This window comes from Xyrauchen texanus, chromosome 25 (assembly GCF_025860055.1).
Source record: "Xyrauchen texanus isolate HMW12.3.18 chromosome 25, RBS_HiC_50CHRs, whole genome shotgun sequence".
Lineage (NCBI taxonomy): Eukaryota > Metazoa > Chordata > Actinopteri > Cypriniformes > Catostomidae > Xyrauchen > Xyrauchen texanus.
The window spans coordinates 39,332,026-39,457,014 of NC_068300.1; the positions used below are offsets into that span (position 1 = coordinate 39,332,026).

A 124,989-nucleotide genomic window follows, 5' to 3' on the forward strand; every position below is an offset into this window, starting at 1 on the left:
CAGCACGGCGACCGGGGCAGCTGTAACTGCCTAAGGGAGACACGGGGGTCCGCTCGTAAGGGGACAGAACCGTGGAATTTACACACAGGGGGAGTCCGAGCAGGAGGCCTTACCTGTGGAGCACCTATACCAGTACAGGGTAGCCATCAGGGTACCCGCAGTGGCCTGGGTCGGCGAGTTCCTCTGCTGAACCGTGGACCTGGAGGGCTGGGGAGGAATCGACCAGGGGCCCGACTCGGAGTGGGGCGCCCTGGGAAGAAGGCGCACTACTTTACCTTGACGTCAGGAAAAGGGCGCTGGGCGCAAGCGATCCACTCGGCCGGTCAGTCTACGTGTTACCAAGTTCTACGGGCTCGGACCTGACAAAATACGAGACGCAACCGACTCAACGCGGAGGTTGTAAAACCTTGTGAAGGTGTTGGGTGTTGCCCAACCCGCGACTCTACAGATGTCTGCTAGGGAGGTGCCCTTGGCCAGTGCCCACGAGGACGCAACACCCCTTGTTGAGTGAGCTCGGACCCGCAAGGGTAGGGGCACGGCCTGGGTGTGATAAACCAGTGTGATGGCGTCGACAACCCAGTGGGCGAGCCTCTGTTTGGAGACGGCATTCCCTTTCTGCCGTCCCCCAAAGCAGACAAAGATCTGCTCAGAGCGTCTGGTGCTCTGTGTGCGGTCCAGGTAAATGCGCAGGGCGCGCACTGGACATAGCAACGAAAGGGCTGGGTCTGCCTCCTCCCGGGGCAGTGCTTGCAGGTTCACTACCTGATCTCGGAAGGGTGTGGCAGGAACCTTGGGCACATAGCCCGGTCGCGGTCTTAGGATCACAGACGTATCCACTGGACCGAACTCCAGGCAAGTGTCGCTGACAGAGAACGTTTGCAGGTCCCCGACCCTCTTGATAGAGGTGAGCGCGATCAGAAGGGCCGTCTTAAGAGAGAGGGCCCTGAGTCCAATTGATTCAAGCGGCTCGAAGGGAGGTTTCTGGAGTCCTGCCAAGACTACCGAGAGATCCCAGGAGGGAACTAGGCCTGGCCGGGAGGGATTCAACCTCCGGGCGCCTCTCAGGAACCTGAGGATCAGGTCGTGCTTACCAAAAGACTTGCCGTCTACAGGATCGTGGTGGGCGGCAATGGCGGCAACATACACCTTGAGGGTGGATGGGGACAGCCTCCTGTCCAGCCTCTCCTGTAGGAACAGGAGCACTGACTTGATCACGCATCTCTGCGGGTCTTCAGTTCGGGAAGAACACCAATCTGCGAACAAGCGCCACTTTAGGGCGTAAAGGTGCCTTGTAGAGGGGGCTCTGGCTTGGTTGATTGTATTCACAACGGTCGCCGGTAAGCCGGCTAGCTCTTCCGCATCCCGTCCAGGGACCAGACATGGAGGTTCCAGAGGTCTGGGCGCGGGTGCCAGAGCGTGCCCCGTCCCTGAGAGAGGAGGTCCTTTCTCAGGGGAATTCGCCAGGGAGGAGCTGTCGCGAGAAGTCTGAGTTCCGAAAATCAAGTCCGAGTGGGCCAGTAGGGGGCCACTAACGTGACTTGCTCCTCGTCCTCCCTGACCTTGCACAGCACCGGTGCAAGAAGACTCACTGGGGGAAATGCGTACTTGCGCAGCCCCGAGGGCCAGCTGTGTGCCAGCGCGTCTGTCCTTGCTCTTTTCCCAGTTGACCTGAAGCCCCAAGCGGCTGAGGTGCCGGAGCACCTGGTCTCTGTGTGTGCATAGTAACTCTCGAGAGTGTGCTAGGATGAGCCAGTCATCGAGGTAGTTGAGAATGCGGATGCCGGCTACTCGTAGCGGGGCAAGGGCCGCCTCTGCGACCTTCGTGAAGACGCGAGGGGACAGAGACAGGCCGAAGGGGAGGACCTTGTACTGAAACGCCTTGTCGTCGAACGCGAACCGTAAGAAGGGTCGGTGTCGTGGCAGAATTGAGATGTGGAAGTACGCGTCCTTCAGGTCTACCGCTGCGAACCAATCTAGATGCTGAACACCAGCCAGAGTATTTCTCTGCGTGAGCATTTTGAACGGGAGTTTTAACAAGGCCCGATTGAAAACTCGCAGGTCCAGGATTGGTCGTAAGCCGCCGCCTTTCTTGGGTACAATGAAGTAAGGGCTGTAGAAACCCTTCCTCATTTCGGTTGGAGGGACGGGCTCCACCGCGCCCTTGGCTAAGAGGGTCGCGATTTCCGTGCGCAGGGAACTGGCATGCTCGCCATGTACTGCGGAAAAGCGGACGCCCCTGAAGGGGGGCGGGAGCCGGGCAAACTGAATTGCGTAATTGAGTCGAATGGTCCGGTGCAGCCAGCGTGATGCGTTGGGAAGCGAAAGCCACGCTTCCCAGCTCTGCGCTAGGGGCACCAAAGGGACGAGTATTTTGGACGTACCCGGCGGGGCCTCGCAGCGGGGCGGAACAGGTAGTGCAGCATCGGGCGGCTTCGTTGCGGCCTGAGGCTGAGGTGCTGAGAATAGACTCAAAGCACTTACCTTGCTCCGCGCACCCGGCAGGGGGCGGGTTCGTGACTGAGGAGGAGGTCTGATGCTGGCGTCCTCTGGACTCGTCTGAACCGGCCGGCCGGGAGACAGTCGTGGGCAGGCGGAAGGCGGGATCGCCGCGTCCGGTGTACCGGTACTGTCGTAATCTGAAAGCAGATTGCGGGCCAGGTGACCCAGAGGCAAAGGAAATAGCTCTTTTATTGAGAATGTGGGTACCACAGCCCCCGTCAGGGGGTGTGGCAAATGAAAAAACAAAGGATTCTCCTCTCGGCCCTCCACTGGGGGACGGAGCGGTCTTACCACCTCCGGAGCTAACGTCTTCGGCTCTGGGTCGGCTGTCTCAGGAACGCTTGGGAGCCTTCCGGGTCCAAGAGGGGGTTCGTGAGACAGGGGGCGTGCGCCGCCTGTGGGGTGCTCGACGCTGGGGCTGAGAGCTGGACCCGGGTTGAGGCGGAGCAGGAGCAGGTTTCTTCGCCGCAAGGGGACGCCCTCGGCGAGCAGATGGGGCAGGGCCCGTAGCGGCAGGTGTGCGGCGGGGCATGATGTGAGAGATGGCCTCTGTCTGCTTTTTCACCGCGGAGAACTGTTGGGCGAAGTCCCCGACGGTGTCGCCGAAAAGGCCAATCTGAGAGACAGGTGCGTCCAGGAAGCGATTCTTGTCGGCCTCACGCATCTCGACCAGATTGAGCCAGAGATGGCGTTCCTGGACCACTAGGGTGGCCATCGCCTGTCCGAGTGCCTGCGCTGTGGCCTTCGTCACTCTCAGGGCGAGGTCGGTCGCTGAGCGCAGTTCCTGCAGCACATCAGGATCAGGTCCACCCCCGTGCATGTTTCTGAGTGCTTTGGCCTGGTGGACTTGCAGGAGGGCCATCGCATGCAGGGCGGAGGCAGCGCGTCCAGCCGCACTGTAGGCCTTCGCGTTGAGCGAGGATGGTGTCCTACAGGGCTTGGAGTACGGGGCGGCCAGCCAGGAGGTAGGGCTACCAGGGCATAGATGGTACGCAACTGCCCTATCGACCTGGGGAATCGCCCCGTATCCGTGGCGCTCTCCGCCGTCGAGGGTGGTGAGAGTGGAGCGGGTGGCACCTAGACGGGCGGAGAGCGGGGCTCTCCACGTAGACGTCAGCTCGTCATGCACCTCCGGGAAAAACGGGACCGGGGGAATGCGAGACCGCGAACGGTGCGCTGCCCCCAGGAACCAGTCATCCAACCGTGAAGGCTGTGGGGAGGATGGAGGTTCCAATCCAACCCCACGCTCACGGCAGCCCGGGAAAGCATGTCAGACATCTGAGCGTCGGCCTCAGCCTGGGCCTGCTGGCCCGAAGGCGGCAGTCCAGGGGAGTCCTCGTCATCAGACACCACACTCTCCGATGCAGCGGCGAGCTCATCTGCTTCGGGCTCGGGAGGATAGACAGCCAGGCCGTGAGGCGAGCCGCTATCGCCGCGAGCATGGACAGGGACCAGCGAGCGTGTCGGGGAACGGGAGGTTCACGGGGGGCTACCCGGCAAAACTGCACCCGCTGCCGCCCCCAAATCGCCCCCAGCGCCAACCGCATCGTCCTCAATCCTGAGGGAAGGAGCAATGCGGGGTGCAGCTGGGGTGGCTTTTTTTCTGTTGAAAGCAAGCCGCGACCGCAATGTGGTCATGGTCATGTTCTCGCAGTGAGAACATGAACCATCCACAAACGCCACCTCGGTGTGATCGCGGCCCAAACACACGAGACAGCGCCTGTGGCCGTCTGAAGCGGAGAGGCTTCTACCGCATCTAGGAACAACACAGGGGCAGAAGGGCATCTTGAAAAAGACGCGTCCTGAAAAGGACGTTCAACGCCGCTGTGTTTTGCTCTTTTAGAGAAATTACTCTTTTAATAGAAATTTGCTTTTAAATACACAATGTGTGTGTGTGTGTCTGCGCTGTCGAAGCACTCAGGGGCAACAATGCACGCCGTGCAATGTGAAGGAGAAAGCCGCTGTTGTGCGCCATCAAGATCCAACAGCATGCAGATTGTCAGAGGAAACAGGAACGTTTATAGTGGTGTGTAAACTCGCAGCAAACTGCAGACAGACCATCGGCTCCGAAGAAAGTTTCTGAATGAACTCCCGTATTTGCACCGCTTAAATACCCGTATGTCCGGGGGCGGGACATGCAAATACCGGCTGCCAACTCTCATTGGCCTTTTTTCATAGATCAGAGGTGGATATCGGCGCTCAAGAGAGACCCCTAGTGTCGCTTCTCCGACACAACGTGGAGAGAGCGACAGAAGGGGAAATCATATATTTGAGTCTGAATGTTTGATGTTTTGAGTATAATCTTGTTTGTTTAACTCTGATCGCTTTTTTGCTGTTTTGATTTGTGAGATCGTCAATTTTGGGTGAAATGATGTTTACTGAGTGATCTGAACAACGATTCAGTCGCGCTGTTACCAGCTTTTATCCTTCGTTAAATTGCATGCACCCCTCTCTCTCTCACACACACACTGAAATTCATGGAGTGTGCAGCACCATGGTTTATGTCCGACTCAGGCTGGTGTTTTCAAATTCTCCCTTCTGGTTCGTCAGTTCTTTGTGTGCCTGCTCATTTCCACCCCCACGTGGTATTAGCTCCGTCACCTGGATCTGATCCAGCCATCTTCTTTCCCTCCACATTCAAATAATCGTTGGCTCTGCCCTTTATGATCTAATCCTCCATTTTGAAACTGGTTTCCATTTTGAATTCAGTTTGCCATTTTGAACCTAGTTCTCAATGTTGAAACCGATCCTCCATTTTGAAACTAGTTCCCCATGTGGAGTTTAATCCGCCATTTTGTTTCCTTTGTTACCGAATCTAGACACACCCACATACATACATCCATACAGTAGCATATAGCTCCACTATTTAGTTAGGACTTCCATGTTTGACGCAAATTGGAGAGGAACACGGGAGCAGGAAGACGACGGAGGGGACACACAGCTGACGCTCGACTTTCGAGGAAGTTTATGTTGCAAGCCTGAAGCGTGACTGCGCCGAAGAGGGTGTTTACACGATTATAAATCACACTTTACAGTAAGACCAAACTCTTGTGATCGAATTGGAAGGGCGGTTGAGCACGACTGCTCCGTGAATGGATCAGAGGTAGGTGGCTGGAATAATATGGATTATGATGGAGAAGATGAAGAAAGGGAAGAAAGTAGGGGACGGATGAGTGACAAAAGAACCAAAGGGAATAAAAGAGTCAGGAATGAGAAAGATAATGATACAGAAAGTGAAGTAGAGGGGCAAGGTATGGTTCAAAAAGAAAGAGAGGAAAAGTATGTAGTCATAATAAGATTTAATGAAAAGAATCAGGGAGTATGAAGAAAGTTAGCCCACTAGTGCTAACATCAACTCTGGCAAACAAGATAGGGGATATCGAATATGCAAAGGTTCTAAATGATGGCAATTTATTGGTGAGATGTGCTGATGCAGTGCAAATGGAAAAAGCGCTAAAAGTTAAAGAGATAGGAAAATGCAAGGTGGAAAATACGGGAAGGGTAGGAACTCGGATGGGAGGTGGAAACATAGGAGTGATAACGGGGTGCCAATAAGTATTAGCATGGAAGAATTAAAAAGGAATATTAAAGGAGGGAAAGTACTTAATGTACAAAGATTGAAATCAGCAAAGGAAGGAGTGATGAGAGATAGTGAATCGGTGTCAGTAGAATTTGAAGGAGAACATGTTCCAAAGAAAGTATTCTTGGGTTTTATGAGTTATCCAGTCAGGATGTTTGTACCAAAGCCGATGAGGTGCTTTAACTGCCAGAGATTTGGGCACACAGCAAAGAATTGTAATAGGCAGAGAAGGTGTGCTAGATGTGGAGGAGACCATGAATATGGGAAGTGTGGTACAGGGATTCCACCAAAATGTTGCAGTTGTGGAGGTGCCCACAATGTGGCATATGGAGGGTGTGAAATTATGAGACGGGAGACTAATATTCAAAAGATAATAGTGGAGAAAAGGATATCCTATGCTGAAGCTGTAAGAGTGTCAAAAGAGAGGGTAGATGTAATGAGAGAGCCAGAAGTTGTGGAAGAACAAGTACAATATCAAAGAACCAATGAAAGAATGTATGTGGGAAAAAGAGATCTAGTTACATTCATAGCAGGGGTGATTAATAGCACTGCAGAAGTTAAATCAAAAAATGAAAAAATCCAGTTGATAGTTAAAGCTGCAGTTAATCATTTAGGACTGGTAGGACTGACGTGGGAAGAAGTAAGAGAGAACCTTACTATTCAGTCAAGTCAAGAAGCGCCATGGGTTGGTTAATCATTTTAATGGTAATTCTTTTACAATGGAATGCTAGAAGCTTAATGGCGTAATGGTCAAGAATTTAAGCATTTCATAAATGAATTGGAAGAGAAACCAGATGTGATGTGTATACAGGAAACTTGGCTGAAACCAAGTCTTGATTTTGTAATTCATGGATACACTGTGATTAGGAAAGATAGGATTGATGGAGGAGGAGGTGGGTGTGCAACATTTATAAAGCTTGGATTGACTTATAGGTTAATAGAAATGGGAGATGAGCAGGAATATATAGCGGTGGAGGTGTGGGAAAGAGGGAGGGATAAGTGTTATTAACTACTATAACCCATGTAAAAGGTTGATGATTGATAATTTATTAAGTATTCAAGGTCAGGATAGACAAAAAGTAATTTGGTGTGCAGACTTTAATGCTCATAGCCCTGTGTGGGGGAGGACAAACAGATGCAAATGGTAAGATAATTGAAGAATTGATGGATGAAAGAGAATTGGTCAGTCTGAATGATGGAAGGGGAACTAGGGTAAATTTAGTAACAGGAATGGAATCTGCATTAGACTTAACATTAGTTTCTAACACTTTGGCTGGAAATACTAGATGGGAGGTATGGCAAACAACTACACTGGGTAGTGATCACTACCCAGTTTTATGCAGAGTAGGTGGGAGGGAAGAAATAAGGGTAGAAGAAAGGATCCCAAAGTGGATATTTGGGAAAGCAGACTGGGATCAATTCAAGAGGATGAGTGAAGAAATAATGACTAGGATTGAAACAGCAGGAAGTATAGAGGAGATAAGTAACCAAGTTACGTCAGCAATCATAATGGCAGCGGTAGAAGCTATTCCTAAGGGGAAAAACAGAGGTAATCGGAAATTGGTGCCTTGGTGGAATGAAGAGTGTCAAAAGGCAGTGAGGAAAAGAAATAAAGCGCTTAAACTAGTAAAGAGGGATCACAATATGCAGTCATTAATTCAGTATAAAAAAGCGCAGGCAGAAGTGAGAAGAACTATTCGGCAGGCAAAGAGGGCAAGTTGGAGTAAATTTTGTGATGAAATTGGAAGGTCAACACCGGTGGGTAAGGTATGGTCTATGATAAAGAGGATGGGTGGAGATAGGAGACAGTGGGAGTACCCAGTATTGACATTAGAGGAGGAGATAGGTGTCACCAATCTGGAAAAGGCAGAAATAATGGCAAAGTCGTTTACAAAGATACACAGTTCAGAAAATTTATCAGAAGAAGAGAGAAGGAGAAGGTCAGTAACTTTAAATCAAAATATGCATGCGTTAAATAGGAAGGAAGAGACTGGTAGTGTCATTGATGAGCCTTTTTCTCTGGCGGAATTGGTTAGAGCGATTAAAAGAGCAAAGCCTACTTCTCCAGGAAAGGATCAGGTGTGTTATGTAATGTTAAAACATCTTGGTGAAAGATCACTATTTAAGTTACTGGAACTTTTTAACAAGATATGGAAGGAGGGAAAACTGCCAGTTGCATGGAAAGAAGCAGTAGTGATTCCAATTAGGAAACCTGGCAAAGATCCAAGTAAACCCATAAGTTATAGACCAATTGCCTTAACATCTAACTTGTGTAAGATAATGGAGAGGATGATAACAGAGAGATTGTCGTATGAAATGGAGAAAAGAGGATTACTGGTAAGTTATCAGAGTGGTTTTAGGAAGGGAAGGAACACAATGGATTCAGTAGTGAGATTAGAGACTGAAATAAGAAGGGCACAAGCAATTAAAGAGACTGTAGTTGCAGTATTCTTTGATATTGAAAAGGCTTATGATATGTTGTGGAAGGAGGGGCTATTAATCAAGTTAGATAAAATAGGTATAGGTGGGAATTTGTTTAACTGGATAAAAGATTTTCTGTTTGGTAGGAAAATTCAAGTGAGAATAGGGGCAGAAGTGTCAAGTCAATATGAGGTTGGGAATGGGACTCCTCAAGGAAGTGTGATAAGTCCTTTGTTATTTATTATAATGATAAATGATGTCTTTGCAAATGTTTCAGAAGACATTGGAACATCATTGTTTGCAGATGATGGGGCTATGTGGAAAAGAGGAAGGAATATAGAGTACACAATTAGGAAGGTACAGAAAGCAATTGATAAAGTGGTAGAATGGGCTTATGACTGGGGATTTAGGTTCTCAATAGAAAAGACTCAGACAGTCTTTTTACCAGGAAAATAATTCAGGAAGAAGTTAAGCTAATGATGTATGGGAGAGAGTTGGAGAGGGTAAGTTCCATTAAGTTTTTGGGAGTGATTTTAGATGCAAGGTTGACGCTTGCAGAACATATAAAGAAAATGGAAGACAAGTGCAAAAAAGTAATTAATGTGATGAGATGTTTGACAGGAAGAGAGTGGGGAGCCAGTCGGTCATCGCTAAGAGTATATATGTGGCTCTGATAAGATCAGTGTTGGATTATGGTAGTATAGTGGTTGGGTCTGCAGCTAAGTCTCTTTTAATGAGGCTGGAGGTTATTCAGAATCAGGCTTTAAGAATTTGCTGTGGTGCTTTTAAAACGTCTTCAGTACCTGCCATACAAGTGGAAATGGGAGAACTGCCACTGGAATTAAGAAGGAATCAATTGATGGCAAATTACTGGGCTGGATTGCAGGGCCATAATGACTCGCATCCCACTTAAAGCAGTATTGCAGGATTGCTGGGAAAATGGAAGAAAGTTAAAGGAAAACTTTGGTCAGATTGGAAATAATATAGCAAAAGAGTTAGAAGTATTTAATCTTAGAATAAGCCCTACGGTAGTTTTTCCAGAGATTGCCCCTTGGAAGATGACATGGCCTGAAGTAGACTGGTATGTGCTTGAGGAAAAAAGGAAGGGAAAGGAAGAAGTTAATCTGAAAAGTATATTTAATATCAGAGTAGGTGGAAACTATAATGAATTTATGCAGATTTATACGGATGGTGCAAAAAACCAGAGACGGAAGAAACAGGGTTTGGGGTGGCAATTCCAGGGAAAGAAGTAGAAATGAGTATAAAAACATCTAATAATTTAGGGGTATATTCTGTAGAGATGTTGGCAATTTTAAGTGCTTTGCAATGGGTGGAAAAGGTTAGACAGGAAAAGGTTTTAATATGCTCTGATTCTTTATCAGTCTTGGCAAGTTTAAGGTCATTCCATTCAAAAGCTCGGCAAGATATCCTGTATGAAGTACTTCAATTAAACACAAGATTAAGTCATATGGGATGTCAGGTTAAATTTATGTGGGTTCCAGCACATGTTGGTATTACAGGTAATGAGATGGCAGATAGGCTGGCTAAAAGGGCTTAACAAAAGGGAATGTAGAAATGCAGGTTAATATTAGTAAAGCAGAGGTTAAAAGCATAATTTGGGAGAAAATAAATAAAAGGTGGCAAGAGAGGTGGGATAGAGAGAAGAAAGGGAGGCACTTATACCAAATTCAGAGAAATGTAAAAGAGGATAGGGTGGGAAGTGGGAATAGGAGAGAAGAGGCTGTGATGACGAGGTTAAGGTTGGGACACTGTTCGCTGAACAAAACACTAAAGATGATAGGGAAGCACCAGACAGGGTTGTGTGAGGGATGTCAAGAAGAGGAGACAGTGGAGCACATAATTATGAGGTGTAGGAGATATGAAATGCAGAGGCAGGTGATGAAGAATAAGTTGAGGCAGATTGGGGTGCAAGAGATTACATTAAAAGGGTTATTAAGAGCAGTAAATGGGACACAGAATAGAATATTGATGACTTTTTTAAGGGAGGCGGAGTTTTCAATAGGATTTAATTGATAAATAAAGTTTGTTGTTTGTGTGAGTGTTTATTTGAAGGGAATTAAGGTTATGTAAGTGTAGGAAAGAGAATGGACAATGATGTTTTTGTAGTTATAGTATCTGATCCACACTCCGGAGCAGAGGGGGCGGTAATGCACCAAAAAGCTGGATGCCAACCGCCGTTAAATTGGAAAGAAGAAGAAGAAGAAAAGAAGACTTCCATGTTATGTTTTTGTGTTATATTCATATAGTATTGCCGGTGTTCGTTGCTGTTTGATTAGAATAAATCTTGTTATATTATAATAAGAAGTACTCCTAGTTTGAATATTGTGTTGAAGCCAGCCTCTGCCACGTCAAGAACTCCCATATTACTTCAGTGTATTGTTATTTTCTTGTTGTTAGAAGCCAACTGTAACCAGATTACTGTTGGATTTGTACGGCCATAATTTGACTAGTTTGTTCCCTTTTTGATTATTTTGATTATTAATCAAAATACTCAACCTTCAGGGTAGACATTTATGAGACTCGATCAGTCACTTACTATCATTTTTCCCTTGTCAAAGAGTGGTGCCCCGAGGATAGAATTTATTAAATTAAATTCTATTATTTAATTTAATTAGTAATTAATAATTGATAATTATTAATCATTTCTGATAGTAACATTTATCTAAACAACCAGTAGCACCCTACATGCCCATCTGTGCTATTTTTAATTGTTGGTGTAATCAAAAACTTAAGTTAATAGTTCTATTCATGAATATTTCAAATGTCATGACTGTTTGATAGTTTATGGTGCTCAGCGTTAACAGTTGTGCTTACTGTCACTTTATAACTGTCTGCTACCTCAATAACTGCTATGTGCATAGAACATTATCTCATAGTATGTTATGTTTACATTTTTAGAAACTGTCATCTTTTTGCACTACTGAGTACTGGTCGGCGCTGCACTGTCTATTGTCCTGTTCATTGTCAGTAATTTGTTGTACTGTCCTGTACTTTTTGCACATGTTTGCACGTGCACTTTATATAGGTATATATAGGTAGTTTTATATAGGTATTTTATTTCGTTGTGTTGTCTCATGTGGTCCTATGTTGGTCCTTTGTTGTTTTTATGTAGCACCATGGTCCTGGAGGAACGTTGTCTCGTTTTGCTGTGTACTGTACTAACTGTATATGGTTGAAACGACAATAAAAAACCACTTGACTTGGCTTGAGATGAACAGTTTAATATATTCGGATGCAATGTGTTGGATGTGCATTATGTGCAAACCCTGAAATGTTGTTTTATAATGTTGAGGGACCTGTTCATTCTCTTCCAATTGAGTTTATGTCTGAATTTGAGGGGCTGTATGATGTTAGCCAATCTTAACAGTGGACATTTATGTTAAAGTTTTAAGGAGGCACTTAGTCCATAACTGAGTGTTTCAGATTGAGGGCCGAAAACAGGTTGGAAAATGATCATATATTACTAAATTATGACTGTTTTGCTGCAAAAAAAACAACACGTTTTTAACATCATCATTGGACCTCGGGGAAGATAATAATAGTAATAATATTAAAAAAATAGCACTTTATTTAACCCAGCTCTCTGTTCCCACGTCTATATGTCAGTGGATCACCAGCTTTCTGACAGACAGGCAGCAGTTAGTGAGACTGGAAAAATTCACTTCCAGCACATGTACGATCAGTACTGGTGCCTCCCAGGTATGTGTGCTCTCCCCACAACTCTTCTCCTTGTATACCAATGACTGCACCACCAAGGACCCCTCTGTCAAGCTCCTGAAGTTTGCAGGAGACCCTACTGTCATCTTCCTCATCTGAGATAACGATGAGTCTGCATACAGAAGGAAGTATTAAACTGTTCATCTCAAGCACAACTTGTTCAGGAAGTATGAACAGCTGGCTCACTGGTGCAGTCATAACAACTTGGAGCTCAACGTGCTCAAAACAGTGGAGATGATTGTGGACTTTGACCACTGATTGTGGTCAGTGTTGGTCAGGACCAACACTGACCCCGCTCACCATTCTAAACAGTAATGTGGCAGCAGTGAAGTCATTCAGGTTCCTGGGCTCTGAAGTGGGAGACACACATTGACTTCATTGTGAAAAAGGCCCAGTAGAAGTTGTACTTCCTTCGTCAGGTGAGGAAGTTCAACCTGCCACAGGCTCTGCTGATACAGTTCTACTCAGCAGTTACTGAGTCTGTCCTCTGCACTTCAATAACAGTCTTGTTTGGTTCAGCTACGAAATCGTACATCAGAAGACTACAATGGACTGTCCAGACTGCTGAGCAGACTGTTGGTTGCCCCCTGCCCTCCCTTCAAGAACTGTAAACTTCCAGAGTGAGGAAAAGGGCTGGAACAACCACTCTGGTCCCCACTCACCCAGCCCACATCCTTTTTGCCTTCTGTTATATATATATGTTTTTTTTGGTCTTATTGTGCATTTCTATATATACTTATATTTTCTATTGGCTTTTTTTTTATTTATTATTATTATTATCTCTGATTCTGATTCATGACCCCTTTAATCTTCCAGTGCTGAAGAAGCAGTGGCGATTTCTCCAGCCTTTTACCTCAAGCCTTCTCAGCTGGCGTACCATGTCAAATAAATACATATTTTTTCATCCTTTCATTCTCAATCACTTTTTTGCCCATGTATTTTCAACCGCTTTCCACTCTTAATTCATCTACTAACGAATAGCAAAAAACAACTAATTTATCCAATCAGAATTTATTCATCGATGTTTACAAGCAAAGTGTGACAACTGTTTCACAAATAGCATACCTGAAGCCGAAGCAGCACATGAGTTTGAGCTCCACCCCGTCAGGCCTTCAGAATTTCTACAGAATCCCTCAACAGTGCAAATGAATGGGCATCTAAAGTCAGATTGTCAGATTCATCAGCCAATCAAATTTATTTATTTGCTCTTGGTGGGTATGGTCTTTAGGATATGTTCCGGTCGAGGCCTTCTAGCTGGCCTTTAGTGACGCAATCAAGCTTTAAATGAAGTATGCTCTTTTTACAAGTCTTTTTTTTTTTTTTATCACTCTTATTTTTATTGTTTTAGACAGGTCAAATACAAGCATGGTGATCTCAATTTTGAGTATGGTTACAAAATGCAAAAATAAAATAAAAAAAGAACAATTAAACATAAGACAGCAACCAGATATCGTGATATAGAAAAAAATATATATATATAAAAAAAAAAAAAAAAACCTTCAGATTACACAGTTTCTAATGCTATTCTATATGCTATCCATTTGCGCCATTTTTTCTTTATAATCAGCTTCTTTCAGTCTTAGAATGAAGGTCATTCTTTCCATGGTGAATATTTCCTGCACAATGTCCGTCCACTGAGTATGGCTGGGTGGCTCAGGTTTGAACCAACTTCTTGTTATCGCTTTCCTCCCTGCCGACAATAATATCTTAACCAGATATCGATCATCTTTCTTTACATTAGACAAAAGGCCCAGATACATTGTTGTAAAAGTTAATGGTATAGAGTACTTCAGTACTTTGCAGAAAGTAAGGTGGACAGAAGTCCAGAAAGGTTTTATCTCAAGACAGTCCCAGAAAACATGTGTGTGGTTAGCATCCACAGAGCCACATTGCCTCCAACACGTTTGTTGGGTGGACAGTTGTTTACCTTTAATAGATGGCGTAATAAAGAATCGAATGAAATTTTTCCAATTGAATTCTCTCCATTTTTGTGAATTTGTAGATGTCTGTGACAACTCACAGATTTTATACCATTCTTCATTTGAGATCGTGACAGCTGCTTCTCTTTCCCACTTTTCTTTGACATACAAGGTTGAGTTTTTCTGACAGGACATTAAGCTAGTGTATAGCTTTGAAGTAATTTTGTGCGTTTTCTGTTGGTATGCACCACACATAGTCTCTAAAACTGCATTAGGTTCGTTTCTGTCCTTAATTTCTTTATTATAGTATTCTCTTAGTTGCAGATAACGGAAGAAGTCTCGATTACCTAGACTAAATTTATCTTTCAGATATTGAAAACTTCTTATTTCCCCATTATTAATTAAATTACAAAAAGTTGTAACCCCTCTATTGATCCAAAATTTGAAATTTGAGTCATGCATTCCTGGTTTGAAGTCTTTGTCATGAGCTACCCATCTTAATATATTTCTTTCTTTATTCAATTTTAATTGTCTTGCTACACTATACCAAATTTCCATTGTGAATTGTGCAGTTGGGCCAAGTATTTCTATTACATCGGATGGGATATGGTCCTCTCCCATGAGTGTCTGAACATTGTACCCTGGTATGCATGTCTCAATCTCTTTCCATCTGGCACAGTAACTAGGATCACACCAGCAACACAGGTAACGCAGTTGAGCTGCATAGAAATACATTTTTAAATTAGGAAGGGCCATGCCCCCCTTATCCTTCTGCAGCTGTAATGTTGAATACCTAACTCTGGGCCTCTTCCCATCCCATATAAACTTCGATAACAGCTTATCCCACTCTGTGAATTGTTTTGACGGAATATTTACCGGGAGGGATTGAAATAAGTAAATTAGCCTAGGGAGGATGTTCATTTTTACCACTTTTATTCTATCACTTAAGCCGAGTGGATAAGTAGACCATCTCTGGATGTCTGTTCTAATACTTTCGTTTATTGGGATGTAGTTAAAATTATATAGTAGTGAAGAATCTTTGGATAGAAATATTCCGAGGTATTTAATTTTGTTGGTGCTCCATTTTATATCATATGTGCGTGCCGTTTCAATTGAGGGTGAATGATTGAACAATAGTATTTGGGTTTTGGAAATGTTCAACTTGTATCCAGCATATTCATTATACTTTCCCAAAAGATCCATCAGTATGGGAAGTGATATGTTAATATCTTCTAGAAATAAAAATATATCTATCGTCCGCAAATAATCCGATCCTTTGTTCTCTTTCGTTGATCATAATCCCCTTTAAATCATCTCTCTCCCGAATCGCTTGGGCCAGTGGCTCAATGTATAAAGCGAAAAGGGTGGGACTTAATCCGCAGCCCTGCCTACATCCTCTACTAAGTTCAAGCCGGTCTGTCAGAGATCCATTCACTTTTATTCTTGCGGTTGGCTTATCATAAATTGTTCTAATACATTGAATAGAGTCATTAGTGAGGCCAAATTTCTCCAACGTTAGATATAAGAAATCCCAATTTACTCGATCGAAGGCCTTTTCTGCATCGAGGCTGATCAAGGCCGCTTTAAGCTTATTGTTGGAGATATTGTGAATCACTTGCAGACTTCTTCTGATATTATCTTGTGTTTGCCTACCGATTATAAAGCCAGTCTTATCCTCATCAATTATATCAGAAATAAAAGTTTCAAATCGTTTAGAAATAATGTATGTATATAGCTTATAGTCCACATTTAAAATTGATATTGGCCTATAATTGGCACAATTATCTCTATCTTTATTTTCTTTGGGGATCAGCGTGATAATTGCTTCCTTCCATGAGGGAGGAGTCTTGCCTTCTTTATGGATATAGTTTAAAGCTCTAAGAAGAAGCGGCTTCAATTCTACCTTAAAAGTCCTATACCATTCAGCCAGGAAACCATCACTACCTGGGGCTTTATTTGCCTTTAGTCTATTTATTGCTTTATCCAATTCTTTTGATGTAATTTCTGCTAATATTCTTTTATTTTGTATTTCTCCTATACAGGGAAGGTCTAATTTGTCTAGGAATGCTCTAATCGAACCTTTGTTAGAAGCGCCCTCTAGTGAGTATAATTTGCTGTAGTACTGATAAAAAGTGTTTTCTATTTCTTTTGGCTCAGTTCAAAGCTTTTGCGAGATAGGGTCTTTGATTTTCAAAATTGTTGAGTCCGCTTGTTGTTTGCGTAGTTTTCTAGCGAGAAACTTTGTTGATTTTGGGCCTAGTTCATAATATGCTTGTTTTGTAAATCTAGCTTTTTTCTCTACTTCATCATCTAAATAATTTTCAAGTTGCATTTTCAATTTTTGAATTTCTTCTTGAGTGTCCTGATCTTTTTTTCAAAATGAATTTTTCCTCTATCTTTTAAATCTTTAATTAATCTTTTATATGCTTCAATCCTAGTTTTCTTAATGTGTGTTGCCTTGGCTATTAGTTTTCCTCGTAAGACAGCTTTTAGCGAGTCCCATATTATTGATGGATCCACCTCCCCATTGTCATTTTCTTCTATAAATGTTTTGATATCCTGTCTGACAGATCCAACAACTGATTGGTTGTTAAGGAGGCCCACATTTAATCGCCATACAGTGATTTTGGGGTTATTCTCCAAGTTAAGAGTTAAATATATTGCGCTGTGGTCTGAAACATCAGTGACTCCGATCTTGCATTCGGTTACCCTGTAGAAATCTTCCTGTCTCATTATAAAATAGTCTATTCTTGAATGAACCAAGTGAGGCACTGAATAATGTGTATAGTCCCTCATAATTGGGTGGAGCTTCCTCCACACATCCACCATGCCAGTTTCCTCCAACATAATATTAAGTAATTTTGTAAGATTTCTTTTACTCCTATTTTTACTTGTGGTATCTAGTTTCAAATTTAAGACTGAATTCCAATCCCCTCCACATATACAGATCCCTTCCGCTTCTGCTGTGAGTGTATCAAAGAATTCTTTATAAAATGTTGTTTCGCATTCCGGTGGTGTGTAGATGTTAACCAATGTCATAAGATTATTATTGATTTGACCCTTTACTAGAATATATCGACCCTCCTTATCCTTTATTTCTTTGAAAATGTCAAGCTTAATTTTTTTGGATACAAGTATTGCAACTCCCCTCCTATGACTTTGTGAATAAGAGCTATAAAATATGTTGTAACCAAATTTAATAAGTTTTTCATGCTCCAAAGCTCCTAAATGTGTTTCCTGTAGAAAGATGATGTGCATATCGTCTTTCCTTATCTTATTCATCACCCTTGCCCGCTTTATTGGGTTACCTAATCCATTGGCATTCAATGACATTAATTTAAGTTTCTGACTGTGCATCATAAATGCGAAGTGGTTCAGATTGGTTGTTTGTCTTATAACCATGAACTTCAAACATGAACATTGTAAATAAAAATAGAAACAACGCTGAACTTAAAACAACAGAACAAATAACGTTAAACTGAAAAAAGACTTCCAAGGCAGGGTATTCGCAATTCCCCCATTTCGCCAAAATAAGGTAAGGGGAAAAACCTCCCTCTAAGAGAGGACCCCCTCCCAGAACCAGTGTATAAAACATCAAGAGCTTTTCCACTAATTCTACCTTAGGCGTTTTAGCTCCTTCAAATCAGGCTATTTGAATCATAAAAAAGAGTGACAATATTAGTATTTACATCATTGACAGTCAATGACAAAATGCGACTGAACACACAGATCTTTGGAACATTGCTAGTACCTATTTCCCTCAAGTCTCCACGTCTTTGTCTTCACGGTTCAAGTATTGAACTTCCGTTGGAATTCCTGTAGCCGTTCCCGTGCTCTCTTGGCTGTCTCCTTCTCTCCGCGCCGGGGCATGCGTTGCCATTACGATGTTTGGTCCAGTCTTCGGGTCGCTGATGTGCCAGTTCCGCTGGTATTATTCACCCCGAGGTGGCCCTCAAGCAGAAGACCTCGGCGATGCAGATCTCTTTCGGCTTCCTCAGCGCTGTTGTAGGTCTGTTGGCCACCCTCCCAATGGATACGCAATCGGGTGTATGGCGTCTGGAAGCGTATGCCGTTCTCTTTCAAAACAAGCTTAACCTTTTTGTAAGCTTTGCGTTGCTGAATCACGTCTGTTGTGTAGTCGTGGTCAAAAGAGAGAAATTTATCCCCAAGCTGAATCTTCTTTTTCCAGGCGTTTCTGAGAACCGCTTCTTTGACTCTATACTGAAAAAAGTTAACAACTATTGATCTCGGGGGTGTCGGGGGTCGGTTTCGGGCCAAGTGAGCGGTGTGTGCGTTGTATTTGGGCTTCAGTCCCTTCTTCAATAAGTTTTTCGCTCACCAACAGCTTCTCCACAAATTGAATCACAGAGGGACCTTCCATTTCCTCGCGTACCCCGTATATTCTGAGGTTGTTTCGCCTCCCCCTTGACTCCAAATCGTCGACTTTTCCCCGCAGTGCCCTTTGCTCTTTTAGTGACTCTTGGAGCACTTCATTTGCCGCTGCCGACCAACTTTCCAATTCCTCAATTCGCGACGCCGCCTCCTCGAGTTTATTGTCATGTTCTTGTAAGGATAGCGTCGCCGAAGCTAACTGGTGGTTAATCTGTTGTCTGAATTCTGATAGTTCCTCTTTCACTTCTCTCTTTACATCTTCTTTAAACGATGTTAGATCGGCATTTATCTGAGTTCGAAGGTTGCTTATTTGGTCGCTTATATCTTTCAAACTTGGTTGAGAAGTCGAGACACTGCTGTGTGCGTTCATGCTAGCATTGTTTGCATCAGGTGTATTCGCTTCACCTCCTTTGCGTCCCTCTTGTTCCGCTTTTCCAGTCATCTTTTGGTTTCTTGTTTTAGTACCCCCGCTCATATTCCGAGTCTTTTACCTAAACTTAGATATTGTGACATGTCACACAGTGATGCACATGGGATGCTACTGCTCGGCTCATTCCTGGAATCCAGTAGCCTTGTGATCTGATCTCATTTAGTGTGAGACCCTTTCCTTGGTGCTTGACATTATCATGACATTGAGAGATTATCATCTTTGTTATGTTGTGATCATTAGGAATGACAACTGGGTGTTTGACTGAACTGGGTAAGAGCGCATCGCAAAGTCTTCCTCCCACCTTGAGTACTCCTTCCTGATCCAGGAAGGCATCAAGATGACAAATACAATGACAAGATGACAGCTGGGTCCCCTTTCTCAATAACTTGATCTCCCCTGGATAAGTGTTTCTTTGCAAGTCCTTAATGATGATGCGTTCAGCATCTTCTCGTTCAGCTACCGTACTGTGACTGCTGGACTTATCCCCTTTGGCTCGGCGAATGAGGCGAGCCACAGCTTGGACAGCTGCAGAAAATGAAGACAGCTTTGTCAAGCGGTCTGAGAGGCACTGATGCTTGACTTCTGTTGTTTCTGCACTCAGTGTCTGAGCCTGTCTCACTTCAGGATCTCCAATTGCTAGTGCTGTTATGTCAATATCCGCAACAGGAGGTATATCCTTCTTCCATAAGAATTCTGGCCCTGTCAATCAATTGGATGTAAGAATCTCACCAGCATTTAATTTTTCATTGATGGGAACATATCTCCACTGTTGAGAAGTAGTGCTGAGATGTATCTTCTGCACTCTGTTCGCTACGAACGTGTGAAAGAGGCATGCTTCATTGTTAATGTATCCCAAAACCACTTGGGAGTCGGTCCAGAAGTGCTCTTCTATGTCTGCATATTCCAGCTCCTGTTTAAGCATATTGCTCATGGCAACTGAGACGACAGCAGCTGTGAGTTCGAGCCTAGGAATAGTCTGAACCTTAATGGGAGCAAGTCTAGATTTACCTACAACCAGAGCACAATGAATGTTTCCTTCTTCGTTGGTTAGTCTCAAATAGGAACACTGGCCATATCCGCTGTTGCTGGCATCAGAGAAGTGATGAAGTTCTCTTTTGATGACCTTTCCAAAGTTTGCAGGCACATAGCAGCGGGGTATACTGATTTTTTCCAAGTTCTCAAGATCAGCTTTCCAATGTTCCCACCTTGGCTGTAATTCTTTGAGAAGGGGGTCATCCCAGCCTGTTCCGTTTCTGCACATTTCCTGAAGCACTAATTTTCCACTGAGCAGGAAAGGAGCAATAAAGCCCAGTGGATCATACAGAGATGCAACTGTGGATAGTATGCCACGGCGTGTTGCTGGCTGGTCTTTGAGGTCAACAGAGAATCTAAATCTGTCAAGATCAACGTGCCAGTGAATCCCTAAAGCTCTTTCTACAGGTGTTTCATCGAAGTTGAGGTCAAGAGCTTTTACTTCCATGGCTCCTTCAGAAATTGGAATGCTATCCAGGACAACTCTGTCATTTGAAATAAACTTGTGTAGTCTAAGACCACCTGAGGCACACAGTTGTCGAGCTTCTCTTGCTACCTGAACAGCTTCTTCTGTGCTGGCTACACTGGTGACACCGTCATCTACATAAAAGTCTGTTGTGATGAATTTTGAGCCAAGAGGATACATACACTCATTCTCCTTAGCAAGGTGTTTCAGACCATAGTTGGCGCATTCAGGTGATGAGGTTGCACCAAAAAGATGGACCTTCATGCGGTACTCTTGAGGGTGTAAAGCAAAGTCGCTGTTTTTCCACCAGAGAAAACGAAGATAGTTTCGATCTGATTCTTCCACATGAAATTGGTGAAACATCTTTTCAACGTCGCACATAAGGGCAACGGGATGTTGTCTGAATCTTAAAAGAACACCAGCCAGCTTATTCATTAAATCTGGGCCTTGGAGCAAGTGATCATTGAGGCTGGTTCCCTGGTACTTGGCGGAGCAGTCAAAGACAACACAGAGCTTGTCTGGCTTCTTAGGATGATACACCCCATGGTGAGGGATGTACCACTTCTCTCCATCCTTTCCTTCATCATGCACTTCTTCCGCGTCACCTCTCTGAATGACCTCTTCCATAAAACACACATAGTGTTCCTTATACCTTTTATCTTTCAGCAGTTTCCTTTTAAGATGATTGAGCCTTACGATGGCAAGCTGCTTATTGTTAAGGAAGTGAGGTCTCTCTTTGAAAGGGAGAGGCATCTCGTAATGCCCCTGGTCATTCCTTTTTATGCCTTGCTGCAGTTTGGTCAAGAAGAGGATGTCATCCTGTGACACAGTTTTATTATCTTCACCAGTGTCTTTGAAGTCAGACTCCAATACCTTAATAAAATCTGCTGGAGTCACTGGAGGGAGCTCTTTAATGCTGACTCTATGACAGATGGAGTTGAAGCTTTGTGATTCATGGTGTGAAGACAAGCGACCAACAATGCTCCATCCTAGGTCTGTATGGATTGCATAAGGTTCATCATCTCCACCTAATATGACCTGTTTTGGTGCCAAAGCCTTTGGACAGCTGTAGCCTATCAGGAGACCAACCTCACAATCCTGCAGAGGTGGAATTTTGTCCACTATTGTAGAGAGATGCTTCCAGTGTCGTGCTGTGTCACAAGTAGGGATGTGAGTGCGGTTCACTGGAATGGAGTCCTTAGTATAGGCAGGGGGCAGGTTGAGGACAACAGAGGAGCTGTATCCTCTTACTTTGAGACCTGACACCCTTTCACTCGGCATGACAACATCCTTTGCAGTCATGGTTGTCAACTTCAATCTCACAGGACACGAGTCAGCTTGTAGCTTGTTGCTTAGCTCTCGATCGACAAACACAGTATCACTCTGGGTGTCAAGGAGTGCATAAACAAGTTTTTCAGAGCCTGGATTCCTCTCGGTTGATACCCACACTGGCACGATCATTGAAGTATTGGTGGATGGCTCACCATTATGTACTTTGTGAGACGTAGTAGTAGTTGTCTCTGTGTCATCTTGGTTTGAGACTAGTGCAGAGTTTACTTTCTTTCTGTAATTTTCATCATGTAGACATGTTGGATGTCTACCACTACAGGTGTCACAGGATAGACAGTGACTGCAGTCTTTTGCTCTGTGGCCTAGTTTCATGCAACCATAGCAGAGTTTGCTCTCCTTCACATATTTCCGTTTCTCTTCTAATGATTTTGCCACAAATTTAGTACAATTGTGAATCATATGCTTGATGTCTTTGCAGAAGAGACACATTTTAAAATTTCCTTTATTTGGCTTTTGTTTGTTGTCGTAATTTTGTTTGATTTCCGTAGCTGTTTGGATGTGAAAGACGTTAGCTCTGTTCCTTTTGCTGTCCTTAAGGTTCCATTTTTCCGAAGTGGGGTCAGAAGCACGAAGAGCGCTGAAGGAGGTGACTGGATTACAAATAATCTCTGCTTCCATTGACATGAAGGTCACAAAATCTATAAGCTTTGGAAAGTCATGAGTCTCAATCAGTGTCTGCGTGACCTGACGGTTCCATCGTGCTGCTGCCCAATCTGGTAATTTGAGTACCAGTTTCTGATTTTCATCACAATCATTTAGTATTTCAAGTCCCTTGACATGAGGCATAGCTTGATGACATGCATTCAAGAAATCAGAGAATTCTCTGAAACCTTCAGAATCTTTAGGCTGAATCTTAGGCCATTTGGCTAGTTTTTCTCTAAATGCCTTCTGTATGACAAATGGCTGTCCATACCGTTGGTTCAGTTTGTTCCATGCATCATTATACTGCCCTACAAAACAAAAAGGCAGTAACTGCATTTTTGGTCAAAAATGAGTTATTATCATTTTCATGACATTCAAGGCATCCTTTGTTATGTGACAAAACATCTTATCTCAAATGTGTGTCGTTTTGGAGAAAAATGGTAGTCGTTTGTACAGTAACTGCAAAAAGCCCTAGTGAAACAAAGCAAGAGTACAGTAACATCCATTACTGTATTCTTGTTATGTTTTACCTAACAAAAAATAACCGTGTTGCTGCGCAGTGAAGTTACTGTTTCCACGGTGAACACACAGCTGACTTCGCGGCATCCTCACGGGACGGTTTTAACATTTGCGATTTCACACTTCTATCGTCACACAAATTTTGTTTGAGATGGCACAAAGCCGGGGAAAGAAGATGGTCGAAATGGCATTGAAAAGAAAATACCTGGAGAATGGTAAGTAACAGTGACAGATTAAACATTTAGAGGCTAGGCTATCACAATATAAACACCTGTCAGCCACCAGGGCGGGACTTCCTCTCAGAGGTCCATTCAGATAGCATTATGCTAATTGACAGGCGATGTTTTAAATAGCTTTGCTTACCTGCCCCTGATCCTCCCTGCTCCTAGCTGTAACTTTATCCTCTGTAACTTCACATCATCGCCGATGCCATGTCATCATTTTGTTGTTCATGTCACAAAGATATAATCCAACCAGCGGTGGAAAAATATTCAATAACTAGAAAAGCATGTGGTCCTATTCAAAATAAATTTTCCCAATTTGGGCCTTGACACAGCTTAGCAATGTGAGACTTTAAGCAGCCGTTTCAGCATCAGAACAGCTTCTGGGTGGAAAATATTGACCTAAAATGGTCAAATTAGTTTGGGTTTGGTATATCCATGTTCAGGAAAACAAATGGTTCCAATTATTTCAAATACAGTGTATAACACACCCAGAGCCCAAGTTGTGGCTAAATAGTTTTTGGAGAATCTGTAGTTACCGCCTTTTTCCTTGGTATGGTGCCACGTTTTTGGTAAGTAATACAAAGCAAGAATACAGTAACTGCAAAATAGGGGTAAAATATCAAATTAAATATGAGGATTGATATGTACAAAGAATAAGCTAATATAAAGTAACAAAACAGCCACATGTCCAATAATCTACCTACAACTGCTTAGGCTGGATGACAGGATAACTTTAAAGTCATTTTTCTCAGTTCTGCACTCTGCGTAGTTACTGCCTTTTTGCTTTGTAGGGCAGTATAGGCCTCATCATCAGTCCTGTAGAAGATGCCATCAAGAGACTTACGAGCTGGTCCACCAACATACCTTTTTAAATAGTGCAGCTTGTCAGCAGAAGAAATGGCCTTTCCACCAATGAGCGACACAAATGCAGCCTTCCACTCAATGAACTGGATAGGATCACCATTGAACACAGGTGGTTCTGTTGTAGGCAGCCTGTTCAGGGCTATGCTATCTTAGACAGCTTGAGCAAGATACGATATATCAGATTTTGGCGGTGAGGATGTTGCTGTGATGTTGGTAGAACATTGGATGGGAAATGGAAGCACATGCTGCTGAGCCGTTATGCTTACATCCTGCTTTTCCCATGTATTCGTGTCTGAATAATGAATGCTGAATTCCTGAGCCATTTCTTGATCATAGGCCTGCAGTCTGGCTCTAGCTGCTTTTAGATCCTTCTCTGCCTTTAGTTTTTCCAATTCACACCTTCAAGCTTCAATTTCTTGTATAATTGAGTATTCAGCTTCTTTGGATGCTAATTCAGCTGCTGCATCTGCCCGCTTGGCTGCAATGGACATAGCTGTAGACCTTGATAATGTTGTGCCTGAAACTGTGGATCCGTAGACAGAGCAAGCATAATCGTGATGGAGTAACTCACGAAGGCTGTGTTTTACATTTTTTTGATCAAAGTCCTCAAGGCATGCCATTCTTTCAAAAATGATCTTCGAAATATCTTTCGTCACAGCTTCACAAGTATCAATTCTGCGTCTTGTGTCACTGGATGGAGCGAGGTAATCTCTAATTTCTAGGTAGACGTGCATGACATCATCTCTTCCCTTCTCAAGTGCATTAATAAGTGCTACCAGTTGGCTCTCACTAACGTCTGTTTTTAGCTCTTCCCTTGTGTTGCGAGCCCGGTCCTTCCATTGTTCGTACAGCTGAATCAATCTTTTCTCCTTTTTCAGGGCCTCCTCCTTTTTATATGCATGCATCTTCTCTGTGGGGTTCCGTTGTCGACCAGAACGGTGAAGCTCCACCTCTTCCATTCCATTATGAGGCGCCTCCACCTGCTGGTCTTGGTCGTTATTTTCAGAAGCATCCATTTTCTTTACAGGAGTGCCACAGACTAGATAATCACATCAAGTCCTTTGATTGTCATTAGACAGCTTTCAGATGTGTGATAGGACAGATGAGGTGAAGCTGTTGTTCCTCTGGGTAAAGCTCTTACTGTAGCATTCCCGGCTGAACAGATGCAAGTTTACTCTCATGGACTGATGTTTAAAGAATTTTATTCCCAGAAACACCGTAAGAGCTTGTGCCCTTCATCAGCCAGGAGCTAAGAAGTAGAAAGAAACCTTTTTTAAAGCTATAGTTTCACAGTTTGGAAAACTCTCATCTCACTTCTCCGGTAGCTTTAATCAGAATGACGCGTCACATAGAAAGTGCGCCAAAATACACACAGCGCGCCACTGCAATTCCTTTCACGGACTTCAAAATAAAAGCATGTGAGATAAGTGACAGATGCTCTTGTAAAACAAAATAAAAATACAACATTATGTATTCAGTGAAAACCATTAATAAACCAAAACATAAACAAATAAAGAGTTTTTAGCTCAGGTTTAATAAGCGTCCCCTTTTTGCAAAAACCTCTCTGAAGTATTCCATGACCACACCGCCCTCTATGGCTGGAGGTAAAGGTGATGGCCCATTTCAGAGATAGGGAGATTTAATGGTCCTTTACAAAGACCATCTTGGGAGGTGGTGTGAGGACAGTTCGCTTATAATGTGCATTGTGAACACAGCTTCCGGGCTCAGTATATTTTTCCATTCTAAACATGCTAAACAGGTTTGTCCCTGACAGGTCATACACGGGCAATGACAACGTGCAGAAGAGAGATGAGATGAGCTGCTTGTTCTGTTACAAGGAAAGTGTCATGACAGTTTGAGAAGCAAAGTAAAACTATTGTAAACTCCACACAAAACAAAAACCTTCCCAAACTCTTTAAAGGTCTTTCTCAATTTTCTGTGCAAATGAAGATTCATGGGCTAAACCAAAAAGGGATCTCGGCACTTTCAAGGCCACTGACACTGTGAACGCAAAAAGAACTGGGTCTTTTTTCACTTGGTTTGTTTTTTGTTCCACTTCAAGGGCTCTGAGTTTGGTTCTTTTAAAGAGGATTCAAGTGTAAAAAAAACAAAAAAACTGCTATGCCATACCACCAGCTTCAGTATATCTGGGAACGCCCACACTCAAAACAGTTGCAATCTGTTGTAAGGACCCACTTTAATGAGCTGTTAAGTTAAACACTTTTGACCAGGGCTAAGTTTGAAGAATTGTGTGCTGTTGTCGGCCTTTGCAAAAGGGCCTTTGCCCCCCTCCTCACTGCAAAAAATTAAGAATTTGTTTGATTTTGTCTAAAAAATTGTCGAAACATCCCAAAAACAAGAAAAAATTACTTGAGAAGCATAAAGACATAATAGTAGGTGTTTTAAAGAATGGTGTTTCCACTGCAGTGTGAGCGCTCCCTGGCTGTGGAGATGTAGCAAGCGGATGAACTCCTCTGGCTTGCGTGCATAAACTTGTGCGGTTCTTTGTTGTCGTAATAATGATATGGAAGTGGCTGCTGCTGCAGGTCGATGTCAAATGGCCAGAATCCGTATATATGCACATCATCACACAGCTCTAGTGCCACATTAATTAACATAAAACCTGAGGAGAGGCGGCTCTCTTTCAGGCCACGCCTCTTCCAGAAATGGTCCAATGTCTTGAGGAAGGCAGGGCTAAAGAACACAACTTGCTGCTGAGTTCTGATTGGCTGGAGAACTTTGAGGGTGTTGATTGACACTGCAGAATGGGTACGCAAATGCAGGAATGATGAGAGAAGCGTTGCCATACACACTTACACACTGCACTAACGGACCTGGATTCACCTTCATATTTTTGTAGCTGCAGAAACACACACATAAATAAACACTCAAAGGTTCTCTTAAACTTGTATCTTATATATAAGTTCTAACATTATAACAGCAATATTCATTCATCATGTAAAATGTTTATTCTGTGTGATTGTTTTATGTATTCTCACCCTATGAAGAGCTGACTGGGGTTAATGGTGATTAGGTCGGTCTTTAACCCAACATCACTATCATTAATGGGAGCCAAGTTAAACCTGAAATATATACAATTTACAGAATTAGTTTACCCAAAAATGACTTTACTTACCTTATGACTTCCATGGAAAACAAAAGGGTGTCTCATGTGAATTGTGACTGAAAGGCTGTCATTCTTTCTAACAACCCCTTTTGTGTTAAGTGAATTAAAGAAAGTCGTGGGTTTGGATCAACACTAGGGTTAGGCTTAACATTTTAGTTTTATGCTGAAGGAAGAGTTTGAGATTTATCCAAAAATCTTTTACTCTCATATTTCCCATAGAAGCTAGAAAATATGTAAACAATGACTTTGCTAGACTGTGTCATGTCATCTTGACTACTAGCACCAGTAGTGTGGTGGTGACTGAAAGGTGAATTTATCAAGGACTCACAATTCACTCAATCGCCATGGTAGATTGAAACATTATGGATCAAAAGCTTACTTGTTGTTCTAGCTGCCATAATTATCTTTAGAAACAAAGTTAGGTGGTCATAATGTGTATGCTTGCACATAACCCAATAACTAATCCTGTGATGGCCAGCCTTCTACAAACCATCTCTTCAAAAGCCGCCACTCTGCCCAACTCCGCGCACCACTCCAAAAATGAGGGCGCTCCAGCTGATTTCCATCCACTATGGATAACTTGCCTTCCGATCATGACACCAGCCAGGACCCAACTCTTTATGAACCCATCTCCCACATCAGTGTTTCCCAAACTGGGAAGTACGTGAGGTGACAATGGGGGTATGCGAATAACATTCTGAGATTTACGATTCTTTCAATTTCATCACAGTCTAAAATAATATTCAAACCCAGTTTATGTATTTCTCACTGGCAAAAATTATTTTGTGTGCCCTCTAGTGTAGAAACACCAAAATGGTTGTGTCATAAAGCTCAGAAAAATATGCAATGAAATAACACGATATTTTGTGGTTAAAAAAACGCATCTACACATGCGTCGTGCGTCACACAAGTATCTTATTTCGCCAGCACAGTCCAGTGCAAGGTGACGTAGCTTAGTGATAGCAAGTAAAATACTGCACTGTTTTACCAGACTCGCACATGTCAGTCATCCACGATTTTAGTTGAGGTTTTTTTTCACAGTTTAAAATGTAATGTTAAGGTGAGATGCATAGGGAGTTTTGATACTGATGGTATAAGTTCAAAAGCTTTGATGACAGGTGTCAGACATTCAGCAGTACCAAATCATTTTCAATCACATTTGCTCGCACTCTAGAGACATTTACATTGTAAAAAAGCCCTTTGAGCTGACCGTGCAATTGCACAGATACTTACCCACAATGCGCATTCAATGCCGTATCTGCAATGATGCGCAAATCCAGGCACACAACCAAAAGCCATTCTTGCATACTGCAATGTGATGAGGGGGGAGTTTTCAAGTTATGCAGTTATATCATATCTAGCATTCCCATCTCAATCCATAAGCCATTTATTCAGTATATGTATGATTAATAGAACATGTACAAATATAACATGTTTAATATAAGGGAGTTGTTATACAAAGATAATTGTGTTAAACAGACATATTTTCAAATTACATTGTGTGAATTTTATCTATGCGTTAGAGAGGGGGTATGCAAAAGGTTGTTGAATGTTTGAAGGGGTACGCCACTGTAAAAGTTTGGGAACCATTGTCCTACTTCAATGACCGTCCCATTGCCTAGAACACAGAGCCTGGGGCAAAATGAAACCTGAGCAGCCAACACCTCATAAATACAATTCTGAATCATCAAAAAAAAACATGGGTTGTGTCTCCATCTTCTGATTGTCATCGCCAGCAGGTGGGTTTGTCTTTGAAACCAAGTCTATACAATCTAGAGGGGGTCAAATAGAATCCATGTAAAATCATAAATTGCATCAGACGCACCCTTGCATCTCTAAATGTAGACTCCCTCCTCCAATATCAAGTTTAAATCTTTCTCCTATAATCTCTTGATCGAAGTTAAAGCTCCATCCCCCAGACTCTGAATTAGCAGGGAGTAATACACTGATGCCTCATGACCTTTTCCAAAAGCAGTAATCACCACTTCCAGAGTATCTGGTGCTTTAGTGGGTGTGGGCTCCTCCCAAAAACAGCGTAGATCAGGTGGCGCAGCTGTAAATACCTAAAGAACTGAGATCTGGGATTCCCAAAATGTTGAACCAAATTTTCAAAAGATCTCAACACTCCACTCTCATATAGGTCAGTGTCAATTCATGAAATCTTAAAAGTCATGTGGATGTAATGCATGTTTCTATAGTGAATATTCATATCAATACTGAATATACATTTGTTCTAGATATATTCTGCTCTAAAATATTTCATCAGCTAGAAATAGGTCGATGTTCATTAGGTGTTTTTTTGTTTAATTGGAGAAATTTGTACACCAAAAAGTATTATTACTTATATGTATTAATTCCAAGCACTGACACAAATTGAAAACAAAAATCACTATAAAATAATCTTCTATACTTTAATCAAAATAACATGAATGACTAGAACAAAATCAAAGAAATTCATGGGAATTTATTGGTCAAAATGTGTGGGAACCCTGTTGCTGACATTTAGTCATTTATATTGATAATTTTTTTAGGCTGCAAATAAAGTGATAAAAATATAAAAAACATTGAAGCAGCTTCCACAGCGAGTAAAGACACTTCCACCCCTGGAGTCGTGAGTTTGAATCCAGGGCGTGCTGAGTGACTCCAGCCAGGTCTCTTAAGCAATCAAATTGGCCCGGTTGCTAGGGAGGGTAGAGTCACATGGGGTAACCTCCTCGTGGTCACTATAATGTAGTTCTCGCTCTCAGTGGGGTGCCTGGTGAGTTGTTCGTGGATGCTGCAGAGAATAGCGTGAAGCCTCCAAGCGCGCTACGTCTCCACGGTAATGTGTTCAACAAGCCACATGATAAGATGCATGGATTGACTGTCTCAGACGCGAAGGCAGCTGAGATTTGTCTTCCACAACCCGGAATGAGGCGAGTCACTACACCAGCATGAGGGCATTCCAAATTGGAGAGAAATTGGGAAAAAAATTAAAAATTGTAACAGCTTAGTGACACTTCAGAGTAACTTAATTTAACTAATCTGCTGCAGTCATCTGGTTGATGGTATATGGTAAAACACTATATCAGCATATTTTGTTTCTGCTTCAAAGCCATAAAGCTAAATAATTAACAGAAGCCACCATGTGTTGAATAGCAAACAGTCATTAGAATGTGGCAACAGCTGATACAAAACAGTTTTGTTTTTGGTTAACACAAGAAGTACCCTGACATCAGGCCAATTATGCCATGTTAATGCCATCTCCCATTAGATTTTTTGCACTGGGACCCAGGTTCTAGCCCTGCATTGAAACCAGGAAGTAATCACGTTTGCATATTCAATGACGAGTGCGATTTGGAGGTTCCATTTTCCCTCTAAGATTAGCTATTCTAGCTATTAAGGAGGACGCCAACTCAGGTGATTCTATCTCGCAGGGAAATTTGAAAGTGATACTTGCCGCAATCTGTGCCAAAGGAGATGATTTGAAATAGCTGATAGAGGACAAGATGACAGCTTTAAGTGCTCGCTTTGATGCCACGCTGGTTAACTTGCAAAAAATTGTAGAGACAGAAGGTGCCATGAACGGTACGGATTTATGCCTTGGAGAGTTTGAAATGGTGTGTTAAGATTTGCGTGCAAAAATAAATCTCTCTGGGCTAAACTGAATGACTTGGAAAGACGCTCCTCTGTGTTCATTTCGGACTTGATTACTGAGCACTTTGGCTGAGATAACTTCCCCAATCCTGTGAAAATGTATGAGCTCATCGGGAATTTGAAGGCCAGAGACCTCGCACCATTATCGCACGGATCCACAATGATCGGGATAAATATTGAATCCTTTGTCTGAGCCAGGAAAAGTTTCCTCTGGAAGATTCACATCTTCCCTGACTACACATTGGAGGTGGTCATGCGGCAATGTGCCTTTATCTCAATCACGAAAGCTCTACGAGCTTTGAAATGGTCCCAGTGTTTTCCAGCGAAACTGACGCTCCATTATAATGGTTGGGAGCTCTCTTTTGAACTGCTGGAAGAGGCTAAGAAGTTTGTGGATAACTTGTTGAATGACTCAGCGTAGCTTCTATGTATGACTTTACTCAGCTTGGCCTGAGAATGGACCTCGACTAACAGAAGTGGTGTCACGATCCCTTGTTGTCTGCCCCGTGTTTCTCTTGTCACTTGTTATGAACTACAATTCCCATGATTCCCGGCCCTCATCACTCTGTCATTGTTCTCACCTGATTGTCGTTTTGTTGTCATCATGTCTGTGTATTTAAACCCAGCTGTTCCTCCATTCCCTTGTTGATCGTTGTTTGCTCATGTTGTGAAGTAGATTTCATGCCTGTCTTGCCGTGTTCATCCTGTCCATGTACCCCTGATGTTTTCATGTTTTGATTTCAGTTTTCCCACCGTGGATGTTTCATTTGTTCCTGTTTGTCCTGCGTGAAGATCCTCACTCCTTGTGTAGATCCTCGTGTAGATCCTCACTTCTCGTCTGCCTCCTTCTACAAAACTTTACAAGTGGACTATTTTTGGAACATTCTATTAATTTTCATTGTGGTACGTGATTCAGATGACTGGTTATTTGCGCTGCGGGGAGCAGAAGTTATTTTTTTTGTCACTCCTTGTGTGTTTTCGTTATTTCTGCTCTTCTTCTCAATTTGTACTCTTGTTGTCTCCGAGACGATGGGCAATATTTGCTGCTTCGGTTCCTGGGGCAGCTGTGGGGAATTTGTGAGTTCTTTTTCATGTTTTTATGTTTTTTGATGCTCCAGATAATGTTTATTCTTGCTACGATTATTATTAATTTTGTGTTTGCTATGTTTTTGAAGATGTTGTATGAGTGGCACTATTACTAATAGTAATAACGATGCCGGAGTGAATATTGCATTTGTTCGTTGGAATGTAAGAGGAATGGGGCACCCGATTAAGAGGGGAAAATTGTTTGCACATTTAAAGTAATTTTCTGCTTACATTATTTTTCTTCAGGAAACCTATATTAAACCAAGTTAGCAGATGCGGCTTAGGGCAAATTGGATCTCACAAGTTTATCAAGCCACTTTTTCCTCTAAAGCTAGAGGTGTGGCTATACTTTTTAGGAAATCATTTCCTTTTTGAATGCAATCTGTGGTGTCTGACACTTCGGGAAGATATATTATTGTATCCGGATTCATTAATAATTTCCTGATTACATGTGTTAATGTGTATGGGCCAAATATAGATGATCCTGTATTTTTTGTTAAGTTTTAACTAAAATAGTTAATAATTAGCCCGCTTTCTCAACGCCCCCGTCTCCCAGATCAGCCTATTCGGCGACACCGTCGAGGACTTTGCCCAGCAGTTTTCGACGGTGAAGAAACAGAAGGAGGCGATTCAGCACATCATGCCTCGGTGCTGCTCCATTTCAAGCCGAGCCCCGTCTGCTCACCGAGGACCCCCTTCGGAGTGCAATACCCACGTTGTCAATAAAAGAGTGATTTCCTCATTCCTTGGGTCACCTAGCCAGCGCACACATGCCGTTTTCACGGCGGCCCGGTACCAAACACTTAGTCACGGCACAGCTGTATTCCTCCACCTTGAAGGTGTATGTAGCCACTATATCGGCTCACCATGACGCAATGGACGGTAAGCCCTTAGGGAAACACGACCTGATCATCAGGTTCCTTAGAGGCACCCGGAAAAATGGAGTCGAATATAAATATTAACATACGGTCTAATTTAGATTGGAGCCATCCAATCTGCTCCTGAAGGGACGCCACCCTGCAGTGTCTAGAGTGTCTCAGAGTCCAGAATTTTTTAGTCCAGAGTTTAGAGTTTCTCAGAGTCCAATAAAAGTGATATGAATGTATCGATTGTATGTAAATTCAAGATCTATAAACCTTAGGTGTGCAAAGACAGCTTCTTATTTTTAGTCCATAAAGTATTAAAACACCCAATTGAATGAGAGTGCATTAAGAAGCCTATTGCTATGTTGATGCATTCTAGGCACATACAGTAGATAACAGACATGCTGCCTACAGGGAATCCAAGCATCTGACAGATTGAATGCCTGACCTGACTTAATGGAATGCTGCCTTATATGAGAGATGTGTGACAATGCGTGATAATGCACATATATGCCTACTATGAAATTACAGCAAACACAAAATACAAATAGAGCAAATTTGAGCGAGGTTAAACATGTAAGGACATTTAGCTATGGTTGCTACGTTGAACCATTTCACACATGATTGTATTTAGGGAGCAGCTTCAGTAATTAAAATTGCAAAAGACTCTACTTGATCATCGCTGGGGGTTACTATTATTATTTTATTTAAACCAACATTGTAAAATCTGGCTGAACAACAAACATAACTCATAACCTTAACAAATAGGTTGATCAGCTTGAAATAAAAAACATCTTGACCCTTTAAACATATCAGGGCTATGGTTAAACAATGAAAATAAGAGGAACATTTTAATCTGCCAAAGCCCATATCTGTCCCATAAGTGACGACCCACATAAGAAAAACAATTCCCATCAGAGAATAAACTAATTGCTGACTTTCAGGATTAAGAACGCATACATGTCTATATATAGACTCAGTAACTAGGGCTGGGTATCAATACAAATTGATTTAATTCCGATTCATAAGCTCTTTATTTAAGTTCAATACAGTTTGATTCGATTATGATTTATACTACAGAGAGGTCCCATGAGGGAACAAGGCAAGGTCTGGAGGGATTCAACCTCCTAGCGCCTCTAAGGGACCTAATAATCAAGTCATGCTTTCATAACGACTTGCCGTCCACTGTGTCATGGTGCGCAGCTATGGCCGCTACATTCACCTTCAAGGTGGAGGGGGACAGCCATCTCTCCAACCTCTCCTGGAGAAAGAATGCATCTCTGGGTGTCTTTGTGTCCAGAAGAACACCACTTAGCGAACAGATGTCACTTCAAGGCATACAGGTGCCTCGTAGAGGGGGGCCTAGCCTGAGTGTTGGTGTCTACCACGGCCACGTAGGTCATCCGCGTCCTGTCCAAGGGCCAGACATGGAGGTTCCAGAGGTCTGGTTGTGGGTGCCAGATGGTACCCCGTCCATGAGAAAGAAGGTCCTTCCTCGGGGGAATTTGCCATGGAGGGGCTGACGCGAGGAGCATGAGGTCCGAGAACCAAGGCTGTGTGGGCCAGTGAGGAGCCACTAGGGTGACCTCCTCCTCATTCTCCCTGACCTTGCACAGGATCTGTGCAAGCAGGCTTACTGGGGGGAACGTATACTTGCATAGTTCAGGTGGCAAGCTGTATGCCAACGCATCTATGCCGAGGGTCAGGGTGTACCAGAGTGGGCAATGTGAGGATTCTGGGGAGGCGAACAGATCTACCTGTGCCTGCCCATATTGACTCCAAATTAGCTAGACCAACTGAGGGTGGAGTCTCCACTCTCCCTTGGCTGTGGTGTTGAGGTCACCCAGGATGTGAGTGGCTCACAGCGATTTGAGGTGCTTCTGAGTCCAGAGGAGGAGACGGTGGGCGAGTTGTGACATGCGAGGGGAGCGTAACATGCCTTGGGGGTTGATATATGCGACCGTCGCCATGTTGTCTGTTCGAACCAAAAGGTGCTTGCCCTGGATCAACGGCTGAAAACTTCCAACGTAGCCGAGGGCCCATCCAGGGGCTGGCAGCCGCGTGCCCGTTGCATGTGGCACATCAGCCTTTCTTGGAGGCGTCGGTTGTAACCACAACGCACCTGGAGACCAGCTCTAGGGGAACCCCTGCCCGTAGAAATTAGAGGTCGTTCCAGTGGCTGAAGAGACGGCGACAGATCGGCATGATGGCCACGCGATGTGTGCCGTGTAGCCATGCCCATCTCGGGACTCGAGTCTGGAGCCAGTACTGAAGTGGTCTCATATGTATCAACCCGAGCTATTTGGCCACTGCCGAGGCTGCCATATGCCCCAGGAGACTCTGAAATAATTTCAGTGGAACCGCGGTCTTCTGCCTGAACACCTTCAGACAGGCCAGCGCCAACTGGGCAGGCTCGTTCTTGAGGTGCGTCATCATCGAGACTGAGTCCAACTCCATAAGGAGAAAAGAGATACTCTGAACTGGGAGGAGCTTGCTCTTTTCCCTACATCGACACAACGTTGAGTGAGTGACAGATAGGGAACTTCACGGTTACTTTCGGAACCTCCGTTCCCTGGAGGGAACGAGACGTTGTGTCCCCTAGTGTCACTACAGGACAGCGAGTTAGTGACAGATAGGGAACTTCTCACTTCTAAATCTAGTTACTTCTAGTAATTTTTTGTATTAATTTAGTATAAATACATGTTAATTTGGATTCATATGTTGTTTTTTCTGACTTTATGTGAATGAAAAGACACAAATTTACATGGGCACATAAGGTGCATTCTCTAGCATAAACCTATGTGTGTTAAACCGTTTTCTCCCTTTTATTCCATTAAACATTACAAGGAAAACAGCGTTCATGTTTACATGATATTTAAAAATAAATAACAGAGTAAGCCGTTTTCTTAAGTGCATATAAACGGGGTCAAATGTATTGATAGAATGAAAGATATATTTGAAATGAAAGATATAGAAGCCATAGCAATGTCAAAACACATCGGCACCATAAACTAACAAGAAACTATGCTCCTAACCACAGATAGAGAGCTGTAGTTTCAACCTCACAACATTGTGACAGTGTTTAAATTATGTTGATAACCATAGAATTTGCAACCATAGTTGGCTTATGATGCTTTTGGGAAACATATCCCAGACCGTTGAGTTTATAGTGTATATGTACAAACTTTGGGAGTTTTAAGTAAGACCCTTTAAAAAAGGGGAGAAAATGTAATACTTCAAAGGAATGTGTATATGTTGCACATATTTTGCAGTCCTTTCCACATATTTTCAGGTTCTTTGTATCTTGAGAAGTATTAACAGCAGGTTTTGTGGAAGTGTGAAATGTGAACCTTTCCAGATTACATAGATTTAATAAAATTCTCCCAATCCTCTATTGGTTGGACAAACAAATAATCCTGTTTTAAACTCACACCATTTTTTGAGTCAATGTTGCTGTGTCGGGATGGACGGGCCACTCAAAAAAAATTATAGCACTGAATTGTTACACTTTTAGGTTAAATCAATCTTATCAACTTATAAATGACTCTGCATGTTAATCTTATACAATAAAAACTAATATCATAGAGCAGGTAAGACATTATGGTGAAATCAGAAACATAATGTTGAAAAAATAATTGAGCACACATTTTGCAAGTTTTCTCAATGAACATGTTTTTTTCCTAATATTGCAACACTGACATCAGCACAAAAACTTAAAATCAGGTTTTCAACATTATTTTGTTCATTGTCATGTTCATTATCATTAACTTAATGCATATATAAATGAACATCATGTCATAGATGAGGAGGCATTACACCAGCAAGGAGGTCAATTTACATCAACTAACTATGAACATACACACGTCCTCGACACCGCAAGAGAAACGTTCACAACAGAGACCTTCATCCCTTCATTTGCATAAAGAACAAATCAATATTAAAAATAGCATTTACATTACATGTTTCTTTACTGTCTCAATGTAGGTGTTTGTCTCTACTCAACACAGTTGTACAGTTACAGTAGAATATAATCTTAATAAATTACACCATCATATACAAATATGATGGAGTGGACCCACACGCATTTATACAGGTATGGTACATAAGTGGTTTCATTGCAGTCAAAATCAAATTAATACAATATGGTACTTATAGAGCATTACATTATGTCATTTTTTTCAAAGCATTTTTCTTTTGATACCCAACATTTACAATTATAACACTATAGTTTTATTTTCCATACATAAAGACAACTTGTACATACTAAATATATAAAGAGGATAATCCCCAATACGATTAACCCAACATATTATGTGTTTACCCTTCTGCACTTCTTTTTGTGTACATTTTACACAATATTTTAACAATGTCATTTTTCCAAGGCTGGACAATTTTTACTTAGGACCACATCCCGTTCACTACATTTTCACTGCCATACTGAAACTCCATGAATGATGCACATTTCCATGTGTACACAGTGCATACGTGCCATCATCAGGAGGTCAGTAGTGGGAGGAATAACAATATATTGCCTACAAATGATATGTTGGCACCAACGTCTGTATAAACTTTTATCTTGTATAGTATTTCAAAATTCATCAGTGATTTTTATAAGATATTATGCATTTAAAACCACAGTCTTGCAACAGATGCAGAGCGTGTCGGTAAACAGGCCATTAACAACAAGAATTTGTCCAACTGCACTTCAAAAAATCTTTTTCTTTCATCATCAGTATTTTTGTCATTTTCAGTTAAAATATATAAACATTGTTAATACACAATACATTTAAATAAGACTTATAAGCAGACTTGTTTTCAGAGAAATATCTTAAATTCAGTTTATCTCAAAAAATCTTCTCACCCCAACAGCAATTTACCCCTTGAATTTATTTTTATTATTTAATTTTTTTTATGATTAAAAAAAGCAGAAGAAAAAAACTATTTGCCAATAGGGTAAGATAATAAACGTAAAATAAACTTAAATTATGATCCATTCTCTGGAAACAAGTCTTAATTTATTGTTTTAAAGTTGTCTAGATAATAAAGGACAAGACAAAAATACTGATTAAGAAAGTAATTTTTCGCCATGTAATAACAAAGCTTCATCCAAATGGATCAGTTGTTATTAATCAACTACAGGTGTGATATATACAGCTTTGACTTGCTGTGCATTATTAAAGGGACAGTTCGCCCAAAAATGAAAATTCAGACATTGTTTACTCACCCCTGTGTTGTAATAACCCTATATATGACTTGCTTTCTTTTTCTTAACACAAATGGAGAAATTGTGAAAAATGTTGTGCTCAGTGATGTCATACAATGGCAGTTTATGGTGATCACCTCTTCAAGCTTCAAAAGGACACAAAAGTATCATTCAGAAGTCTAATATATTATTCCATTAGACTCATGAATATTCTAAAAGCATACGATAAGGTTTGGTGAGAAACAAACTGAAATCTAATGTATTATTTAGTACAAATGTTCACTGACCATTGATCTCCTGTGAGCATTCACAATAGGGCATGAGAGCAAAAGTTTTGAAGCGAAAACTCTGACAGCAAACGACACATGATGAAAGTTACATTTTCTATCTGTCCACTGTGAACTGGCACCAGTCCAAAATCTTTCCAAAAAAATATGGCTGGGCAGGTTAGAACAAAAACTGATTAACGTAGAAAATATAGCTTTATCACATGCCATTTGGCGTCAGGATAGGACATGCTGTGTCTGTGGCTGCCTGTAGCCTCCTCTATGTTTCTGTTTGATTTCCAAGTACACCATTCCAAAAAAATAAGGCTGGGCATAGAAATTCATCAATTCTTCGACTACAAACTCTTCAGACATGTTTAGTAAGTTCTGTTCTCTGTTTTGTTTGCAGCTGTGTTGTGTTCAGTTGTCGCTATCGCTGTGGAGGATCTGTTTTTAGATAAACAAAATTTGTTTTCGCATGAATGCCCCAATGCCGCGAGGGTGCTTCGTGAACTGTTGCTCGAGTGCCCTATCATGAACGAGCACAGGAGATCAGTGAAAATTTCCACTAAAAAATACATTACATTTTGGTTTGTTTTCTTACCAAATCTTATCGTATGCTTTCATAACAATCTTGAGTCTCACTGAATAATTTATTAGACTTCTGAATGATACTTTTGTGTCCTTTTGAAGCTTGAAGAGGTGATCACCATAAACCACCATTGTATGACATCACTGAGCACAACATTTTTCACAATTTCTCCATTTGTGTTAAGAAATAGAAAGAAAGTCATATGGGGTTAAAACAACACAGGGGTGAGTAAACAGTGACTGAATTTAGATTTTTTTGGGTGAACTAATCCTTTTACTGAACTAGTGTTGTGGACTATTCACTTTATGATTTATTATGCTCATGGACTTTGTCTTTTGAAATGTGCTATGCGTAAGTAGCCCAAACTGTGCTCAGAAAACATTCACGTCCATGAAAAGATACCGGATAAAGATATGATGCTTATTTAAGACCTTCTCTACCTGAAAGACTCCATGAGACAGCACAATAGCGTAGTACAATTTACTCACGGAGTAACTGAAAACAGCACAAGGCTTCAACAAACATGAGATGACACTACAGTTGTAGTGGAGAGACTGGGAACAACTGGGGTCATGTTCAGAATAGCATACTAACATACTACTCTTTCTTTCTTACTATTATAGCATATAATATGTATACTGAGCACAGTATGTTCATATTCTGTATGCATGGAATACTACTAATTTTAACAAAATGTGAACACAATGCGTTGATACTGTATGACATTCCATTTCCAGTATGATGAATGAAATGGAACTGTAGCCAAGATTTAATATCTTCTTATTGACTCTTAATTGAGTTAAGGCAATTTTACACAAAATGTCATCCGTTTTAAATATGGCGCCTGCACACCACTCACATGCAATATGATGAGGTCATGGAACAACCATGTAGCATGCTACTGTTTGATTTTTATCATGGATTAATGTCTACAGATTCGCTTGTTATTAGAACAAGACAGTAGGTAGTAAACAGTGTATACTCTGCAATATTCAGTTAGTAGTATTCCATTCTGAACATAGCCTGAGAGTTTCTAGTTTCTCCACTTCCTGGTTTGAGGATAATGTAATTCTGCTGCCCTCTGAGGTCACTATGGGGATTGCATACAGTACAGATAGCCTGAGGAATCGAGGGCTACATGCTCCATAGCACATGCATGCTATGCATAGACACAGACATCTAGAGGACAATACCTAATATAATAAACAGCGCAACAGGGCCTGAACAGATGTTGAGAGAAATAGCCTAAATTGCCCTGTTGAGTGTTATTTTCTGTTTAAACACGACGACTGAGTTGCAAGACATTGGACAAATACCCGGTAATGCACACACTGACTCTTCTACATGAACTTCTCCTAAAATACACATAGTGGCCACATGAAGGTCTGTTCAGTTGGATATTGTGTTAATTACAGTATTCTAAACTCATCTCTGCAAATAACATGTAAGCCGCACAAATAATCCTTTGTATGCATAACTGAAAGGTAATTTATTGGTTTATGTGTTTGTTTGTTTGTTTGGTTGTGTGTATGTGTGTATATCATTTGTAAATATTTGCAAATATATATTAGTCGCGAGCAAGCTTGTACCCACCTCCCAGACAAGATCAATATATACAGTGTGGTTATCGGTTACTAAGATGTTTTCGGTTTTAAACAAGACTGCGTTGCACATCTTTAGGGAAAGTCATTCATTTGAAGTCTCTGGCATTTTTGCCATGTTAGGTCAGACAATCAGAACTGCTTCCAATGGTGCGGCGTCCTCTGGTCAGCTTATTAGATTTCCTCAACGTAATTGGCCGGGTATAATCCCGTCTGGCCAGTGTCCAGGCGACCTCTGCACCAGCCCTGGTCATCTTCCTCCTCAGTCTTAGTTAATTCGTCACCTGTGTATCATACATAATATAACTGACATACTTGTCATGTAATTAACCAGAAATCAAGTGGTATAGAGAAAACATCTGTTCAAAAATGTAAAGAAATAAAATCAAAATAAAAAACAATCACAGACTGCAGCACCTCCACATTCCTTATTCTCCCAAAAATGACCTACCCCAGAGGAGCTAAAAAAGTCTTTAAATGGCTAAGAGGAACTATAGTTCCTCATGTGCAAAAAAGGGCTGTAGTTCAGAGTAAAAGTGCCTAAAATGGACTGTAGTTCCAGCAATGGGGAAGGGCCTATTGTTACAGATCCCAGGACAATATTCAATTCAATAAGCAGCAGCATTCTGCATTTTTGGATAATAACAAACACATAGGACGTCTAAAGGCTTGCATTAGAAAAGAGCAAATGCTTGTCTGATACTATGGCAGATGGCAACAGTTTCTAAGATTGGTTGGTAACATTTTTAAAGCAGGGTTTAGCGAAGGGTCCAGCCCGATGTCATTAAAATGTTGTGACTTTGGCAACATTTTTGATAAATAAAAGCCAGTTAAAGGTCCTCCCATACAGATGAGAGTTTGAAGCTTTATGGTCCATCAAGTTTTAAATCTCTCCACCCTAAACCTTCAACTTAAACCTAACCGATAATGTCAGAAAAGCAAATGTAAGATTAAAATCACTTCAGGTCTTGTACCCTGGTCCTTTGCAGTTAAGCTGCCACGATACGTACAAAGAGCACGTAAGAATCATTTTAGTATAGAAACGTGTTTCAATGAGACCAGGTTGCAAATGTCAGTTGATCTATAATGATTTAGAGAAGGTTTTAAGGGTTGAAGCTATGTTGACACCTCTTTGACTGTCACTGTGGTAATTTATTGTAAAATATTGATGTTATAAAAATTTATTTTTGTTCCAGTTTTTCTTAATAATATCGATGATGACATTGTGATATTTACCTGCTTTGAAGGTGAGCTCATCCTGCTCTTGCCCTTCATAGTCATACAGCGCTCGCACACGCACGCCTCCTTTGCAGCTTGAGTCATCCTCAAAAGAGTTCCCACCCCCGTTGGTCTCATTCCCCGAACATCCGGTGGGCTGCTCATCATCAGACCATTCTGTGGAGTACACCTGGTTCTTTTCATAGCTGCTCACACTACACAAACACACAGGACACACAGTGTTAGCATGAACATGAAGCAACAACCACCAGTTCCTCCGTCTATTGTAGATTCTTAAAAATAAAGGCTCAAGTTAGATTCAATAAAATAGGAGAACCTTTTCTTTAGAAAACCATCTTTTCGTCTGTCCAGGAAGTTTTGTAGTAATTTTAGGTCATTCATTCAATTCAGGGATATTATCGAATCATAATCCAGCTTCTGCTTTATAAGTTTCTAACAACTGTCTGTCATCACTTCCCTTTTTAAAAATGCATCCAGAAACCGTTTTTCAAGCTGTAATGTTTCACTTTTACAAGAGTAGTCAGTTCACAACGATCTTCTTGCTAGGTGTGGATAAAGATTGCGTGTTCCACCAGATTGCGGCATCCGCGCCACGTGGGTAAGCAAAGTTCAGGTTTGCATGCCACTTGTATTCCTGCATTGAGCACTTAGGATTCAGTATTCATGCAAGTTGATTTAACCAATAATGTTTATTATCTCTTTAGGAGAGAGAGAGAGAGAGATAGATAGATAGAGAGAGATAGATAGATAGAGAGAGAGAGAGAGAGAGAGAGACAGAGAGATCTTGTGACACTCTTGACTCAAGAGAAGCTTCACAGCTGCATTGAAAACCAGCAATATTTACCCCCGCATCAGATTTGACCCAAACATAATAGGTGTATGCAAAAACTTTGATATCCCATAACATTTTATTTTTAATATAATGGTGCATATAAATGACAATAATTAAATATAACTGGTTTGATCTCCAAAGAACCTTATAACAAACCTTATAACAAATCAAGCACCCTATTCATCCGGGAATGATGCTGTTTGCCTGAACTTAAGGTGCTTTAAAGAGCCATTGAAAACTTTTTAAAGAGTTTAGGGAAGGCAGCTAAGGACAGAAATCATTCTTCTGCATCTTATAAAGAAAAACATTATAGTAGAATGTACAACAGAGGACATCAGAAACCAGTGTGAAAGCAGAAATGATGTCTGACCTGCCGCGGTCACCCGGTTGACCTCCATGTTCTGTGCTGGGAGTCGCAGGAGCAACTCCATCTGGCTTCTTCTTCTCTCTCTTGGCTACAGCATTGGTGGCATCTGGATTATATTCCTGACAGAGACACATTCACGAGAAAGAAAAATGTGTTTTCTGCACCATAACAAATAAGTTTGACTTATAGCAGGTACGTTTTAAGTTGTCACAATAGGAATTGATGTTTATGGCAACATGATCACACAGGAAATCGACTTGCAGATCGATTTCCTGTGTGTACCCTGAAATCGACCCCCATTAGAAATTCTTGCATTAGTTTAAATATATTCACCTTTCCCTGTGGTGTTACTGATAGCATGATGCACAAGCAGCCTCAGAGACACTCAGAGGTTCTGGTCCCATGGAAACCAGGAAGTAATCGTGTTCACATATACAAAGATGGGCATGGTTTGGAGGTTGCATTTTCACTCTAACATAGCATTTTACTCCACTGATGGTTAGGTTTAGGGTTGGAGTTTGGGATAGGGTGTATGGTTAATAAAATATGCATTCCTGTTGACGGTACTACATAATTTCAACTAAAAATACAACTCGCTTTTGGCACCCCCATGTGGACAATTCACACAGATACTGTCAACAACACTTCCAGCTCCAGCCACTGGGTGCAGTGGTTCAAATTTCGGTAAGCACAGACTGATTTCAGCAGCAGAGCATTCGACCTACTGTAGTCAAATTCACAGTGTGAACAGTCTGGTTTATTTTTTGTAAGTAAAAGGCATTTTTCACTACATATTTGTATTAAAAATGTATATTTTCAGCAATAATCTAAACAGTAAAACACCACTTGTTTTGTCTTTGTGATTGTAATTGAATGATTGATTGAGTAAATGATTTGTGTCATTTCTATGCTAGCAAGACTGTAATATGTAATATGAGGAATGAATTAGCCTTGATCCTCTGAACTAAACCTGGCAACTTAAAAATGGCATAAATCTGTAAATATCGAATGGTAACTGTTAATGAAATGGTGTGTACCTCAAACTGTGGCCAGTTCATGTGCATGTCCGGGCCGTGATTATTACTAAACCACTTCAGATCCTCTTGTGTGTTTGCAGCCAGAATGGTGCGTTCAAACTCACGGTACACCGCAGCATAGCTAGAGCAGAAAAAACACAAACACAGAAACACAATCAGTTACATACTGTACAAATCTGTACATCATCACCCAGAGAAATGCACTTAATTGAGATCTCAGTTATGTTTCATGGATCAACTTTGTCTCAGATGTTTCTCCAAAAAGAAGAAATAAAATCTAATCAAATGAGACATCTGTCATGACTTACAGTAAGAATATAGAGATGTAATGTATCTAGTATAGATTCGGTTTTGGATGAATTTGACTTTCAATTGACATTTACTTTGTAAATCGGAGCACAGTTTGAGACATTGTTCTCAAAGATCTCATCTGTGTCTTTCCTATTGGTATGGGTTGGTTCTCAAGGTTAGTTCTAGACCCCCTAAGAATGACCATTTTAATCAAGAATGACCATTTGAAGAACCAAAAACTGAAGTCGTCTGGATTTTATGTAAATGAGTAAGCAGTTAAGGCTGTTGTGTTTACACTGACTTTTGGTTCTCTGTAAGGTTGAGGTGTCTTTTGATGTCCAGAAGAACCTCTTTGAGGAACGTCAGACGCTTGACCTCGTGTTGCTGGCACTGATCAAACACCTGCTCCATACTCTCCGTGTACTGTGGTGTGCACTTCGACAGCTCATCCAGAGATTTATCATACTTCTCTTTAGCCTATCGTGCACACACATCATGAGATAAAGTAGTATTGTGAACAAACACACCTGCAATATAAATTTAGCAATGCTAATTTACAAAAAAACAAAACACACACACCTCTATCTGAATGTAATTGCTGCATTCAAAATGTCACATTCAATTTGCAAAATGTTTGTATATTCAGTATAACCATATTACTAAATCAAGAGCATTAGATCTCTGAGTTCAATCATCCAGGGTCATAATGTAGTAAAATATCCCTAGAGAGAGATTTGATATTGATCTCTAGAAGTAAGAACACTTTACATAAAACATTGATTTCCCATTAGAATGACTCACAGTTGTAAGAGTGCTATAAGAAGTCTCTACAAAGATATGGTCCAAGTTCTTTTTTCAATTAGAATATCATGTCTTTACTGCATGTAATGGGAATGATTGTTACATGGCTACTTCAGCTTTGTCTAATTTGTGGTGTAATGTGGTTTATTAATAATAATATAACATACATTGGTCACTTTACATTAATGTTTCCATTGTTAAGGGTTTATGAATAACTCAAATCATTTACAAATGCATTATAAATCCCTGATATGTGGTTCAAACAATATTTTGCTTATAACTTCTTGTCTATAAAATTCTTATTTCCTTTGAGTCAAGTCGAACAAAACATATATATATATATATATATATATATATATATATATATATATAGAGCAAATCAAACATTTTTAGGGGTGAAAATAAAATCGTATATATATACGATTTTATTTTCACCCCTAAAAATGTTTGATTTGCTCAAACTTTTGCACGTATCATCTAGGGACGGTCCTGATGAAAAAACTATTTGGATTTTTGATTTGTCAAAGTGCTTCAAAGATATAAGCCAGTTACATGTTTTGGGTTTGAACTGTCACTACTACTATGCATTTATTTGTGTGCACAAGGTCCAAACATGACAAAACTTATAAAAATATAGACACCAGGATAGTCTGAGGACATGTGCTGAAATTCATCAATATCCTCTTGTCAACAGCAAATAAAAACATGATTTATTTCAACTGTAATTGACAGATGAAGAATATACTTCTGACTTTGTCCACAAGATTGGGCAGATAATTAAGAAATTCAATAAATTTAATGAAATCAGAGTAATTGCTCTTGTTATGTAATATCTGTGCAGTAAAAATAGCAACAACTATCCAACAAATGAAGAGCTTTATGAAATCTGTTTTTCCTGAAGTTCAGTTTTTCCTGATTTAATTGTCCAACAATCCAAAATCTCATTTCTGCATGGTAAATCAAGGGTGTATTACATATTTTGTCCACTAGATGGAGTGTCAAGACTAAAAATCCTTGAAAATCTTCTTTGACTTCATGTTCATTCACAGCATGTATCATATAATAAAGCCTGATAACCATTAAACCATACTGAACTTTATGTACAAGTTTCTCATGTTGAAAACTCTGTAATAAATGCTTTATGTATCCACTTTACATAAAGATACATTTTCTAATGTTAAATAAGTGTTATTAAAGAATTATAACATGAGAGATAAAACGGGACACTATTTGGCAAGTATTACATGACAGTCTTTTTATTCATTATGTTATAACAGTATATCAATGATTTAAAATGCATTTGTAAATGAATTATTAGTCATTAATGAATCCCTTAATAAACCCTTAAAAAGGGAACATTACTGTAATGTGTTACCCATAAACCAGGTTGGGAAGGTTGTTTTAAAAATGTATCCCACTACAGATTACAGAATACCTGCTGAAAACTATCATTTGGGTAACACTTTAAAGTACACGGTTATAAAGTATTTGTAAAGCATTAGTTAATAATCAATTGATCATTTATAAATACATTTTCCTAAATTATCAATACAGTAATAAGCTATGTACAAATAGTTTGTTATTTATTTATATTCACTGTAGCAAATTATTTATTATTGTTTAATAAGTTAATTTATTGAGCGTTTGATGATTTTTAATATTATTATCCTTAGTAAACAACGACTCATACTTAACTGATGTATTTTAGTTGATGCAAACCAGTGGTAAAGAAGTGTTTATGAGAACATGAAAAGGCACGAATTCATAGTTAATAAAGAAATTACATATTTAATTAATTGGATATATATTTAAACGTAATGTATTTGTTACTAATTTAGTTACACTTACTATTAAAGCCATTATTACTTAATAAATGTCATAATAAACATTGACTAATTGCTAGCTAAGCATTTTCATGACCTAATCTAAAGTAAGAACTATTTATGCCTAATTAAACATTTATTAATTATCCATTACTCTGAAAACTTGGCCATGAAATAACCATTTCCACAGCATCTCAATCACAAAGGCTCAAAACAGACACAAAACAAAGGTACAGGAATAATAGTGACAAAGGAAACATCTGGAGATCCTCAGATTGCTCAAACAAAACTTTAGCATGTTCCATTCTATTAAGTAAATGGTCTGCACTTATATAGTGCCTTTTTAACCTTAATGGTATTCAAAGCGCTTTACACTGTGACTCATTCACACATTCACACACACATTCATACACCAATGGTGGCAGATCTGCCATGCAAGGTGCTAACCTACCATTGGGAGCAACTTGGGGTTCAGTGTCTTGCCCAAGGACACTTCGGCATGTGGAGTCATGTGGGCCGGGAATTGAACCACCAACCCTGCGATTAGTGGCTGACCCGCTCTACCACCTGAACCACAGCCGCCCTATTAAGCTTTAAAAATTACTGTTTAATTCAGCTTCATAAGTGGAATTACTATAAATATTTCATAAAATGTAATCAGATTTCAGAAGGAAGTCAAAATGTTGTCGTCACTGTCTGCGTGTGTGCTCAGCCAGCATGTCACCAAAATCACATGATGGTCACATGTGATGAAATGGCAAATAATAATAATAAAAGTACAGAAATAGGAAATAGCATGTAACGTTATATTATTGAATTAAAACAATATTTAGCTAATTATGTGGTAACTACATTAGTGTACATTTATCAGATATTATCAGGGATCGTGGAAAAAGTTTAAACTCGTATGCCAATGATACCCAACTTTATATTTCTTTGAAACCCAATGAAATTTCACAATTCTCCAAATTAGCAGAGTGTATCAATGAAATAAAAGATTGGATGGCCAGAAATTTCCTTCTACTCAATTCCGACAAAACAGAGGTTCTAATTATTGGACCAAAAAAAACTCAAAAAACAAATAAGCCGAAAAAATATAATTTCACTCTCGATGGATGTACTGTTACATCATCTTCAACAGCGCAGAACTTAGGTGTTATATTTGATACCAATCTGTCCTTTGAAAATCAAATTACCAATGTTTGTAGAACTGCATTCTTCCACCTAAGAAATATTGCTAAATTACGGCACATGCTCTCTGTTGCTGATGCGAAAAACTAATTCATGCATTCATGACCTCAAGACTAGATTATTGTGATGGATTAATGGGAGGATCTCTTAAAATGATCTCTTGATCATTTTAGCCCCATTTTATCATCATTACCTGTTACATTTCTTATTAATTTAAAAATTCTATTAAATTTGTAAAAGTTTTGAATGGTCTAACTTCTGTCCTGTTAGTACTTCCTAGAATATCAAAATCCACAAAAGGAGGAAGATAATTGTCACATTAGGTTTCTAAACTATGGAATAGTCTCCCTAACCATGTTCGGGACACAGCCACACTCACTCAGTTTAAGTCTAGACTAAAGACTCATCTATTTAGCCAAACATACACCTAATTTATCCTCCAACCCACAATTAGGCTGCTTTAGTTTAGTGCTGCCGTAACCAGAAACAGAGATCTATAACTCTGCAATAAATTGAATGGCATCTACGCTGAAATTATTCTGTTTGTTTCCATGTCTCTACCTCGGGAACCGGACAGATCCAGCTCCATTCCTGCTTGGGTGAGACTGCACTGCTATGTGTCGCTGAGTGATGATGACTAAATGCAGTCAGTGCCAGTCAGACATCACTTCAGTCTATTACAAAGGACTTCAGAAGATGAATTTATGCCAACTCTGTCTGAACATTGGATTTAGGATAGACCTCATTGAAATGACCTGCCGGTTGAACTGCGATGCACAACACTGATCTCTGCCTGCATCACCGCAGTCTATTGATGGTCTACACTCTTATTATGGAATACATTGACTATCTATTAATTGCCAACAAAAGCCTTCATCAGCCAACTAAGAAAGGACAATCATCTATGTGAATTTATGCAGTTAATCCAGAACTGACTTCAAAGACGTTAGTCATTAATCGTACAGTTCATACAAAATCTTTGTTTAAACACACAAGTAACTAATATTGGCATTAGATTCAGGATGCCATTAGCGAATACCGTTGCCATGAAGGGGTGTAAGTAGTCTGCAACAATCTTTAGGTAGGTGGTATGTGTAAAAGTAACATCCACATGAATGCCAGAATCCAAGGTGTCCCAGCAGAACATTGCCCAGAGCATCACACAGCCTCCACTGGTCTGCCTTCTTCCCATAGTGCATCCTGCTGCCATCGCTTTCCCAAGTCAATAATGAACATGCACCCGACCGGCCACATGATCTAAAAGAAAACATGATCCACCAGACCAGGCCACCTTCTTCCATTGCTCCATGGTCAAGTTCTGACGCTCACATGCCCATTGTAGGCACTTTCAGCGGTGGATAAGGGTCAGCATTGGCACTCTGACCAGTCTGCGGCTACGCAGCCCCATATGCAGCAAGCTGCAATGCACTGTGTGTCCTGACACCTTTATATCATGGCCAGCATTACGTTTTTCATCAATTTGTGCTACAATAGCTCTTCTGTGGGATCGGACCAGATGGGCTAGCCTTCGCTCCCCAAGCGCATCAGTGAGCCTTTGGTGCCATGACCCTGTTGCTGGTCTACCGGTTGTCCTTCCTTGGACCACTTTTGGTAGGTACTAACCACTGCATACTGGGAAAACACCACAAGACCTGCCGTTTTGGAGATGCTCTAACCAGTCGTCTAGCCATCACAATTTGGCCCTTGTCAAAGTCACTCAAAGTCACTTTTTCCTGCTTCAAACACATGCAATTCAAGAACAGACTGTTCACTTGCTGCCTAATATATCCCACCCCTTGACAGGTGTGATTGTAAGGAGATAATCAATGTTATTCACTTCACCTGTCAGTAGTTTTAATGTTGTGGCTGATCAGCGTATATAATTTGCTAAAGAGAATATAAACAAATAACACTATTTATACGTATCTTATTAATGTGTTAATGTATTAATGATCAATTAACTATACACTAATGCTTTACTAATACTATTTAACCATGTATTTATTATAAAGTGTTACTGTATTTTGTAATGTATTCTGTTACTCAAAGTCAATAACGTAATATAAATACTTTGGATTACTTCTTCAGCACTGGCAGATTTTTTTTACTTCTTTTGACTATAAGTAATACATTTATACATATATATTAGTTACACTAACAACAAATGTCTTACTAGGGAAAATATGATCTAATGTGAATTTTCTTGGTATAAAAAATATAATTGTGCCTGGTAACTGGTGCTTGCAAAAGGGCTAGAAATAATATTTTAGCTTAGCATGAAGCTAAATGTTCACATGACAATTTACACAAGGTTAAAATGTTCTGCTGATCCACACTTACTTCAAAACCTCACAGAGTTTACACAATGACATATTTTTCTGATCGCATCATTTATACTAATACATTTTGTTCTTACTAAATAGACTAAATACTACATGAAACTAATAACAATGAATTGGAAAGTAATCTTCAGTAGTCAAAATCATTTTTGAATGTAACTGTATTCTGATTACCAATGATTTAAATTGTAACTGTAGAGGAATACAGTTACTAAAATGTTTTATTTAAAATATGTAATCCCGTATGTATTCTGTTACTTCCCAACCCCGCCCATAAATCACACTTTCACTCCTCACCTCTCAGTTTTACCAACGTCAATAAGAACTAGAAAACTGATCATCTTGAATGGCCTTGAATAATACTTACATTTGTAAGAACTTTCTAATCATCATTTTTTATTGCTTCTTTAGATTTTCTCACCTTCTGTACGTCTTGTTTGCATTTCTCTGTCTTCTCATGCAGTTTCTTCTGCTGGTCAGGGGTGACCGATGCATCTGCTTCTCGACCTGCGGCCAGTTTCTCCTCCTTACAGGCCATGTGGTAGGTCTTTTTTGCCGAATCCATCTGTGGCAGGCAGACATGTGACAATTAACTAACTGCAATACAACAAACTGTTGCAGCTGGATAGTTGAACTTGACTAAATAAGCTATTATACGGAATAATACATATGTAATATGTCTACCCCACAAGTACATCTATTTAAAAGTAAAACATGTTCATGAATGACTGGATATATATATACATGTACGTTGTGGGCGGTAAACCAATTGACAAACCAGTTAAAAGGTTTGAACTCCGTCACTGCTACACTTCAATAAAGACTTCAATGTCTTCAAGCAAGAGCAAGACCTGTGCTGTCTGTGTTTATTTTTTAAAGTACATTTTTAAGATAAGTATATGGTGAAATGGACCCGATGGGCACAACTGTACCTCTTTGAGTTTCTTAGCCCAGGGTTTCTGTGCTTTCTTGAAACCCTCCTCAGCCTCTTTGGTTTCCTTGAATCCACCAATTATCTGTTTGTGGTACGAGTCCTTCTGCCAGTTCTTCACCTTCTCAATGTCCTCATTCACGAGTCCGTTCTTCACCTCCTGATGAAGTTCACTCACCTTATCAGCCTCTGTCATCATGGCTAACCAGGCTCGCTCCACAGAACCGTACTGCGGCCCTGTCATTCACAAAACACACATATATCAATATAACATATACAGTACAGGCCACACCCACAAATGTACACTACAAATCATATCCTTTACAAATGATTTTGTGTAGGAACATTTATCATATTTTAAGGATGGTTCGATGTTTTTACTGGAAAAAAAGATAATTTTTGTCTCTTTAATCATTCTTGAGGTGATGCAGCTTGAACAGAATCTACAGGACTTTCTCTGGACAGAACCTTTCTCAATAAGTTGTCTCCATCTCTTGGACCACTCTGTGAGCTGCTGACTGTAGTATTTCTCAATCTTGGCACGTTCCTGAAGGCAGTTCATGAGATCATTGCAAAGTCGATGCCCGTCGTCAATTCTCTTGACAGCACGCTTATAATTTCCCACCTAGGTGAAGAGGAAGAGATCAGCCGACATAATACTCAATCCTTCTCAATCAGAATTATTATCTATTCTATAGCTCAAAAGTGAGACTTCATTTACTTTATGCATTTTTGTTGAATTCTTCTGGTAACACTTTACATTGGTTATAAACCAGTTTGTTGAGGGTTTATAAAAGGGATCATAAATGATTAATAGCTCATTTACATATGCATTATAACAGTTATAACAACACAAATGCAGTGCCTCATGCAATACTTGCCGAATAGTGATCATTTTAGCGAACATGTAAATGCTTAATAAATGCTTAATTTATATATTGCACTTATTCATACTTGTACCAAAAAACATAATTCTCACTTGTTATGTGTTGTCACTTTTCTTGTCACGTTGATGTCAAATGAACAGTGCTACTCCGAGTGCTATCCAAACTAACCTAGTCCTATTTACCCAAAGTTACCTAAAAGTCCACTTTTCAGCTCTTCATGTGCATTCACAGTATATCATATAATAAAGCCTGATGACCATTAAACCACACTGAACTTGATGTGCATAGGTTTCTAATGTTGGAAACTTTTTAAGTACATGTGTCTACTTTACATTAAGGTACATTATCATTGGTTACTAATGTTGAATATGTGTTATTAAGCATTTATAACGTGAGGTATACTGGCTCACTATTTGGCAGGCATTGCATGAAAGTCACCCTGTTGTTGCATGCTGTTATATATGCATATCAGTAATTTATAATGCAATTGTTAATCATTTTAGTCATTAATGAACCCCTTTTCAATTCAAAGGAATCATTAATATAAAGTGATACTGTTATTCTTTAATAAGTTAAAGACATTTTTATTAATAATTAGTGCCTTATTGCATTTAAAAATGGTTACTGCCCAATCAAATATTAAGGACACAAATTTAATTAAATGTCATTTTAGTAAAGCTGCACTACGGGCGTTTTTTTTTTTACGTAAAATTGCAAGTAACTTGCAGGCGAACATTTTACGTGAGTCGTGTTTCAGCACTGCTCTTCTGCGTGGATGAATCTCATGGTTTGAGGTTAAGCCCAACGAACACTTTAGTCAGAACAGGATGTATGATGCAAATCTGGTCATCAGCAAAGTGCTAGAGCACTGAACACGCACAGCCCAATTTATCTAACCGCGCATCTTGAATGTGCCACCTGCACATGCGCCTGGAATTATTTGCACGAATTAGTGGATCCACAAGGTGACAACACTCACATATGAGCCATTACTGTCACGATGAAACACTAGAAGACATTATCGCCAGTAAAAAACAGGAGACGAAGGTTAAACAGTAGATATGCATGTCAAAAGTGTGTGTGCGAGGAGGTCTTGAGATACCTGCATTTGTATAGCTCGAGTCTGACGGAATATAAAGACATGTTTATGGGTCTAAACTCCTGAAGAGAAATTGTCTGGCATCTCATAGCAGTCGTAGCGCATTTGCAAAATGCCTGTATATGGACGCACCGTCAAATGGAGTATACTTTGACAGGCTTGCGTTCGACTGTACGCAGATGCTGAGCATATATATATATATATATATATTAATTGCAATATATTTTAATATTATAATATACAATATAACAATTACAATAATAAACAGTTTTTTATCATTTCTTTGGAAGTAACTTAATAGAGAGATGGTTAGATGCTAAACAAATGAATATATCCATTATTGTGCTTGAGATGAGTATACATTCATGGGACATTGCCTTGTACATATAGTGGCTTTTAGATGCCAATTGAAATTGTCCACTCTGTTTAAAAACACTGTCTGCTAAAAGTGCAATGGACAGTGACAACAACTTGTGCATTTCTGTGACCGTGGTAAAAGAAGTAAGAAAACAGCGGCACACACACACTTAGGGAATCTCGAATCTGTAGCAATGTTATAAAATACATAGAAATCATAAGTATTAGTATACATGATACAGTAACTTCAACAGAAGATCGAACCTATTAAACACACCTTGATCGGTAAACACATGAGTAATGTTCGATTCATTAAAGCATGACAACCCAACCAGAAAACATATCTAAGCATTATAGCAGGTTAACAACTTTAAAACATTTAACAGTTAAACATACATTAGGACACTGATCTCCTGCCGCTGCTGTACTGTATTGCGACCACCATAGCTTTCCAAGCGGACATGACTTAAACACGCAAGGACGAATGACGTATGCCTGTGATTTTGGTCTCAAATCCGACCTGAAAGCTCCAAATAAAAATTATTATTGTAGGCTTACCAGAGTGAATCGGGGTAAGACAAGGACGTGGTTTTGAACACTGATTTTGGAATGTACTTACTCAATAATGAATATTGTTAATTGTAACCCCAAAAACTGCAGCTTTTAAGCAAAACTAGAGGTACTTTTTTATGCAGAGATTCCAAAGATTGACCAAGAAAAAAAAAAAAAAAAACACTACCAACATGTTTTTGTGTTGTTTTTCAAAGTTGGAGTGCAGAAGTATTAAATATCCTTTTAGATACAATTTCCTTTCTTGTCCAATAAAACAAAGGTCTGAAGAACAAATAATGTTGATACTAGAAAAGTACCTTTATTTAAACATATATAAAAAAAAATATTTGTGAGACCAACAACACAAATTTTCTTTGCGTACAAGTTTTGAATAGGAACAATGGATTCCTATGGCGCTATTCACACCTGATCTGACAAATCGTCCACCGACAATCCAAAAGTGTTTTTTTAAGGAAAGCAGACAGCAGTGATTTTTTTTCTCTCTTTGGACTACAAAATAAATAACTGACCAATGAAATAAGAGTTTTTTTTGTCATTTTTGCTGCATCTGCACAATCCATCACATTGGTGGCACTAATCAACTGGAAAACTTCGACATTGGACACGCAGCTGAGACTCGTCTCAGGCACAAAAACACTGAATTCAATGCAAACATGCAGCAAGTTGCAAACACATTCTTCCTTTTTAGTATACTTATATAATGTTCTGATACCTAATATTTTAATCACTGCCTAGCCAAAAAAATATATAGAAAAAATATTTCGTTGTACCACCTTTAGCTTTGATTACGGCTCGCATTCATTGTAGCATTGTTTTGACAACATTATGCAACATCACAACATTTATTTCCATCCAGAGTTGTGTACATTTTTGGCCGAGATCTTGTATTGATGACAGGACATACTGAAGACTTTCAATGGGGTTAAGGTCAACATATAACATCGCTGAGTCTAGACCTGACCAATTGAAGCAACCCCAGATCATAACACTGCCTCCAGTGGTTTGTACAGTGGGCACTATACATGACGGGAGCATCGCTTCATGAGCATCCCTTCTTACCCTGACACGCCTATCACTTTGGAACAGGGTAAATCTGGACTCATCAGACCACATGACCTTTTGGTCCACAGTCCAATCCTTATGCTCCCTAGCAAATTGAAATAAAAAAAATTCTCGATTAGCCTCACTAACAAATTGCTTTATTGTGGCCACACAGCTGTTTAGTTTTCGTCACATTGTGCACATGGAAATGCTCTTACTTTCACTATTAAACATGGCTGTGAGTTCTACTGTCGATTTTTTACGATGTGACTTCAAGCGTTTTAGTGATCTCCTATCACGATCATTCAAGATTTATTTTCTGACTACATTTCTTCTGCGAATCTGACGGTTCACCACTATCCTTCAAGGTTTTAATAATGGGTTGGACAGGCAGTGTAATATACCTAGTGTTTTGTCTTAATGTACATTATTTTATATGTATATCACTGTGCCTGTTATATTCTCATTTGCATCACCGTTACAACCGCCCCACCACAGTGGTAGAGTGGCACCAGAGGTTATGCATGTAAATATATATACTTAAATATAAGACCTTGCGAAAACTTGAAATCAATTCCTGAATAATGTAATATAATGAGTAAAGTATTAGATACTTACTAATGGTTTTGTGGATTCTTCATTCTAGGGACATATTCCTTTAAAATTTTTTACATACTTCAGGGGCTTGCGCCCCTTTATTCACTGTATCTAAAAGTCAAGCTCCATTATGCATTCTCTCCATTAAATCCTTGCAGACAATAGGTTTTGATATTTTATATATATATATATATATATATATATATATATATATATATATATATATATATACTGTTGACAGTGGATTAATCTCTTATATACGTATGATGCGTTTGAAAATAGGTGATTAAAAAGCACTTTCCTTTTACCGGGATCAGCACTTTCATCCCACGACATACTGCTTAGATGGGAAAAATCCTCACAAAACTATGACTGAAAAAGTTTTTCTTTTAAAAAATGTTTTTTAGTAGAACAAAGGATTTCATTTGTATTTTGTTTCTAATGATGAACTTTTTAAAGTTTGATCCACAATAAATGTGTAATTTGCATGCACAACTTCCCCCACCCTCCAACCACCATTGATTGATCCTTTATCACCGCAGCGGTAAACAATTGCCACCACAGCCGCCCTTATTCTCATGGCATTAAAAATAGCAGTTAGGATAGTCAAATCGTTTAGATTAACCTCTTAGTAAAATATCACATAAAAAGAATCTTTAGCCAAACAGACTTACAGCTATTGTAACATTTACATTTACAACGTATGCATTAGAAGACACTTTTAAACAGAGTGCCTTACAGTGCATTGAGGGTGTATGTTTCTATCAGGTTGTGCATTCCCTGGGAATCAAACCCATTATCTTGGCATTGCTAGCGCCATGCTCTACCAGTTGAGCTACAGGAACCCTTTTTAATGCTTCTGAACAGCAAAATAGTGCTCGAATAGAATTCATCAGCACTTTGTCTCACAAATTCATCTTGGATTTGGTTTGAACAGGCCTTTACTCCGTAATATTGAGACATAAATATTTTTTATTTTAATTTTATTTATTAATTTGTATTTATTTATTTAAAAAAAAAAACATTTCAGCCAGGATAGTTTGACATGAAATACCAAATAGTCGAATTACCCATTGGAAAAAATGTTTACTGGTTTCCTTCTATACCACAAATGTTCTCTCCCCGGGGCTTGCAGGTGGCGTGAGAGAGCACTGAGAAATGAGATGAGATGAGAGGGGGATGGGACTCATTGTTGTGCATGTGGAGTTATGCAATGACCGCCGCAGCTTTGTGTCCACTTTCTCCTAGCGTGCTAATCTTGCGCTTCAATGCACTAACACTGACATCACAAAAACAACACACACCCACACACACACACACACACACACACACATGCACTAGATAACTTGACCCAGACAGGTTTAAAAGGATGAAAGACACGATATATCCACAAAGCTTTACTACAGTTATACACACTTCAGTTCATGAACAAAACGATCTTTGTATTAAATATTAGTGTTTACATGACAACATATCCATGAATACTTTTTTACACTCATACTCATTCTGTTTTGACTAGTGGATCACACACATACTGGTCCTAACCAACATAGTGGGACATCGAAGGGCTCGCCCTTTTTATAAATAACCAAAAGGCTTTAGTTTATGTCACAGCAATGACCCATGATTTGCTACTTGCTATCATTAGTCTGTACAAATTCTAGAGAGCATTTTATTGGACAAAAATTGGAATATGCCTGTGAGTGAATGAGTCATACATTTTTTTGGTTTGTTTACGTGGAAGAGAAAGATTGTAAATTTGACATATCTATATCTGCTTATATCTGTCAACATTTAGGAGTACACTAGCACAGAGATGGCTTCAAAGCTAAGAGACATGGACTAAAAACCAAAAAACTCCAAAATATTTTCCAAATAAATATTGATTTGAATCCTTTCGCCCAATGTTAGCTGGGATAGGCTCCAGCCCCCCGCGACCCTGTACACAGGATAAGCGGTTGACGATGGATGGATGGATGGATATTGATTTGAATATGTATATTGTGTTTGTTATATTGTTTGTTTAGCTGTTTTTGTTTAGATATACAGTATTTTGTGTATGGTAAAGTGCCTTGAATACTATGGCAAGCCAAATTGACTTTTAATCATGGACATGATATGGATGATTAATATCTATAATTCCATTTTCCCATTTTGATATCAGCAATTAAATTAATACTTGTGAAAATGCTCATTTTTGATATCATAATTATGTTTGCACTAGTAAAATGTTAACTCTTGAAATAAAAAATGACATCATTGCTTGCTGAATTACCCATTGTAGATATTAAAAAAATAATAATTTCAACTAGTAAAAAACATATTTATTTATATCTAGTCGAATTTCACAATGTCATCACCTCCTTTTGAAAACACAATTGCAGATATAATTAATAAATATCTAACAAGTTCAATTTTTTGATATCAATAATTAGATTGTAGTACAAATATCAGTCCTTGATTTCAACAACTGAATTACAATGAGTAAAAATGCCAATAAATTTGAATTGTGTATGGCTGGGTTTCCCAATAACGCTGCAACTTTTAAGATCATCTTAACTAACGTAACGTCACACCTTTTTCCCTCATTATAAAGTAAAACTTAAGTGCTTCCTTACGGGAGCTGTCCGGTTTAAAGTTGTTTAAAGGAGTTTGTCTTCTAAACAATATGAATAATGCAGAAATACTGACAAGCATGGACATTGTATGGACCTTATCAAGGCCCGAAACTGATGATGGCTTTTGTAAGATGGGTTTCAGATATATTGATACTCAACTTCATAGAGATTAATGAAAGTGACACAAGAAAAGCATGTAATGTGAATCACAATAAGGGGCTCTCACGTAGCCTAAGGGCCAAAACATCCTCTACGCTTGCAATGCAAGCTCGATTTCACTGTTGATTTCATTGTCACATTGGAATGTCTCATAACACAATGCAGCTACACATTCTCAACATTACAGCAAGGGCACTATATGGTCTATGGTGAGTTTTCTCCAACAACACATTTTTATACTCTGAAATGGTGTACAATAGCTTTCCAATGATCAAAATATATTAATAAAATGTATTAAATACCCCTTTGTCTCTGATGAACTGAAAGAGCTGCACTTGATGGACTTACAAGCTGTTCAAAGCTCTCATTCCTTTACTTAGACTACGATGCTGTAACCGTATAAAGGATGGGCAAGGAGGAGGTGCGATCCGGACAAAGCATCAAAGCAATATTTTAATGAAAACTTAAACAAAAAGACATAAAACACGAACACACACACACGACAGCAACATGTGGCACTCTCTCTCTCGAACTGCCGCATCCGCCTCGGCTTTATCCCTCTCCTTGGCTGATTAGCCCGATTGGGGGGCGGCCGTGCTCACTTACGGCCCGGCCTCGCCTTCTTCCTCGTCATAGATGCTTTTGGGAAACACACCATAGATTATGTTCTACATAAGTGCTATTAACGTTCTACTAAGTGCTTTGGGAAACCCAGCCTATATCTATATCTATATCTATATCTATGCCCAGAATAATTGTTCCGACTTTATATTAGATATCTTTAAATACTATGTACTAACTTTCAAATGCATACAATACAATTTACTTCTGTGTACTACTATCTTGTTTTGCAAAATTCTCACAAGATTCACATTTGCTGCTATTAAGGTTGAGGTACAGGTAGATTTAGGGGTAGGGTTAGGTTGAGGCAGAGGTCGAATTGGGGATGGTGGAGTTAAGGATTGCTGGCGGCATTTCACAGTTATGAAAATGAAATCGTAATAATGACACACATACCCATTAGTGTAAACTCCTAATTATTTCTCTTGACATCCAGTAGAATGTTAAATCCAAAATTGTGAACATTTAGAAAAATATTGATGAATTCTCATTTGTTTTCTTAACATTTCTTCACAAAGAATTGTCATTCATGTCCATTTTGCACCAGATTTATGCATTCCGATGTGCTAAAGTGCTATAATACTCTCATATGTATAAGTTACATGCATCCTGAAGAGGGAGGACACTGTTATAATTTGTAAAGCCAAAAATGGACATATAATGTATTACTTCATGCATGCCTCACATGCCACATGACAGGGATTTCTGCATACCATTCCTTTACAATATTGTCCTTATAACTTTTGTAAGTATAAAATATTGTTTTGACTGATATAACGTACTAAACAAATAAATACATTATTATGACTATATATTGTTTGCCTATATTTTCCAGTCTCTTGTATTTTTTGGTTTATTATATGCATTAAAGAAAAGACATAGCTGTCACTGTAGCTGTCATTTGTTTGACCCTGCATATTCTATAAATGCAAAAGCTATACGTGGTCATTATATGCACTTCACTAGTGAGTTTCATTTCAGTGAGCTCTGCTGAAATTAGAGGAATAAAGTGCATAATTCGGTGCTCTGTGCTCATATTATAGAACAATATATTTGTCAAATGTACCATCTCTGTTTTTTTACAAAATGTTTTGACTTTTTGACGTAAATGGCCAGAAGACTTCGTCAATATGCCTATAAAGCAAAAGTGCATATATGTCTAGCCATCGCGACTCAAAGGCGAACAAGCAAGCAGAGATGGCTGATCAACAGGCTGAACTCATCACCTCACTAAAAGTGGATATTTTTTCACTCTTGTGGTCTGAGTTTAAGTCTACACTTGCTGGAGAATTAGAAGATATAGGCACTGACTACAGTTGCGGGGAGGAGTTTGATGATGTGTGTGTGTGCTGTTTTTCATTTCCAGATATTTAATCATAGAAACAATTCCCTGTATAAGTTCAGTTAGGATCACTACTTTATTTTAAAAATGTGTATGTCAGAATAATAGTAGAGAGAATTATTTTTTTAGCTTTTATTTCTTTCATCGCATTCCCAGTGGGTTTACATACACTTTGTTAGTATTTGGTAGCATTGCCTTTAAATTGTTGAACTTGGGTCAAACATTTTTGAGTAGCCTTCCACAAGCTTCTCACAATAAGTTGCTGGAATTCTGGCCCAATCCTCCAGACAGAACTGGCATAACTGAGTCAGGATGTAGGCCTCCTTGCTCACACATGCTTATTAAGTTCTGCCCACAAATTTTCTATCAGACTGAAGTCAGGGCTTTTGAGATACTATTCACTACCTTGGCTTTTTTGTTTTTTAATAGCATGAGTGTCCGGATCCCGACACAGACTGAAACCAAACCAGACAGGATGTCAGGATCCAGACGGCATGCTCCCGACACGAAAAAACTTACCTAAGAGTGCACATCAGTAACTCCAGGCCCGTGCACCCAAACAAAGAATGTCCACGAAACACAAGATAGAACATGGGGTGATGATGTCACGGTCCAGACAGACAAAAACCCAACCTGACAAAGTGACAGGACTGTGATAATTTGGTCAAAGGCAATAGTCAAAAATGTTATAATATTTGGCAGCTTGTCTTTTCATATGTGGGAAAAATGGATCCTTTTGTCTTTCTAAATTTTCAACAATAATCCCCGTCCCACCCTCCTTTTTTTGTATTCTGCAATACAATGCATTATTGCATTGTATATATACAGTATATACACTCACCTAAAGGATTATTAGGAACACCTGTTCAATTTCTCATTAATGCAATTATCTAATCAACCAATCACATGGCAGTTGCTTCAATGCATTTAGGGGTGTGGTCCTCGTCAAGACAATCTCCTGAACTCCAAACTGAATGTCAGAATGGGAAAGAAAGGTGATTTAAGCAATTTTGAGCGTGGCATGGTTGTTGGTGCCAGACGGGCAGGTCTGAGTATTTCACAATCTGCTCAGTTACTGGGATTTTCACGCACAACCATTTCTAGGGTTTACAAAGAATGGTGTGAAAAGGGAAAAACATCCAGTATGCGGCAGTCCTGTGGGCGAAAATGCCTTGTTGATGCTAGAGGTCAGAGGAGAATGGGCCGAATGATTCAAGCTGATAGAAGAGCAACTTTGCCTGAAATAACCACTCGTTACAACCGAGGTATGCAGCAAAGCATTTGTGAAGCCACAACACGCACAACCTTGAGGTGGATGGGCTACAACAGCAGAAGACCCCACCGGGTACCACTCATCTCCACTCCAAATAGGAAAAAGAGGCTACAATTTGCAAGAGCTCACCAAAATTGGACAGTTGAAGACTGGAAAAATGTTGCCTGGTCTGATGAGTCTCGATTTCTGTTGAGACATTCAGATGGTAGAGTCAGAATTTGGCGTAAACAGAATGAGAACATGGATCCATCGTGCCTTGTTACCACTGTGCAGGCTGGTGGTGGTGGTGGTGTAATGGTGTGGGGGATGTTTTCTTGGCACACTTTAGACCCCTTAGTGCCAATTGGGCATAGTTTAAATGCCACGGCCTACCTGAGCATTGTTTCTGACCATGTCCATCCCTTTATGGCCACCATGTACCCATCCTCTGATGGCTACTTCCAGCAGGATAATGCACCATGTCACAAAGCTCGAATCATTTCAAATTGGTTTCTTGAACATGACAATGAGTTCACTGTACTAAAATGGCCCCCACAGTCACCAGATCTCAACCCAATAGAGCATCTTTGGGATGTGGTGGAACGGGAGCTTCATGCCCTGGATGTGCATCCCACAAATTTCCATCAACTGCAAGATGCTATCCTATCAATATGGGCCAACATTTCTAAAGAATGCTTTCAGCACCTTGTTGAATCAATGCCACGTAGAATTAAGGCAGTTCTGAAGGCTGAAAGGGGTCAAACACAGTATTAGTATGGTGTTCCTAATAATCCTTTAGGTGAGTGTATATATATATATATATATATATATATATATATATATATATATATATATATATTAAAAAATCTATTTAAAATGTAATATATCTACAGTATATTTGTCTTTTCTATATGTATTTATGCATACATTGTGTGTGTGTGTATATATATGTATATCTATATCTGTGGTGGAACCTGGGGCTCTGTTGGGCTGGGATTGGGGAAATTTTTTGTTTGTTTTTTGTTTGCTTTTTTCCTCTCTTTTAATATTACTGTAAAAAATGACAATAAAAACACTTTGATTTCAAATCCATTCGGCTCGGATAATCGCAGTTATTTAAAGTCCACTATTAACTATTTACAAATTTTATTAAAATATTTTACTTGACACAATGACACATGATACAATTAGTCTAAAGGGGATGGTAAGGGATGGTAAGTTTTACAAAGGGTATGATTTTTGCCATTTGTTTCAACAAGGGGGATAGCATCCCCCCTCAACTCCAGCCCTGGGTTTAGGGTTATAGGGTAAGGGTAGCACTGTATCAATAGATGCAAGTACAAAGCAACAACAAATAAGTACATTGTATCAAATGCTTAGTAGTAAATAGTAGTTAAAGACAACTAATATAAAGTGGTCCCCTATAGTTCATATCCTGCTTGATTAAATGTCAAAAGGGCTTGCGAAACCCTGGAAGTCTTGATCTCATGTTAGTGTTCATCATTTTAACCATATTTCTCAAATATACTGTTCATTTTCTTGAGTAAAACTGCAATACTGGACCAAAAAAATCTCACCTATAAGTTCACGTTTAAACCTTCAAATATTGTGCTTGCCTACTGTATACGGTTTCACATACTATAAAAAAGAAGAAGGTTGTATTCAGTAAAGAGTATGCTAGTATTCCACTCTGAACAACCTTTTGTGACAGAACGTCACGCCTCTCCCTAGAATCACCTTTGTCTGCCTCTTCCAAGGGCCGTGGTTCAGCCAGGTCCACCTTAAAAGCAGAGCGCGCCTCTCCTAGAGGGACAGGTCTCTTCCCCGTGTATGCATACTCTCGTTCTCGAGATCCAGGAATGGTATGGAATCTCAATGGCGAATTAGATGTGCTACCTAGACTTAAGCACGCATTGTGGCCTTCATGCCAGGATGCCGGGACACCAAGCCCCTAACTTGTGACTCGCCATGGCCTGGGAAGCGAGCCACTCCAGAGAAGCCACCCCCTCTGCACCCTGAACAAGAAGGTGTGCACATGCACCCCTTTTACCTGGACCCAATCCCTTTCTTTACTCCTTGACCTGCACGAGGAAGCCAGACTTCCCTGTTTATTCTATCACCACTTCAACCATGGACGCTTTATTCCCTTTTGAATGTTTATGTTCAGCCTTCCACCCTTTATAGTACAGTTCTCCTTCTACGGCTCTTTATAAACTTGTATTGAGCTATATTGACCTTCAGGCAAGCTCAGATGACTCATGTCAGCCTGTAAATAAGACCCACAGTAGCACACACACTGGCAGGGCACTTTATTCTCGCATTTGAATATGTAACTTTCTAAATCTTAATTCGATTTAGCCTGACTCAAAGACACTGTGCTGAAATACCTACTTACTAAGCACTAGTTGGCTTTATGGTTATTTGACAGAATGCAGATATTGTGTTATGAATAGATCACCCAAAAATGGAGATTCTGTCATCATTTACACATCATGTTGGGCCAAACTCTACTTTCTTTTTCCATGGAACACAAAAGGTCCATTTTTGAAGAACATACTGGACAGTCTTTTCTATATAATGAAAGTAAATTGTAAGGTATGGCGGAGGATCAGTGGCCTTAACAGATTCCCGAACAAACAAGAACTTACTGTTAAAAACCCCCCTAATTACTGAAATAGCGCCAACCAGCCTCCACAAGCACAATAAATGTATTGACAAAGAGACAATGAACTATTGACAGAGAACCGCATGTGACATCCGCATGCTCACCACGTGCTTATCGTGTGGACAGGAAGGGGGAAACTTTGAACGTAAAAATGTGTGTGTGTGTGTGTTTTTCAGTTAAACACAGAACTGCATATTGCTAATAAAATACGTGTAATCCCTGTATGTTGTGTATTTCTGAGGTATATCAAACTCGTTAGAACTGTTTCGTGTGTGTTTTAAACTCTGAGGCCTCATATTTAATAGCCTCAGTGTATATTCCCTTTCTAAGTGTACTAAATATACTTTTCTTGGTATCAAATTAAACCTTACGATTTGGCCTAGCTAAATTCGAATATAAGATCTTCAGTAGAATGATATTACGTTATGTTTTGCCATCTTTTGAGTCATTCAGCCCAAAATCTCTTACCGTCATAAACCCAGCCAGAAACATGCAAATGAGCCGTGACGGAACAAAGGAATCATTCTCCTGCCCAGAGTAATGGACCTCCAAAGGAATGTTCAGAGAAGTGCTGACCCTCCCTTCATTCTCTTACTGAGAAAGAGAAATGAACCCTGTTAATCCTATATATATATTCTATATATCCATGTGATAAATATTGACATGTATCTAATGTGCCATCTCACATTTTCCCTTAAATGTGCTTGATCTATGTTTTCTTGCAAACTAATGGGTTAATGTTTCAGACTTTGCATACTATGGTTAACCAAAATCATATGTGTGGCATATTTGGTCTCTATAACTTGGTATTTTGAAGATCGAAATGACTGTGTACATGATATGTCGATAACAACAACATATTAGTATTAAAAGTATATTTCCTATTTTCTTTCTTGCACATGCAATGGGCAATTTTACAACAAAGAGCAATAAACCAAATTCCCGCCTGGAACCCAAACCCTTCTCATTGGTCGAGCCAATGAGAGGTGGGACCTGTTTCCCGAGGGTATAAAATTGCTGCGCCCACTTCCTCTCATCTCTTATCTTACCAACTCTTATCCTCTTCTTAGCCCTCTCTCTTCCTCGCTCACTCTTAGCCTCTCTTGCTTCCTGCCTCTCTTGCCCTCTGAGCCTTGAGCTCTCTCACTCTCTCGCTGAATGATGCCACACTAGAAGGCCCCAAGGACTCCCAAGCGTGCGCCAGGCTACCTACGGCCTTGACTGCCCATTCACCAAGATCCTCTGACTCTCACTGGTTCTCTCTCTCATCAAGACAACATCAAAGATCAACTGGAGCCTCAACAAATTGCATCAGGACAGTTTAATTCAAATGGGACATGCAAGTATCAAACTTAGTCTCATTATTTGATACATTAAGTATCCTCACCCCTTTCTAAAAAGGGCGTGTCAGAACTAATATGATGGTTTGCTCAGGCTGTTGATCTGCTGAACTTCAAACAATGCTATAACTTCTTGCCTTCCTGTATTCTGCTTCAGCCCTCTTTCCCTTGGTAAACTGTATGAATGTATGTATATGTATGTTAGAGTAGTTTAAATGTTTAGTCTAGTTAATAAAGTCTTGTTCATGTCACATGTAAAGTTGTCTGTGTCTCAAGCTCATATCTAAAGTCACTAATCATAGATTTTGACTACTTGCTCTTAATACTTAGTAAGAAAGACATTTCCCTTGCCCCGAAATGTACATTTCTATTAATTAATTAATTAATAACCAAAATTGAGTGTTCACGGGATGAACCGAGTATTTGGTTGTAATGTTAATGTAGCTACATCAAGTTAACCCGATTAACTGATCCAAATATTCATAATCGATTATAACAAGTTATGATTGATTATTAATATTTCATAGATCTGATTCGCTTCCTAATGGTGGAAGAATATAGAGCTGATTCGCTACAAAATGGTGACTGGGGTTGTCAAAAAGCACCAAAGTACTGTAAAAATAGTCCATATGACTCTTTATTCCAGGTCTTCTGAAGATATACGATAGCTTTGTGTGACAGACTTAGATTTATGTTATGAGTCCTTTCCCTTCACTGTAGCTATCAAATCAAATATGCTTCCTTTAAACGTGCTATGCCAGGTTTGACGTCAATGATGTTTGGTCATGAGACATATGATGTCATAAAATGGCATCAACACAACATTTTTGATGTCCATATGACTTTTGTAGTCTATTTCAGAGCTTTGTGTGGACGGAAACAACCAGTGAACAACGACTTTTGCTCTGTTCCTCACATAAGGCTATCATATAGCTTAAAAGGCTTTGATTATAGTGCAAATGTCATACAGACCACTTCTATGGTGCTTTTTTTGACATTGCCAAACTCGACAGCCCCAATCATTTTCATTATATGCAAAAGATTGACCAATACATTCATCAAGATTTCTACTTTTGTGTTTCATGGAAGAAAGAAAGTCAAAAAGGTGTGGATCAACATGAGTGTAATTAAATAATTCTTAGGTGAACTATCCCTTTAAGATTGTATTGGCTGCCAGATCCTGATTTAAATAGCTCTGGCAACGTCACAAGAGCTGTCAGTGTAATGTAAATAGAGCTCATTGTGACTGTTCTGGCAGATTCTGATACTATGAACACAACATCTCTCTGTATTCAAACCAGAGCTGGCAACAACACAACACAACTGTTGATGACAAGCTGAATAAGTTGGCGGTGTAGCGTTTAAAGGAAGGAAATAGTTGTGTTTGCACCTCCCAAAAGCTGTCCATGGCCTCATCAGCTGCAGCGGATTCATCGTAAGAGCCAGACATCGTGCTGGGTGATGCGAAGCAAAACTGAACACGTTTGCGGAAAAGCGGACTTCCTCAAGCACTGAAAGAGAGAGAGAGAGAGAGAGAGAGTTATTCATATTAAAATTTAATACAGCCAATAAATTAACCTGAACGTAAGCAATTCTTCATACAAAATCCAATGATATCTGCAGTATTGCTAATTACATTTGTTCTTCTTCTGTGGAACACAATAGGTGTGATTCAGTGGTTGTGGAGCGGTTCACATGCATTGTGAAGGTAAAGTGCTGCATGTTCAGCCATTTGTGCAAATACAAACATTTAAAGCCGATTAATGCTATTTGACAAATATAAAAATGCGACATAGTATCACAGAAATTGAGGAGGTGACAGTGTTTCACCAGACTTGTAATGATGATCATTGTAAACTGTGAAATACACACTGAGACTGCAGTGACTGCACTAACATTGTTCCGTCAAAATACAGAACAGAAATACCAACAGAAATATATTACTATTGTATAAAACAAGCATTTCAAATAATAGTAATAACTCTGCATCATATTATAATAAACCTGATTGAAAAGTGCAAGTCATAATAATAATAGTAGGCGAAATTGCACGAATGAGCTTAATATAAATTTACAACTTTAAACAAACCAATGAACAATTTTATTACGATATTTCCTTGGTCTAACCCCAAACCCTGAACCTAGCTATGATTTTTAGAATCACAAAATAAATTTTATGTACCACGGAAGAAAGAAAATAAGATGTGAGAAGCGTTTTACAGGTTATTGACATACATCAGACATTTGTATTATTTGGAATGAGTAACCAAAATTTGTACGCCAACATTTCCTTTCTTAAAATGAAGTGTCAGATAGGAGGCTCATTTAACTTGATTCAATTATTGAATTGATTTGAAATTCTGTTTGTTGAATGGTTGCTCTCTATGTGAAACAAAGTCATACCCTTTTTTACGATCATATGAATTATTACGAGTTGTCATGAGACTAAGCTGACGTGACAGACCTTATTCATTTTCATTATATAAAGAGTTGCAAGGACAATTCTTCAAAAATTCACCTTTTGTGTTCCATGGAAGAAGAATAGAAATCATACAGCTGTGAAACAACATGTGGGTGAGTAAATGATGACAGAAGTTTCATTTTTGGGTGAACTATCACTATAAGGCAAGCAAATAAATGAATCAACAATGCACGAAAACAATGATTTTAAAATCATTGCGTTTTTCTCCTATCTTTAAGTAAAAAATGTTACAGAATCAGATGTGCACGTTGAATAAGCTTAAAGAATGCTGATAAAGACAAGAAAAGTAAAGTCAAGGTAAAGAGCAAATATCGAGGTGCTTGTCGCGATATTTGAGGAAAAAGCGTAGGGTGTTTAGCTGGTTTTAGCAGGTCCACTCTCTGCTTTGCCAGCTGACAAGTACCCCAAACCTATCTAAATCCATAAAAACAGACCAGCCTTACCAGATTGGCCAGGCTGCCAGAACAGCTACCTTAGATAGAAACTACATTTGAGGTCGATATACAGCACAAAGTGCTCCTGAGCAATGGAAAAATGAATATGCTTTAACGAGTCATCCTTAACCCACTTTCTAAAACCCAGATTCCTTAAGCCCCCAAAGTCTGTTGACACACATATTAAACACAGAGCTGAACCAATAATTACACAGACAGCCATCTTGAGTGATCCTCAGATCTAATAACTGCTCTGCATAGTAGTTTAATGACCAAGAAATATGAAGCCATTTCACATTTTGGTCTACGCTTCTATTTAGGTCTATCAGCCCCAAGTCCTAGCACAAGATCGCAATTCATAAGCAAGTTCTTCACATTAACTGCTACTATTTAGTCCACATATAAACCCTAAAATATTTTTCTGTTCCCAGAAAAGCTTCAAATGAAAGCAAAGAACTAATGGTTGTGACTTAATTTAGATCAAAATCTGGCCAATGACAGTTTTTGAGTTTGTTTCGGTGGCTCATAACAGCTCGCCGGAGTGAAATTTCAGAAAACATTTGCACCGGCTGCCAAACAAATTCTTACTACCATTGGTCCACTTCATCGGTAGGTGTTACCTGGAGTTCTGTCAACATGAAGACACCAGCGTGAAGAGTTATTAACGAACTGGAGCAAACGATTGTTCGCATAGAGACATTTTCCAAGAACAAGTCATGAGAATTTTTTGTTTTTTGTTTAATTAGTCTATTAAAGGAATTCAATCTACTTATCCTGCTTCACTCATGTGCCTTCTGCAGTGAAAGGCATTCACACATCTGCCTCAAGTGTGATATTCCTCTCTAATCATTATTTTTGGTCTGTATTCTGCCCATTAACACTCTTCTATACATCCATCTTTGCAGTAGTATCAGTGTCATCATGAAATACAATAACAGAGTGTAACTGGTGCATATTATGGCCGCGTTTAGCATGTTAGTGCCATCAATGAATGCAGAATGTATACAAGACAAATTACACACTATCTACTGCATATTTATTACTTTAAATCATCATAGAGTGGTTAAAAAGCATCTTTTACTGATCTCGTGTGAATTCTACTCATAGAATGAGGCATGACGTTATTGATAACACATTTTAATGATATATATGTGTTGTTTTACATGTAGTATTGTGCATCCTCATATTTAAATGCTCCTTTTAACACCTTCCCCAGTGGCATTGCTCAGCTGTTTTGAACTTCTTTTTGGCTCAAAGGGAAGCACTAATTAGCACTATGCTGTGAGTATGCCGGGGCCATAATGCTATTAGCAGGCTGCTGGTTCTTCAAGACTATCACGGAAAGAGAAATAAACTGCATGCAAATGAAAACCGTAATATTTGATATTAAAACGTGCATTTCCATGTCAATTTTACAGTATACGTTGCCACAATCAAAGTCCACATACACACAGCACAGAGAATCCTTAAAGGGGTCAAGAAATGGAGAATCAAATCTCCCTTGATATTTAGACATATATGAGGTAACTGTACTATAAAAGCATACTGTAAAGCTCAAAACGTCCTCCCCAGTCTAAAAAGAGCAGTTATAGTTGCCACCCAACTGAAATACCCCATTTTAAAACACATTGCTCATTAATATTTACACATTCCACAACATGTGTCATTAAACCCTTGGCCCCGCCCACTGGCGCGCATGTCAAGAAGGCCTTTTCTTGGCTTACTATTCCTAACAGAACACCAAAGGGGACCCATCTGGACTATTTTGAATTATTTTTAAATATATTCATGCACTAGACAGACATCTTAGACACATGCAGTATCTCGTGCTGCTTTTAAAAGACATGGTGTCAAGTTACAACTCTGAAAGGGAGGAGCAATTCTCTTTCATTCAGCTGCTGCCAGCGTTGCTTTGAGCACAACCACCCCATGGATGCATTCTTTTGCCCATCTGTGCTATTTTTAATTGTTTGTGTGCGTATGCATAGGAAATCTTTGATAATGGACAATGGATGTCTTAGACCATTTCTGTGTTTCCGGCAATGTGCATCTTAGTGCACCTTCAGTATGTGTGTGCATAAGTTAATTGTTCTTTGGACTATGTGTGTGCGTATTTTTCGGCCCATGTCAGTTTCAATTGTTTGTTGTAGTGAGAATCACCCTGGCACCAATTGAAATGTACTGGGCCTCACACAAGACACCAAAATATGTGGTGATTTCTGATCACACTTCACTTAAGGTGTATGTGATTATTAATATCAGATGTCCCATCCCTCCATCCTCGGGGCACCTGCTAATGAGTTGCACCTTAACAGTAAAAGAATGATCCAAATGGACCATTCAATATATTAGAAATATGTAAATTGGAGGGACTGGTCATCTGATGGATTCATGAATTTCGGCCTACCCCTTTAGAGCTCTTCTGTCTCATCGTCACAAGGAACACACATTTTTAATAAAATGAGTTTTATTTTCAAAAAGATATAAAAGAATAACAAACAAAATTAAAAGATGGTACTAATATGCTAAAACTTAATTTGGGTTGCCCCTCATATATATATATATATATGAGGGGCAACCCAAATGCTGTTTTAATCAACCTCAGCATGTATTGAATGCAAAATATTCCTTTAAATCCACATAGTGTGTACAGAACTGATCTGAACTAGTTGTTAATACAGTGATGTCACTTTCTTTTGGACACTAACAGCTCGCCTGAGGGGCTAAAAAATCATAGAAACAAAGGTACACTGACTCTTTCTCATATTTTCATTCCAGTCTGTCTCTCTCCACCATGGTTCCCCACCAGTCCTGGGGTTCAGAGAGAGTACGCTTTTTAAAAGCTCACATGCGATGAGGAGTCCAGACATATCAGTAGCCTATAAAAGCAGTTTTTACTCACAGAATAAATGAATCATGACTTGGTGTGAATAGCAAAGAATTTCTTCTAGTTAACTAAAAATTGCCCAACGCTAATGTCTCCAGTTGCTAATATTTCTTCCATTAAATGTTTACAGCAATGAGATACCAAAACAGTAATAGTCAACAGTTGTAAATGCAATATATTTAGCTGTTATGAGCAATGTTGCTCTATTGTAATGCTGGAAAATCAATATTCATGCTTAAAACAAGGTCTTGCTAATTTGAGGGAAAATTGCCCATGAATCATACCATGAAAGCTTTACCCCTTCATAATTATTATTTGCCTAATGTGTCAAGTGTATGCACATTTGCTGCCTGACAAATACATTTGGATGAAGCCACATGCTAGATGACACTTATGATGATGGCAGAGGATTGATTCAGATTTCAATTACATATCTCATTTGTGGTTGCCCAGTTGCCATTTAAATCCTAACATTCAAAGATAGGTAAAGGAATGCATACCTCAGAGAGACGACCATGACCTCAGGAACATTATGTTTAGTAATGGTTGTAGCAGCTGGGTTTCAGAACACGTAATGTCAAATTTCAGGGTATGCGAACTCACAGCCATTAAAGACAACATCTAATGGACAGTGGTTTACCAACTCAGGCTTTGTGATAGAAATGCCAAAGTTGAATTAATCTTAATAAAAATTTGTAAAATAATAATAATAATCATCATAATATATAAATTAATCTAGTTGAATCAAAACAAAATGATCTTGTGATAAATGATTAAATAAGATTTAGGCTTGCTTCATCTTTAAAACCTCAGGGAATGCTTCAAGTAATTTGTCAATGAAGGTTCAGCTGACAAAAACGTTTGAAACCCCTGATAATGATGATGAGCACCAAAGAGAGAGACAAAATGGTGTTTGTGTTTTAGAACTAAAAAATAATGGCTGCCTCAGTTACTCATTTTAACAGACATTTTTCATCCACACTCAAAAAGTTGTCATTACCCCTTACTTACCTGCAACCTGATCTCATGAACATTACATGACCATGGCAACATCATTGTGAAAACGAAATGACGTGCTTCATTACACGTTTTGCTGCAGTTTCCCAGTGAAATGTTCAGTGGAAGGCGCCAAAAGCCAGTGAAATCCGGGCCGGGTCAGAATATCACACGCCCGGTCCCCAATCGGCCTCATGAGTCGTGCGAGGGATAAAGGCGGCCGGTGACGATGGTTCGAGAGAGAGAGAATTACGGGCATGTCCGTCATGTGTGTGTTTATGTTTATGTGTTTTCAATTTAATCATGTACATTTGCACATGATTAAATTGTATGAATTCATACAAACAAAATCATATGAAATCATACGACAGAGCCAACTCATAAAATATGTACGAATTTTCATGAGATCGAGTTGCCTATTCTTATCTTGGAAAAAAAATGCATAAAATAATACTTAATTTCAAAACAGCAAGCTGGGAAATGGAAATCCCTTTGCCAGGTTCATCACTGCTACATTAACACAGCTAAAAGTATTGAGTATTCACTAAACTTCCATTTTACATATTTAAATGATGGAACACAATAAAATCAAGCTGTTGATTAGAAAACTTGCTTTAGTTTATTTTAATGAAGTAAATCAAACAAGCAGCAAAAAATCTTTTTAAAACTGACTAACAAAATACTAATTACAGTGACAAACAGCTGGTGCAACCAGTCAGCGAATCAGGAAAACAGTGACACAGAACATGTCAGCATGCGAAAAAACAATTATCGTAATTATATATGCTGCATAATTATTAGACACTGTTTATAACCACAATCACCCACTTCAAATCATGCTGTATCCACTTCTGTATCTGGTATTGTTTTTGTGAATCAATACAAATGTGCTAATGGATTAAGCTCTATATATGTGTTTTTGAATTGTATTAAACATACCATAAGAGGTTATTGATTTATACTTAGACACTGATATATACTTAGATTACTATAGTATAGATAAGGGAGAATAAGGTAAGAAACACATTATTGCTCAGAGGTTGCTGTTTAATAGCTTTATTTCATCAACATTGTCTCAGATGTCTCTCCTAAAATGCCTAAACCATTCTTTGGACTTGTGGGTCAATTTGATCCTTTTGAATTTTAAACACTAATATACATTAACTTTAAGTTTTTGGCCTGAAACTTCATGACATCCTCCACATTGGTAATCTGAACCTGACAATGTCATTTTTTCTCAAATTTCATGTATTTATACACAAAGCTACAAAAAAAGTCCCTACGTTGTCCTTAAGGGTTAATTGTCCCTGTGTTAAGTTCAAATTCAAAAGCTTATAATACAGGCTCTGTTTGCTCTATTTCTCTACTTGTGGTCTTAAATCATTTGTCTATGTGCCAGCTAAAACTAGAAGGTTTTATTGTTGATTTAATTTTTTTATCACTATCTATTCCAATTACATCTCTGAAAGACAGGAGATGCCTCAAATCAGCTTCAAACATCTTGTAAAAAAGGTTCAAAAGCTTGTAATAAATGCTCTGTTGTACGTTTAGTCTTGGATCATTCCACTAGATGGCAGCAAGTCCAGAAGCCCCGCCATTTCCCCATACTTTGTGTAATATCTCGGCCTCTGAATGGACTACATCTTGGTGTCATTTGAAAGCTAAGAACCTCAGGTTTGCAATAATGTAAAACATTTTATCATCAATATTCAGGAACATATTCAAACAACGATTTGCTTATAAAACGTTTTTTTTTGCAGAACTGTATTTTTGTGTTTGCATTTGTGTCTGATGTCAATGGGTGTTTGTGGGTGTCTGTGTGTATGTACTTATGTGTTCAATAGATAAGACCACTGAAGGGTTGAGAGAAATAAAACTAGAAACAAACCAGACAATTGTTAACAGAAAGTAAGAGATCAGAGCTATTAAATGAATGTGGATAGCTGTGATCATTTGTTCTTGGAAGTATTTGAAGAGAAATATTTGAGTTGATTTTGAGATCTCTGAATTTTGATTACAGACTTTGGTAGGCCTTTTACATCTGAGAAGGGGCAGACCTCAGATAAAGTCTCCATTTGTTCCTTTTGGTCTCAATCAAAAAAGATCTAATTTGGGATTTTTCTTTTCTATGGGATTTTCCACACAATTGCTGGTACATGTGTTATTTGTGGAATAACACTTGCAGAACTTCCATAAAGAACTTCATGAAGCTGCTTTGCGTTTAATTGCTGTATTACGGATTTATCAATAAACTGAATAAAATTGTCAGAAAGTCCAGCAACAACATTAATATTAAACCAAAACTTGATCACATTAAAAATATGAGCTTTTCTTTATTTAAACCTACAACAGGATTCTCAGATGTTTTGACTAATTAAATGACCTTTCCAGGCATTTATGTTTCTGGATACAGACTTTTACAAATCATATGAATACAGACTTCATTTGCTGATTCACCAATTAATCATTCAGACTGATTTGTAAATCATTTTCACCTGACTCAAAAGAACGATTAGCTTACAAACCAGATAAATATAGCTATGCATATATATATATATATATATATATATATATATATATATATATATATATATATATATATATATATGTGTGTGTGTGTGTGTGTGTGTGTGTGTGTGTGTGTGTGTGTGTGTGTGTGTGTGTGTGTTCCCCTACACAAGAGCATTTTCTGATTAAATATTCACTATTGAAATTGTCATAAGATTTTATCAATTTCAATTACAGGTGTTTCTTGACCTGTGGGATCCTGTCGGAAAAGTTCAAGGATTTTGAAATATTTTTCACAATAAAGGGTAATAATGTCAAATCTTTCTGGGATTACAAGATCATCTGGTTTTAAACAAGTCTTTTGTAGTTCATGTCAGTAAATGGAGCCCAACAGAGCAAAAGAGGGACATACCAAATTCTTAAATTCATATACATTTTTCAGTTCAACTTTTCACTCAAATTGTAATGCTGATAACATAATATATCATACAAATCTGTATTTAAATAAAAGGATGTATCAATAAGAATTTATATATGTCCATTGCTAGTAACATATTCTGCAGTCTTTCAGTGGTTTTGCACAACACATAAATAAAAAATCTATTACAAATGGCAAAAGACCCCTAGCAGTAACGATCACAAGGACACATTCCGCTCATAAAGACAAGAAGCAGACCTTGCACTTGACTATGAGAAAACACACTATGCACTTACCGACGGCAGATCCATTCACAAACAATCGATCTGACTTTTTATGAATAAAATGATCCAAATATCCCAGCACAGCTCCAGATGGGGATTTCTCGCTATTATTTTCTTTATTTGCTCATACTCTGCACTGGATTCTTGTGCTGTCTTGGTGTTGGAGAGTGTCTGAAGCTCATGTAGGATTATCCTGCAGTGTTCTACATGAGTGGCTTACACAGCATGAGGTAAAGGGTTACGGGGAGGAGCGAGAGACAAAGAGATCAACAGAGGCAGAGAAATACTCTGTGTTCAGAATGGAATACTCGCTTATTACTCACTAGTAAGTGAAACAGTCATTATTCCATTAATACACATTTTAAACAGATGATCTCTTCTTGATAAGCAAGTGCTGTCCAGTTATCATGTACACTGCAAAACATGATTCTTGCTCAGTATTTTACTTTGCTTAAAAAGCCCCCACCATTTTTCTCTGAAAACAAGATGTAATAAATATATATGGTGCTCTGGAAAGAATTAAGAGACCACTGCAAAATGATCCGTTTTCTGGATTTACTATTTATAGGTATGTGTTTGAGTAAAATGAACATTTTTGTTTTATTCTATAAAGTACTGACAACATTTCTCCCATATTCCAAATAAAAATATTGTCATTTAGAGCATTTAACATGTTTTCTTTGCATTATTTGAGGTCTGGAAACACTGCATCTATTTTATTTTGATCAGTTGTCATTTTCTGCAAATAAATGCTCTAAATGACATTATAGACCTTTATAGGGGTGGCTGTGGTTCAGGTGGTAGAGTGGGTCGGCCACTAATCGCAGGGTTGGTGGTTCGATTCCCGGCACACACGACTCCTCATGCTGAAGTGTCCTTGGTCAAGACACTGAACCCCAAGTTGCTCCCAATGGTAGGTTAGTGCCTTGCATGGCAGCTCTGCCGCCATTGGTGTGTGAGAATGGGTGATTGGGACACAGTGTAAAGTGCTTTGGTAACCTCTAAGGTAAAAAAGGCGCTATATAAGTGCAGACTATTTACCATTTATAGAATAAAACAAAAATGTTAATTTTACTCAAACACATACCACAAACAAAAAGTAAATCCAGAGAAACTGATTTTGCAGTGGTCTCTTAATTTTTTCCAGAGCTGTATATACTGTATATATACGGAAGAGGATTAGGGCCAAGCAATAATAAAAAAATAAAACCATCTCGAGATTAAACTTAACGAGTTTTTTCTCGAAACACAAGGACTTTATTCTCGATATTTAATGAGTTTATTCTCAAGATTGTATTTCGACTTTTTTCTCGAAATTTAACGAGTTTAATCTCGCATTATAATGACTTTAATCTCGAGATGGCTTTATTTTTTTTATTATTGCATGGCCCTAATCCTCTTCCTGTATATATATATATATATATATATATATATATATATATATATATATATATATGGCTTTTAAAAATAATATTTTAAATTATCCATTTTATTTTTATTTACTACAAATATCATGGATAATTGTTTTACAAAGGTTATCACAAATGATTAGTATTTTTCCCCACTTCACACACTATTCATGTTTACAAATGAATTACAAATATACAGTACGGTCTTTAAAGGCCACGCGTTATCTGTTTGTTAGTTGTTGTATGTATGCATGCTATATTTTACTATTTACACATCTTCGCAAATCAATTATTAATAATTTGTTAATTCGTTTTCAATCCAATCTAAAGTTGAAACTATTCATCCATTGTAAATGTTTATAAAGGTTTTCAAATAACTATTTTGAGCTACTGTAACAAAGTTTGTGTAAGGGGTGGTGTGTTAAATTTAGTCGTATGCTTGATAAGTATGGCAATTCCATGAAAATGTCAACCATACCATGGAAAAATGCCGATTTCAATCTTATTTCAATTCATCATGCAGCCTTGATGGGTATTATTGTGTAATATATTATAGGCCCTTTCCAACTAACTAAAGCCCATTTTAGGTACCTTTCTATGGGACTAGCACTTTTTTGTCGCTTTCACACCAGAAGAACTATAGCTCTTCGGAACCGTTTTAGGGGGATTTTGTAGCTCCTACTCTGGAGTAGATACTTTGGGGGCGTATAGGGAGTGTGCAAGACTGTGGGAGGTGCTGCAGCCAGTTATTGGTCAAAAACCTATGACACACAAATAGTTTTGAGAAACTCAAGGAGTCTGCAAACCGCCATTAGCAAACTAAGCTTTAGATGCTGGCCTGCTACTCAGAGGATTGCGCTAATTGTACTATTCCCTTAACAGAAATAACATAACAAAGAGGATCACCCGTTTTACATATGTGTGTTTGTGTAACTTCATCGGGAGACAGAGACACGTGAAAATTAAGTGATTTCTGGAATACTACATCAAATGTATGTGTTTATCGAGAGTGGGTAATTGAAATATATTATACACTAAACCATCATGAAATCTAGTTTACATGAGGGAAGTATTGAGTGCCTGTTACTGTGTGATTAACTTGCATCAAAATGTCTTTAAGTTTTAAGTTTAAGTCTAACCGTTTTTTCCCCTTTTATGTGAAAACGAATGAACAAAATATAAATATTACATGTTCTTAGGAGTGCCAACCCTTATACATTCAGTGGCTATTATTATTTCTGGATTGTGCATTTTAATTCACAGAGTTTTTTCAAAGTGTGTGGTCTCCCAAAAACATGAATCCAGAATTACATGGATGAGTCTCATCTGTAACGCAATCGAAACTGGAAAAAACTTGTCTAGACTGAAAGTTTTCTGATGTCTGGACTCTATCTGCAGGGGTCTATTATTATACATATAAATTGTTTGATATACGGGTAATGACTACTTTATTTATGAAGTTACATTTCACTTTTTCACAGCAAATGTCAGATCCATAATGCTGGAATTGCCCTTTATAAGTCTCTAACTTGTGAAAATAAAATAAAAAGACTTTCACTCTTGCAGGAGTTACCAAAATATCAATATTAATTGTACTTTTCAACACCCCCAAAAAAGTGAGCGGTCTATTGCAGGACCTGCTCGAAAATAGAAGATCCGGAAAACATGGTTCAGGAAAAACATTGAAAGATTAATATTTGTGATTTCTTATTTTATTTTGTTTTACAATTGTGATATATGGCACAATGGAGTCCTGTTTATGTATTTATCTTTTTTTTTTTTCATAAATAGCTTATTGAGGAAATAAACCGTTTTTTTCTTAATGTTTTTATTATGTGTTGTTGTTGACACATCATAATGAGAACAAACTATCTAATAGTCACCTTAATAATCATTAGTAAACCTTAATGCAATGGATGAATATTCAACTTTAGATTGGGCACAGCACTAAAATGAACAAATGATTAATAAATGATTTGTAAAGACGTGTAAATTGGTAACGCATGCATACATAATGTACACCAACAAACAAACAGCAAAAGTGGCCTTTAAAGACCTTGGTTTTGGTCTAATTATCTGGACATTAATGAATATTTGTAAACATGAATAGTGGTGAAGAATACTAATCATTTCTGAAAACATTTGTAAATGTAAAAAAGTGCATGAACTCATATATAAAATTCATAAATTAAATTTATAAAATAATTTATTAAGGTAATAAAGTTTATACATTTTATAATCAATCAAATGTGCATTAATCAGTATAGAACATTTGATAAATTGTTTGTAGATGTTACATATTGCAAGGTCATATATGAATAAAGTTGAATAACATTTGTTAGTATTTGAATTTCCTTTTCATAATGCTTAACAGATCATGTTAAATTCATTAGTAAACATAACCAATCACACTATCACATATTCAAACTATTTTAATATACATGAACTAATGATCTTTTAATCATTAAATAAGGTTTGTAGTTGATTTATTATTGAAAGTTATATAGTGTTACCAACATCTTTTGGGATTTTGGAAGTGTTGGCAGTCAAAACTGAGATGTTAAAAACATGGCTGATATTACGTCCATTAATTTGTCAAACTGGCAATGGAAGGTTAAGTTGAGCACCTTGTAGGATACAGTTTTCTGTGAAGTGTTCTCTGATGTATAGCTACTGCAGATTTTTGCAAATGTAGTAGGTCATCAGGGTAAACAGTAAAAACACTCCAGAAATCTTAATAGTAGAATGTGTGTATGCTATTCCAATACTATAGAAAAGAAGACAGGTTGGGGAAGCATACTGGGAGAGGGTGGGATAAAACACATAAGTGCACTGGGGAACATTGTGATGGGAAACTGCTGGGTTGCTCTGGTGAAGGAAAATTAGCAAATTTGGCTTGGGTTAAAGCAGGCAAACCCATTCTTTTTAAATGAAATTCGACCAGCAGAACCAATCACACCACAACAGTAAAGGTGATAACTAAAAACTATGTAGAATGATTTTGTGTGCCCTCTAGTGTAGAAACACCAAAATGGTTGTGTCATAAATGTCAGAAAAATATGCAATGAAATAATACGATATTTTGTGGTTAAAAAAACGCATCTACACATGCGTCGTGCGTCACACAAGTATCTTATTTCGCCAGCACAGTCCAGTGCAAGGTGACGTAGCTTAGTGATAGCAAGTAAAATACTGCACTGTTTTACCAGACTCGCACATGTCAGTCATCCACGATTTTAGTTGAGGTTTTTTTTCACAGTTTAAAATGTAATGTTAAGGTGAGATGCATAGGGAGTTTTGATACTGATGGTATAAGTTCAAAAGCTTTGATGACAGGTGTCATGTGATGAGGGGGGAGTTTTCAAGTTATGCAGTTATATCATATCTAGCATTCCCATCTCAATCCATAAGCCATTTAATCAGTATGTGTATGATTAATAGAACATGTACAAATATAACATGTTTAATATAAGGGAGTTGTTTTACAAAGATAATTGTGTTAAACAGACATATTTTGAAATGACCTTGTGTGAATTTTATCTATGCGTTAGAGAGGGGGTACGTGAAAGGATGTTGCATGTTTGAAGGGGTATGAAGTTTGGGAACAACTGTTGGACAAATTTTGGCATCAGTCAAATGTAAACACTGCAGAAAAAACTAATTCAACGACCAAAGGTAATACCACCAATCTGTATCAACACTTGGAGCACAATCACGTTACCGAATATGAACAGTGCATGGCTCAAAAAAAAAAGAGTCTGACAAGCGCCCAGTAACAAGTGCCTCCACAAAGCAGGTGTCGATAACACAAGTCTTGTACAACAATATGACAAGGATAAAAGATGGAAAAGAAATAATTGACGCCATTTGTTACTACATCTCGAAGGATATGGCTCCCATAGCTACAGTGGAGCGCAGTGGGTAAAACTCTCGACAGAAGATACACTGTGATCCATCACAACCATATATTTCCAAAACTGTGCTGCTTCAGATCCTGACATGCCAGTGTTTCTTAGTAAGCACCTAGAATAAATACTTGCATATAGAGTGACCATACAAGATCACTGAGAGGAAGATCACATTCAACAGCGATCATGAGTCAGATTCAAATCTATAATGCTATGAGAACATTAAAGGTGCCCTGTCCAAGCCCTGCTCTTGCTCTTTCTTTTTACATTTTGCACATGGCATTATTTCAAATATTTGTTTACAGGAGATGCAAGTTATTTTCTACTTTTCACATGACAATATTTAAAATAATACATTTTCTTTGCAAAAAAAGCAAGTTATTTATTTTCTACTTTTTTAGGAATCTTGCTGAAATGTGATTTTTTTTTCATAAAAAGTTTTCATTTCAAGCAATGTTTGCTTTGATTTTAATTTTTCGAAATATTCAATAAATAACCATAAATAGTTTCAATTATTTTAAAATCACAAAGATAAGAAATGCACGCTTTCATTAGAAAAAGAAGTATCCCACCTTTAATAGTTGAGCATATTTACAGTACAAACCTTTGTCAGTGAACTATGATGGCAAAACAAATTTAACAACCTGCATGAAAAAGGTGATTTTCATGCAATACTTCCCAAATAGTGAGCCATTTTAGCTTACATGCTAGAAATGCTTAATGAATGCATTTATCGTACTTGTGTTAATCAAAAACAGAAAATGCACTATTTCATATTTTGTCACAATAAAGCAAAAATCGACTAATGTAGTGATCTTAAATGGAGGGATTATATCATTTTGTGTTTATATTCTGTATTACTGTCTCGACTCACTTTCCTTGTCATGTCCTAGTTACCTAAAAACCTCTGCAAAACCTGTTTTCAGCTCTTCATTCTCATTCACAGTATATATCATAAAATAAAGCATAATGACTATTAAACCATACTGAACTTGATGTACATAGGATTTTAATGTCCTATACAAATGCTTCATATGTGTTCACTTCACATTAAGGTACATTTTCAAAGTCTATTAATGTTGAATAAGTGTTATATAATATGTATATATGTATATATAATGTGAGGTAAAATGGCTCACTATTTGGCAGGTATTGCATGAAAGTCGATGATTTATAATGCAGCTGTGAATGACTTAGAACCCCTTTATGAGCCCTTAACAAAGAGATCATTAATGCAAAGTGTTACCATTTACTGAAATGTCTGACCATTTTTATCAATGTTAAAGGAACAGTTCACCCAAAAATGGCAATTCTCTCATTTTCATTTTTGGGTGAACTGTCCCTTTAATAGATTCAGAAACTAGATTTGCATTTCCTAAAGGAAATATCAGTGTTTGCAAGGCAGCAAAAAAAAATAGCGTTATAATTTTAGATAAGTTGAAGGGAGATTTTTAACAAATTTAAATATTTTTTTTTAATTAAAAGTCTAAAGAAACTAAAAAATATACAGTTGGGTACAATGGAGCTAAAGGCCCTGTGGGGTAAAAGGCATGTGTGATTTTATTTTCTCCCAAAAAAACTGAACAGCAACAAAAACCACCACAGCACTTCCCTAAACACATGTTTGTCACTACACACTGGAAAATATTCCTGATCCATGATATCTTAGTGTTCAATGTCTAAAGTTTGATTTGGAGGCAGTTTGATCTAATTGAATCTATTTTTAAATGTTGTAAATGTATAGCTTATGAGAATCCCTGACATTGTCACATTCTTAAAATACTTATTTATCCTTTTCAGATTTTTAAGGTCATTAAATGAAAAGTTTTTTAAAAGATGTCCAGTAAGTGAAAGGATAGTATATTGGGTTAAAGCCCCCGTTGCAGGGGCTAAAGACCCCTATAAAACACATTGTTTTTCTTAAGTGGTGTGAATAGATTTGCTCTTATAAATGTTCAAAGTGGGCTCACACTGATCCAATCACAATGGAGATTCATTTGTTTATAGAATACTTGAGATGTTATAAAATGCCAAATGTGACTAAAATGAACAGAACATTTATAAGCCTTTTTTGAAGAGATTATTTAGAATTATCTATGATCTATACTATAATCTTAATTTGTTACTCAAAAAGCATTTTACCCCAAGTGTGGGGGAGAAGGCTCCCTCGACACCTTTTTAAAAAACTAAAAGAATTTATTAAAACAACCTTCCGTCGGGGCCTGGTAGCTCAGCGAGTTTTGACGCTGACTATCACCCCAAAAGTCGCGAATTTGAATCCAGGGCGTGCTGAGTGACTCCAGTCAGGTCTCCTAAGCAACCAAATTGGCCTGGTTGCTAGGGAGGGTAGAGTCACAAGGGGTAACCTCCTCGTGGTCACGATTAGTGTGTGGTAAGTTGTGGTGAGTTGTGTGTGGATCGTGGAGAGTAGCATGAGTCTCCACATGCTGTGAGTCTCCGCGGTGTCATGCACAATGAGTCTCGTGATAAGATGTGTGGATTGATGGTCTCAGAAGCGGAGGCAACTAAGACTTGTCCTCCGCCCCCCGGATTGAGGTGAGTAACCGCGCCACCACGAGGACCTACTAAGTAGTGGGAATTGGGGATCCCAAATTGGGGAGAAAAGGGGAGAAATTAAAAAATATATATATTTATTTTGATACAAATATAGCTTCATCCATTTTCTATAAAAATACATTTATTTTTGTATCTTTATACACTGTGTGACAAGAAATAGTGAATAAAGAATCTATTTGTTGTAGTGAGATTACAAGGATAGATTTCCTTTGAACGCACTTGGTGAAGGGTAAACAAATGCCTGGTAAATGAGAAGTGCCACACACACATTGTAAACCTATTATAGTAAGTAGATTTAACAGACTGCTTCTAAAATTATCACAATCATCTACCTGCAGAAACTGAGTTTGAAGACTTTGTCTTATAAAGATGTATACACTACAGAGAGGGACTGTCTTCATAAGAAATGTTGCTACTGTTATGTCTCTTTGTTAAGAAAACATTGGCTCAGAATACTAATGTAAATGCAAAGTGTAAATGTCCAGAGGGTATTTGAAGAAGGTGTAATCATAATGCATGTGTACGCAAAATGCATTTTATTACAAACTGTAAGCAGCACACAGTCATTTCAATGAATACTGTAATGCACAAAGTATTGCAAACAGTTTAACACTGAAATGAACCCCATTTCGAAAGTTTTTGCTATCAACCATTGAAATAAAAATCTAGTTATAGTTAATTAATGCATGTTTTCCAGTTTTTCCACAATACAGTGATAAAAAACAATATTTACCTACATATATGTTTACAAAACAATTTTTTGTTTTTTTGTGAACAGGGTGTGAGAAACCTACTACTTCACCCAGTAACATTTTGGAATTCAGTTGATATTTATTATTATTATAACCCAACAGTAATTTATTGTTGTCCTGTTTGTCATTATAATATGATACAGTATTATTATTATTATTACTTTGAGGATTTGTTGTTTACAATAGTAATATATTCCTGCCTTATTTACTTTCACCTGGAGCTTATATTCTGACACTGAGGCTGTATTTTATGTTAGCATTGTAGGTAACATATGTAACTGTGAAAATAAACATACAGGGCACGCTGGCCCCTCAGCACACTACAGCAGAACAGTGCCATTTATCAAGCGCTGAAACGTTTCTTGGTGTCCCCTCTTTGCAACATGAACTTGTTAAATCTTTGTGACACCTGCGCTAAAAAAACTGTGCCAGTCCTTCATGAAACACTGAAGAAACAGCGAGATGCGGTGCAGCAGGTATGGACATTCGTCCGGAAACAGCGCTGCAGCACATGCAGCCTCATAGGCTGTGACATAAGTCATGTGATTGGAAGTGCAAGGGATCAGACATGTGGTAGAGGAAGAGCGGCCATTAAGAGATGAATCACTCTAACAACAACAGAGAGAGAGAGAGAGAGAGAGAGAGAGAGAGAGAGAGAATGTGTGTGGTGTCCTCTGGCAACACTGCAGTCAGTAACAGTTATCAACATCACATCTATTTGCCAGAACACAAGTTGATTAAAAAAGCATTAAGTAATACTCTTTTGCTAAGCTCTGGCACGAACAATTGGGTGGCAAATGCTGTCGGCTTATAACCGCTAAGTTTCCTATAAGAAACGAATGCGTCTTCCTTAAGGAGGAGCACAGGACTTAAAAGATTAAAGGGACAGTTCACCCAAAAATGAATATTCTCTCATCATTTACTCGCCCTCATGCCATCCCAGATGAGTATGACTTTCTTTCTTCAGCAGAACACAAATTCATATTTTTAGAAGAATATCTCAGCTCTGTAGATCTATACAATGCAAAAGAATGTGACCACATTTTATAAGCTCCAGAAAGCACATAAAGGCAGCATAAAAGTAATCCATACGACTCCAGTGGTTTAATCACATTTTAGAAAATCTATTCCCTTAAATGTGTTCTCCCCCATCTGTCATGGTTCAAAAATAAGAAGACCCACCCAAAACTCACACTTTTGGTTGAGTCAGAACTTAACATGTTGAGCCCGAGGGGTCATTGTTCGACTGGTCAGCATGGGCTAGTTAGCTCTCATACCAGAACAATGTTTTAAAATCCGCACAGATTCACAGTGTTTACACTCTTCAGGAAATCCATTTTTAAATGGCTTATGTGTAGCTGTCTTAGATAGAAGTATTTTAACATCGAAAAAATGTCACGCACTACCTTAATTAAAAAATGTTTTAGTTCATATTTGGCACCTGTCAGCTAAAAATCAGTTTACCTCACAGCAATGCAAATAAAGAACAAGCAGAAATGAGTTGAACAGATGTTCACGTTATTCCCTTTTGCAGATGCTTTTATTAAATCTTTATTAAATTAGCAAACTCATCACTTCTGTTTGGGCATGACTCCAAAAACCTGTCAAGCGGCAGTATTTAGAAACCTCATAAATATGACTGTGACAAATATCAAGCTACTGTCCTATGTCACAACTTCTGTTTATATCCTAATTCTTGGAGAAAGTTGTCATTAAAACAAACAAGCTAACTCGCTGTCTAATGCATATATAGGCAGGTCTTCATCAATGTTTCTCAACTGGAGGGTCGGGACCAAAAATGGGTTGCAGTTGGACAGAAGTGAAAGAACAATGCCACGGTTCTTCCACCATTGCAAATCTTTTGGCAGCTAGCCAATAAAATTTTGGGCTGCCGAGGCAATTTGAATGTTCATCTAGCGTTTAGCCTATTGAAGCCTACTTTTCGTGTGAGTATTTAAACGAATAAGAGGAGTACATCCTTTCAACAAAACAGAAGTTTGAAACCCTCATGCTCAACTCAACTCAATTGTCATTGATTTAGAGGCAGAGGAGATGGTGGGAGAGAGATGGTGTATCGGGCCACAAAGTGCGATTTATTTTACCCAGGTGAGGTTTTGAGCTGGAGCATGAATTTGGTTCCCTGTCATTTAGCAGACTATTTTTCGAAAGTGATTTATACTTCACTTACTACAGGCACAGTCACCCTTGAGCAACCGCAACATGGTCTCAGAATCACATTACTATAACTACATGTTTGCTAAATTATTTTTTACATGGCTTGTTATACCTGTCACGGCAGTTCCCCTTCTGTCGCTCTCTCCACGTTGTGTCGGAGAAGCGACACTAGAGGTCTCTCTTGAGCGCCGATATCCACCTCTGATCTATGAAAAAAGGCCAATGAGAGTTGGCAGCCAGTATTTGCATGTCCCGCCCCCGGACATACGGGTATTTAAGCGGCGCAAATACGGGAGTTCATTCAGAAAATGTCTTCGGAGCCGATGGTCTGTCTGCTGTTTGCTGCGAGTTTACACACCACTATTACGTTCCTGTTCCTCTGACGATCTGCATGCTGTTGGATTTGACGGCGCACAACAGCGGCTTTCTCCTACTTTGCACGGCATGCATTGTTGCCCCTGAGCACTTCGACAGCGCAGACACACACATACTGTGTATTAAAAGAGTTATTTCCCTTAAAAGAGTGAATTTCTCTAAAAGAGCAAAACACAGCGGCGTTGAACGTCCTTTTCAGGACGCGTCTTTTTCAAGATGCCCTTCCGCCCCTGTGTTGTTCCTGGATGCGGTAGAGTGCTCTCCGCTTCAGACGGCCACAGGCGCTGTCTCGTGTGTTTGGGCCGCGATCACACCGAGGCAGCGTTTGTGGATGGCTCATGTTCTCACTGCGGCCTGGCTGTCTATCCTCCCGAGCCCGAAGCAGATGAGCTCGCCGCTGCATCGGCGAGTGTGATGTCTGATGCCGAGGACTCCCCTGGACTGCCGCCTTCGGGCCAGCAGGCCCAGGCTGAGGCCGATGCTCAGATGTCTGACATGCTTTCCGCCGTGAGCGTGGGGTTGGATTGGACCCTCCATCCTCCCCACAGCCTTCACGGTTGGATGACTGGTTCCTGGGGCAGCGTGCTGTTCGCGGCCACGCATCCCCCGGTCCCGTTTTTCCCGGAGGTGCATGACGAGCTGACGCCTACGTGGAGAGCCCCGCTCTCCGCCGTCTAGGTGCCACACGCTCCACTCTCACCACCCTCGACGACGGAGAGCGCCACGGATACGGGGCGATTCCCCAGGTCGATAGGGCAGTTGCGTACCATCTATTCCCCGGTAGCCCTACCTCCTGGTGTGGCCGCCCCGTACTCCCATCCATGCCCTGTAGGACAACATCCTCGCCAACGCGAAGGCCTACAGTGCGGCTGGACGCGCTGCCTCCGCCCTGCATGCGATGGCCCTCCTGCAAGTCCACCAGGCCAAAGCACTCAGAAACATGCACGGGGGTGGACCTGATCCTGATGTGCTGCAAGAACTGTGCTCAGCAACCGACCTCGCCCTGAGAGCGACGAAGGCCACAGCGCAGGCACTCGGACAGGCGATGGCCACCCTAGTGGTCCAGGAACGCCATCTCTGGCTCAATCTGGTCGAGATGCGTGAGGCTGATAAGAACCGCTTCCTGGATGCACCTGTCTCCCAGATTGGCCTTTTCGGCGACACCGTCGAGGACTTCGCCCAACAGTTCTCCGCGGTGAAGAAGCAGACGGAGGCCATCAGTCACATCATGCCCCGCCGCAGACCTGCCGCCACGGGCCCCGCCTCGCCTGCTCGCCGAGGGCGCCCCCTCGCGAAGAAACCAGCTCCTGCTCCGCCTCAATCCGGGCCCAGCTCTCAGCCCCAGCTGCCGAAGCACCCCGCAGGCGGCAAGACACCCCTGTCTCACGAAACCCCTCTAGGACCCAGAAGGCTCCCAAGCGTTACTGAGACAGCCGACCCAGCCGAAGACGTTAGCTCCGGAGGTGGTAAGACCGCTCCATCCCCCGGTGGAGGGCCGGGAGGAGAATCCTTTGTTTTTTAACTTGCCACACCCCCTGATGGCGGCTGTGGTACCCACATTCTCAATAAAAGAGCTATTTCCTTTGCCTCTGGGTCAACTGGCCCGCAAATGCCGTTCTCACGGCAATCTGCTTTCAGATTACGACAGTCCCGGTACACCGGACGCGGCGATCCCGCCTTCCGCCTGCCCACGACTGTCCCCCGGCCGGCCGGTTCAGACGAGTCCAGAGGACGCCAGCATCAGACCTCCTCCTCAGTCACGAACCCGCCTCCTACTGGGTGCGCGGAGCAAGGTAAGTGCTTTGAATCTATTCTCAGCACCTCAGCCTCAAGCCGCAACGAAGCCGCCCGACGCTGCACTACCTGTTCCGCCCCACTGCGAGGCCCCGCCGGGTACGTCCAAAATACTCGTCCCTTTGGTGCCCCTAGCGTAGAGCTGGGAAGCGTGGCTTTCGCTTCCCAACGCATCACGCTGGCTGCACCGGACAATTCGACTCAGTTACGCAATTCAGTTTGCCCGGCTCCCGCCCCCCTTCAGTGGCGTCCGCTTTTCCGCAGTACACGGCGAGCATGCCAGTTCCCTGCGCACGGAAATCGCGACCCTCTTAGCCAAGGGCGCGGTAGAGCCCGTCCCTCCAACCGAAATGAGGAAGGGTTTCTACAGCCCTTACTTCATTGTACCCAAGAAAGGCGGCGGCTTACGACCAATCCTGGACCTGCGAAGTTTTCAATCGGGCCTTGTTAAAACTCCCGTTCAAAATGCTCACGCAGAGAAATATTCTGGCTGGCGTTCAGCATCTAGATTGGTTCGCAGCGGTAGACCTGAAGGACGCGTACTTCCACGTCTCAATTCTGCCACGACACCGACCCTTCTTACGGTTTGCGTTTGACGGCCAGGCGTTTCAGTACAAAGTCCTCCCCTTCCGCCTGTCTCTGTCCCCTCGCGTCTTCACGAAGGTCGCAGAGGCGGCCCTTGCCCCGCTACGAGTAGCTGGCATCCGCAGAGACCGGGTGCTCCGGCACCTCAGCCGTTTGAGGCTTCAGGTCAACTGGGAAAAGAACAAGCTCACTCCGGTTCAGAGCATCTCTTTTCTCGGGTTGGAGTTAGACTCAGTCTCAATGACAGCACGTCTCACGAGCGAGCGTGCTCAGTCGGTTCTGGACTGCCTCACTTCCTTCAAGTCAGGCACAGTGGTCCCTCTAAAACTTTTCCAGAGGCTCCTGGGGCATATGGCGTCCTCCGCGGCGGTCATGCCGCTGGGGTTGATGCATATGAGACCACTCCAGCACTGGCTCCAGACTCGAGTCCCGAGACAAGCATGGCACCACGGCATGCATCGGATAAGGATCACCCCCGCCTGCCTCAAAACACTCCGACCCTGGACAGACCTCTGCTTTTTACGGGCAGGAGTGCCCCTGCAGCAGGTGTCCTGACACGTTCTGGTCACAACCGACGCCTCCCGGTCCGGGTGGGGTGCCGTGTACAGTGGGCACGCAGCAGCGGGCCATTGGAAAGGGGCCCCGCTGCGTTGGCACATCAATTGCCTGGAGTTGCTGACCGTCCTTCTTGCTCTCAGGAAGTTCCTCCCGTTAGTTCGGGACAAACATGTCCTCGTGAGATCGGACAGCACCACAGTGGTGGCGTACATAAATCGCCAAGGCGGCGTACGCTCCCGCCACATGTCACAACTCGCCCGCCGTCTCCTCCTATGGAGCCAGCAGCGACTCAAGTCACCACTCACATCCCCGGCAAGCTCAACGTCGTAGCGGACGCGCTACCATGACAACGCCTCCCCGGTCGGGGAGTGGAGGCTTCACTCCCAGTCAGTCCAGCTGATTTGGGAACGGTTTGGCAAGGCCCAGGTAGACCTGTTTGCCTCCCAGAAAACCTCCCACTGCCCGCTCTGGTACACCCTAACAGAGGCTCCCCTCGGGACAGACGCGCTGGCACACAGCTGGCCCTCGGGGCTGCGCAAATATGCATTTCCCCCAGTGAGCCTTCTTGCACCGGTGCTGTGCAAGGTCAGGGAGGACGAGGAGCAAGTCTCATCAGTGGCCCCCTACTGGCCCACTCGGACTTGGTTCTCGGAACTCAGACTTCTCGCGACAGCTCCTCCCTGGCAAATTCCCCTGAGAAAGGACCTCCTCTCTCAGGGACAGGGCACGCTCTGGCACCCGCACCCAGACCTCTGGAACCTCCACGTCTGGTCCCTGGACGGGATGCGGAAGAGCTAGCTGGCTTACCGGCGACCGTTGTGAATACAATCTACCAAGCCACAGCCCCCTCTACCAGGCACCTTTACGCCCTAAAGTGGCGCTTGTTCAAAGATTGGTGTTCTTCCCGAACTGAAGACCCGCAGAGATGCGCGATCAAGTCAGTGCTCCTGTTCCTACAGGAGAGGCTGGACAGGAGGCTGTCCCCGTCCACCCTCAAGGTGTATGTTGCCGCCATTGCCGCCCACCACGATCCTGTAGACGGCAAGTCTTTGGGTAAGCTCGACCTGATCCTCAGGTTCCTGAGAGGCGTCCAGAGGTTGAATCCCTCCCAGCCAGGCCTAGTTCCCTCCTGGGATCTCTCGGTAGTCTTGGCAGGACTCCAGAGACCTCCCTTCGAGCCGCTTGAATCAATTGGACTCAGGGCCCTCTCTCTCAAGACGGCCCTGCTGATCGCGCTCGCCTCTATCAAGAGGGTCGGGGAACTGCAAGCGTTCTCTGTCAGCGACACTTGCCTGGAGTTCGGTCCGGCAGATACGTCTGTGATCCTAAGACCGCGACCAGGCTATGTGCCCAAGGTTCCTACCACACCCTTCCGAGATCAGGTAGTGAACCTGCAAGCGCTGCCCCGGAGGAGGCAGACCCAGCCCTTTCATTGCTATGTCCAGTGCGCGCCCTGCGCATTTACCTGGACCGCACACAGAGCACCAGACGCTCTGAGCAGCTCTTTGTCTGCTTTGGGGACGGCAGAAAGGGAATGCCGCCTCCAAACAGAGGCTCGCCCACTGGGTTGTCGACGCCATCACACTGGCTTATCACACCCAGGTCGTGCCCCTACCCTTGCGGGTCCGAGCTCACTCAACAAGGGGTGTTGCGTCCTCGTGGGCACTGGCCAAGGGCACCTCCCTAGCAGACATCTGTAGAGCCGCGTGTTGGGCAACACCCAACACCTTCGCGAGGTTTTACAACCTCCGCGTTGAGTCGGTTAGCGCCTCGTGTTTTCTCAGGTCCGAGCCCGTGAGAACTCGGTAACACGTGAGACCGACCAGCCGGGTGGATTGCTTGCGCTCAGCCTCTTTTCCTGACGCCAAGGTAAAGTAGTGCCTTCTTCCCAGGGCGCTCCACTCCGAAGTCGGGCCCCTGGTCGATTCCTCCCCAGCCCTCCGGGTCCGCGGGTTCAGCGGAGGAACTCGTCGACCCAAGCCACTGCGGGTACCCTGATGGCTACCCTGTACTGGTATAGGTGCTCCACAGGTAAGGCCTCCCGCGGACTCCCCTGTGTGTAATTCCACGGTTCTGTCCCCTTACGAGCGGACTCCGTGTCTCCCTTAGGCAGTTACAGCTGCCCGGTCGCCGTGCTGTAGCAACTCCCCCTTTCGAGGCTGGATCTACCACCGCACCATACTTTCCACACGAGCCCCACGACGGCCGTGTGATGTGTCTACCACTTTTCCTCCCCAAGAAAAAGGGCAGGTGTGGTCTCCGCAGGGTCTGGGTAAGACCCCCTTCCCTATATGCGTGTAAGGGCCCCGTCCGTGATTGCTCTATGCGAGAAACATAGAGAGAAAAGAGGCCCAGAAAGGCTGGCCCGTTCCCATGTTGGCAAACATCGCCTTGTTCCCCTCCCAGGGTAACTAGAAGGATTCCGATGTTCTTATGGGGCATTGGGGAAGGGTACGTGCAGCCAGGTACAGACGATGCGCGGCACTGGATGAAATCCCTGCCCGCCTCTGTATCGGCGGTTCACGTACACGGTTCAGTGCATGGCAAGATTGGAATGGGTCCCCTAGTGTCGCTTCTCAGACACGTTGTGTCTTTCCTCCGCCATGTCGCTGAACCGAGCCACTGTTGTGGCCGGACCATTTCCGGCTCCTCAGAAAAATCCTGAATGAACTCCCATATTTGCGCCGCTTAAATACCCGTATGTCCGGGGGCGGGACATGCAAATACTGGCTGCCAACTCTCATTGGCCTTTTTTCATAGATCAGAGGTGGATATCGGCGCTCAAGAGAGACCCCTAGTGTCGCTTCTCTGGCACAACGTGTCGTTCCCTCCCTCGGGGAACGGAGGTTACATACAGAACCAAACATTTCCTGGACAAATGAACACTAGCGGCGCTACGACAACAATTACTTTTATTGACTTTCACTTCGTTCTGTTCCTTACAAAATGCTATTTTATGACATCTAAACACTTTTACTCTAGCACATGACTTGTAAGGCGATATGTTTTAACATTTGCATGAAATAATTAACCATATTTAAAGAGGTTATTAAAGTGTGATCAAATTTCCCATTAGATCAACTGATAGAGAGCTGCATTCACGATGCAAAGAATCAGGGTACGAGTCCTGAAGAGCACGAGTTGACACGTTAGCTGGAGGTGTCGCAGAAACACTGCAAAATGACGATGTAGTTACAGCAATTGTGTTTTTCATCTCACGTTTCACGTTATTCTTGACACTATCGGTTAGGTTTAGGTTTAAGATTTAGGGTAGGGAGGTCAGTTTTATTGATTCAAAACTCAATAGAACATTAACCTTAAAAACCTCTGTTTTGGAGAATATTTAGCAGCACACAGTGGACATTTCACCTCAGAACTCCCACGATATGTGTAAGGCCGGCCCGTCCTTTAAGCGATATATTTTCTGAGGTGTTATGTTTATAGGTCTTGTTTAGAAGATGTAATTGTAATAATACATTCTTTTTTCCTACATTGCTAGTCACTGATGTTTTAACTTGATTCACTTGCAAATATTCTCTCCAATGTTTTCATTGATTTTGTTTGCACTAAATAAACATTTATACATAGTTATGTGGGTAGTTAACACAAGATTTCATACTTTTCCATGACCTCATATTAATTGAGACCCTAGTTTATTTGTACTTCTACAAAAAAAGTTTAAATGTGATTAAAATGGTGAAAAATAAGAAATGCTGACTTTTCACAACACCTAAAATACACACTTTCCCTTATACATTCATACACATGTTAACCGAACATCTTCATATTGAGAAAACAGTTTTCGTATCGGGGCCCATTTTCATGATTTCGCCTAGGGTGCCACAAACCCATGGGCCAGCCCTTGTAAGCAACCCGTAATATCATTTAGAAAAAAAAAAATGTCTTCACAGTCTTGTGATTTTCATGAGATTTGGCTGAGTAACCAAGAGACAAAGTGTCTTGCTCAAGGACTCACTAGCAATAGGTTAACTCAGTAACTCTTCCAGTTACTAACCACAAGTTATGCCACATTCATCAACCACACATTAATGCTGAATGCTATAAAATAAATATATATAGATTCATTAGTCCCATCACTGATGTAGCCAATCTCCTCTGTCCTCCATCTTTTACACTATGACTGTACACACTGTGTGAAATCTTTGCATCTGTATATCTGTTGTTTTCCTCACTCTCTGAGGAGCACTTACAACATCTATAACAAGTGGTCGAATTGAGGGGGGGCTGGAAGGGTCCCCAAATATTTGTAATTTAGAAAAGATAATAATGACAAGTACTATTTAATTTACACATTTAGGATACTGTACATTTTGTGAATTATTTACAATAATCAGGACTCTACAGTGCGAGCGAATGCAGAAAATGATTTGGGTACACAGCGCAAGTAACAGCTGATCTAATGCTCAAAGTAATGAACTTATTATTGCAGTCTACCATCAGAATTAAAACTCCCAAATGTATCTTCCCTCATAAACCAAATACTTTTAAAAGAGGCGCGTTGGTTATTTTTGCATTAAAAGTGCCTTTTTAGCTCTCACATGCCTGCGAGCACTGTCCTTTCCCTCCCTCTCTTTCTGTCATGCGCACGCAGAGGCCGAGGGAGAGATATTCCACATGAAGATGGTTTAAGCTGAGTTTATTACTTGTTTTTTATGTGTCAAAATTACAGACAGTGTTTTGAATAATGACGAATTAATCTCGTACAACAGCAAATTCAAATGTGCGAATCCATAAAATGCGTGATAACAGTAAACAGCATGTCAGCATCCTCGTCTAACTCAATGTGATCAGCAAAATCTCAAACATAAAAAAAAAATCATGTAATGTTACTCTACCAACCAATAACAGCCTCTTTGCGCGACTGCGTGAGGATGACGTGCACCAAATGAATTGTATTCTGCTTCTAACGCAGGTGCGCTGGCTGTCACGTGGACAAGTGCATGTGGGTTTCTTTTTCTTGGATCTTCAATGGTCATGAAATCTCCATAACATCATAACCACACACCTCAAGACTGTAAAAACCTTTTAAAACAGCATACCTTGTTGATGCTTTATAGCGAGACCATCAAGCAGCTGCATGGATCTGCGTCAAGACCAGTAGACCAGTCTTTGTTGTAGTTTATGTCATATAAAATATATTAATATTGTATAACTTTTATGAATAACCATTAAGTATTATTGCAGTATACAACACTTAATAGACAGTTAAAACTGAAAATACATTAATGTAGTTATGAATGTCATGAAAGTTTCATTTGAAAGATTTAAATGTAGATGAACTAACTACTAATCTGTTAAGAATTACGCCTTCCTACATTATGTGTTTACAAATGGAAGTTTAAAGTGTCATTAATATATTAATGGCTGATGTAGTTTGGTGCTGCCTGTAAGGTTAATTTAAGAAATAATCATTTGAAATAGGTTTATCATTGAAGACGTCCTTTGCCATGTATGAAGTATCTTTTGTTTGTGCATTCTGTAGTCATTTTTAATGCATGCATACTCTGTTGTGATACATTACCATTTGTATCCACCTCAACACTGACTGTGCCCCTAAATACACCACGGTGCCATTTTGTGGCCCATTCTACATACCGCTGTGACCTATTTCAGCTTATCGTGGCCCATTTGGCCCCACTCCGTGGCCGACCCTTCAGGAAAAGTCTCGGTTCTCCCGATGGCCAGTCCGCCCCGATCCAGTCCGATCCCAAACTCTCAAAGACAGATAGACAGATGGAAGAAGGATGTAAAAAAATGGGCAAAGCACATTTGGATGAAGTCTTGGGTAGGAAGAGCTGGCTAGTGTGGCATCTAGAGATTGCAATGTGAGGTGAGTGGTGTTAGAACTTCCACTTGAGTATTTGTTCGCCATCTTCATTTCTGTAGCTTCTTGGTGCCAAACGCTCAATTTCCATATGATGCTCATCGTCTCACTTCAGATTTGAGTAGTGGAGCCTCATCCACAGCGTTATTCCCTCTGTAGTTGTGTATATATATATGTATATATATATATTTCTTTTTTACTTTATCCCCTTTTCTCCCCAATTTGGCATGGCCAATTCTCAATGCTCACTAGGTCCTCGTGGTGGCGCAGTTGCTCACCTCAAACCGGGTAGAAAAGGAAAAATCTCACTTGCCTCCACTTCTGAGATCTTCTTATCTCTTGGCTTGCTGGGCGCATTACTACGGAGATTAAGCGTGTGTGGAGGCTCAAGCTATTCCCGTGATCTCCACACACAACTTAACAAGAGCGAGAACCAATATATTGCAATCACGAGGAGGGAAGCCCATGTAACTCTACCCTCCCTAGCAACCAGGCTGATTTGGTTGCTTAGGAGGCCAGGCTGGAGTTTTGTACTCAGCACACCCTGGATTTGAACAGAGACTCCAGGGGTGGTAGTCAGAGTCATTGATTGATGCGCTACCCCAGCCCCTCTATCAGACATGTTTGATATTCCTCTGAATAGATGTGCTCGGTACCCATCATAAAATACACAATTATCACTGACTGTGACTTTTTCAATATCTGCAGACTAAAAATCCCCAACTCTGCTACAATGAAAGTTGCTTTTTAAGTCGTAAAGTGTAATCCAGCTTGTAGAGGTCCCCTATGGCTACTTCTTGAATTCCTTCAATGTCCTCACCATTTAATTGTGTCAACACCCCCACCCCAACCCTTCTCATGAACCAAGTAGAGATTGAGAGGCAGCCAGACAAAATAACAGTTTTTAATCTTAAGCATATTAAAAATTACATTTACATTTATGCATTTGGCAGATGCTTTTCCAATCCCCTGGAGCAACCTGGAGTTAAGTGCCTTGCTCAAGGACACAATGGTGGTAGCTGTGGGGTTAGAACCAGTGTCCTTCTGATTACCAAATTACCAGTTATGTGCTTAGACCACTACACCCCCGCCACTCCTGCATTCATTTGTTTTATCTTTATGAATAGTGTCTAATAATGCATTGGCACTTAAGTTGTTTGTGCCAAAAAAGTTTGATATAAATTTAATTTGCCCATTTGATACTATTATTTATTTATTTCCTCCCATTTTGCTTAGTAGGCCAGGCTGGAGTTTACATTTACATAAACAGTCTAATTTACGTAGAAAGGGGGCGTGCTTGTGTGGAATGATTATGAATAAAATGTAATACTAAAGACGCAGCAATATTTCAGAGCTGATTGCGCCTGCTTAAATTATATTGTGGGTGGCAAGAGAATATGATTCAGGTTTTTGCGCTGAAATACCACTCTAAAAAGTGTCGTAACTGTTTAGTGAATATGCCCTGTGCGTTTGACATACAATGCTGAGTGTACAATTTTTTTAACACAATTTTAAAAATTAAGTATAAAGCAATTCACTTGCATAAATGAAAACAACTGAAGACTAACACAACACAGGAGCTCCTGTAGTGAACAGCTGCTTACAGTACCAGCGGTTCATTACCACTCAAACATAGCCTGAAAACATAGTTTTCTTCATAAAGATCTGAAAATGTGTCACATTTGTAAATTCTGCACCAAGGGCTTTGCTACAACCAGCACTGCCTTTGCACCTACAAAATACAAGATTAAGTCTTGGATGATTAATTGGCTTAGTTAACTAGTGTCTGTATCCAATTAAGTCAAGTCATTATATAGGCATTTACAAGTCATTAATATATTGTTGAAGTTAAAGCCATTCCTACTTAAGTAAATGATCTTAGCCCAATGTTGTCTCTAGTAAAACATCTTTACTGCGTGCGCTATGTTGACTGCGTTAGAAAATTGGTCAGACATTTATTCAGGCTTTACCTTGTTAGCTGTAAATTATTATCATGCAAGCTATGTCTTTATTAAAAAAGTTCTACGCAAGCCAATTTTGCTTTTAATGCATCCAGCGTTACTAGTTGCAATTGTATATGTACTAGTAATATTTAAAGTAAAGCGCTCTACAATATATTTTCTACTTGTAAGAATTCTTATTACAGGGCTCTATAAGAGATTTTTCCCTAGTAAGAATGCAATTCCAGAGCTCTACTATTGAATAATAGTTCTTCAATTGCCTTTTTACTAGTAACAATTCCAAGTAAAGATTGAATCTGCGATTCAATTCTTACTAGTAAAAACGTGTATTCATTAGATGCAAAACAGACGTGATTACACACATTTCCCTTTCCAAATCCTACCCGAGGAAGGCTACATTTCAAAATAAAGTCCATGGGTGACATGACAAGATATTAGCATGAAATATTTTTTCAAGCTTGTTTAGCAAACACATTTATTGCATTCACAGTGTCAGAATTATCAAGAATATTGAAATATAAAACACAAATATGCTTTGTTATTGAAGGATAATATTTAATCACTATTAATTCACCTCTGTACACTCTTTATAAAAGTTCAAAGACGTTTATCACATGTCAGAAACTCATACAGTCCACTGTATGATAATACAATAAAAAGCTTTAACTAGTAACAGTTTTGAGGTGAAATGTTCACTCTGTGGCAAGTTAAATATTCTCCCAAAAATAGAATGTTTTTAAGGTTAATGCTCTATCAAGTTTTTAATCAACAAAACTGACCTCCCTACCCTAAACCTTAAACCTAAACCTAACTGATAGTGTCATAAAGCAAATGTGGGATGAAAAACACAATTACTGAAGCAACCACATCATTTTGTGGTGCTTCTATGACACTTTCAGCTAACATGTCGACTTGTGTGTTCCTCAGGAGATTTATCCCAGTCTTTGCATCGCAAATGCAACACTCTATCACTTAAGCTAAAACACAATTTGATCACACTTGTAAATGATGTAATGAAACTGTTAAAATGTACCTCCTTACAAGTCATGCGCTATAGTAAAAGTGTTTAGATGTTCAACAGGTTGAAGAGTAAGTGTTTATGAACTTTTTGTGAAAGTGAATAAAAGTCAATGTTGTTGTAGCTCCTCTAGTGTTTGTTCCAGGAAACTGCCCCGATACAGTAGGTATCCAACCAGAATGAGCCTTACTATCGTGTGGATTAACACAATTAATTTTAAACTTTAATTCTCAAAAATGAGACTCGTTCATAACATAACTGCCAGGAGGTGCAATGTGGCACTTTTGGCAGCACTGTGTAGTGTGAAGAAAGTTAATTATTATGATTAACATCGTTAATATTGTTATTTGCATTGTATTTTTACATTTTGATGTGTAGAATATGCTGAAAATGCTAGATTGTCAGCCTTTTATAATAAATGAAAGTACATTTTACTGAAATTTTAAAGGTTGTGTTTCCAGCATGCACAGGCTTGAATCATTAATAAAACTGCATGGTTTCACTGTTTTCCAGTTGTATTTTCTCTGTTGTTATTGTTGATTTTGTTGTCACATTTGGTAACTGGTTGTTTTGTGCAAGGTGATGTCGAAACTCCATTATGTGAAACGTTCATATATAAAGTTACAATATATTAAGATTCTTTACATTATTTACATTAGGGTCCCAGAGATCCCAGTGCTGTATATGTAAAAATAATCATAGTCATTTCAAATTGAATCTATAATTTCCCATTCACATGCATGTATGTTCCACTGATATAAGCAAATAAGCAGATATTATTGGAGATTTAACCCTCTGTTTAACCACAATGTAGGCATAGACTTTTCATAGGTGACTGTTTGTCAGTATAATAACATTGTTCATGTTAGGAGTCATCTTTACCTCAGTAAGAACTAGGGATGTCACGACGTGAATTTTTGATGGTACGATTATTGTCTGATAAAAAAATCACAATTGCATGATTTTTACGATTATTCTCAGTTTGACCTATTATGCAACAATAAAACCCTCCACAAACATATCTGAAAAGTGTCTTCAACAACTCCTGTGTAATTTTTTAGATGCTCCAAAATAGCTGATTTAATTTGCTTCTTCGGCCGAACAACTCCAGATTGCGTTGTTCCGCCATGTTTGCATTTTGAGAGTTTCACCTGTGCTGAAAGTTCACATTCTGCACACGTCCCGCCTTACCTAAACAATCACCTCGTGAACTCTGTTACCATAGTAACAGCCTCACAGAGCAGCCAGGCAGAGGGCAGGGCACACTTGCGGCGCAAGTAGTTAGACCCACACTGAAAGACTCAATTTCAGTACATTTTCTTAAAATAGACAACATGGTTGTTTTTTCCGGTTTTTAACTGTAGCTTCCAAATTCTTACGGTTTAAAACTGTGACCATTTTAATCGCGGTTAATTGTGAAATCGGGTTATCGTGACATCCTTAGTAAGAACACAAAAATACAATACAATAACACCAAAGTACACTCACTAAGCACTTCATGAGCAACACTTGTGGCCTGACGTGGTCTTCTGCTGCCCATCTGCTCTCAAGTTTTGACGTGTTGTGCATTCTGAGATTATATTCTTCTCACTACAATTGTACAGAGCAGATATCTGAGTTACTGTAACCTTTCTGTCAGCTCAAACCAGTCTGACCACTCTCTGTTGACCTCTCTCATCAACAAGGCGTTTCCATCCACCGAACTGCTGCTCACTGGATGTTTTTTTGTTTTTGGCACCATTCGGAGTAAACTCTAGAGACTGTTGTACATGAAAATCTCAGGAGATCAGCAGTTACAGAAATACTCAAACCAGCCCATCTGACACCAACAAACATGCCACGGTCAAAATCACTGAGATCACATTTTCTCCCCCATTCGAATGGTTGATGTGAACATTAACTGAAGCTCCTGACCTGTATCTGCATTCTTTTATGAACTGCACTGCTGCCACACGACTGGCTGATTACATAATCGCATGAATAAGTAGGTATACAGGTGTTCCTAATAAAGTGCTCATTGTGTGTAAATAACTGGTAGAGTACACCAATCAGAGAATCTTAGCATGTCAACAAGTATTAGTGCTGCACGATTAATCATATCGCAATCGCGATGTCAGCCTGTGCGTTTATATGACGGCAAATGCATGTGTGGACCAGTTGTAGCGAATCAGCTCTATATTCTTCCACCATTAGGTAGCGAATCAGCTCTATGAAATATTAATAATCAATCATAACTTGTTATAATCAATTATGAATATTTGGATCAGTTAATCGGGTTAACTTGATGTAGCTACATTAACATTACAACCAAATACTCGGTTCATCCCGTGAACACTCAATTTTGGTTATTAATTAATTAATTAATAGAAATGTACATTTCCGGGGCAAGGGAAATGTCTTTCTTACTAAGTATTAAGAGCAAGTAGTCAAAATCTATGATTAGTGACTTTAGATATGAGCTTGAGACACAGACAACTTTACATGTGACATGAACAAGACTTTATTAACTAGACTAAACATTTAAACTACTCTAACATACATATACATACATTCATACAGTTTACCAAGGGAAAGAGGGCTGAAGCAGAATACAGGAAGGCAAGAAGTTATAGCATTGTTTGAAGTTCAGCAGATCAACAGCCTGAGCAAACCATCATATTAGTTCTGACACGCCCTTTTTAGAAAGGGGTTAAGGATACTTAATGTATCAAATAATGAGACTAAGTTTGATACTTGCATGTCCCATTTGAATTAAACTGTCCTGATGCAATTTGTTGAGGCTCCAGTTGATCTTTGATGTTGTCTTGATGAGAGAGAGAACCAGTGAGAATCAGAGACAAGGCCGTACGTAGCCTGGCACACGCTTGGGAGTCCTTGGGGCCTTCTAGTTTGGCATGATTCAGCGAGAGAGTGAGAGAGCACAAGGCTCAGAGGACCAGAGAGGCAGAAATAAGCGACAAGAGAGAGGGCTAAGAGTGAGCGAGGAAGAGCTAAGAAGAGAATGAGAGGAAGTGGGCGCAGCAATTTTATACCCTCGGGAAACAGGTCCCACCTCTCATTGGCTCGACCAATAAGAAGGGTTTGAGTTCTAGGCGGGAATTTGGTTTATTGCTCTTTGTTGTAAAATTGCCCATTGCATGTGCAAGAAAGAAAATAGGAAATATACTTTTAATACTAATATGTTGTTGTTATCGACATATCATGTACACAGTCATTTCAATCTTCAAAATACCAAGTTATAGAGACCAAATATGCCACACATATGATTTTGGTTAACCATAGTACGCAAAGTCTGAAACATTAACCCATTAGTTTGCAAGAAAACATAGATCAAGCACATTTAAGGGAAAATGTGAGATGGCACATTAGATACATGTCAATATTTATCACATGGATATATAGAATATATATATAGGATTAACAGGGTTCATTTCTCTTTCTCAGTAAGAGAATGAAGGGAGGGTCAGCACTTCTCTGAACATTCCTTTGGAGGTCGTAAAAGTCTCCCTTACTCTGGGCATGAGAGAGTTCCTTTGTCAAAGCTCATTTGCATGTTTATGACAGTAAGAGATTTTGGGCTGAATGACTCAAAAGATAGTAAAACATCGCGTAATATCATTCTACAGAGATCTTATATTCGAATTCAGCTCGGACAAATCGTAAGGTTTAATTTGATACCAAGAAAGGTATATTTAGTACACTTAATAAGGGAATATACACTGAGGCTATTAAATATGAGGCCTCAGAGTTTAAAACACACAATGAAACAGTTCTAACGAGTTTGATATACCTCAGAAATACACAACATACAGGGATTACACGTATTTCATTAGCAATATGCAGTTGTGTGTTTAACTGAAAAACACACACACACACACACACACATTTTTACGTTCAAAGTTTCCCCCTTCCTGTCCACACGATAAGCACGTGGTGAGCATGCGGATGTCACATGCGGTTCTCTGTCAATAGTTCATTGTCTCTTTGTCAATACATTTATTGTGCTTGTGGAGGCTGGTTGGCGCTATTTCAGTAATTAGGGGGGTTTTTAACAGTAAGTTTTTGTTTGTTCGGGAATCTGTTAAGGCCACTGATCCTCCGCCATACCTTACAGTCCCCCTTTTTCGCCAGGTGGTGTCCCTGTTGGAGACATCATCGGACGACAATCATCACAATGGCGGATGGCAGGTGAATCATGAGGGTTTTGTAGCAGGTGGTTGTTCCACAGTGGGTGATGTAGACAGTAGCCACATCCAGGTCTCTGCAGCAGGTGCAGAGGTAGCAGGTGCCTTGACAGTGTGTCACCTGTCATTATGAAGTCAGTTCATTTGAGGCAGGTGCTTGTTTTGCGGCTGCAGGGAGTGGTTATGGGCATTGTGTAGTGTGGAGAGAGTTTCAGACTGACCTAGTACTGGTAGCAAAAGGGCAGCAGGTGGCCGTTCGCCCTTGGTTCGGCACCCAGTCACCAGGTGTCTGAAGTCTGCAGTGTTACTCTGCTCTGGCAGCAGTGCTGACTTGAGCTTGCCTGAGTGGTGTTGGGCAAGAGTCAGAGGTTTGTTCTTCCCAGTACTCCTCAGGGGAGTTCTGTTCCAGGAGCTCTTTTGCTAGTGCTAGCAGCTCTTGTAACTCAGTAACAGGCGTTTCTAGCTGTCTTTGTGCAGCCTCTGTTTGGCACCTGTTTGAAAGGTGTACAGGAGGATGTTGTTGTAGACTGCTGTGGGACGTCCTGTGGTGTTTGCTGGGTGAGGCCTTGTGTTTGTTAAAGGCCTTCTGTGTCAGGTCACGCAGTTGTTGGATAGGCATTGTGTGGGGGCAGGCCATAATGCCTAAATGGTGACTTACCATAGGATGGAGGTTTCGGAGGAAAAGGCTCTTGAAGCTGGCGTCCTCCTCCATCCCAGGTATGTTGCGAGCTCCGAAGTAAGCTCGTCTGAGTCTGTGGTAGTAAACATAGGGAGTTTCATGCCGACCCTGTTTGGTGTCTAGGGCAGCGATCAGTCCGTTGTTAGACTCTGAGAATTCCCTTATGATGGCTTGTTTCAGCTGCTGGTAGTTAGACTGGATGTTTTCTGGCTGTCGAGCCAGAAAGCGTCGCAACTCTGGGCTGGACGTGATCCAGATCAGATGGAGTCTATCTTGATGGTTCACACTCATCAAAGACTGCAGGTGAAAGTCAATGTCTCGCAGGTAAGCGTGGACGTCGTGGTCTCCTGCAAGCTCTGGTGTAAATGCAGGGATATGTCTGGCCATTCGGTTGAGGTCTTTGAGTGTCGCTACACGTGTCGTTTCAAGATTCGTCTGAATCAATCCTTTTCCTTCACGGCTGCGGAAGCTTTCAGGAAACTGTCCGATGACGTGTTAAGCAGAGGGGTTTGTCTCCCCTTTGTAAATCTGTGCTTGGCTGGGGAGGTTTCTCTGCTGATTGCAAGTGGGGAGTGAGATGTCTCTCCTGCTGTGGTTCCTTTTGCAGCAGGTAAGAGTGTCTCAGTTCTCGTTGGACCATGTCAAGTTCATCTTTGGTGTTGTCCAGCTGCTGAGTCAGCACTTTAACTTCAGCTCTGGACACATTCAGTTGACCTTCACAGGCCATGATTCTGGCATCTTTGTCCAAGAGTTCAGAATTTGCTGTTTTTAACAGTGAATCTTTGTGAAAAAGTACCTTTTCCAGGTGCTCTCTAGCTGTCTTTTCCAACTGCTCTTGTTGTTTAGCAGCTGTCAGAGCCGTTTGAAGTCTGTGGATTACCTCCTGTGACTCCCTTCTGCCAGGGTCCTTGTGTCTGTCCTGAGCCTCCATCTCTAGCTGGTCTATGCGGTTTTTAGCATGTGTCAGCTCCGTTTGGGACTCAGTGATCTGGCGTTTGAGGTTGTTTACCTCCTGTTTCAAACCTGTGAGGTTGTGGGCCAGGACGATAAACTCAGTCAGATATTTGTGCTCGTACCTCTGGTTTGAGTCGTCTGTCATTAGTTCTTTTCCCTCGTTTTCCAGTTGCTTTTTGTTCTGTTGCTGAAGGTCGTCAGCAGTCATGGATAAAAGGGTGTTCCTCAAAACACCTAGCCAGTCCTTTTGGCCTGCCATCTGGGCAGTTAGGCTGAGCATCTGCAACATTTTGGCACACTTCTGGTGAGAGTAAGGGCAAGAGACTAATGCAAGATCAAACAGAATTTGGAGCTAAAGGCAAAGTGAGACAGCAAGGTGTATAATGTACAGCTAGGTTTTGCTAGGTGTGGTTAACAATTGAAATGTGTTCCTGATTATTACTATCTTAGCTGCAAATAGCAGGATGCTCAGATTTGTGTGGATCTGAGTGGCTTTGCTAAAAGAGCGTAAGCCTAGATTTAATAAATGACTTAAGATGTTTCTTTGGGTCAAATTATTTATCAGCACTTACTGATAGCATACAACAGGCTTGATCTTTGAACACACGAAGAGGAGAAAGAAAGAGGAAGAAAAGAGCTTTCCTATTAGATTGAGTCTATTAGTGGTGCTCAAAATTATGCCATAGAAATCGTCTAGATTACTAGTGTAGCTGGCTCATAAAATTTAAGCTACTTGTTGCAAATAAACACAAAATCGAGAAGAAAAGTATGTCTAGTTACTTTTGCAGTTTTATGGGGAAATAAAACCACACTAGACCAAGAGGGTTAAATGGGAAAATTAATAGCTGACTTCTATTATTAGTAAAAATAAATAAAAAGACTTGAAGAAGTGATTAAAATAGCAGAATAACCTTGTATTGGCAATAATCAATAGCACTTATGATTAACAATTAGATTTGCTTTGGACATCATTCTATAGTTGGTTACAGCTGTTGCATGTTCAAGACCACACAATGTGTTTGTCCCTCTATAAAGTTTAGTCAACGTGCCATTGAAAGTTCCCAATAACTATAAAAATTATTCTCCATCTAAACAGTTTACATGTAATTAAGTTTTAGATTTAATTAACAAAGTAACTGCAAATTTAGCTGAACAGCGTTCAGTAAGGGATGCACCTGAAAGGTGCAGGTGAAGTTAGATGAGAAGAATTAAAGTTAAGGAAAGAGAAAGTGAAAATTAAGAAACCAGAAATGGGGTTAAAGGAAAATGGTTTAGATCACTTCACTCTGCATGCACACAAGCTGTAGATAAAGGCTTCATGTAAATTATGCTAGCAGCTAACTGTTGAAGCTATTAGTTAGCTTAGCCTAAGCTAAGGGGCTGCTAAGTTGGGTTAGCTTAGCCACCTAGGCTGGTTTGTTTACAAAATGGCGTCGGAAGGAAACACATGTGCTATCTGGAGTGAGCACTTCCTGTGACAAGTCGTTGTCATGGGAACCAATGCATTTCAGAGTTTCAGTGAGTGAAACACAGTTTTGATCACCAGGAAGCTAAGCCTTTTAGATGCACAGATAAAGTTTAGATGAAGGACATCAATCTAACTATAATTTGTAAGGCCTTTATACTGTGAAAAGGGGAGCATCGCCCAAATCTACATTTATATAACACTGTACTAAGATTTCTTCCTCAGAAACAGGTTAAGCAATCAATTCTGGTACAGTTTACATGCCGCTGAGCTGAGATTCCTTCATCAAAACAGACTTACACTTTAATACTGAAATTAGGGTTTCTTCGCTAAAATCATATTACTCAGTACACTGATACCTTTTGAAAATATGCTTAAATGTGTTAAGACTCTTTCAATTACAGTAGAGATGTCAATTCAAGCCATCACCTTATCCGCATCCAAACAAGCCAGCAACTAGTGAAGCAAATGCCGTTTCGCATGTCATGTCCTATTCTGACCGGAATTATTCAATGCACACTTTTAAGTTGACAGTGGTTAAAGCTCATAACCTTTGTTTAATCATGCCCGCATCATTCTCCACCATTATGTAGCGAATCAGCTCTATATTCTTCCACCATTAGGTAGCGAATCAGCTCTATGAAATATTAATAATCAATCATAACTTGTTATAATCAATTATGAATATTTGGATCAGTTAATCGGGTTAACTTGATGTAGCTACATTAACATTACAACCAAATACTCGGTTCATCCCGTGAACACTCAATTTTGGTTATTAATTAATTATTTAATAGAAATGTACATTTCGGGGCAAGGGAAATGTCTTTCTTACTAAGTATTAAGAGCAAGTAGTCAAAATCTATGATTAGTGACTTTAGATATGAGCTTGAGACACAGACAACTTTACATGTGACATGAACAAGACTTTATTAACTAGACTAAACATTTAAACTACTCTAACATACATATACATACATTCATACAGTTTACCAAGGGAAAGAGGGCTGAAGCAGAATACAGGAAGGCAAGAAGTTATAGCATTGTTTGAAGTTCAGCAGATCAACAGCCTGAGCAAACCATCATATTAGTTCTGACACGCCCTTTTTAGAAAGGGGTTAAGGATACTTAATGTATCAAATAATGAGACTAAGTTTGATACTTGCATGTCCCATTTGAATTAAACTGTCCTGATGCAATTTGTTGAGGCTCCAGTTGATCTTTGATGTTGTCTTGATGAGAGAGAGAACCAGTGAGAATCAGAGACAAGGCCGTACGTAGCCTGGCACACGCTTGGGAGTCCTTGGGGCCTTCTAGTTTGGCATGATTCAGCGAGAGAGTGAGAGAGCACAAGGCTCAGAGGACCAGAGAGGCAGAAATAAGCGACAAGAGAGAGGGCTAAGAGTGAGCGAGGAAGAGCTAAGAAGAGAATGAGAGGAAGTGGGCGCAGCAATTTTATACCCTCGGGAAACAGGTCCCACCTCTCATTGGCTCGACCAATAAGAAGGGTTTGAGTTCTAGGCGGGAATTTGGTTTATTGCTCTTTGTTGTAAAATTGCCCATTGCATGTGCAAGAAAGAAAATAGGAAATATACTTTTAATACTAATATGTTGTTGTTATCGACATATCATGTACACAGTCATTTCAATCTTCAAAATACCAAGTTATAGAGACCAAATATGCCACACATATGATTTTGGTTAACCATAGTATGCAAAGTCTGAAACATTAACCCATTAGTTTGCAAGAAAACATAGATCAAGCACATTTAAGGGAAAATGTGAGATGGCACATTAGATACATGTCAATATTTATCACATGGATATATAGAATATATATATAGGATTAACAGGGTTCATTTCTCTTTCTCAGTAAGAGAATGAAGGGAGGGTCAGCACTTCTCTGAACATTCCTTTGGAGGTCGTAAAAGTCTCCCTTACTCTGGGCATGAGAGAGTTCCTTTGTCAAAGCTCATTTGCATGTTTATGACAGTAAGAGATTTTGGGCTGAATGACTCAAAAGATAGTAAAACATCGCGTAATATCATTCTACAGAGATCTTATATTCGAATTCAGCTCGGACAAATCGTAAGGTTTAATTTGATACCAAGAAAGGTATATTTAGTACACTTAATAAGGGAATATACACTGAGGCTATTAAATATGAGGCCTCAGAGTTTAAAACACACAACGAAACAGTTCTAACGAGTTTGATATACCTCAGAAATACACAACATACAGGGATTACACGAATTTCATTAGCAATATGCAGTTGTGTGTTTAACTGAAAAACACACACACACACACACATTTTTACGTTCAAAGTTTCCCCCTTCCTGTCCACACGATAAGCACGTGGTGAGCATGCGGATGTCACATGCGGTTCTCTGTCAATAGTTCATTGTCTCTTTGTCAATACATTTATTGTGCTTGTGGAGGCTGGTTGGCGCTATTTCAGTAATTAGGGGGGTTTTTAACAGTAAGTTCTTGTTTGTTCGGGAATCTGTTAAGGCCACTGATCCTCCGCCATACCTTACACAGTTTACTTCTCAAAAGAGTTTATAGAAAGTACATTTTACATCCTGCTTAAATGTCCCTGTTTGTTTGAACAATCTTAATTTCATGAAAATGTATATGTTCTTATTTATTGTTCTATTTTATTTAGGTGTAATATTGAGAAAATAACAAGTTTGCAGTAATGCAAAGATATTATTTAATTTAGTAAAAATATCATTTGAATTTGAAAACACTGCATTTATACACTCACCTAAAGGATTATTAGGAACACCTGTTCAATTTCTCATTAATGCAATTATCTAATCAACCAATCACATGGCAGTTGCTTCAATGCATTTAGGGGTGTGGTCCTGGTCAAGACAATCTCCTGAACTCCAAACTGAATGTCAGAATGGGAAAGAAAGGTGATTTAAGCAATTTTGAGCGTGGCATGGTTGTTGGTGCCAGACGGGCCGGTCTGAGTATTTCACAATCTGCTCAGTTACTGGGATTTTCACGCACAACCATTTCTAGGGTTTACAAAGAATGGTGTGAAAAGGAAAAAACATCCAGTATGCGGCAGTCCTGTGGGCTGAAAATGCCTTGTTGATGCTAGAGGTCAGAGGAGAATGGGCCGACTGATTCAAGCTGATAGAAGAGCAACTTTGCCTGAAATAACCACTCGTTACAACCGAGGTATGCAGCAAAGCATTTGTGAAGCCACAACACGCACAACCTTGAGGCGGATGGGCTACAACAGCAGAAGACCCCACCGGGTACCACTCATCTCCACTACAAATAGGAAAAAGAGGCTACAATTTGCAAGAGCTCACCAAAATTGGACAGTTGAAGACTGGAAAAATGTTGCCTGGTCTGATGAGTCTCGATTTCTGTTGAGACATTCAGATGGTAGAGTCAGAATTTGGCGTAAACAGAATGAGAACATGGATCCATCATGCCTTGTTACCACTGTGCAGGCTGGTGGTGGTGGTGTAATGGTGTGGGGGATGTTTTCTTGGCACACTTTAGGCCCTTAGTGCCAATTGGGCATCATTTAAATGCCACGGCCTACCTGAGCATTGTTTCTGACCATGTACATCCCTTTATGGCCACCATGTACCCATCCTCTGATGGCTACTTCCAGCAGGATAATGCACCATGTCACAAAGCTCGAATCATTTCAAATTGGTTTCTTGAACATGACAATGAGTTCACTGTACTAAAATGGCCCCCACAGTCACCAGATCTCAACCCAATAGAGCATCTTTGGGATGTGGTGGAACGGGAGCTTCATGCCCTGGATGTGCATCCCACAAATCTCCATCAACTGCAAGATGCTATCCTATCAATATGGGCCAACATTTCTAAAGAATGCTTTCAGCACCTTGTTGAATCAATGCCACGTAGAATTAAGGCAGTTCTGAAGGCGAAAGGGGGTCAAACACAGTATTAGTATGGTGTTCCTAATAATCCTTTAGGTGAGTGTAGTTGTTGTTGTTGCTAGTTTGTATGTTTGAGTTGAAAAATACACATTTCAGCATTATCAGTATCTATTTGTGCATTTTCCTTGATAACCAAGCAAGTTGACTCACGTTACCATTTGTTTATTATATCGCAATCACATATCCCAATATTAACCTCAATAATCGCAATATGACATTTTCCCCAAATCGTGCAGCCCTAACAAGTATTTCGTTTCACTGTACCCACTGGGGGTGGTTAAAGCTCAGGGCTGGCAAACAGCAGTTACTGACTCAATCCCCATAAGAGATGAGACATCGTGCCCTTAGCAAGACACTTAACCTTGGGTTACTCCAAAGGGACTGAAGCTCAAATAAGTTCATTTAGCCACTCTAAGGCATCACAGAAATAACCGAAACAAATTACAGAGGCCCTGCAGATATTTCTCCCTCCTCATTTTGTTAAAAAATGAGCGGACATACTGTAAGCTGAAAAAAAAAATTATATTCGGAAAGCTTTGCACCCTTCTTTAGCTTCTTTCTTCTTGACGCATTCATTCAATAGTCCATCTTTCAAATAATGATTAAAGAAACTGAGTGAGGAAAGATCAAATATCAGACCTATTCAGTCATTGTTTGCTTTTATGACCTCTTTATCTCTGCCCACATGGCTGCCTGTTCACGCAACTCTATTCACAAAACATAATGAAATGCTAAATGAAAAATTATTATTTCCCAAGTGTTCTGTTGTGTTGTTTTGTGTTATTGCCATTTTAATACAAAGCGATGCAAGAGCGCTAACTTATTTCACAAATCATTTCAGACAGACAGACAGACAGACAGACAGACAGATAGAGTATTACTATTAAAGATCATAAAAAGAGCATGCATCTGGTTTCAGCACCCTGGACAGTTCCCAGCACTACAGCAGACTGAATAACACAAATATACTAGAACAGCCAGCCAACAGATCCAGCAAAGCAAATGGACATTTATCTAGGCAACCAAAAAAACACCTCACACTGCCAGATAACTCCAAATATGCAGTAAATAAGACTGCAGTAAATAATAAAATGCTCCCTCTTTCCACATAAATGCAAATATACTCTGTAAAACTACAAGATTCACTATTCTAGTTTGGAAGTGAATGGGGCGAATCAGTAACTGTTAAAATACTCACGCTCAAATACGACTCTATTAACACATTTACAGCTAAGTAAATGTGTTACAGTAAGTTAATATTTCTTCTATATGTAAATCGCTCATTTACATCAAGTCAGTTTGCAGATCTACATTCTTGCTTGCATCACACTATGAATATGATGTTTCCACCCTTTCTTTCTTTCTTTCTTTCTATCTTTCTTTCTAGTTTACCAAACAGCATAAAGAGCACAGTCTTTAACATGAACAAAGAGGTCACTGCCTGAAAGACCTCGTGTGACCATCTGAAAGAATGAAATAAATGACTGGCTACAAAAAGATGATCTGTATAAACATGCACTGGATGACGCAAGGGGGCGCGTCAAATCCTCAAGTCAATCAAAGTCTGATATCTGCTCTCTCTAGCGACTAAACGATATACACAAGAAGCGTTGTCACGGTCTTGGATGAATGAACTAAATGCTATTTTATTGATAAGGGTCACGTGTAAAAACAAAGCTTTTCATTTATTATGAATCAAGTCAAGGATGCCGAAGAAAACAACATCCTAGAAAAATAAATACAAAATGAAAACATAAAGTATTGATATCATATAGCTATGTAGTGAATATCTCAACTGGAGATACGTTTCTGACACGAAAGGTTCATATTTTCGCAGAAGGAGAATGCTTTTCTTCATCGATGACTGTCAAGTGTTTTGTTGCTCTCTGTTATGTAACGACCAGTCGGGATGCCTTCATTGGATCTCACTAGTTATATTTTCCATCAACGTGCTCGATGCTTTTTAATAAACCCTTCGGTAAAATCCTCACGTACGCACAATAATATTTCTATCGTTATTTTTGACGTACGCTAATGTTTTGTTTTCCTCTTAGCGATGCCTTTTGGTTTGTTTATCACTCCTCGAGATCTTCATTAGAGCAAACAACGCCAACCAGTAACCCTTGAGTGATCTTGAATCAAAAGTGTTACTCATATCGAACAAAACCCTCATAGCATTGCGGATTTCATGTTTCTAGTGTTTAAACTGATAGATATTCGCCAATCTGGATCCCACTGCATGGCCTTGCTCTGGTCTTTCGCTTAAAATGATTCATTTACGCTATTTAATCTGATATTTCTATTACGGCGTGACGTTTTCATTTCAAACATATCTGCTGTATACTCGGTGGATAAATAACCTCACGATAAAAAGAGAAAGAGATTGTCGAACAGCAGCACTTTTACCTAGAGCAATGAAACGTGTTTAAAATATGTACGGCAAAAAATAATATATATATATATTCACCATAAGCCTTGTCATGAAATTATTATTGTTTTCTTACCGAAAATGACGTATCACCGCTGTGCGGTTTCCTCTTTTGCAGTGATAGAAGGTGACCCCGCGCCCGTGTCCCTCCGCATCCACCGGATCACGATGTACGCAGCGATGTGCTCAAACATTCTCCGCCGGTGGGGGATGGTTCAGCCCGGAGCTGTCATTCACATGCTGAGACCCAACGACAAGAAACCACCGCGAACGATGACGCCTATTTCAAGGATGTGAGGAAAATACGCAACCGATCGCTAACGCGTTGTAATTTCTGCAATCATATCATTACTTGAGAGCTGAAATGTTTTACGTTCTCTTCCAAACTGCTTGCTGCATAGGAAAACATACTTTTAGATTTGAATGTTTTCAACCAAATTAGTGTATTACTATATATTTAGTTGTTATACTATGGAGTGTATAGATTTAGCATTTCAAGTGCACGTCCAGAAAAGAGCATCTTGCACCTTCCACTTCTGTCTTTAGGTTTCAGTCTTATTATACGAGAGGCCTTTGTGGCTTTATTTAAAGGAATAGTTGACCTATAAATGAAAATTCTCTCATCATTTACTCCCCCTCATGCCATCCCAGATGTGTATGACTTTCTTTCTTCTGCTGAACGCAAACGAAGATTTTTAGAAGAATATTTCAGCTCTGTAGGTCCATACAATACAAGTGAATGGTTGACAGAACTTTGAAGTTTAAAAAGCACATAAAGGCAGCATAAAAGTAATCCATACGATTCCAGTTGTAAAATCCATGTCTTCAGCAGCGATATGATAAATGTGGGTAAGAAACAGATCAATATTTAAAGCTGCACTCCATAATTTTTTCTCATTTAAAAAGTTTTACTTCAACAGAAATTAATTGTTATTATGAAACATTCATATAAAATCATGACAACTTACATGATGTGAAGCCTGCAGTCATTTCAGTTTTCTTATAAATCAGTTTTATTCAACATGTAGAGGGTCCCCTCATGTGGGCTGCCATGTTAGGATCACATGACCGGCTGAACCCTACTCGCTTAATCTCAGTAACTGCCCTGTTATTGGACACTTTCATTTAGGGATTTAATTCATCATGGCTGGCTGTGAACAGTTAATTTCTACAATGACATCCATAACTGAAATCTATTGCGTTTGAATGATGCTGCATCCACACCACTAAGTGTCAGTGTAAGTCCAAGACAACGTCAACAAAAACTAACTGAGTGCACCTTTAAGTCCTTTTTTGCTATAAGTTCTCCTTTTTGACAATAGGTGGCAATATGCACAAAGAATGTGAATTGCCTAAAACAACAGAAGAAAATGTGGAAGTGAAAGTGGAGATTTATAGTAAAGAAGGACTTATATATTGATCTGCTTCACACCCACATGAGAAGAAAGTCTGGAATGGCATGAGGATGAACAAAAAGAAACGCTATGCAAGGTTTGGACGTGAGAACGGCGAGCTCTGCGCACTTTGCTAGTTTTGATACTTTTTGTGTCATAAATTGGTGAGATTCGATGCACCCTGATCCATAACTGTTCTAGCAAGACAATATGTCAAAGAATTCAAAATGCTCTAGCACTGGAGACATTAAAAGACACTTACTTGCTCAAGCTGAAGCCCCCAGATGCCTCGTGCCAGGGAGTCGATTTGCTCGGAGAGGTGAAAGAGATTCGACGAGAATTGCTGAACATGTCAGCAGTGCTGACAAAGGTCATTGCTGACTTGGAGGATCTTGCTGCAATACATCAATCGATCACGGCCATGGAGACAAAATTCCATGGCCTTGGTTGGTTACAAGAGTGGGGGATGTCGAGAAACGGTTAAATTATCTGGAGTCATCGGAGAGGGAATTAGCTGCTAATCTGCTAGCAACCAAGGTGGATTTGAGAAGCTGGAGGATATGTAGAATCATAACCAGCAGTATAACGTCTGAATTGTTGGAATTCCTGAGGGAGCAGAGGGTTAGAATATGGTAATTCCTGGATGGGCTCTTTCCAAATCTGCTTGGCATAAATTTCTGAGATCATCCTATAAAGATCTTGAGGTGAGGAGTAAAGGAAAGCTTTCTTGGAAGAACCACAGCATTTTTTCCCAGACTTTGCAAACTCAACAAGAGAGGAAATTAATTCAATTTTCAAGAAATTACATTAACGGAAGATCGCTTTTGCAAAATTGAGAATAGATACAAAGGATGGCCGTAAAGTATTTATACTTAAAGTACTTTATATTTATATAAAGTATTTTTAATTTATTATTATTATATTATTTGTTGTTGTGTGTTGGTTCTGCTAGAGGCTGGAGTTTGTTTTGTGGAGGAATACACCCTCAGGACAGTTATCTATAAATTCTTTGTATTTATCCCACCTATTGGCTGGAGTTTGTTTTATAGATTATCTTCTGTTGTGTAATTCTGTTTTACAAAATTTGTATAGAAACACTGGATTTGAGTCAATGTGTGTCTCCCACTCAGAGCCGGCCCAAGGCATAAGCGAACTAAGCGGCTGCTTAGGGCCCCAGTGGCCACCAGGGGGCCCCCAAGAGCACATGAAATGACAGCTTGATTTTTTTTTTTTTTTTTGTGATTATACTGTCAATGGACAATGGTAATTATACAAAAACGCAATATTAAATGCAATATTATGTTAACGGGCTTCAGGATGCAAGCACATTCAGACAGCAAAACAGCAATGTCACAAAAAAGGACATATCCTCTGGTGCAGAGAAAAGGAAAAGAAGAAAACAGAGGAAGAGGAAAAAACAGCACGATAAAGGTATGTTTAGTTGCTAGGCTGTTAAGAGCTAACATTAGCTGGCTAGATAGTTAACATAGCCTATGTAGCATATCTTCTTTTTAGGAAAGTTTGATTAATCATCCGTAATTAGCATCTTAATATATTATTAGTATAACATATTACTTAGCTAGTTTTAGATTAAAGTTTTTGTCTTCTGTGTAATAATAACTTTCCTGGGTATATATTTTTGTAATAAAAATAAGCTTCTGTTCCATAAACTTTGTACTGAAAACAACTTAACATTATTTACATTAGTCTACAATTTTGGGGTCTTTGCTATTATATTCCAATATCATTATGCCTCAATTAGCTAGTTATAGATTAAGAGTTGTTGTTTAGGTGTACAGATGGCTTGCTGCAGTGTATAATAATTTGTGTTGAGAAAATAACATATTTTGTCAAATATTTTGTCAAATATGTACTCTTATGAAACTTCCCTAGGAGCACTGTTGAAATATTTTGGACTTGGGGCACAACCAACTCCACCTGCCCCAAGTTCCAGTGCTACAGCTGATGATGATTTTTCAACAATCCCAGATCATTATGTTTATATGGATAGACCATGCCTTTGTTTTTGACAGACAGTTGCATTACCTTCTAATTTGACATCTAACATGGCAAGCTTTTATTATTATTATTTTCATCAGGTCCATCCTCTGCAGACAAGGAGCACTTCCCAGCACGTGCATCCACTGATGTGGTCATCTATCCTGTCTGACTCAGAAAGGACTGATCTGGTAAGCAGAGGGCCACTGCCTATAAAGGAAAACTTCACATTCCCTGAAAAACCTGATGGCCAAAGCTTCCACTACACCTACAGAAAGTTAATTAATGGGGGAAAAATGTAAGTGGAGCTGCTCACTTATTCAAAAAGAAATGATACTGTCTACAGCTTCTGCTGCAAATTGTTCTCTAGGAAGTGCACAAAACTGGTAACAGAGGATCAACAGAATTGGGTAAATATAGGTGTGCCAAACCGTAGAAGGGTAAAATCATGCCAGGCAGACATTGGAACACAGCTACAACTAATAAAATTAATAAGGGGTGTGTTAGATTTATATTGTGCGAATAATCAAGCATTGACAATATTCAATAATTTTGGCGGCACCAAAGGGCCCCCAAATCAAATTCTGCTTAGGGCCCCATAAAGGCTTGGGCCGGCCCTGCTCCCACTTCATGTTCTGTGAGATGGTAGTGCCCAGGAACCTGAATGACTCCACTGCTGCCACAGTGCTGTTTAGAATGATGAGGGGGTAAGTGTTGGGGTATTCCTCCTAAAGTCCACAATCATCTCCACCGTTTTGAGGTCAGGTCCAGGTCAAGGTTGTTATGACTGCACTAAACAACCAGCCATTTAGCCTCTCTTCTGTATGCAGACTCATCGTCATCTCGAATGAGGCTGATGACAGTGGTGTCATCTGCAAACTTCAGGAGCTTAACAGAGGGGTCCTTGGCGATGCAGTAATTGGTATAGAGGGAGAAGAGTAGTGGGGAGAGCACACATCCCTGGAGGGCACAGTGCTGATTGTACAATTGCTGGAAGTGATTTTCCCCTGTCTCACAAGCTGCTGCCTGTCTGTCAGAAAGCTGGTGATCCACTGACAGATAGACATGTCGTCAAGAGTGTTGGTGTAATTTGTTCTGGAGTATAGCTGCGATGATGGTGTTGAAAGCCGTACTGAAGTCCACAAAAAGTATCCTTGCATATGTCCCTGGTCTGTCCAGCTGTTGCAGGATATGATGCAATCCCATGTTGACTGCATAATCCACAGACCTGTTTGCTCGATAAGCAAATTGAAGGGGATCTAGAAAGGGTCCAGTGATGTTCATCAGGTGGGCCAACAACAGTCTCCAAAGATTTCATGCCCACAGACATCAGGGCGACAGGTCTGTAGTAATTAATTCCAGTGATTTTTGGGACAGGGATAATGATTGAGCATTTGAAGCAGCATGGGAATTCACACTGCTTCAGTGATCTATTGAAGATCTGTGTGAAGATGGGGGCCTATTGGTTAGCACAGGATCGAATGAAGTGACACAAGGGGTCTTCCTTGGGAGCATTGTAGGGTGTACTGGTTGTTTAGATCAGTTTTACTATCAGATCTAACTAATAATTAATGTTTATTAATTATTAGTTAATAATGAAATTAAATAATAGAATTTAACTCGTTATTTAATGAGTTAAATTCTATCCTCAGGGCTCCACTCATTGACAAGAGAAAAATGATAGTAAGTGACTGATCAAGTCTCATAAAAATCTACCCTGAAGGTTGAGTATTCTGATTCATAATCAAAATACTCAAAAAGGGAAGAAGCTAGTGAAATTATTGCTGTACTAATCCAACAGTAACAATACAGTAATAGGGGAGTTCTTGACATGGCAGAAGCTGGCTTCAACACAATATTCAAACAAACAACTAGGAATACTTATTATAATATAACAAGATTTATTATAATCAAACAGCAATGAACACCGCCAATACTATATGAATATAACACAAAAACATAAAATGGAAGTCCTAACTAAATAGTGGATATATACGCTAATGTATAGATGTATGTGGGTGTGTGTCTAGATTCAGTAACAAAGGAAACAAAATGGCAGATTAAACTCCACGTGGGGAACTAGTTTCAAAATGGAGGATCAGTTTCAACATTGAGAACTAGGTTCAAAATGGCGAACTGAATTCAAAATGGAAACTAGTTTCAAAATGGAGGATTAGATCGTAAAGGGCAGAGTCAACAATTATTTGAACAGTTCCTGGATGCGGCCGATATTTCTCCAAAACCAATGGCCACAGACGCTGCCTCGTGTGCCTGGGCTGTGATCACAATGAGGAGGCGTTCGTGGATGGTTCATGTACTCATTGCGAGAACATGACCATGGCAGCGTTGCGGTCGCGGCTCTCCTTTCTTAAGGTGAATGCCACCTTAATTTCATTCCTGCAGGAGAGGCTGGAGGGGAGGCTGTCCCCCTACACCATGAAGGTGTATGAAGCTGCTATTGCGGCCCACCATGACACAGTAGATGGCAAGTCCCTGGGTAAGCATGACTTGATTATCAGGTTCCTTAAAGGCACCCGGAGACTGAACCCTCCCTGGCAAAGCCTGTTCCCCTCCTGGGATCCATCAGTGGTCCTCACGAGACTTCAGATTCCCCCCTTTGTGCTGTTTGATTCAGTTGAGCTCAAGGCCCTCTCCCTGAAGACTGCCCTCCTGATTAGCCTCCATCAAGAGGGTTGGGGATCTGCAAGTGTTCTCTGTCAGCAACGCCTCCCTGGAGTTCCGGCACATACTCGCGCTATCCTGAGGCCGCGACCCGACTGCGTGCCCAAGCTTTCTACGACCCCCTTCAGGGATCAGGTCGTGAACCTGCAAGAGCTGCCCTGGGAGGAGGCAGACCTAGCCCTTTCATTGCAGTGTCCGGTACGTGCTTTGCGTATCAATTTGTACTGCATGCAGAGCTTTAGATGCTCTGAGCAGCTCGTTGTCTGCTTTGGCAGATGGTGGAAAGGGAACGCCGTCTCCAAACAGAGGATAGCTCACTGGGTCATTGACGCCATCTCACTGACCTACCAGACCCAGGCAGTGCTCACCTCCTTGCGGTTCCGAGCACACACAACAAGATGCACTGGCCAGTGGCACCTCCCTAGCAGACATCTGTACAGCGGTGGGCTGGGCAACACCCAATACCTTCACCAGATTTTGCAATCTCAGGGTTGAGTCGGTCTCGTCCTGTGTTTTGTCAGATCCGAGCAGGTAGAACATGGCACAACCGAGTGTTCTACTTGCACACAGCACTCTTCACCAAGTTGATCCAGTGCGCCTTCTCTCCCAGGTTAGCGACTAAGCATCGCTTCCTGGATGTTCTCCCTAGCCCTTCTGGCCTGCAAATTCAGCAGAGCAATTTGCGTCCAGACCCACTACGAGCGTAATGTATTTTCCGCAGTACGGTCCCCCTGTTGGCGGACCCACATATCCCTTGGGCTGTCCCACTGCCCCCGGTCACCATGCTTGTAGAGCTCCCCCTTAATTAGGCAGGACCTACCACCGCGCCACTCCCACGTACGGCTTCACAACCCTCATGGTGTATTTGCCACATGTTACCTCCCCCTAGTCTGGGCAGGATGTGGCCTCCGCAGGGTCTTTTCCCCCTGAAAGAATAGGACCGGGAAAGACAGCCTTCCCCGACGCATTTCATAGCGCTAGGATAGCCATAGCTGCTTCACACTCTATGCGAGAGACATAGAGAGAGAAAAGGCCACGGCTGTCGGGCTTGCTCCCATGCTAGTCATGTAGCACCTGTTCCCCCCTCAGGGGTGCTGGGAACCTAAGGTCTGTATATGACATCTCTTTTGGGGGTGTTGGGGAGGGTTACGTGCAGCCGATACAGTTGTCTCTAGCATGCAGCAGCCTGCTTGCACCTGATTCAGCAGTTCACGTAACAAGGACTAGTGCGTGGCGTTTTTGAATGGGTCCCCTTGTGTCACTTAATTCGACACAACGTTGAGTGAGTGACAGAAGGGGAATGTTATGGTTACTGTCGTAACCTCCATTCCCTGAGGGAGGGAACGAGATGTTGTGTCCCTCCTGTCACAGCACTAGACCTATTCTCGGCTCCTCAGTGCAAAAACCTGACTGACAGACACATGCCCGCTTCCCTTTATACCCGTATGTCCGGGAGCGGGCATGCAAATTCTGTCTGCCAATGTCACATTGGCCTTTTCTGAAGTTCAGAGGTACACAAGGCTCCCAAGGAGACACAAAGTCTCATTCCCTCCCTCAGGGAATGGAGGTTACGACAGTAACCATGACGATCCTCACAGAAACTGATATATGATGTAACAGTATCTGTGAGCTCGTCCAGGTCTGTGACTGCAGCCTCAAAAACACTCCAATCCGTGCAATCGAAGCAGGCTTGTAGTTCACGCTCTGCTTCATTGGTCCATCTCTGTACAGTCCTGACTACTGGCTTGGTTGATTTTCATTTCTGCCTGTAGTTTGGAAGAGAGTCCCATAGCTGCTCTAGGGACAGAGCGATATGCATCCTTTATTGCTGTGTAGCAATGATCCAGTAAATCCCTATCTCTGGTGTGGCATTTCATGTGGTGTTTGTATTTGGGCAGTTCACGTGTGAGATTTGCTTTGTTAAAATCCCCAAGAATAATAATAACTGAGTCTGGGTATTGTTGTCCTGAGTCTGTGATATGGTCAGTCAGCTGTTGCAGCGCTGTGTTCACAAACGTGTTTGGTGCGATATACACACTCACCAGAATAAACAAGGAAAACACTCTCGTGGCGAGTAGAAAGGCTTGCAATTAATAAAGAGTGCTTCCAAATTATGACAGCACATCCTCTTTAACATTGTTACATATGTAAACCAACCTTAATTGATGTAAAAGCATGTTCCACCGCCTCTCGTTTTCCCCATTAACTCCACGATCCGCTCTGAACAGCTGAAAGCCTGTGAAAGCCGATGTAATGTGCTGTCCGCAATGGCTTCACTCAGCCAGGTTTCTGTGAAGCACAAGGCAGCAGAGTTTGAAAAGTCCTTGTTTGTACGTGTGAGGAGATGTAGTTCCAACAACACATTCTCACACCCCAACTCGTCACGTACGGACGCTTCGGGCAGTTTCGTCACATACTGACGCGCCGGGTATACCTTTGGCGGCATTTTTCGATGCGCAGGGCAGTCCGATAGACTTCTATGTATCTCCGCGAACCGGAGCGTGTAGCGTTGAAATGTCACGTCTCGGGTAAGCTCACGCCGCGAACGGGTGGAGAGTCGAGACCGCGATAAATAACAATCAAAAGGAATAGGCTACAATGGCCCTCCAACTGTTTTTTGATGTTTAAAACCCCGGACACATCGTAAAATGACGCCGTTCTACATATCTCCGAACCGGAGCGTGTAGCGTTGAAATGTCACGTCTCGGGTAAGCTCACGCCGTGAATGGGTCGAGAGTCGAGACCGCAATCAATAAAAATCAAAAGGAATAGGCTACAATGGCCCTCCAACTGGTTTTTTATGTTTCAAAACCGGACGCGTCGTAAAATGACGCCAAAGGTACACCCGGCGCGTCAATAAGCGACGCCAAGTGGTCCTGTGAGAATGTGTTGTTAGGAAGAGAGCGGAGATTCTCTAGATGAATGCTCGGAAGCGCTGTTCTTCTCTGGTAAAACTGACTGGAAAAAGATTACTAAACACTGGACAAACAAACAAAAACAACAAAAAAACTGAAGAGCTCCAAACCAAGGCAGCCATTCGTGGCGCCATCATGGGATGATCAATATTTAAAGGATGAAATCAATGTTTATATGGAGACCAACTAGTCCTCAGTATCCTCTGTGGGCGTTGCTTGGGAGGCACTTAAGGCGGTTCTTAGGAGTCGGATCATAGAGTATACCGCATTCATCAAATAAATCCAAAGCACGAGAACTTGTGGAGTTGGAAGGGAATATTAAAAGCGCCAAGGCAGAGCTGAAGCGCAGAATGTCTTCTGATGGCCTCAGAGAATTTAGCCGATTTAAATACTGATATTATACTATTTCGTCTTGGAAGGTGGAGTTTTGGCTGTTCAGGTCAAGACAGTCATACTTTGAGTCAGTCATACAAAGCGGGGAAGCTTTTGGCTAGATATATAAACATAGATATATAAAAAGATATTCAAAGATATATAAAGTATTTTTCTGCCATTCCCTCAGTGAAATCTGCTGGTGGTGAAATTTTTACCTCAGTCATTGATATTAATAATGCTTTTAAAGAATTCTATCTTGATCTCTATAGCACCACATCATCATCTACTGATGAGGTTATTACAAATTTTGTGGAACCATTAGAACTTCCTAAACTGATGACTGAGCTAAAAAAAAATCTTGATTCTGAGATAACCTTGGAAGAGCTTGGCTAGGTAATTAAGGGCTTGCCTACAGACAAGGCTCCGTGGCCGGTTGGCTTTGCCACTGAATGTTTTAGATCTTATGCTTCAGAACTGGCTCCAATTTTGTTAGAAGTTTATATGGAATCATTAAAGAATGGAAAGCTTCCACCAACCATGACACAAGCCCGAATCAGTCTGATTCTTAAAAGGATAAAGATCCAAGAGAGTGTAAGAGTTACCGTTTCCAATTTCCCTGATCCAGCAAGTCATAAAAATATTGTCAAAACTTTTGACTAACCAGTTAAGTTAAGTTATGACATCTCTTATACATATAGATCAGGTGGGGTTTATTTGGGGTTGTAGCTCTTCTGATAGTTACATCAATATCATACGGTCAGTGGCGAATGATCAGACTTCTTTCGCAGCCATCTCACTTGATGCTGAAAAGGCTTTTGATATGGTAGAATAGGATTATCTTTTTAAGATTTTGGAAATATATGGGTTTGGGAATACTTCTATTGGATGGATTAATTAAATTTATACCCGGTAGGAAACAAATGGATTAATTTCATATTATTTTATTTAGGGTTGCCCTATGCCTACAGTGAACACTGGTTGAAATAGGGCGGAACCTTTGTGCACTACACCTCAAACACACACATGCCCAATTCAAACCTACATAGTATCTGAAATTACTGTACCCCAAATAATATAGTATGTTAAAATTTGTGTATTAAAGTTGCCTGGATGGTCAAATATTACCAGTAAAGTGTGGATCTGTGAACAATTTTTTGGATAATTTTGCCCACAACCCCTTGCGCAACGATGGAGGAGGAATTTTGTAGTTGCACAAACATGGCAGACAGCTGTAATTTATGTGCTGTATCTTCTGTTTAAGAACTTAAACACTAAGCACTAGCCAAAGTCTTTTATTGTCACATAGGGTAATGACTGGATGCTGTGTGTAAAAAGATTATCTTGTTTACCTTGTAAGGTCAGAGGAAGATACCGATTGACCCAGCTGATGGTGCATTGCCAAGGATTCCCTTTTAAAAGGGAAGAGGAATGCTGCCCTTAAAGGATTTGAGTGTGTAGCAATCATTGCCAGCTAATTACTGTAGTAACTATGGTATTTTAGCAACTAATTATTCCACTAAAATACGGAACAAAAGGCATGCCATGCAGGAAATATGGCCCCAGCTAACTTTAGTTATCGTTTTTCACATCTCTTACAGGATCTTAAGTGTCCACAGTCAGGGGTCAGCACAGAGGAAAGGGAAAAACTACAGCAGCATCCTGGAAGTTCTAAGAGGAAGCCCAAGCAGAGGGAGAAGAGAAGAGCAAGAGAGTTTGAATAAAGAGTGAAAAGAGGAAGAGGCCAGGAGAGAAGAAGAGTTTAGGGTGAGAATGGAGAGGAGATAGGACATGAGGGATGAGGAAATGAGATGGAGGGATGCAGAGATGAGAAGAGGAGAGAAGCTGCAGCATGAAAGTTTGCTCACTAAATAACTCAAATAATTAATAATACAATAAATGTATTATTAATGTAATTTAATACAGTTTACTTCAATAAAATTAGATATGTCCAATTACAATGTTTCTGGTGTGATTTTTTTAATTCCTTTGGAGTGGCTATGGAATTAACCCATTAACCCATATGATTCAAATTAGGCCATATTTGTCTATTCAGAGCACCAGGGTTTATTTCAACTGAAGATTTTACTGATCAAAAAAACAGTTTTGAAAAAAATCAAATCATTCTTTTGCAATATGACCAATTTTGGAACATGAACACATGGAGAGCTTTCACTGTTGCACACCATTTTTATGTCACCATTTCCTGCTGAGTGTGTTTGCATGGGTGTCCTCCAGCGAACATTGACTGGGGCGAATAGGATTGTGGATTTCACAACTGGGCCTCCCCCCAGGGAGTTGGGGTCCCCCTGCTGCCCCGATGCTTAAGCCCTGGTAAGCCTGTGCATTAATGTGGCCCTGCAGGGAGAGTTGAGATGAATCACAAGAACTCATGGTAGTTTTACTGTTAACACTGTAGGAACTCAGGTAGGGAAACTGCCTGTTGCTGCCAGATGGTTCCTCATGTCATCACCAAACACAACCTATCTTGGTTCAGCATTGTCCTCATTGTTGCTAACATCATTACTATCAACATACACATCTGCTTCGATGATGTCATCAGTGGTAAAGTACATGTTGTGTAAAGCCCTCTCAATCACGCACCTGGCCATGGAATGATGCTTGGTTTAGCTGGCCTCAACTGGGGTGGCAACAGGCTTACAGCAGGGGGAGGTCAGGCATCTACTAGGATGCGCATTACCTCTTTGAGGCCTTGTCTGTAGGCAAACACCCTTTGGTCAGCAAAGTTTTGAGTGGTAGGGGACGGCTAATACCCTCTCGCCACGCAACAGTACTGGTCTACTAGAGGCGGTAAGCTTAAGCGTACTGTAACATTATAAGGATGGGCAAGGAGGAGGCAGGAACTGGCTGAACAGTCAACATAAAATTTTAATGCAAAACTCAACATAAAGCAAACATAAACCATAACACAAACAGACGTCCTTTTGCGGACTGCAGCGACTACTCCGGCCCATGGCGGACATAACCGCTCCTCCCATTCTTGCCAGATGGCCACAGTTCCTCAGGCTCTTGGCAGCCGGCAGCGACCCCTTTCCCAGGCAGATGGCCGTGGCGGCTCCCCTGGCGGATGGCAGTGGCGAGGACTCCGTGACAGCACATCCCTCCTCCCTACCATGTTTCGGCACCACTGTAACTGTATAA

General features: G+C 40.4%; 1 protein-coding gene across 1 annotated transcript; it reads right to left on the reverse strand.

The window, feature by feature from the left end:
- Window positions 1-39,036: 39,036 nt before the first annotated feature.
- LOC127618721 (protein kinase C and casein kinase substrate in neurons protein 1-like) lies at window positions 39,037-112,658 on the reverse strand. Its single transcript, XM_052091331.1, has 10 exons — window positions 112,543-112,658; window positions 67,243-67,363; window positions 51,770-51,926; window positions 51,303-51,538; window positions 50,792-50,935; window positions 44,518-44,693; window positions 43,926-44,046; window positions 42,892-43,007; window positions 41,687-41,883; window positions 39,037-40,734 (listed from the first exon to the last, which is right to left on the reverse strand). The coding sequence occupies exons 2-10, from the start codon at window positions 67,300-67,302 to the stop codon at window positions 40,625-40,627; spliced, it is 1,317 nt and encodes a 438-aa protein (XP_051947291.1). The 5' UTR covers window positions 67,303-67,363; window positions 112,543-112,658; the 3' UTR covers window positions 39,037-40,624.
- Window positions 112,659-124,989: the final 12,331 nt, after the last annotated feature.

Bases quoted from the DNA above. Each gene is read 5' to 3' on its own strand.
- LOC127618721 (XM_052091331.1), bottom strand. From the start codon at position 67,302: ATGTCTGGCTCTTACGATGAATCCGCTGCAGCTGATGAGGCCATGGAC. The intron at 44,694-50,791 runs GTGAGAAAATCT...TGTGCACGATAG, and splicing joins GCAAACAAGACGTACAGAAG to GCTAAAGAGAAGTATGATAA. The intron at 41,884-42,891 runs GTCAGACATCAT...GTGTTTGTGTAG, and splicing joins CAACCGGGTGACCGCGGCAG to TGTGAGCAGCTATGAAAAGA.